This window comes from Rosa rugosa, chromosome 1, assembly GCF_958449725.1.
Source record: "Rosa rugosa chromosome 1, drRosRugo1.1, whole genome shotgun sequence".
Taxonomy (NCBI): domain Eukaryota; kingdom Viridiplantae; phylum Streptophyta; class Magnoliopsida; order Rosales; family Rosaceae; genus Rosa; species Rosa rugosa.
Window position 1 is genome coordinate 59,901,280 of NC_084820.1, and position 121,896 is coordinate 60,023,175.

Genomic DNA, 121,896 nt, shown 5'->3' on the forward strand with positions numbered 1-121,896 from the left:
TGGATTCTTCCTCCCAGTCAGCTCATAAGCAGCAATGTAATTATCCTCTTCTTCATCTTCTTCCGGCAACAGCTCTTCTTCATGATGATGGTAATAAGGGTCATAGGTAGCTGGCTGGTAATGCATGGCTGCAACTGTGCGATGCTTTCCTGGCACGTATGTCCCTTTGGACGCATTCTTTCTCGCATCAGTTTCTCTAAGAAGATGTTCAAAGCTGCCTACTTCTGTGATAAGCTCTCCCATTGACTGGATCATGCTGCCATGTTGCTTCTTTCGCTGGCGAGGTTCCAATCCCTTGATCGCCAACTTGATCAATTCTTTCTCAGGCAGGACCACGTTCAGTTTGGCCTTCTGAATCTGGAAGCGTTGGAGGTATGCGACGGCGGACTCAGTAGGTTGCTGGGCCATCTGAGTGAGAGAAGCCAAATCCACCTCAGGCTCAATGGCTCCAAAAGTTTCTCGAAAGAGCTTTTCCATTGCAGGCCAATCCGCCACTGTTCCTGGTCGGAGTTTGGAAAACCACCTAAAGGCAGCTCCAGAGAGAGAAGTGCCAAAGATCCTGCACTTGAGGATGTCATCATTCTGGTACTGGCCGCATTGCACCTTGAACCTGGCCAAGTGAGTTATTGCATTCTCGGTGTCTTCCCCTGAAAAAGTAGAAAATATGATATTTTTATAGCCCCTAGGGAAAGGCACGAGCATTATATGCGGCGGGAAAGGTCCCTCATAGACCCCATCCATCTGGGCCCTAGGGTTAGCCAGTCTGATCATCTCCTCTACCTCATCTCGTCTCACATATTCTGGACCCGGAGGAGGAGGAGGTGGTATTGCCACCGTATGGCGAACAGCCTGCACAGGTATTGCTTGGTTTACAGCCGCTGTCCCTTCTCCTATCTGCACAACGCGGGTTGTAGCTGGTTGTTGAAGAGTCACTGCTGGCATAGGCATCTCTTTTACCAAAGCTGTTATCTTGATCGGGTTACTAGCCTGGTCAATCCCATAATAGCTTCCTGGCAGCTCTTGGTATACATTCTCTGCCCCATCGCTGTCGTACTGAATGAACACAGCGGAGTCGGACGAAGTTTCAGCACCTTTTGATGCCTGCTGCTTCTGTCTGGCGGTCTGTCCACCTGACAGCGTGGTTTTTTCCTTGCTGCCGCCAATAACCAGGGCTTGTTCCTTACCTCTCAATTGCGTGGTAGCAACGGTTGCGGCAAGTGTAGCGGTACTGCTGCTAACCTTTTCCCGCTGATTTGGCGGCACATATTTACCTGAACCAGATGGTTGGCCAAGGGAACCAAGGATAGCGTTAGGATCTCCTAACGTCTTATTCAACACTTCTTTAGCTTGGTTCAACTCAGCTCTTTGCATGGCCACCTCGGTTGCGAGAGTTGCTCCATCTTTGCGAAGACCTGCCATATCTGACGCTGTCTGCTTGGTATGATTCGCAAGAGCATCAATGATTCTTTTCTGCTGCTGACTCTGGGCATCTGCGATGCTTGTAGCATGAGCTCTTAATGCACTCTCAGTTTGTGACATCAGTTGCTCAGTTTCCACAGCTTGTTGGGAAATACGCTGGTTTATTTCGCGTAAGATCCTATCTGTTTTCGCGTTTTCCCTTTCCAGATCAGCAGCCATCTTTTTGCGATGGTTTTCAATGTTTTCTGAGATGATCGCGCATGCAACCTCGACGGTCGCTCCCTCTGGAATAGGCTTCTCAACGAAAGCCTCTGATTCTTCACTCCCCACCGTATTGGAGACAGGGGTAGCGACAGGCTCACTGGCCTGATTAGCAATGACAGTTTGACCCTCAGTAGCGGTCGAGTGACTCTCTCCCTGTTCAGTTGACATATCGGAGAATTGGGGATGAAGAGAGAATCTTTCAATCACTTGTTCTTCAGACAGACCACGACAATCCGCGCGAGGATGCGGTTTGTAACTGGAGGTCTTGTGTTTTGAGCAGTTAGCGTAGCCCTTTTTGTAAGGGTTTTCGCTTGACTTCCCAATGGCTAACGTTCACGAAGAGACACTTAGTTGGTCCCACTGGGCGTGCCAAAATGTTTGGCGCAAAAACCAGTTGGCTTGCAAACTGTCTCTTTTGAACCTGACTTCTTCTTCAAGTGTTTGTGGACGAGGAGAGCACCAACCTCGCCACAAGGTTCTTCTCTAGCCTTACGGATAAGGACTTTCTGCCTTACGGATAAGGACTTTGGGTGTGATCTCTTCGCGTCACCGAATCGATACTTAGTATTGCAGACTAAGCAGAGCAATCACTGGGAAGTTTGGAGAAAGCACGGGTTGCGCTAAAGCGTGACTTTAGCTTCGCTGGATTGCGAGGGCGTTACCCTTGCTTCGCTGGTAGTAACGGTGGCGGTTGCGCTCGCAGTCGGCTCCTGGGGAGACTGGGACTGGAAGTACGGTCGCCGGGTTGGTCTGGTGATGCTGACAGTCGGCTCTCGGAGAGACTAGGACTGGCGCATGGCACTATGCCAAAAAATGAATTAGACGACAGTTTTTCACTGTCGTCTGATAGTGAAAATTGCTGTTATTAATACTCTTGCCATCTGATGCAGGTATCAGACGACAGTGCGAAACTGTTGTCTGAATCCAATTTGGACAAGCGCTAGTATTAATATGCATGTTGTCTGAATACCAGAAAGGACGACATACCGCTGTGTAGAGTCCGTTGTGCAAGTCATATTAAGTCAGCAGCAATCTCATGAAAAGTAACTTTTGAAGCAAAGTTTGACAAGATCAGTTGTGTAGAAACTGTTGTCCCTTTAAATGTTCTACATCATTTTTTTGAGATAACGCTGTTGTCTGAATTGAAGCAAAACAACAGAAGTTTGTAGAAAGCATTGTGTGTTTGGGTGTGATACTACAGAACATGGTACTTTATTGTTGTGTTTTTTCTAGTTGGGCAATTAAAATTGTTTGAAAAGTATTGTAGTTAGATTGTTCATACAACAGTTTTTGAATACCATTTTATAATGTTCCATTGTCAGACAATTGTTAGACAATAGTTTTCATTTGGAATGAAATGGTACGAGAGAGTCACAAGACATTATGCACATAGCATTTAACCAAAACCAATTGACCAACATTCAAAAACATATCCATTGATTAAACATTCAAAACCAATTCATTCCATTATCACCCCAACATTAACATAATAACCCTACCTAAACATAAAGCCCAAAAACATCAAGGCCAGAAACATATTGTACTAGTCCACTTCCTTCTGCCCTTGCTTAGCACTTTTCTTAACCTCAAACCAGTTTCTTCTCATGCCCTCAAAAGGCTTGTCCTCTCTGTTTCTCTAATAGAACTGTCCATCATCCTCTTGTTCTCCAGCTAGAGTTCTCACACCCAAAAATCCTACAAATAATAAATTCCAGCTTAAAATGATATATAATCTTAAACAACATACTGATAAATGAATGTGCTCATATAGTAATAGAAGTTGCAAACTGAGGTGCACTTGTGTACATTTTTACATTATCTATGCAGCCAGAGGCCAGGAGAGCATCCTTGTGCAGATGCTCACCGTAGAAAGAATATCAGTAAATAACACATAAGAAAATGACAAGCATACAGCAATATATGGCACCTTATTCTCTCAAGTCTTGGACTCTTCCTAGCAGTCCTAATAAAGCAGTGCTTTAGCAGTTCCTTGGCACTTGCACGCTGAGAGGAAAAGCAAACAAAAGAGAGTGATAATAAGAAAACTTGTAGAATTCATTAAACAAGACATTAGAAGGTCATAATAAAAAACAGAGAGATAGATCCGCATCTTGTCTCATTGTTTTTATTGGTTACGCATATCCTGTAAGAACCAAATACATGACAAGGATTATCTGGAGAGCATATTATATAAGTGATCACTGTTCTGAACTGAACTCCAATAACCTGTATCCATACATGACTTAAGCATTTCCAACAAGGAATACGTATTCATCGGTCATGACCCACTTCCAAGTTCATCGGTCACGACTTTAAAGAAGCAATTGGCATGAGCTAAGATATACAAATCTTAGTCTCTATCCTAAGAAACATTGAGAAAAACAATTACCTCACATATTTGCCGTACGTAGAAGTCCATGAGGGATGGGCATTGCCCTTTTTCATGTTGAATATCTATAGCAGGTCGAGAGAAGGAGGTTGCCAAGCACTTTGAACTCCCACTTTTTGAATATCTTCTGGAAATCCCTCTAGGAAAATTATCTTCATCATCTCGATGGTTTCTCTTCCTAGAACAAGCTCCCCCCATGGTGAAAATCTGGTAATCAATGACTCAAGATATACCTAGAAACTGCGGCAGAACAATACTCTATCCATTCAATTACCAAACTTGAAAATACACAAGTAGAGAGTACGGAAAATAAGTAAGTATCCAGTACAATCAATTCACCCAAAACTCTATTATAATCATATTCAACCAAGAAAATATTTATTTCTTTATACCAATGCACTAAGAATTCAAACTGATTACCAACAACATCATTTAATCATTCATGGTAATCAAGTCCCACCATATCTGATATACAGCTCAGTTAAACTCCCAGGCAAGTAGTACACAAGGTCTCAAACCTTCCATGACCACTCATGAATGCTAACTTTTGTGAACTTATTCAACTTGTCATGGCTCAGTACATGCAATTACTTCTATTTTATTGTCATTCTCAATGACTAGTACGTCAACTTCAATAGACCAAGTTCTAATTCTATCACAACACAGTTCTTTCAATGACTTCAACTTAACAATTAAAGGAACTAATTATGCCAGGCCATTCACAATAAACATCAAACCCACATATTCAAAACCTCCTGTACACACCCGTATTTCGCATTCTATATAATCAAATCCAAACATTCATTCTTGTTTCCCACATAAACACTCGACACAACCAACCATTACAATTAATATAATCTATCCAACTCTTTATGGACAACCAACGTACGATGCACAATTCCAAGGTTGGTGTTTCACAATTACCTTTTATATTCAGTTTTCTGTCTAAAACCCAATTTGGGTTTTGGAGTATGTAACAACCTGCAACAACCTTTCATGTGAAATCTTCATTAATAATCCACGAGCAGAGCCTAAAAATATAGGTTCCCACTTCTCTTCATCCTCAAGCTTCTGGGTCCCATTCCCTTCGTATTTCTGCGTTTTCCTCCAAACTCAACCATTCAATTTACAACATGGCAGTTAGGTTTAGATTGACAACCCAACTTCAAAATCACAAGAATATGCCAAGAATGGTTTACCTTGACTCGAAGTAGTCTCAATCGTTTCTCCATATATGACTCTTTCAATTAAACTGTAGAGGTTCAAGTTTCTTCTTTAACCGATAAGAACAGGAGACACCCGCTGCGAGTAGTGAACTCCGACGAAGCCCAATGACACCAAATATATCAATTCGTTCAGAACTCAACCAAAATAAAAAACTAAATATACCAGACGTAGAGCCCGAAGAGAAGACTAATTTCCTTACCTTGCATGTCGTCATTGGCTACCGAAGTCACTGGAAAATGCAGAGGAGCAGCTGGAGCCGTAGAAATTTCTCAGCTTCGAATTGGCTTCGTTGGAGCTCGTTGGTGGAAACCCAAGCTATAGGCATCGCGAGATGGTCCTAATGCCAGTGGTCCGTTGATCAGAGGTGGCCGAAATTGGAAGAGGAAGTTCGGTCTCCGTCCCAGGCTTGGGTTGAACAAAATGGGTCGAGGTCTCGAGAGTTCCAAACTAACCAGAAACAGGAGTTGAAGAACCCAGCAGTTGTAAGCCCTTGTTCCCTCTATCCCCAAGGAGTCGTACGCCTACCTTGAAGCTTTCGAAGGATTAGCGACATTGGGAACCCAGGTTACATCGACAGAGAGGATGACGACCGCTTGGATTGGGGTCAGTGATGGTGAGGAGAACATCCTCCTCCGCCATGACGCCTTCCGCTTCACCATTCTCCTCTTGAGATTGAAAATTGAAACCCTAGAAAATTGGGGATTGTGAATTCAACAGAGAGTGAATAGGGATCTAGAAGGGAATCGGAGGACGACACATCGTTATTGAAAAAAAGTAGATGGAATTGAGAGAGAGAGGATGGGAAGGGATCTAAGGCAGAGTTAGTTTTGCTTTTCGGTTGCCGGGGTCGAGGTTTGTTGAAGAGAATTGTGGAGAGAGAGTGAGATAGAAAGGGGGGTTGAATCTGAATCTTGTTTAACTTTCTCAAAATAAAACGAGGGGGAAGTTTAAGTTTTGGCTAAAAGATGGGCGGGCAAAATCGATGGAGGGAGTCAAAAATTGACTGAGTGCGGAACTCAGAGTCTCAGACAACATAAATTCATAATCACTGTCGACTGAAGGAGAGTTGCACAACAGATTAAAGCATCAATAAATAACTGTTGTCGGAAGCCATTGTCTGAAGGAGAGTTAAACAACAGAATAAAGTAGCAATAAATAATAGTTGTCTGAATAAAATCAGTCATACAACATCAAAACTCAACCATTGTCTAAATAGTAATTGCACAACAGTAAAGTATCAATACATAACTGTTGTCTGAAGCCAATGTCTGAAAGATAGCTATACAACATAATAAAGCAGCAAAAAACAACTGTTGTCTGAATTAAATCGATCAGACAACATCAAAATACCACAATTGTCTGAATAATAATTGCACAACAGCTAACATAATAACTGTTGTCTGAAATAACTCACTCAGACAACATCAAAATATAACCATTGTTTGAATAACAATTGCACAACAGCAATGTAATAACCGTTGACTGAATCAAAAATTTGGACAACAGAATAATTCTTGCTGTCGTCTGATTGTATCAGACAACAGTTAAAAATTGTGCTGTTGTTGGAATTGTGTTGTCTGATTCGTTTTTTGGCATAGTGCGGTCACCGGGTTTCAACGAGGTTGAAGGTTTGCTCCGGGGAGGCTTTGTAATCGCTAGGTCCTTCTTTGTCCTTGAAACCTGGTATATATACCTAGGGTTTCGACTGTTCCTTGTTATAGAAGAGATATTGATTGAAGTTTCCTATTCAGTCCTCGCTACCCGACTCCAATAAGGTTTCGTTTTCCTCATGGATCACGGAATGGGTGAAGCTGTAACCCAAACCCGAGTAGGCTTATTTTTTGAGCCGCAGGTATCGGCCCGCTATGCTAAATCCACTAAAGGATCTTGCCAAAATTACTTTTGGGCTCAAACAAGACCATATAATTATATGAATCCTTTGCCAAACCCCCAATGTTCTGCATTATTTTTTCCTTGATAATCTTAGGCCCTTTTTTATTTTTATTCTTATTTACGAACTGTTTAGAAGCAAAGCGCTTTGCTATAGCCTTCTTTGAATTCAAATAAACAAAAATATATTGTTCTTAATTATTCCAACCATAACTAATAGTGTGAGAGTCAAAAAATTGCACTATGGATAGTTGGTACAGAAAGCTATCAGCCACAGTAATGCAGCTCTGTTTTTGGCTTCTTTTTTTTTTTTACTTCCTTTTTGAGCTGAGAGATAATAACCATTGACATGGCATTTGGTTGCTGGAGATGTTTGTGTAGGTGGAGACGGATGGTGGATGATCTGGAGTTATGGCTATAGGAAGAAGGGGAGGCGTAGAGAGTAAAGGGAATTGGGTTAAATTGGAAGTTTAATGGTAAAAAGTAGTGTAGGAGGTATGAAAAGAACCACTCTCTTATGACAAAAATGCATACTGTTGGGTTGGGAGTTAAGACTGATTAATTAGATTGAAGGGCATTGAATTTAATAGCTAAACTGGAGGTCGATCCCAATATTGGTCAAACTTGAATTTGGATAATCTCAACTCTGTAACAAGAAATACCAAGACCAAATGATTTCCGTAGCATGCAACTTTGATTTCGCATCCCCTAATTAACTTGGAGTGCAATCTACGCTTTTCTTTCCTAATTAACTTGGAGGGCAAGCCACGCGTTTCTTTCCTTTGCTTTCTCCCTGGTTTCCTATTTTATTCATATTTTGACTTGTCATATAAGCTTTTGTTTATTTTTTGATAACAAACTTGTCATCAAAGCTTCCTGGCGTCATATTATAAAATCTCGTGGTCCTAATAAGTCCAAGGGAATCCTTTGACTCACGGTTGGTGTGTACGTTGGTCAGTCGCCAAATTTGACTTTGGTCCATATACACCGCGGTCCATGGAAGAGTCTCTATATCATATATATATAAATAGACATGCATGTAAATTAGCTAGACTTGCTATCAGACACACACAATCTGTAGCTAAGATCGATGGATTCCAAGGGATTTGTAGCTGGTAAGCCTCATGCTGTTTGTGTTCCAGTTCCAGCACAAGGCCACATAAAGGCAATGCTCAAACTAGCAAAGCTCCTCCACCATAGGGGTTTCCACATAACCTTTGTCAACACAGAGTTCAACCACAAAAGGTTTCTTAGATCTCTAGGACCCAACTCCCTCGACGGCTTGCCCGATTTTCGCTTTGAGGCCATCCCCGATGGCATTCCTGCAGGTTCGGATGAAGATGCCACCCAAGACGTCACTTTGGTTTCTGATGCCCTGTTGAAAGATCTATTACTGGATCCTTTTCGAGACCTCCTCTTGAAGCTCAACGACGAAGACGGCAGTACTCCGGTGACTTGCGTCGTTTCAGATGGTTTCATGCCGTTCGCCATCACAGCTGCTGAAGAACTCGGAGTGCCTAGAGTAGTCTTCTTCACTATTGCTGCTTGCAGCTTCATGGCATATAAACAATATCCCACTTTGGTGGAAAAAGGACTTGCACCCCTCAGAGGTACTGAAAAATTAATGGTTATAATAATTAATGAGCTAATTACGTTTCAGATTTTATTACGTACCTTTTATTTTAATCAGTGGGATGATAAAAGTGTAATTTTATGCCATAACTTTTAAATTGCAACGCCTTGCAACTAACTGTTTCAAAGTCATAGGTTTGTTATTTTGATCATGGGTAACCATTACTAGTGACATTGCCATAAAAAAAAAACAAAAAACAATTACTATTGACATGACATATCTTATGCAAAATCGAATTACTCTATATCACCTTATCAAATTTTGGACTTCTAGAAATTCTTGTATTTTATGTGTACGTACCAAAATATAATTTGTATTTTTTTTTTTTGTCTCATTCATTTCACTTCACAAGTTGCAGTCAAATTAGTTTCTTTTTTTGTTTAACCTTCATGAGAGCTAAATTGAGAAACTCTCACTTAAGGAGCACTTATACCACTAGACTAAATATAGTAGTGGTGCCCATGAAATTGAGCTAAAAATATTTTAAAATTATTACAATTTTGGACAATGAGTTTTCAAAGAAAAATTTTATATACACATCCCTAACTACTTAATACACATCCCAATTTTTTCCATTTTAAATAAAAATTTATGGGTAGAGAAAATGACCAAAAGACACATCTATATTAGATTGATAGAAGAAAAAATTTAAATGAATTATGTTGTTTCTTCTATATATCTCTTTCGAATTCTTTGTTCTTCCTAACCCTAACCTTGCACACATCAACATTACCATCATAATCGTCTAGCTATATTTGTATATGTCTAAAGAAAAAATGAACATGAAATAATTATTCCATTCATACACCTGCAATCATGAGTTAGAGAAGCTAAATAATTTATTCAAAATGTAAATTATTATTCACATGAATTGTTATCCAATTCTTAAAATAAGATGAACATGGAATCATTATTCACCTCTAGCATGAAAATAATCTGTGTCCTTTGTCCTTTTATCCAATCCTATTTCTACTCATTGAGGAAGAAGAAGAAGAAAAAAAAAAAGGTCTAATCCCAACAAGTTAAGGTCTTCGATTATGGTGTATGGCACTGTCTTGATCTTGGACACGAGGTCAATTGATTATGGTGCTGCCTTGATCTTGGATTTGTTTGAGTGATTGGTAATGGATGTTGGTTTATGAGAATTGAGGGTAGTTTGGATATTTTGGGTTGTGTATTTAGTAAAATGTTGGGATAAAAAATTAAATTGGTGGTGCATTGAGTAAGAGGTGTGCATTAAGTAATTATGGATGTGTATTTAAAACTAGTCATTTTCAAAAGATAAGAAATAATATTAAACCGACAGTATACTAAAGTAATTAGCACACTCGATTACTTTTTGTTTAATTCCATGCTTTTTTTCTTTTACTAATTACATGGCTATTGGGTGTTGTAGATGAGAGCTGTTTCACAAATGGGTTTTTGGACAAGGTATTAGATTGGATTCCAGGAATCAAAGATATCCGTTTACGAGATTTACCCGCCAACTTTCGAACTACGAACCCCGATGACATCCTGTTTAACTTCACCATGGAATCAATGCACAGAGCTGATAAGGCTACGGCAATAATTCTTCACACTTTTGATGCTTTGGAGCCTCATGTTCTAGAGGCTCTCTCTTCTATGCTTAAGCTCCCACCTGTTTATGCAATTGGGCCTCAACAATTACACCTCAATCAATTACCAGAAGACCCTTTAAAGGATGTGGGAGATAGTCTATGGAAAGAAGAAACTGGGTGTCTGGAATGGCTCGATTCTAAGGAACAGAACTCAGTTGTTTATGTTAGTTTTGGAAGCATAGCGGTAATGTCTCCACAACATCTTGTAGAATTTGGTTGGGGACTTGCAAATAGTAAAGTTCCCTTCTTCTGGGTCATTAGGCCCGATTTGGTTGTTGGTGAGTCCGCGATTTTACCACCGGAGTTTGTAGCTGAAACCAAGTAAAGAGGTCTAATCGCAAGTTGGTGTCCACAAGAGCAAGTGCTTAACCACCCATCAGTTGGGGGGTTTTTGACACACAGCGGTTGGGGTTCGACTGTTGAGAGTTTGTGTGCAGGTGTGCCTATGCTATGTTGGCCATTCTTTGCTGACCAGTTAACAAATTGTTGGTATGCTTGTAATGAATGGGGCATTGGCATGGAGATTAGTAATGATGTAAAGAGAGGTGAAGTTGAGAAGCTTGTTAGAGAGTTAATGGGGGGAGAGAAGGGTGAGAAAATGAAAAAAAAGGTCTTGGAATGGAAGAAACTTGCGGAACAAGCTACTGCTCCACATGGTTCATCATCCATAAACTTTGATAATTTGGTGAATCAAATGTTGTCAACGAAAAAGTAGATGTTGCACAATATTTCTATGAGAATTTTATTCATTTGCAATTAATAAAAAATTTATTAATTTGTTTTTCATTTGAAAATCAGTAAAAATAAGTAGTAAAAATAAAAAAATGAAATTAGTTGGTATCTGATTACTATAAGTAGTGGTTAAGTGCAAGTAGAAGAGTTAAGCAATTAGGTCCTTTTGTAAACAGTCAGAAAAATATCAAAGTAGCTCTCAGCTTTTTCTTTGCTTTCCTTTGTTTTTCTTGATGTCAACCTTTCCTTTTTCTTGACATCAAGATCCTCTGGATCATCTTGCTTTATATATAATGATGTTGTCTTTAAAAAAATAATGATGTTGTCTTTGTTACTATTGCTACAAACAGAGGCAATAGTACTATGTGGTCAAGACAGAGCAACAAGCTGTTGGGTAATTGCAATTATTGTACAATATTGAATTTCCGTTACGTATTGTTAGGTAGTTTCACCACCAGAAGGTCCTCTCTACTCCTCATGGTCAGTAGTCAGTACTTGAATGTCTTATTGCAGGTAGCTTCTGCTAGAGATAGAGGTTTATCCTTTGTATATACGAGTGTATTATTGCATGCCTGCTTATAATCAATAACCTGGCCAACAATTTTTATCCCTTGGAGGTAAAGAGTGGACATTCAGGTGCTGAAATAACCAATGAGCTACCACAAACACGTACACACCAATATTTTGTATATTATTGAGTGAGCAGTACAACAAACACATACACCAATTATTATTGAGTGACCACCATTACAAACGCATACACCAATGGCTTCAGACAAGCTTCATGCTAAGTGTATTCCAGCTCCATCTCAAGTACAACACAATATTGAGAGCACCATCCCACATAGGCATTCCAGCTATCAAATACTCGATGGTCGAAATCCAACCGCAGTGTGTAAGAAACCCTCCGACTAATGGATCGTTAAGCACTTGCTCTTGTGGATACCAACTTGCTAAGTTGCTATTCTTTGGTTTCAGACTTTCAGCATAAAGAAACTTGAGATAACAAGCGAAAATTTGCAGAAAAGCTATGTGTATTGAATATTTGCCTGATTACAACGTTTACATCGAGGTTTTGTATAGACATGTGTTTGCAAGTGGACATGTCCTTGTAGACTACTACTGATGCGAGATCAGTTTTATAGTTAGGACAAGATTCCAGAACTTGCTGCATTTTTGGTCTGGCATCGGGCTCTGTAAGTTCTTGTTTGCTGGTATATACTTGAGTAATTGAGTTCATTGTCACTTGGGGAAAATTGTAGTAGTGTATGTACATACAGCATATAGGTGCAGATTGTGGTTGTGATCCTCTGTACTGGAGTTCCTTGTCACTTGGATACTGCTGAGACCTCATAGATGAGGCCTAGTTACCATAAATGAGGTGGTAAATAGTCATTTCACCATAAATGAGGCCTAGTTACCAATGAAGAAACTCTACAAGCTGTTTTGGTGTCAAGATCGACTGCTGCCCTACCAAAATTCACATAATTAACAACTGAATTTGGAGCCTTATTCTCCAGCTGTACGAGCATCCCATAAATGAGGCACTCGATTTCTTCTTTCCACACGCTGCATCCCTAAGGTTCCGAATGGTCATTTGGAAACTGATTGTGAAGTAATTCGATTTCTTTTTAGTAAATTTTCTTATTATTATTATGTTGTAAATATTATATATATATATATATATGTGTGTGTGTGTGTGTGGCTATCCACTGTAAATACTCATTATCTATGTCCTTATGATGTAAACACTACTCCTATATAAAGGGGCCTAATGAGAATGAAACACACACTTCTACCTCCTCTTATATTCTGTCTCTCCATTCTATCTCTCTTATTCTCTAGTTTATAACACGTTATCAGCACGTTTTTGCTCTTCTTCTTTTTTTCTCCTTAAACTCCACGATGATCTGCAAGCCTTATGATGCAACATAGTTGCTTATGACCAAGGCTAATGATCTATGAGTTTTTCTCTCATTCTCAACGAATTGCTTCATATATAACATAGATATCTTGTATTATTGCATCATAGATATATGTGTTTCATGTTTATCATTTTTGTTCCTATTACATATGAACATCAATTTTTTTTATGCGATCATTTACATATATTTATATGTATCTTTTATATAATGTAATCAAGGTTCTAAAAATCGCTAGGCGCTAGTCGGGCGGTGGACAGGGGACTAGAGCCCAGATGCTTAGGCGGACGCTGCCTAGGCAGTTTTTATATTTTTAATTTTTAATTAATTTATATAGCATAAAAAATATAAATAAAAATATATAAAGACTTAAAAGATATATAAAGACTTATTTTATAATATATGAATAAGAATAAATTATAATACGTGTAATGTAATCAAAATGGGAGTATTGATGGACTGGGCAATTTCAGTTTGGGCTTGTAGGCAGACTTGTTATTGATCTACCAGCATTTGGATGCTTGGCAATGGAGGCTCTTGTAACCAAATAGAATCTTTAATAATAAGCCCATCAAATAAAGTTAAACCATTCAACCATTCCTATGATCCTATCCATATCAAGACTCGAAGTAATATCAAGACACCAACTGATAGTTTTTTTTATTTATTATATCCGTCTGGTGCCAAATATATACGAGGATAAGACCTCGCCAGCTCTCAATCTCATATGTTTGTGTAGGTACAAGTTTTGATCAACTTGGTGTGTTGGCATTCCCATACAAAACGGGAAAATATCTTTGAGGTTTAACTTTCTATTGTGTAATTGATTCCCTAGGGTTTTTAGGATTTGTCTACTCCTAATTGATTTCCTTTAAGATTTATTGTATTTCTTATATGGAAAGTCTCTTTCTCAATTAAAGAGGAATTAGGTCAGAATCTTGGGATAGAGGTTTTGCCGTTGGTGCTTGATATATATTCAGAAAATATGCACGGCAAAAAGGGGGATTCAGAAACGCAAGAATTGGTGATAGGGTCTTGCATATTTGTTTGAGTTTGTGTCTTCACAAAAGGTCAAAACACTTGGTCCATGTATAAGTGTTTGTGATCATAGTTTCATATATATGCATAATACTCTCTCGAGATCAGTAGAGAGACTGTGAAGAAAGAAGAACAAGAATTGAAGATCATTCAAGCGAAGGAGTTCTAGAAGGAAGACAAACTTAGAGTTAGCTTTTGTCTAAATCTTATAGCCGAGCAAGTGTTATACAAGTTTGTACAAGAACATATCCTTTTGAATAAGATCATTATTATTTTGGGTTCTCAAGAGTAAGAGTCCCGCAGTGTTTTTAATCTCATATTTGAGATTTTCACTGCGTAACCAAAAATCTGGAGTTTGGTTCGTTATTTCTGATTTCTGCCCAGTAGGGATTGATCCATATACTGCAATCCCCATTCTCTTGAAAATCACATTCTGTCCTTGTATTTTCAGTTTGTGGAAAAACCCACAAACCCAGAAGTACGTGAAGGTAATTGGTACGGTGCTGATCATATTAGACTGCTCAAAGGATTAGTGGTGTTGATAAAAAGTAGAAGCAACAGAACCATGACTTGAGGCGTCTCCTTCTCAATCACATGGTCTATCCAATCCCCTACACCGGCGGCGGCTTTGCTTTGAGTCTTTTCCAGCTCGTCTTCGCAGGCGTTTCTATCGCTGACATCACCTTCACCAATGATTCTAGGCTGGAAGTCGCCTTACACAGTGATGACGATGTCTCGACGATCAGGTACCAAGATCTGATGGGGAAGGAGAGAGCTACCGGTGCCAACGCCCAGCAAAACCCAGCAGAAAACCCGCCTAGCCCAACCGCCTAGTCGCCCGTTTAGGCCGCCCAACAACACCGATTTAGCATTACTCGAGTCGGAGAGTCACCGCCCAGGCCGCCTAGAGTTTTAGAACACTGAATGTAATTGTTGAGATTTATATTTCATATTCGACTTTGAGAACTATTGTTCCAATAGTCAAGACTTGAGTCCGCTGACCGAGTAGTCTTAGATCTATGGCTCTACAGACATCACACCAATGTTTTTCTCGTGTTTTCCCTATGAGATCCATTGTTCATATTTATGAAATGAACACTTCGAAACTTCTGTTTCGTATATGAATTTTCTATCATTTTTAATAAAACATATAGTTCCAATAGTTATGGATCCTGATATATCTCATCTTTTCTCTTTGTAGAAAGATGACGCATCTAATAAAATTGGACTTTGATCCTCTTGAATTTTCTAGCAAGAACTATTTGAGCTGCGTTCTTGATGCTAAAATTCACCTTATAGCTAACAACCTTGGAGATGCCATCAAAATTGACAATAAGTCATCCGTGCAAGATCGGGCCAAGGTAATGATTTTCTTGCTTCATCATCTTGACAAGAGCCTAAAAGATGAGTATCATATGGTGAAAAACCCGCTTGAGCTTTGCCAAGCATTGGATGATCGATTTGCTCACCAGAAAATCATTGTTCTACCTAGAGCACGATATGAATGGATGCATTTGCGCTTTCAAAACTTCAACTCCGTCACTGATTTTGAATTCCACTATGCATCGGATTACCTCCCAACTAAAATTATGTAGAGAACTTGTCAATAAAGATAGCAAGCTCAACATCTCTGATTTTTTTTTTTTTTTTTGTAGATAATGGATAACATGTTGACGACATGATCAGCAATGGTGTTCTTGGCACAGATTAATTTTAAGCCTATATTTAGGCATTTGTTCTATCTATTTTTGTTTTGTTTAGTCATTTTTATTTGATTTTTCTTTTAATTCCGTAATTATCTTTAATTACGTTTCATTTTGAATCATGCTGAACGTTTCATCATGAATTATGTTTATTAAGTTTAATTACGTTTAATTATGAATCATCCTTTATTAAGGTTAATTACATTAATTTGTTATAAAGTATTGACTTACTTTGTAGAGAGTAAAAAATGTATAAAGAGAGATGAGGGGAAAATGGAGAAGTGTATTATTCAGTCTTAGAGGCCTCCCTTATATAGAGGTAAGGTTTACATGATAAGTGTTCAGACTATTGAGATATTACATGTAGGTCCCTAACTAATAACGTGGACAGCCACATAAGAATTAATATTTACAACACTCCCCCTTGGATGTCCACCAATTAATGATGGTTTTGGACGCGCTTATTGTTGCCTCACTAAAAACCTTGCCAGGTAACAAAAACCCAGTGGGACAAAAATAACCCTGGTCGAAGGACAAAAAGAGCACAACGCGCATATGTCCTAGGTAGCATGTTTTTTGATGCTCCCCCTGATTGAAATCTCCCCCTGATCCTTGCATGCGTCGCTTGATAACTTCGAGAGTCGCCTCAATCCAATCTCTTCCACTAACTTCTGGAAAGTACACATAGGTAGAGATTTGGTGAATAATTCAGCCAAGTTTTCATCTGATCGAATTTGCTTAACTGGAACTTCTTGATTCTTTTGAAGCTCATGAGTGTGGAAGAACTTTGGTGCAATATGCTTAGTCTTGTCACCTTTGATGAATCCTTCTTTAATCTGAGCAATACAAGCAGCATTGTCTTCGATTCATACATGATTGTTGGATTGTCAGTTACTGAAAGTAAATCACAAGTGCTTCGAATATGGCGAATCATGGATCTTAACCAAAAACATTCTCGGCCAGCTTCATATAATTAATGCAATTATTTCTGAATGATTAGAGGAAGTTGCCACTAGTGTTTGCTTAGATGATCACCATGAAATTGCAGTGTCTCCACAAGTAAAAACATATCCTGTTTGAGAGCGACCTCTATGCGGATCAGAGAGATATCTGGCATCAGCATATCCAACAATCGTGGGATTATCAACAGGTTTATTTGTATAAAATAAACCCATATCTGTTGTACCATGAAGGTAGCGTAAAATGTCTTTTACGCCTTTCCAATGGCGTGATGTTGGAGCAGAGCTATATCTTGCCAACACACTAACTGCAAATGCAATGTCTGGTCTTGTACATTGTGCCAAATAGAGTAGGGCACCAATAGCACTAAGATATGGTACTTCTGGACCGAGGATAATTTCGTCATCTTGTCTTGGACGAAATGGATCTTTCATAGTGTCAAGACTCCGAACAACCATTGGGGTACTAAGTGGGTGAGCTTTGTCCATACCGAATCTCTTCAGAATTTTTTCAATATAAGCAGATTGATGGACAAGAATCCCACTATCCAAATGCTCAATCTGCAGCGCAAGGCAATACCTTGTTTTTCCAAGGTCTTTCATTTCAAATTCTTTCTTTAAATATTCAGTAGTTTTTCCAAGTTCTTCAGAACTTCCAATCAGATTCATCTCATCGACATAAACTGCGACTATTGCAGAACCAGAATTTGATTTCTTAATGAACACGCAAGGACATATAGGATCATTGACATATCTTTCCTTAAGTAGATACTCACTGAGGCGGTTGTACCACATTCGTCCAGATTGCTTCAATCCATATAAGAATCGTCTCAGTTTGATTGAGTACATATTGCGTGGTTTTGTAGTTGCTTCAGGCAACCTAAGTCCTTCTGGGACTTTCATGTAGATATCAGTATCTAACTCACCGTATAGGTATGCAGTAACAACATCCATAAGTCGCATATCAAGCTTTTCTGAAACTACTAAACTTATTAGATAGCGGAATGTGATAGCATCCATTACGGGAGAATATGTTTCCTCATAATCTATCCCAGGCCTTTGTGAAAAACTTTGCGCAACAAGTCGCGCTTTGTATCTTGCAATCTCATTTTTCTCATTACGCTTTCTTACAAATACCCATTTATATCCAACTGGTTTGACATTGGGTGGTGTTTGGACAACAGGTCTGAAAACACTGCGTTTTTCTAGAGAATTTAATTCAGTTTAGATTGCATCTTTCCATTTGAGCCAATCATGTCTCTGTCTACATTCATTAACAGAGCGAGGTTCAGTGTCATCGCCTTTTATTATTTCAGTAGCTACTGCGAATGAGAATATATTGTCTATGATCATATCTCTACGATCCCACAACTCATTAGTGTACACGTAGTTTACGGAAATTTCCTTATTTTCAGGTACCTGAGCCTCTTCATGGGCTAGTGTCTCACCGATGTCATTTTCCTCTTCTGTAGTCACAGAATCATGAATTGTGGATCAGACATTAATGTCTTGCCCAATATTCTCTTCATGGGTGATTTCATTTGGATTCAGATGTGCCTTTGATTTCCTCTTTCTGGGAACTGAATCTTTTGAACCTACAGGTCTGCCATGCTTCAGGCGTGCAACAGATGGCTCATTGGCCGCCACATTATTTTGTCCAATTTGGACATTAATTCTTGCCGGTGCATTTATTGCTGGGATATGTGATCTTGTCACTTTTGCTGTGTCAGTGAATGCATCAGGCATTGTGTTAGCAATATTTTGAAGGTGCAGAATCCTTCGTACTTCAATTTCACTTTCTTTAGTACGAGGATCAAGATGAGATATAGTGGGTACAGTCCACATTAATTCACGACGTTCATTTAGAACAGTCTTATCTCCCCCTAACGGCGGGAATATTGTCTCATCAAAATGGCAGTCTGCAAACCGTGCAGTGAAGGTATCACCCGTCATGGGTTCTAAATACCGAATAATAGATAGCGAATCAAAGCCAATGTAGATTCCCAATCGACGTTGAGGGCCCATTTTTGTACGTTGTGGCGGTGCGATAGGCACATAAACAGCACAACCAAATGTTCGAAGATGGGAGATATTGGGCTGGCTCCCAGAAACAAGTTGTAATGAGGAATATTGATGGTTGGCTATAGGCCTCAACCGAATTAAAGCTGCTGCATACAAAATTGCATGTCCCCATGCAGAAACTGGCATCTTTGTTTTCATTAGCAAAGTGCGCGCTATTATTTGAAGTCTCTTAATAAAAGCTTCTGCCAAACCATTTTGTGTATGAACATGAGGAACCGAATGTTCAATTTCAATTCCCATAGACATGCAATAATCATCAAAGGTTTGAGATGTAAATTCACCAGCATTGTCTAAACGAATGGACTTGATAGAGTAGTCCGGGAATTGAGCTTGTAATTTAATTATCTGAGCAAGTAGTTTGGCAAATGCCACATTACGGGTAGACAAGAGGCAAACATGTGACCATCTTGTAGAGGCATCAACTAGGACCATAAAATATCGAAATGGTCCACAAGATGGGTCAATAGGTCCACAAATGTCCCCTTGAATTCTTTGTAGAAAAGATGGGGATTCGATATCTATCTTTGCATAAGATGGTTTAACCACCAATTTCCCTTGTGAGCAGGCTTTGAAAGGGTTGCTTGGCAAAACAATATGTTTAGTCATCAATGGATGTCCATTGGAATTTGTAATGATCCTACGCATCATGGTGGATCCAGGGTGACCCAAACGGTCATGCAAAAGCATAAATGTATGTTGATTTTTGAACTGCTGGTTCACAACATGGTATGCCTCAATTGGTTGAATGGTTGTGTAATACAACCCAGATGATAGGGCAACCAATTTTTCCAATATCTGCTTTTGACAGTTTTTATTGGATGTAATGCAAAGATATTCCACATGATTATCATTTGTGGTCTCAATGCGGTATCCGTTTAAACGGATATCTCTAAAACTGATGAGATTTCTTCTGGATCTCGAAGAGTATAAAGCCTCTTGAATGGCAATTGAGTTCCATTTGGTAGCCTAATGTGGGCTCTTCCGGAGCCTTGAATCAAGTCTGCAGGACCTGATATAGTAGTCACATTAGCTTTAAAAGGTATTAAAGTGGAGAAATAAACCCGATCGCGAAGGATCGTATGTGTAGTGGCACTGTCAGCAAGACATATTTCTTCTCCATCCTTCATAAGTTGAGAGCATCCAAAATCCATTTTTATGCCTTCATAAAAAAAAAAAATTAATTAGAATGAGTATGGCTTGAAAGTTTAAAAAAAATCACAATCATATAGATGGTTCAGAATAGGTGTTGAGTTAGGTGTGAGAGAAAAAAAAATCTGAACCAAAAAAAAAAAACTCCTCCAAAGCGAGGACTATCCAAATTATAATTAGTTAAAGTGTATATCTCTCACAAAGATTGAAACAATAATAATGATAAGTTCCTAAATAACGTATATAGGCAGGGGAGGAGAGATAATGTTGATATGTTGTAAAATCTTATCCTATTACCAGTACTCTTAATCTAATTAAGAGTTAAGTCACATGCAAAGACTTCAACGCAACAATTCAAATAGGAATAGGTGTGATAGTGTTATTGAAAGGATTGAGTCAACAAAACTGAGTGTATCCTATCAATTAACATTTGAAAAAAAAAAACAGGCTTATCATTGCAACGTCATGCAAGTAAACATATTTGTGATAACTACTAATGATTCTTTCATGCACATAGATAAGTACATATATGCACAGGTTAGTTCCATCGATATTTATCTACATGCCGGGAAACTTGTAATCAAATCATAATCAAACACAAGTAGGAGTAACGATCATCATAACAGAAAACATGGTAATTCAAACTGTCCTAAAAAATAAATATCTAATAGAATAGAAACATTCTTCTTTTATTGAACTTCCAAACTAGAGAGAAAGACAAATTAATTTAAAAAACTTCCAAACTAGCTAGAGACTAAAAAACAAAGGGAAATACGGCTAATGCAGGAAATACATAATGGAAAAAGTGCCTAACCATAGGCTGACAACTAGTTGTCGTCAAGAATTCCACCACTGGTCATATCATCAAAATTGCTTCCATTGTTCGCAAAAAAATCTGAGACATCAAGCGGAGTAATGTCCATAGGCTCAGATGAATCCCAAGGGTCAGAGTGGTCAATGTAGTTTGTCTCCACATTTTTCTTTTTCAAGGAAGCTTTGTAGAGTGCCACCAAATGGTCCTCTGCACGACAGGTGCGAGCCCAATGGCCTTTACTACCACATCTAAGACAAACATTGTCTTCATTTTTACGAGTTTTGATCATCTGACCATTTCCTTTAGTAATCTTGGCATTGTTCCTTAGGCCCAGCTGCTGGTTGTAGCCCCCACGAGCTTGACCATTTTGTCGACCCTGACCACGTCTATGACCACGGTTACTGGCTTTGCCATGCCTTCCACCACGTCTATTGCCATGACCACTAGTAAAAGTAGCATTCGCTTCAGGGAATGGTTGTGATCCTGTAGGGCGAGACTGATGGTTCTTCATTAAGAGCTCATTGTTTTGCTCAGCCACCAGAAGACAAGATATGAGATCAGAGTATTTGGTGAATCCTCTTTCTCGGTATTGTTGCTGTAAGACCATATTTGAGGCATGAAAGGTGGAGAAGGTCTTTTCAAGCATCATGGCCTGAGTGACAGTCTCTCCACAAAGATTCATCTGGGAGGTGATCTTGAACATGGCGGAATTGTAATCTATCACAGAACTGTAATCTTGAAGGTGCAGATGCGTCCATTCATAACGTGCCCTAGGAAGCACAACAGTCTTTTGATGAGCGAACCTATCTGCCAAGCCTGTCCATAGCTCAAGTGGGTCTTTGACAGTTAAGTACTCGTCCTTCAATCCCTGATGGAGATGGTGGCGCAGAAAAATCATGGCCTTAGCCTTATTCTGCGGGGACGCTGAGTTTCCTTCCTTGATTGTAGGCCCAAGGTTTTGGGCTTCGAGATGAATCTCGGCATCAAGGGCCCAAGACAGGTAGTTCTTGCCAGAGATGTCAAGGGCGACAAAATCCAATTTTGCCAAATTCTTCATCTTCCTACCATAATGAAGGTGAGGTATGTTAGGATCCATATATAGTGTTAGAATTACTGGTTCTTAACAAATAAGCAATCAGTGTCGAAACTTCAGGTTCGAAAAATAAAATGAACGTTGGATTGCAATTATATGCACGAAGCTTTAGGTTTGTGTTCTTATGATTAGAACTTCAGGTTTTAAAATCTTTTATTATTTTTCTTTGAACTTCGGGTTCAAACAAAATGTCTACTCAAAACTTCAGGCTCGAGTGACCATCATGAAACTTCTGGTTCACTATATATATATATATATATATATATATATATATATATATATATATATATATATAACGTGAAGATATTAAAGATATGGATAATATTGGAGTAATAGAGATAATTATGCATCTATATAAAGATTTGCTCATCAACAAGTGTATCACTGACATAAGACGTGTATGATTATAAGACTACATCAAACATCATGAGATAGATTAATTAAAACAAGATTCCATGGAGTCAGTATATGGTGAACGTGAATGATATTTGTAGACCTCCATCAATAGTAATATAAATAAATAGGAGTGCTAAAGAAAATGAACTCGTAGATCACGTTTTATAGTTCAAAGCAACGACGTTGCACCATAAAACATCTGGATCATCATAGAGCAATAAGAATAGAAGAGCAAAACGTGCTGAGAACGTGTTATAAAGTATTGACTTACTTTGTAGAGAGTAAGAAATGTATAAAGAGAGATGAGGGGAAAATGGAGAAGTGTATTATTCAGTCTTAGAGGCCTCCCTTATATAGAGGTAGGGTTTACATGATAAGTGTTCAGACTATTGAGATATTACATGTAGGTCCCTAACTAATAACGTGCATAGCCACATAAGAATTAATATTTACAACATAATTATCTTTATTACGATTTATTTGTTGAGATTATGTTGGCCTGACAAACGTTTTTGTCATATCAGCTACATGAATATCTAATTTTTTTCTTAATTATGTCTACAATCAATGATTTATATCCACCCCATACTATTTCATTTTTTTTGTGAAAAAAATAAAAAAATTATTTTCCATCGCTGGGACTTGAACTCAGGTGTTTTTAAATGAGAACCAAATATCCTAACCAACTAGACTACAACAAATTTATGATTATTTTTTCTATAATGTTATATTAATCGATGTATCAATTATTAACTTTTAATGAATACCTCTCTATTTTGACATTTGGTACTCAACAATTGAAATCAACAATATCAATTATATTTCCAACATAATCGAGGTATGTATTTTTATGAGTTTGACAACTTCAATTTGATTTCCATATTATTATTTGATCTAATAATTTGATAGTAAATTGTCAATTTATAATGATCTCGAAACTATGTTTTGGACTTAAAAATTCCTCCACTGATTGTTATACAATCAAATAGATCAAAACCTCTTGTTTCTTAATCTCCAATTATGTCTGGATTTTTGTCCCTTCTCTTTATGAGTACATGTGAACCTCTGTTCACTCCACTTTTAGAAGTTAGAACAAGCTTCTAATTGTGAAGACTTGAGCCCAATGTTTTGAGTACAATATAAAATTTGATGAGACTATGATCCTTCATTGTATTATTATTGTAGTATATGCTTATACCCATATGGACACTGTCCCAGACTCGAAATTTGAGTATATAATTTTGACATTTGTTTTCAGTGTCAAACAATAATGTGAACCACGTGTTCATCAATAAATTGAATTTGAATTATGAATGTTCATGATAAACATAATGACAAACATATTTGTCTTGCATATAATGCAACTATGGAGATGATCCATTGCAATTGTTGATAACTTTTCACAATTGATGCTTCAGAAGGCTAAGGTAACAATCATCTCAAGAGCTGCAATTTTGATTGATGGCTCCAAGTGAGCTCGTATTATGTTGCCTATATGGAATACCATTGCATATACTGGTGATAAAATTTTCACCTAACTTATGTTGTAGGTATACTACTGTATACTGTGTCATGAACTAAAATTTTCATTGAGCCAAATAAAATTATTTTGGCGTGACTAATGTGTCATTACTATGTCATGTAGACTCATCTACATACTTTTCATTGTGGTATAATACAACAATAATTGCAAATCTTCCTAACAAGGAAATTATAATATCGCATATCTGCGATTTGTCACTTTAATAAGACATTTCTCCCATCATTAGAGGGAGAAATATCGTTTATGAAAAATGACATGAATTGGTGTGTGATACTAATCCACCATGTCTCATTTTTATTTTAAGAAAAAGTCTCAATAAATGATGAGAAATTGAGAAAGTGATACTCATTAACTGTAAGTTTTTGACCTAAAATTTGGTTTGGGCTTGCCACCCCCCGATGGATATCATAAATCTAATATTTTTGCACTCATATTTGCGAATGGTCAAACTAGATAGTCTTCCCGTCGTTAGGGGGAGGAAACAATATTGTAACGGCGTGAATTTATGTGGAATATATCCACTAAGTCCAATGTTTTAAGCTCCCTATAAGGGAAGATTATACAAGCCCTATAACTCTCGTCATGAGGTTATACAAGATCCACATTCTCTAATTAATTTGTCCTAGAGAAACAATACATTCCCTAAAAGAGGAATGAGTACTCAATATCAATAAAGCTCTTATTATAGCTAATGCATGCATATATGAATGTGGGAGATCGAAATTTGATGATATCTCATATATAATAGCGCTACTGAAAATCATCAAGGGCTGTATACTATACCACGTTTTGCTGTGTCGACAAATTATAATCTTGGCCAAATTGGAAAGAGGCAATTCCAATTAATTTGATTATTGGAAACGTGATTAAATATTTGGACTTTCTAACCTCTAAAATACAAGAGGGTGTTCATTCCAGTGAATTGGAATCACTATGACACAAATCTCTCTTTATAGAGGAATACAATTATCATTCTTCTCTAAGGGACAAGTTTTGTTCATTTACCCTAGATGGACCCTCCCTCCAATGCTTTTACCCCATTTACCCCATTTCTAGGGATTTTTAAAAAATAAAAATAAAAATAAAGGTTTTTGTTCATTTACCCCATTTCTAGGGATTTTTTTCCCACTTACTCCATTAAGTTTTTTTAATTCCCCCTTACCCAAAACACAGTACTCTAAGGAAGTAAGGAAGTCTTCCCTAATACCCTATTAAGTTTTTTTGTTTTTGTTTTTGTTTTTTGTTTTTTTTTAAAACTATTTTACCCTCACCTCTTTGTTACTTAGAGAGAGAGAGAGAGAAAATAGAAAAGAAAGAAACCATAAGAGACTTCGCAGGAGCCCGGTCACCGGTCGCCGGATTCAGACTGCTGTAATCCGATCACCAGTCGCCGGAATCCGGCAAACTTTAGCCAGAATCCGGTCGCATACCGCCGCCCACCAGACTTTTCTGAAAATCTCGCCGGAGGTCCCCAAAGAGGTTTTCGGAGATCTCATAGGTCGCTGGAAATGTTTATTGCCCCCAATAGACATCTATTGGGGGGCAATAGAGGTTTATGAAACCTCGTCGGAAGTCTCCAAAGAGGTTGTCGGATACCTCATATGAGGCCGGGTGGTTTATTGCCCCCTGAATAAACCTGTATTGCTCCCTAGTAGACGTCTATTGCCCTCCAATAGAACTTTCGATCGCCAGAATGAGAATTAATCTCCATAAAATTAGACAAATAAAAATTTAATTAAGAAAAAAAACGAGGAGATTACATCAATTTAAAACATGTATTGGCCCCCAATAGACGTCTATTGCCCCCTCAGTAGACCTTTATTATCCATTTCCAACCCGGTTGAGCCCACCGTGTCGGTCCTAGCAGCGAGGATGTTAACTCCCGGAGCGATCAGATCCGGCTTCAGAATCTCCGGGTTCTACCCGTTCGGTCCTCTACCCGAAAACAAAGCAAGCATCTGAGCAGGCTTAGCGTCGACGAAGTAGTGAGTCGGTCTCCTAGAGCAGCAACGACGACTTAGTGTCGTTGACGACGCCGGAACTGACGTCGAGAATCGCCTACTACAGTCTGGTACCCTCCGGCGTCGGCGGACCTCAATTCAGACCAAATCTTGGCCTCACGGTCTGATCGATTTGGCTGCTTTGATAAGAAGTTGGATACAGAGTGGGGAGAGAGAGAGAGAGAGAGAGAGTGTGTGTGTGTGTGGCAGTGGTTGTAATTCTTTCTTGGCCTCACAGTCTGATCGATTTGGCTGCTTTGATAAGAAGTTGGATATAGAGGGGGGAGAGAGAGAGAGAGAGAGTGGCAGTGGTTGTAATTCTCTGATTGAGTTAAGGGCAAAATGGTCATTTGATATTAAATTGTGTATGTGGGAACAAAAATCAGTTGCTGGGGTAAGTGGGATGATTTTTACTTATTTTGATGCTTTGGATCAAGATCCCAAAAATAAAATCATTAATGATTAATTATGGAATCTTTTTATCTAAAAAAGAAAAAAAATTAAGGAGTCTGTTTTTTACTAATTAACTACATCATTAATGCTTTCCTTAACCAATTGACGATTGAGTAATTTATCATCAAATTTTATGATGACATTATGTTACCTTGTAGATGCAGAAATTTAATAAGAAAATTACATATAAATTATTGACAAAAGATGACTTAACAGATACATCCTTTAAAAATTGAATTAAACATATAAAAACTTGGAAATTATTCTATGCACCGACGGTGCAAGTGACCCAACCCTTATAAAATAATCTCAACCCTTGATATTTACTATCAACTTTATTTTTAATAAACAAAAAGTGTATTTAATGCAATCTAACCATTCATTTATGTTGGTGCAAGTGCACGGCGGTGCTCTGAATAATCTCTCATAAAAACTAAATCCTACAAATAAGGATAATCTGCTCTCCACTTATGACAGGACATGCCCCGAATTTCACTCTGAAATCCGAGGTGGCCCTGTGGAGCCCACTTTAGGAATAACTCTACCGGAAATTCAGCAGAGTCAACCCTAAAAATGGACTATCCAAAACCTGTAGAAATACATTCACACTTCTAATAAACCATCCTTATTCTCCTGGAGTCACCCTGCTCCTCAAATCACAACAACTCCACAATAAGCAACTGAAATCCGATATACAATAAGTTCCAAATACACAAATGTAATTCCCAACCTTTAAAACAATTGTCCCACAGGTTATCAGAGCAATCTTAGAGAGGACAAGAATTCAATATACAAGTAGGGTCAATAAGTAACCTAGCTACAATATGAAATACAACAGTGGCAGATGCTATGCCCCGAATCCTACTATGCCAAATTGGGCATTTGAAAACGTTTGCGTGAGTGGACAAAAATAAGTAATTGTAAGGAAAAGGAATTTTTATACTTCCCCACGTTTATTCCTTTAAAAACCCGATGCATGCAACAATTAAGGAAAACAAACCGAATGATGTTTAGCTCAAGAAAACCGACTAGCCCCGCTAGTCACAGACAACCAAGTAAAAAGACTGAAACTCCGGTACTTAAGAAAATAAAACTAGTCCCGTTGGTTAAACAAAATCGGACTAGCCCTGCTAGTCAAGTAATAATAGAGTATGGGGAAAAAGTTATCACCATACGAGTAAGGGAGCCTCCCAGGCTCTTGAGCATTCCATGCTCTTTGCTCAACTCACCCACAAACACATAGTAAGCGAGGAGGAGTACTAATAGGCTAGCTAGCAATAAAATAAAATGACCCAGGTATGGTGGAGTAAAATCATACGAAAACTGAAAACCAATAAGACTTCCCCAAATCTTGCAAATAAAAGCTAGAGTACGATTCCCAACCGTACTCGAAGAATGGCATGATAAATCACATGAATCAACGACGTGTCCCACACGCCAAAAGGCTATTCTCAAATCCATCAACAAATGAATATAATTTCCTCGAAAATCCCATTTTCGAAAGCCTTTCAAAAATCTGAAAATCGACGAACAAAATATAATGTTTAATTCCAAAAATCACCTCGAAAAATAATTCATCGAAAATCAACATAAATCATAAATCCAAATCCGAGCATCGCAAACTCATATCCAAAAATCATGATGGAAAACCAATCAATAAACGAAATTAAAATCCGAAACCAATCAATACCCAATATGTTCTCCACTGTTCTCGGGATACATGGGGCAATTAATTTAAGTAGTTTTGTTTGTGTTTAGTTCTTTTTATAAAAGAATTAATATATATTAATTTGGGTCAACTAATGAGATAAGTTTTTTCTCAAACAATTAATAGGATATAACCATGGAGGTAGTAGGTAAATTTAGATATTCACTCAATTCAATCCTGGCTCTTTTTTTTTAATCTAGTTTTTTTTTTTTTTTTTGGGAGAATGAACCTTAACCTAGCTATGTTAGGATCTTTAACCATTATTGTAGCTCACCATATGTATGCGATGCCCCCTTATCCATATCTAGCTACTGACTATGGTACACAACTTTAATGGTTCACACATCATATGTGGATTGGTGGATTTCTCATAGTTGGTGCTGCTGCGCATGCAGCCATTTTTATGGTAAGAGACTATGATCCAACTACTCGATACAACGATCTATTAGATCGTGTCCTTAGGCATCGCGATGCAATCATATCACATCTCAACTGGGTATGTATATTTTTAGGCTTTCACAGTTTTGGTTTGTATATTCATAATGATACCATGAGCGCGTTAGGGCGTCCCCAAGATATGTTTTCAGATACCGCTATACAATTACAGCCCGTCTTTGCTCAATGGATACAAAACACCCACGCTTTAGCACCCGGCGCAACGGTAATTTATTTTAATTTAGTTTTGTAAAAAATTTGTAAAAATAGTTTTTTTCTTGGATTAATTTCAGTTTACCCCCCTGAGGTTTGGGGGTGTCATCATTTCACCTCCCAAACTCTCAATTTCACTTTTTTACCCCCTGAACTTTCCAATTTCAATCAGTCGTGTCCAATTTCTCCTATTCCGTCCAAATTGGACTTTAGACTTTTGAGGGGTAAAATGGTCATTTCAAGACAAAAAAATAAAAATAATAAAAATATACCGCTATACAATTACAGCCCGTCTTTGCTCAATGGATACAAAACACCCACGCTTTAGCACCCGGCGCAACGGTAATTTATTTTAATTTAGTTTTGTAAAAAATTTGTAAAAATAGTTTTTTTCTTGGATTAATTTCAGTTTACCCCCCTGAGGTTTGGGGGTGTCATCATTTCACCCCCCAAACTCTCAATTTCACTTTTTTACCCCCTGAACTTTCCAATTTCAATCAGTCGTGTCCAATTTCTCCTATTCCGTCCAAATTGGACTTTAACTCTGACTTTTGAGGGGTAAAATGGTCATTTCAAGACAAAAAAATAAAAATAAAAATAAAAAAATTCATTTTTTTTTTTTTTTTCTGTTTTTTTTTATTTTTATTTATTTTATTTTATTTTGTCTTCAACCTATACACCACAAGTTATAATAGGTTTATAAAAATAAAAAAATACTCTAGGTGGTTAAAAGCCGCTCGCTGGTCTACGATATTTGTTATATATCTCCGATAAAGTGAAGAATTTTAGGATATATCCCCAATAAAGTGAAGAAATATCTGTAAAAAATAATTTTACACTTTATCTGTAAATAAATATCTGTATATCCCCAATAAAGTGAAGAAATATCTGTAAAAAATGATTTTACACTTTATCTGTAAATATCTGTATATCCCCAATAAAGTGAAGAAATATCTGTTTAAAATCATTTTTTACAGATATTTATTTACAGATAAAGTGTAAAATTATTTTTTATAGATATTTCTTCACTTTATTGGGGATATATCCTAAAATTCTTCACTTTATCAGAGATATATCACAAATATCGTAGACCAGCGAGTGTGTAAAATCATTTATTACAGATATTTATTTACAGATAAAGTGTAAAATTATTTTTTACAGATATTTCTTCACTTTATTGGGGATATATCCTAAAATTCTTCACTTTATCGGAGATATATCACAAATATCGTAGACCAGAGAGAGGCTTTCAACCACCTAGAGTATTTTTTTGTTTTTATAAACCTATTATAACTTGTGGTGTATAGGTTGAAGACAAAATAAAATAAAATAAAATAAAACAGAAAAAAAAAAAAAAAAAAATTTTATTTTTTTATCTTGAAATGACCATTTTACCCCTCAAAAGTCAGAGTTAAAGTCCAATTTGGACGGAATAGGAGAAATTGGACACGACTGATTGAAATTGGAAAGTTCAGGGGGTAAAAAAGTGAAATTGAGAGTTTGGGGGGTGAAATGATGACACCCCCAAACCTCAGGGGGGTAAACTGTAATTAATCCCTTTTTCTTTTAACAATTTTATGCCTACTTTAACGAAATAATTGACGGAAGTACTAAAATGACTAATAGAGGGATAATACAGGTACCACTAAACTCCCTAAAAATTTATAGGTATCAAAAAGTACATTTCGTGATAATTCATGTACCACATAAAGATTTTACCCTTTCAAACCCTAAACACACCGCCGTAGCTTTCTTTCTTCTTCTAATCACACTTCTTCCAACCATTACTTATATATAAGATGATCACACAAAAGAGAAACAGATTTCCACCTATACATGCTAATTTGCTTTTATCAAAACCAAAATTATTAATTACCATAGTAGTAATACTACTCTAATCATCACTAAGTTCATCATCATTACCAGTGACATTCATCCTAGTCCACTCTTGCTTAGCCCACTTGACATTTTTCTCAACTTCTCTACTAATCTTCTCTTCTTCCTTCATCGCCTTCTTTAGCATCTTGCTCTGCTCTTTCTTCAAAAAACTTCCGAAATCCGATAAGAACTCATCGTCGTTGCTGAAATTGAGACCAAGGCCACCACCAATTCCCCCATTTTCCTTGCTCTTTCTTTGAGACAAAGCACTTTTAGTCTTTGGAGAATACCAGGAGCAACCGGCTTTCCTCGGTGGTGAAGAAGAATCATCCCTCAATGAATTGCAAGAACCCAACGGAGATGACAACCACCCAGATTTCAATTTCGATTTAGAAAGATGCTACTTGCCTGAAACTCTCTTGGCCGGTGAGAAAATTTCACTCTCCTGAGATGAATTCGAAGAATTCGAGTGAGACGAAACTCATCCATGTTTATGTTTAGGTTTCAAACCCCTCTTTAACGAAAAACAAAATTCCCTTTTCCAATGATTACTTCGACAATTCTAAAGGTGGTGACTCACACCCAATTTGTGATTTCGAATCAGGAACCTTTTTGTCATCTGGGTTTTCAGCTTGAACCAAATTATGGCAGAACGAAGCGGTGAGACCGACCCATCATCAAGAACGGTACTATGAGACCGAATTTCTCACATTACCTCTTCTACCGCCAAAGCCACTACCACCTCCAACACCAGTCCGTCCAGTCCACACCCCGACCCAATCGGATCTCTGATTCGGTTCTCTCCTCTTTGTTGAAGAACGGCTGAATCGAAATGAGCCCCAGCACCCTTACCTTCTTAAACTCGCTCTTTCCCGCCACGAAGCACTGGCTGACGTCAGCACAGCTGAAAAGCGCCGTCATTCTGATGGTTGTCCTCGATGAATTTCAAGCAGTCGAGGGCGTTGTGGAGCTGGGACGGAAATTTGATCTCAATCATCTCTGGTCGAATCGGAAGCGAGGGGAGGAGGAGTTGTGGATAAAGGTGAAGCCTATAAAAGGAAAGAGAGAGGGTTTTAAGGTCTCTCTGCAAAATATTGGCGGTGGTGGCGGAGCTCAAGTCGTTCCAGACTTAAGGAGGCTAGAATCCAAGGGTAGTTTGGACTTTTCGTCCAAATTAAGGGTCAAAATTTGAAACGTTGGGCCCTAAAGTCACGTAATGACGTCATGATTAGAGTCAAATTTGAAATTTAAACGCGGCTGATGGAAATTAGAAGTGCAGGGACGTGATTAAAAATAAAAAAATCGGAAACCAAATTGATTTTCGACCCGAAATTTAAGAGACTAAACTGAATTTAATCTTTTTAGAAATTTCAAGTAAATCTAAATCCTTGGTTTCACACAAATATCCCTGTCCTTGTTGCGAACAGTACCCCTCGAGTATTTCAGAATAATATCATGCCTGCTGGTGATTTAATGGTCTGCATAAATTGCTCCTGAGCTAGAAGATCATATTTTTGGCTTTGGAGCTTTGGGCCACTCGTACATTCGCGCTGGATGAAATCATCCATGAAAGCAAGATCATTTCAAGTCAGGATCATTGGGACCTATTGCCAATAATTCATTTGCAGCTGTCCATTATTATCAGTGACACTCTGGGCCAACTAAAAGTGACGGCACAACCATTGCCAAACTTCGAGCCAAAAACTTTAAAGCTTGAAAACGACTTTTTTTTTTTTTTTTTGAGACTACCAATTCAACCATATCCTTTCAATCTTTTAACCGTAAAACAAAAGTGCAGTACCATATTTCCTTCTATTCTCCTTGTATTGTTTATCTTGTGCTTGTGTCCAGTTCCCAAGTTCAGGTTGCTCTAAGTAGATGGTGTTGACGATATCCCACAGATCATGAGACATGAAAAAAATCTCCATTTGACTACTCCAATAATCATAGTTTTTTTCCTTCAAAGATGGAGACTTGGCCGGGGGATATACAAACAAGGTGGGGAGTGAATTTGGACTCATTGGAACAAGAGGTTGGATTTTTAGGTGAGAAAAAGTATCTGAGTTTAGCTCTGATACCAAATTTGTTGGGGTAAAACGAAAGCACAGTAGGCTAGAGACTAGTTTTTTAAAGGAAATTTGCAGGTATTTGATTTAACAAAACAGAGGGGATTACAGAGATGGATAAGCAGAGCTGCTGCTCCTCCTATCTGTTCTTATTTTTCTTAGTTGCATCATAAAGCTGCAGACACATATTTAAACTTGGAGAGGTGGATTCTAGAGATCAGTAGAGTTCCAAGATATTGAAAATTCTAAAGGACACTCGAGCTATGACATGCAACAGATTTAATGCTAATCTTGGAAACACAAGATTAACACAATTTACTAAGCCAAACAGACATTACTTCAATAACAATATTTTTATGCCTAAATAACATTTAACTTTTCTGCAGTAGAACTTGGTTCACTAGATTGTCCAAATTTTTGAACGAAGAACCCTCTGGAGCCGTGGCTTCTTCCGCAAGTTTCTTCCACTCCATGACCTTACTCTTCATTTTCTTACCCTTCTCTCCTTCCATCAACTCCCTAACAAGCTTCTCTACTTCGTCTCTCTTGACATCATTGGTAATTTCCATTCCGATTCCCCATTTGTTACAAGTATAGAAACAGTTTGTTTGCTGGTCACCAAAGAATGGCCAACAGAGCATTGGCACTCCAGCTGTCAGACTCTCAATGGTCGAATTCCAACCACAGTGTGTAAGAAACCCTCCGACTGAAGTTTGGTTAAGCACTTCCTCTTGTGGACACCAACTTGCTATCAGACCTCTTTCTTTGGTTTCAGCTACAAACTCAGGTGGCAGAATAGCCGATCCACCAATAACAAGATCAGGCCTCATTACCCACAAAAAATGAATCTTGCTATTTGCAAGTCCCCAACCAAACTCTACAAGCTGTTGTGGTGTCAAGACCGCTACACTACCAAAGTTCACATAAACTACTGAATTTTGCGCCTTATTCTTCAACCATTCGAGGCATTCAGATTCTTCTTTCCACAGACTGTATCCCATAGTCTCCAAAGGGTAGTTTGGAATCTGATTCAGAAGTAACTCGATAGGGCCAATTGTATAAACAAGTGGCCGATCAAACATAGAAGAGATAGCATCCAAAACATCATGTTCCAAAGCATCAAAAGTAAGTAATACAACTGCAGAAGCTTTATGAACGCTATCCGTGGCCTCCATGCTGAAGTTAAACATGGGGTCATTGGGATCTGTTGTTTGAAAAACGGTTGGGAGATCCCTCAAACGAATATCTTTCATTCCTGGAATCCAATCTATTTTTCCGTCCAGAAATCCATTTGTGAACCAGCTCTCATCTGCAACACCCAAGTAATAGATTAGTGATACGAAAATTTCCCAGGCATCAAAATAAAATGAAAAAACTGCATGTCAATATACATATGTAATACACACACACACACAATTTATGTATGTATATGTATGTGTAGCTAGTTATTTATTCACCTTTGAATGGTGCAAGCCCTTTTTGGACCAAAGTGCGAAATTGTTTGAATCCCATGAAGGTGGAAGCAGAAACAGTATAGAAGAGTGCTATGGGGACTCCAATTTCTTCAGCTGCTGTGATGGTAAACATCGACATGAAACCATCTGAAACAATGCAAGTCACTGGAGGATTAGTCTGAGTGTTGTTAAGTTTTATGAGGAGATCACGGAAAGGAGCCAAGAAATTTTTTCGGATAGAGTCACAAAGTAAAGCAATGTCTTGGGTGGCATCTTCATTTGAATCTGGAAGGCCATCTGGAATGGTTTCAAACTGAAAATCAGGGAAGCCATCTAAGGAGTTGGGTCCTAGAGACTTAAGGAAGCGCTTGTGATTGAACTCTGTGTTGACAAAGGTTACATAAAAACCTCTGTGGTGTAGGAGTTTTGCCAATTTAAGCACAGCCTTTATATGGCTTTGAGCAGGACCTGGAATACAAACAGCATGAGGCTTATTGGAAGACATCTTAGAATTTCCAGTGTGTGTGTCTGTCTCTGTGTGTGTGTGTGTGTGTGTGTGTAGTCTCACAGTTGCACATCATTTATAGGGCTATTGGGCTACTTTTTGATGTGGTCCTTATGCAGAATCTTGAATACGTACTCTAGATTGAATTTGCAACTCTAGCGGGTGCAATCACACCAATAATACACCCAATCCCGTTAAAACTCTGAAAACGAGTCAAGTTTGGGTGAGAGTAGAATGACAAGTAAACAAAAACTGCAAGATGTGAAATAAAATATAAATAGAATCATATCATATGTAGATGTGAAGTCTGAATCATCAGTGAGAAAATTATCTTTAACCGTTCAGCAAGATGTCAGAAAAGTGAGGATATCATAGCAAAATTATAACTGCCTAGGCTTAATTAGCAGGGGAACAAGCAAGCAAAGAAATCGAGATGTATCCCCTTTCCGTGAAAGTACTGATCATATATACCCCATCACTTGAAATATTACAAAGGACCACCAGATCAGCCTGCTTAATAATTTTAAGTTTTCTTGTAATCCGACCAAACAGTGTTGCTAATCAGCTATTATTGCTTTATATATGTAGTTTAGTCTTGCTTGGTTTGTTTGTTTATTATCTCTTTTTTGTTACTATTGTACACCAGCCTGGAAAAAATTTAAGAAAATAAAAAGTAGAAACATCAGTTATGAAAAAGAGGTAAAACTTCCACATAGGGAAACAGTAAAAAACATTAGGTGCTGTAGGACGAGGCCATGGCTGGATTGTAGGTGTAACTGCATTAGTGGTTACGAGTACTTATCCCTAAACCCAGACAAGAATCCACCTCTCTTGAGCTGCTCTCTTTTGCTATCCATGTGCATATATGATAGTCATCATTTACTAGGAGAACTGTAGCCAGAGTATAGTCCCAGCAATGCTTGGAAGAAGCTTAAATGACAAAACCGGCCTGAGAAAACTATTTTGCTTAGCACAGAAAGACAGTTACTCCATTTGCGGTAGAAAAACAAGAGAGTTTCTATTGGGATATCTAAATCTGCTCACTTGACCTTATTCTATTATGAATTATTAAATGACATATATAACCTATTATAAAATGACTATTAAGGACAATAATTATACCAAAAAATATTATATTTATTTTAAGGGAAATGATGGAAAAGGTCACATTAGAGTGTAAAATGATAAAAAAATCACCTAGTTTCCCACTTGATAAAAAAGTTCATCATGAATTATTAATAATATTAATTTAGTCCTTATTAATAATAAGGTGATGTTAAAAAACGTCAGTTTTTAATTTTTTTGATTCCGATTCTGCCCTTCAAGCCAATTCTCTCTCTACTTCTCTATATTCTTCTTCTCCTCCACAAAGACACAGACCTCCTCTCTCGAGTGTCAATGGCGAAGAACGACGCGTCCTTGGGATCAGTGGGCGAGTTCTTGAAGCGGTGCCAGCAATCCGGCGAGCCTTCGACGATCGACGTCTCCAGAGATCGGAGCCAAACGCGCACATGAGGCTCTACGATGATCTCCTTACCAACGGGTTTGATTCTCTTCTCAATTCTCCCTAGTTTTTTTCAGCCCTGGTATTTGTAATTGTAGTGAATTAAAGGTTTAGGAACTTGGAATTGGAATCAGGTACTACACGACGCGGCTGTGGATTGGGACACCGCCTCAGATGTGTGCTCTGATTGTGGATAACGGGAGTAGAGTCACTTATGTGCCTTGCTCTGACTTTGAAGCGTGCGGTAACCATCAGGCAAGTTCGGCTTCATTTTCGTTCTTGACTTGGTCATTAACTTAGTTACTTTCGTGATCTGTTTATTCCTGATTGGTTTTCCATCAAATTCGATCTTCTTTGATTTTGTTGCTATTGCTTTGTTCTCAACATCTAGATCGCTGTATAGGTTTTGCTTTTAGATGCCTTTGTATTGGTGTTTGGCTTTCTAGGCTTGATTTGTGGCTCTGTACTACTTGTCTGGGAATTTATGGCTATATATTTGGCATTTGTGTGTGCAGAAACTGAAGTCCTCTTTTAGTTTTGAATAATTTCTGCTTAATTGAAGTCCTCTAATACATGCATGGAACTTGACAACTTTGTTCTTCCAAGTGTTTACTGGTTCAAGTGATTATCTTACTAGACTTTACTCACTCCTGATCTGCATGCATTAGATGAGGCAACAAAAATCGGCTTGAGTGTTGATTTTTGCATGTTGTATGGCGACATGGAGCAATAAATGCTTAGCTGGTTTATTTAGAGGGAGAGAATTTAGGTGGTTATATTAGTAAGATTAAGGAAGAGATGTTTAAGTACACTGAGCACACAGACCATGGCTTGAGTCAAGAAATTTTGACTCGTAGGTCATGTATGAAAGGTGATACTTGGCGTATTACCAGGAAATAGTTACCCATTAATGCACTGATATTCTTTACTTTATTTGTCTATACTTGTTCGTCTACTTCTGTGTGTGTACATTGTTATTTGCTTTCCATCGTTTGCTTTGGCTCATGTTGTCGAAAAAGATTGGTGTAAAATTAAAGATTCATCTGTGCATTGAAGTTTTATCATTGCTGCGTATTTTTATTTAAGTGCATATTAATTTGGTCTCTCTCTTTTAAAATGAAACAAGTGGTTAGATTGTCATATGTGACCAAAGTACACTTTCTTTAGTTTCTATTCTGCCAATTCCCAGCTTGACACCCTTGTAATAAAATGTGAGGCACAACCTAGGTTGAATAGTTGTTCATAATTTTGTTGTGATTTTTCTATTGTCTTCCTCGACCATTTGGTTTAATTGAACCTTAGAAGCACATGGTAGCTACTGTCGAATTCATTTAATTGTTAGGTTTGAACTAGCTGCAACCATTTATGTTCAATGCATTCCTGATAGATGTATTGAATAGGATGTAGGGCAGGCAGAGGTGTCTGATGCCTCTACTGGTCCTTGGTATTTGTATCCTGCTCCAGATGAAAGAAGGACTTCTAAGGGAAATTTCTTGTAATTCTTTTCTTGCTCATTGAGAATATAAAAGTTGTAGGCACTATGCCGTTAATGCAGCTTGGCTCCACTATATTCTTTAGATGGGAGACACGTAATTACAGTGGAAGTGAAATGAAGGGCACAGTTCAGTAGACAATGATGTAGTCCACCACAAGAATTGCCATTGTTATCTCATCTCTCACATAATCATAAATCCATCATAATGTAGCTAAGATCTGAATCTGAAAAAGTAAAAATAGAAAGGAGAATAATTTGAATACAGATGTGGTGTTAGTTATTTGCTCATGTATATCCTTTGGGATTTCTATGCGGCAAGAAGATCAATTCCGGAAAAAGTAGTGTGCTTGTTGTTTACTCACTAGAAATGACTATCCTAACAATCTTCTCATGTTTTTTCAATGAACTTTAGGTTTGTTCTGCAATTGTGTTCTTCCGACTGGCCTGAACAAAACTAAGGTTTGGCAAGTAAGATCAGATGGGGGAACTTATGGAGATAAGAAGAAATCGAGAAGCCATTCAAGTAATTGTGCACCAGGTTATGGAAGCAGAAGTTCTAGACAAAAACATTGTCTTCCACCATCTTCTTTGTTGATCCATTCTACCTCAACCCTAGCTTTGACTGTAAAGCTCTGACACTAGTTCATTTGATTTGGAGGCATGTTATAGAGTTTTAGAATTTCATATGAACAACAGATGGGGTAATTGCAAAGTTAATTATGCTCAATCTGGTTATCTCAGCTGCTTGAAAACTGTGTCAGTGTATTAGTTTTTTGTAAAATGCTTTATGGGGAGAATCAAGGTTTGTGATTTTCAATATTTTTCGAGTTTCTTTGTTCACCCTTATCCTGGCTTGGATTTATGACTAGTTTCTCTTTGAGATCATTATACATTTTGTTGTGGATAGGTGAAAGACCAACAATGCGGAACTTGTTAGGTGATTTGGCGTGTATAACAATGACATGGTCAGTGACTTCATTGGCCAATGACATAGCCTATGACATGGCCAGTAATTTAGTCAGGAATTGACAGTGACATGGTCAGTGACGTGTATAACAATGACATGGTCAGTGACGTGTATAACTGTGACATGGGCAATAACTTAGCTAGTGACATAGCCAGTATCTTGAGGTTAACAGTGACTTGGCCAATGACTTTGCCGGTGACTTGAGATTAATAATGACTTGGTCAGAGATTGACAGTGACATGTTCATAACTGTGACATGGCCAGTAACTTGGCCAGTGACTTGATGTTAACAATGACTTTGCCAGTAACTTGACCAGCGACTTCACTTGGCCAGGTACATGTACAATTACTTGGCCAGCTACATGTACAGTGACTTGGCCAGTTACTTTAGAAGATACCTAAACACATGAATTTTTTTCAAAAGATCATTGCAAAAAAACTTCTATATACTAAAGCAATCTCTGTAACTTGGCCAGTGACTTCACTTGGTCAAGTACATGTACAGTTACTTGGCCAGCTACATGTACAGTGACTTGGACAGCTACATGGATAGTTACACAGAGATTCAATGACATTCAGTTCCTCTGTAACTTGGCCAGTTACTTTAGAATGTACCTAAGCACATGAATTTTTTTCAAAAGATCATTGCAAAAAAACTTTTATATACTAAATCAATCTCTGTAACTTGGCCAGCGACTTCAATTGGCCAGGTACATGTACAGTTACTTGGCCAGCTACTTCACTTGGCTAGCTACATGTACAGTTACTTGGCCAGCTACATGTACAGTGACTTGGCCAGCTACTTCACTTGGCCAGCTACATGTACAGTGACTTGGACAGCTACATGGACAATTACACAGAGATTCAGTGACATTTAGTTCCTCTGTAACTTGGCCAGTTACTTTAGAAGGTACCTGTAACTGTAACTTGGCCAACGACTTCACTTGGCCAGGTACATGTACAGTTACTTGGCCAGCTACTTCACTTGGTCAGCTACATGTACAGTGACTTGGACAGTTACACAGAGATTCAGTGACATTCAGTTCCTCTGTAACTTGGCCAGTTACTTTAGAAGGTACCTAAGCACATGAATTTTTTTCAAAAGATCATTGCAAAAAAAAATTTATATACTAAAGCAATCTCTGTAACTTGGCCAACGACTTCACTTGGCCAGGTACATGTACAGTTACTTGGCCAGCTACTTCATTTGGTCAGCTACATGTACAGTGACTTGGACAGCTACATGGACAGTTACACAGAGATTCAGTCACATTCAGTTCCTCTGTAACTTGGCCAGTTACTTTAGAAGGTACCTAAGCACATGAATTTTTTTCAAAAGATCATTGCAAAAAAACTTTTATATACTAAAGCAATCTCTGTAACTTGAGGTTAACAGTGACCTGACTTGCCAATAACTTCACTGACCAGTGACATGGCCAGTGACTTGATCAGCGACATATGTATAACAGTAACATGGTCAATGACATGCATTGTGACTTGACTAATAACTTGGCTAGTGACTTGTGTATCAGTGACATGTTCATGACAGTGACATGACATGGCCAGTGACTCGAGATTAACAGTGACCTAGCGAGTAACGTCACAAATTAAGGACCTGGCCGGACATTGCTTCACTGGCCAGTAACATGGCTAGTGACATGTAATGTGACTTGGCTAGTGACGTATATTACAGTGACTTGTGATAGTATTACAACATAACTAATCAAGAATTAATACAGCAGCAAAATACTTCACACTCACTACAAAGACGAACTAAGGCGCCAATCTGGTGTTTGGATTTTGAATTGGAAAGGAGATACTCTATAATTACATGTGTTTGAATATTAATATTTTTTATTATAAATTTCAACAAAAAAATCAATGATAAGAACTCATCAATTTCCATTAAAAAAAATCCCAATTTCCAATGAAAAATTATGCTGAATCACAAAAGGTACTAAAATAAGCTCAAAACCATATAGACCCCAATCAAAATCAAATCAACTTGTTTCTTTTCCACCTTCCTTGGAATGCAAACGCAGAGCCCAAGAGTGATTTGGCAGGCATGAATGGGAGAGCATGATCCTTGATTATATCATTGGGGTCTATGTATATCGTGCTGTTCTTGTTTGCTACCAACTCTTTTGCCTTCCTTGCTCGATCCATTGCGCTCACAATTAAACGCCTCTACTGCTTAAACTGCAATCAAATCATCCCACATTATTAGAAAGAAAGTCACCTAAAGCACAATAAGAAAAAGACTCATTTGCGCATCGAAGCCATTTTATCTTTTGTCCAATACTCAAAGAAAAATATATCAAATGTTCTACATACTTAAGCTAAGTACATATCACCCCACATTTCCTTTGTTTTTGTAATGTCAGATTTCTAGGGCTATAAAAATCTGTATAGCATCCTACATGCATGAAGCCATGACGGTAAGAAAATTGCCATAATCAGACAATAGCAATTCAAGTACTCAACCATCTCTAATCATTACGTCAACCAAGTAACTTTTACTTTATAGGACATATACTAATCTATTTGGCTTCATAATCTGTAGCAGTAAGTATATCAAAAGTCAAAACTAATTCTTATCGACAAAAGAATTGTCATAAACTAGTTGTATGGTGTTCTATTGAGAAGCAAATACCCCAAAATAAATTAAAGGAATAGTGTAGCTACATCCTAGACTTCTACAAGACTACAAGTACCTAACTATAGCTCTTTCTGAATTGGGTTTATTCTTTTCTTCTTTTCCTTAAATAATGTTTCAGCATCTTGGCACCCATGAATGCAATAAGCAGATAAACTTACCAAAAAACCGGGTGAAAATGCGAGTGAAGAAGTTCAAGTTGCGAGAGATATTGTAAGCCATGGAAGCTGGAAGAGGTTTCATGATAGTATCAATGCTAAAAACTCACTGAAGGAACTGCAAATCAAGATGTTATAAGTCAAATACAAAAAAAAATCATATGAATCATGGATACTAAATGCCACTAATAATAAACACAGAGGGGAATAAAGTTGTAAAAGTCAGTAATCTTAAGCATAACTGAGCAGCTGTTAGATAGTCAATTCAACTTGAAGTCACCATCTTTTAAATTACAATTAATAACACTTCCAAAACAGTAACAGAAGAGGTTTATCAATAAATAATACCTGGTAGTCATACCTGGTAGTCATACCTGGCAGATTTTATATATATGAACCTCACAGCGAATGCAACTATCTGATGAACACCTCGAAAGGCTTTCAGATGTCCATTGACATGAACATACATTCCATCTCTATAGCAAAGTAGATTAGAATTGACCCATAAGAACCTCATATATAATGTCTTTGGTGTTACATAACATCTATAAAAGTGCTCATAATTTCAATAGAAATTGAAACTTAACTGTATTTCCTCCATTTCTTGTGAGTCAAAATTCTCATTGACCCTATTAAACAAAGAACACACATGGAGTTCAACTGATTTTGCAGAAAAGCAGGAAGGATATATATTCTCAAAATTGAAAACATGCCTTTAGCTTCTATCAGTAAAGTGTGCATCACATTGTGCATGAAATATCTAAACAAACTCTTCAAAAGCTCTAGTATACTCGTAAACTGTATCACATTTTGAATTTCGATAAAATTATAGACAATCAAACACAAATCTAAGCCAAAACGAATCAATTGTAATTCGGTAAACATAAACACTATAATTCCAGCATTGAATAATCTACAATTATGCATTTTCGAGGCAGCAATACCAGTAACACTGAATATAAACAGTAAAAAACGATAAGATCTAGAAAAAAATTGAAGATCATGGAGGCATACAGAGAAGAGATGGATCAAAAAAGTGAGAATGCCAATCAGGATGAGGATGAAGAAGGAAAGGACATTACCGAAAGCATTCCTCAAGGTTGTACCGCTGGAGGTCTCGGAGGCCTCCATTGACGACCGGAACGAGCTTCTTGAAGGAGTGGACGGAGGCTGGGCTGTCGACGGTCCAGAGCTTCACGGTGTCGTCCCACGAGGTGGTGAGGAACGAGTCGTGGTGCGTGGGGTTGTCTGCACCGTTTGGAGGGAATCAAATCCCTCCCGTCCCATTCAATCAAACTACGAAATGCTAAGGAGAGGTCTTGGAGGCTCCGACGTCGGCCTTAGACTCGAAGTGGTGCTCCTGGTCGGACATGGCTGGCTCCGATCTCACAGAGAGAGATATTTTTGTAAGGGTCAAGAGTCCCAATAGATAAGGGTTCAGACGGGCTTGGGTAACGGGAGGGGGAGAGAGAGCTGTCGGTGGCAGTTTTTGTAATTAAGTTTAACTCTAGTGGTAGGTTGTAAAGAGGTGACCTTAATTATCATGGGGGCATTTGTGTTACCTGTACGTATTATAATAAGGTACTTCAAAATAACCTCTTTTATCATTGCCCCATTATTTTATGTAGACTTTCCAATTCAATAATATTAGATTGTATTCCTTATTATTTTCCTTATCTATTTTCATTTTCCAATTTCACTACATACTCATTAAAGCATTCATATATATTTAATAAGAATTAAAAATATGATTAAGATCATATGACATAAAAATGTATGATATATATGTTGAACGCATATTGGTGAGGGAAAACAAAATAAATCCTCTTATGATTTATGATCTTAATCTAAGTCAATCCATTATATTTGTAAAAAAAAAAAAAAATTTAAATAATTAATCATGTGGTACAAAAATACAGAAAAAAATAAACATTAAAAAACAAATGATTTTTTCATTTTTTTTTTGCACAGCTAAAATAGAAAATTTTTTTTAAAAAAAAACATAATAAAACATAATAGGTCATGGCATTTTCATATTGATTAGACATTAATTTTTGAAACTCAAGTTTGATTAAGAAATGTATATTTAGTTTAGATTTATAGAGTGATTAAATTATTGAAATGACTAAATTTTTTATTTTAAAGATAATAATTTGTTTGCGAATTATATGAGTTAGGTTATTTGAGGAAGTTTAGTGAGGTCGAAACTTTGACCTAGCTCTGCTAGGGTTTACTCGAAGACTGCCGTTTTCGACAAAATCTCATCACCATGGATGGTGGTGCATCTGCGACTAGGTGGGCGGGGCACTGGTCCCTCTTGTCTGGTTGGCGTGAGGGTAGCGGTGGCGGGGTTCGTCGACGTTGTTCCCCATCTTTAGGCCTTTGGCTGTTCATTGCTGTTGCCGGCGTGGTTGTTGGGAGGGTGAGGACTCCTGCATCATCTCCGGTTCTAATCTCTCTTGATGCCAGTTTGGTGTTGGATTGCTTCGTTCTTGGAAGCGATGGGGCTCCGATGGTATGCCTGGACGACAGGTCTGGGACTTTGATGTCCAATTCGTATTTGGGTCAAAGACCTAGTGTGGTGAAGATGTCTACTTCGGTGGTGGTGTGGCGGTCTGCTGTAGTCCAACCAGATTTCCTTATTGGCTTTTTGGGTGGTGGAATGGTGGACAAGGATGATGGCGATCCCGACCTCTATACGGACGAAGATTGTCTCTCTGTGGACGACGGTAATGCTCAGTGGCCGAGGGATCTCTCAGTTCACTTCCCAGATCACTGTTTGTCTGGTTTTGGAGGCTTGTGTAAGAGTTTCTGCGATGGCGGAGATTCTCCCGACGAAAGCTACGACGGCGGCAGTCAAGGTGGAGGCGGCAGCTGGGAGGTAACCTTGATGGAGTCTTCTAGGGTTTCTGCAACCTTGGATTGTTGGACTCCATTTTGGTTATTGGGCTGGCACTGGACTGGGTTGCATTGGGGCCAAAAGGCCCTTAGAGTTCTTTTCTTTATTTTCTCTTCTGTTTTAAGTTTAGTCATCCTTCCTTATTCTTTTAAGGAAGCTAGTTTAATTTAAGTTTTGTTATGGGTCGCAAAAACCAACTCCTTAGTTGTTTCCCTTTTATGTCTGCTTCGAGGATTCTTGGTTTTTGTTAGAATAAAGGTGCGTGGATTGTCTAAAAGGTGGGTGTACTCGGGACTTGTTGGGTTCATACTCTCTTAGAATAGGGATTTTAGAGGTTCTAAGGAACGATTGCTTTCTGTCGACCCCATAGGGGTGTTTCGTTTTTGTACTGCTTGCTGAACTTAATGAAAGGGCTTACCTATTTCGATCAAAAAAAAAAATGTTTAGTGAGTAAATTTAGTATTTGAAAATTTGATAAGAGGTGTAAAAAGCATAGAGGTCAAGTGAATAAATTTAGAGGTTCCAATAGAAAAACTCAAAAACAAAGTCTGGAAAGTTTGGAAATAAAAAAATAGACGTACTGGAAAATTAAAATGGTTACTACGGATTCTGTGGAAGTGAACTCTGCTTTTTCCTACTTTTTTCAAGGCCAAGTTTGGTAGCTAATCAACTGAGTTGGTGAAGATTTATATGTAAAGCCATGAAATGACATCTTTTACTTCTCCCTGAAAGCACCGCTTTCGGTTTGAAAGCTTCTGGACTCTCCATGAAGAGTGTGCAGAGGTGGTGAAGGATGGTTGGCGCCACGTTCATACTGGGGGCCCTATGTCTCAGGCAACGAAGAAGATTATGAGTACCAGGTTCTCTTTGAATAGATGGCAGCGAGATACTTTCGGTAACAAAGGCCGTGAAATAGCCGGTGTGCGGGCTAGACTATAGCAGCTTGGTAGCCTTCCTTTTACTTTAGAGAATCAGGAGGAATGTGTAGTGCTTTCTGCTCGCCTGGAGCATTTGTTGACTGAGGAGCATGCTTACTGGAAGCAACGCTCGAAGGTTACCTGGTTGGTTGATGGTGATCGTAATACTAAATACTTTCATCGTAAAGCTTCTAATAGAAGAGCAAAAAATCGGATTCAGGGTCTTTTTGATGATGATGGTGTTTGGCAGAATACCGAGAAAGGCATTACAGGTGTGGTGTTGGACTACTTTTGTTCCATGTATACTGCGGAAATCGTAGACTATAATCATATGCAATCAGTGGTGGATTTGATCCAACCAAAAGTGACAGCAGATATGAATGCAACTTTGTGTGCGCCATATACGGCATTGGAAATCAGGCAGGCCTTATTCCAAATGTATCCAACTAAGGCACCAGGGCCAGATGGGATGCCTCATCTTTTTTTCCAGCAGTACTGGGATTCTATTGGGGGTGATGTGGTTAAGGCAGCTCAATCTTTTCTTCACTCGGGTAGGTTGTTGGATGAGGTTAACTATACCCATGTTTGCCTTATCCCAAAGGTGAAGAATCCTGTTTCTATGTCTGATTTGCGACCGATAGCACTTTGTAATGTGCTCTATAAGATTTGTTCTAAAGCCATTGCTAACAGGTTGAAAAGGTTCCTTTCAGAAATTATCTCCCCGTTCCAAAGTGCCTTCATTCCGGGAAGGCTGATAACTGACAACACTTTGATAGCTAATGAAGTGTCTCATTTTATTCATAATTGTAACTCTTCTACAGATGGGGTTTTGTCTTTAAAGCTTGATATGAGTAAAGCATATGACAGTATGGAATGGTGCTTTCTTGAGGCAGTTCTTTTTCGGTTAGGGTTTGATGAAGCTTGGATTCAGGTTATCATGCAGTGTGTGTCCTCCGTGCGTTACTCTTTCCTAATTAATGGTCAACCTAAAGGGTATCTGAGTCCTTCTCGTGGCTTGCGGCAAGGAGATCCTCTCTCACCATATTTGTTTCTATTGTGCACTGAGGCCTTTTCAGCTCTACTTGAGTGCAAAGCCTCTGCAGGCTTGCTGCAAGGTATCCAAGTTTGTGCAAATGCTCCTAGTATTCATCACTTGTTGTTTGCTGATGACAGTCTTATTTTTGGGAAGGCAATAGAGGAAGAGTGTGGTCATATTCTTTCTGTTTTAAAAGATTATGAGATGGCCTCTGGCCAGAGAATCAATTTTTCTAAGAGTAGTATTGTATTCAGTAAAAAAGTGAATGTACAATTGCAGCAGCAGCTTGCGGATTTGTTAGGGGTTGTCATTGTCCCTAAACATGAAAAGTATCTTGGTCTTCCCACATATGTTGGTAGGAAGAAGTCTGGAACTTTTTCGTATATCAAAGAACGTTTGAGCAAAAAACTTGAAGGTTGGCAGGGGAAACTGCTAAGTGGTGCAGGTAAAGACTTACTTATTCGTGTTGTAGCTCAAGCTCTTCCTTCTTATGCTATAAGCTGCTTTCTTCTTCCCAAAGACTTTTGTCATTCTCTTCATCAGATGTGTGCTCGGTTTTGGTGGGTGTACCTACATGTACGTTGCAAAGCATAATTAGCTATAATCAGACACCCTCATCGTACCACCAGAGGTACCAACTATCGTCAAAGGAGTAACCCACAGATAGGCAGCCAGGCGGGCCACGGCCTGAGCACAAACGTTCCCCAGGATCACCGCTGACGCGCCGCCACGCACTCTGCCAAGACGGCATCAGAAGCTACTGAAACTGGGAACTGAAGCATATCAGTCCCACATCGAAACCAAAGAGAAGAATAACCAGAACACTCACCTCAGTCGTGAACTCTCTGGCGTGCTGTTACACGCTGTGCCCCGACGACGGAACTTTTTCGTCTCTCCGACCACGAGACCTCCACCACCGCACGGCACTCTCTCTGCAAATCTCGGCTGGGCAGAGCTTGAAGACGACAAACAGTTCGAATGGATTTTCTGATCTCCTTTCTCAATACGTTCCCCCCCTTTTATGTCAACGTCAGAGCCTTTTCGGCCGTCCGCTAGAAAACGACATCACACCCCAGCCGTACACGTGTCCCCTGTCCGCACTAACCCTCCGGGTTAACCGAGGCGTCGCCTCGGTTACGAAATCCATCATTACTCGCATTAATGACGAGAAGACGGCCGGACTGAGGAGACGCGTCTCCACACGCTAACCCTCTAGTTATTTGCCACGTGTCCAGGCGTATCACGAAAGCAATCCAGGGTACACCCCTCTCCAAGTGAGTCTCCGCTGAGCGAAACCCCGCCAGCGGAACTTCTCACTTTTCCTCTCCACGTGAGTCTCCGCTGAGCGAAACCCCGCCAGCGGAACCTCTCGTCTTCTCCAAGTGAGTCTCCGCTGAGCGAAACCCCGCCAGCGGAACCTCACTTGTCCTCTCCAAGTGAGTTTCCGCTGAGCGAAACCCCGCCAGCGGAACTTCTCACTTGTCCTCTCCTAGTGACGTTCTCCGCTGGGCGGAACCCCGCCAGCAGAACTTTTCATTAGCTGTTATTTACGAAGTCTCCTAAATGCGACACTTCTCCCTTGTCATCATACAAACGGGGCCCCTTCCGCTACGCACCTCTAGCGGAAACCTTTTTTATCTGACAAATCGCGTACTTTATTCAGCGCGGTACCGCTCAATAAATTAACGCCAAGCACGTCCACTGGACGCTGTTTACTGCCATAAACCAGCAGGGGGACTCCCGCCAGCGGCGGATCCCGAGGCCACGCCTCATTCTGACAAATGACCGCCACGCGGCATTACAGTCAGATTGTCCCTACGGGACACGGGGACTAGTCAACAGTCTACGACGACCCTGATCAGGTACGTTGACCCCCGTCACTCGGGTCCTAAAGATTGGGTTCGCTACCCAACACCCTCTGCTCCGTGCAGCTCCCCCTCACCAAACAAATTTCGCGACCATCCGGAGGTCCATCTTAGCCGGGGAGTGGGGGACTCCCTGGGGGGCCTAGCAGGGGCCCACCCGAAAGGGTATAAAGCGTTTGCTCAGTAATATCCATGGTTGACAACGCACTGACGCTAATTATGCTTCTGCAAAAGTCTAGCGGAAGAAAACGCTTCACACCGCCGATCAACTCCCCAACCAAGATTGCCCTCCTTGACTGGGGACTTGGGGGACTTGTACCTACATGTACGTTGCAAAGCATAATTAGCTATAATCAGACACCCTCATCGTACCGCCAGAGGTACCAACTATCGTCAAAGGAGTAACCCACAGATAGGCAGCCAGGCGGGCCACGGCCTGAGCACAAACGTTCCCCAGGATCACCGCTGACGCGCCGCCACGCACTCTGCCAAGACGGCATCAGAAGCTACTGAAATTGGGAACTGAAGCATATCAATCCCACATCGAAAACAAAGAGAAGATCAGACCTCTCCTCACCTATAAAAGGTCCTCTCTTCTCCCTTCATTAAATTACGCATTAACTCTCATTTATTACTATGCCACCTATATATTAACTGACTTAGGCATCGGAGAAGTGAAGACCGCCCAACGCGGTCTCCCTCTGACGCCCTGTCTTTCACTTGGCAGCTAGCAGGAATTACCAAGTATACAGAGTAGCGGTCCGCCCGCCGGACCCGCGTTAAACGGAGGTTTGGCTACCGCCAGACTTTGAGCATTAACAGTGGGGAAGTAAAGCGGAGAATAAGAAAATTCACTGGCTATCTTGGGAAGGGTTGTGCAAACCTAAAGAGGAGGGAGGTATGGGCTTCCGTGATTTATATGCTCATAATCTTGCTCTTTTAGCTAAGCAAGGATGGCGTTTAATACGCTATCCGAATTCTTTACTTAGTCGAATTTATAAGGCGAAGTATTACCCTGATGGTGATTTTTGGAGTGCCTCTTTAATGTCATCACCCTCATCTTGTTGGCGGGGAATTTTTGAAGCTAGATCTGTGCTTAAAAATGGAGTGAGATGGCAAGTGGGAGATGGTCAATCTATTCATATTTGGGATGATCCTTGGTTACCTAGACCTAGCTCATTCCGACCTTTTATTAGGAGGGATGGTGCTCCGACTTTGGTTAGGGAATTATTGCTCCCAGGGTTGTCTTGGAACTCTGATGTTATAGCTCAGTGGTTTGAGCCAGAAGATGTCATGCTAATTTTTTTTATTCCTCTTAGTCAACGGAGTGTTTCTGATAGATTGATTTGGCATTTTGATGCAAAAGGGTTATTCTCAACTAAAAGTGCCTACAAGCTTGCTATTAATTTAATTCATGTTGATATCCCTTCTGTCTCCAACCCAACACCTTTTGTGGAGACTTGGAAACGGATTTGGGCTGCTAGAATTCCTGGCAAGGTTAAGGTTCACATGTGGAAGGTATGTGCTTCTATTCTTCCTACAGTAGCTCAACTTCGAACCAAGAGAATTTGGGTTAATGATGGTTGTGTTTTCTGCAATGATGGAGATGAATCTATTCATCATATTAGTAGAGATTGTTCTTTAGTGCATGATATGTTACGGAAGGTTCCAGGCTTAAGTTCGGTGATATCTTCCAAGAGTGCTAATCAAGCTTCTATCTTGGATTGGTTATTTCATTGTATGCAAAGTCTCTCTCCTGAGTTATTTGATTTTCTTCTGTATCTGTTATGGGCAGTATGGAAAGAGAGGAATCAAAGAGTTTGGAATAGTAAGACCCTCGAGTTGGATCAGCTCTTTTTCCAAGCAGCTTCTGGTTTCTCCTTGTTTACTTCTCTCCGTCCGGGTAGGAGTTCCAACACTAAACGAGCTTCAACTCCTTGGTACCCTCCTCCTGCAGGGTGGCTTAAGGCAAATTTAGATGGAGCTTTTGACAGTAGTACTAACATGGGAGGGATAGGTGTTGTGGTACGTGACTCTGAAGGCCTGATTGTTGGTGGAACTTGTTGCCGAGTCTCATCAGTTAGTGCTCCTATCGTAGTAGAGGCTTTGGCTGGGAGGGCTGCATGTGCTTGGGCTGTGGAGTTCAAACAGGCACCTATTATCTTTGAAAGTGATTGTCTGCAGTTGGTTAATTATTTGAAGGCTGAAGAGGAAGATCACTCCATTATTGGGAGGGTAATTGATGACATTGTGGTCCACTTAGCCTCTATTCCTAGCTCTTTTTTTCAACATATTTACAGAGAGTCCAATTTGGATGCACACAAGCTTGCAAAGCTTGCTTTGTATTCTAATGTGTCTGCTAATTGGAAGGGTCCTGTACCTTCCACCATGGGAAGCTTTGTTGCTTCCTATTGTAACACTTCTTCTCATTGAGTAATAAAATGCCTTCGTCTCTCTCTCAAAAAAAAAAAAAAAAAAATGAAATGACATCAATCTGAAACCCAACCTCATTTAAATAATGGCTGGATGAATTAAAACTGAAAAAGGGTTTTGCCCATTCTATATAATAATGATTCTAGTAAACCTCGTGCCACAACAGAAAAGAAGTAGTCTATCAATGCAATCGATCATTCGATCCTATCAAATTTCAGAACCATATAAATAAAATCCATGGCACATGATCCATGTGCTTACTTTTTATATTTGAACTCCAGAAAATCAGGAGAACGTGGCCAGCATTGAACAAGATCATCAATGTGATTACATCTATACTCAAACGCCATAAAAGTTCATGGCATCAAATGTTGTTTATAGATCTAGATTTAACTTAAACACATGTGCAATTATATCTAGAGGAGAACTCCAACTACATATAGCTAGTATGAGTAGTATCACCTACTCAAATTCACAAATCAGAGCTACAGCAAGAAGAAATATATAGTCATGGGTTCCATGGAAGTACCTGATAAGCCTCATGCTGTATGTATCCCATTCCCATATCAAGGCCACATAAAGCCACTCCTCAAGTTTGCCAAGCTGTTGCACCACAGAGGTTTTCGTATCACCTTTGTGAATACAGAGTACAACCACAGACGCTTTCTCAAATCTTTAGGCCCCAACACACTAGATGGCTTGACAGACTTCCATTTTGAAACCATCCCAGATGGATTACCACCTTCCGATTCAGATTCCACCCAAGACATCACAGCTATCTGTGATTCCATTAACAAAAACTTCTTGGCTCCATTTCGTGACCTCCTCACCAGACTCAACAGTAGCACTTTTCCTGTGAGCTGCATTGTCTCAGATGGTTTCATGAGCTTCTCTATTGATGGTGCTCAAGAACTTGGATTACCTATTGTATTGTTCTTTCCTGTCGCTGCAAATGGCTTCATGGGCTTCAAACATTACCGTGCTCTGGTTGAAAAGGGATTTACACCAATAAAAGGTGATGGAACTGAAGTATTCTATTAACTATGATTTGATTAATGCTTGTTAATTTTTACCTAATTAGCACTGTTCTTTTTTATGTTCACAGATGAGAAATGTCTATCCAATGGCTACCTAGACACTGTCATTGACTGGATACCAGGAATGAAAGATATCCGCCTAAAGGATCTTCCCAGCTTTTTCCAAACTACAGATCCCAACAACAGTCCATTTATACTAACAGGTGAAGCAACGTACTGAAAGAGCACATAAAGCTTCGGCAGTTGTAATTCATACTTTTGATGCGTTGGAGAGAGATGTTTTGGATGCTTTATCATTTATGCTTCCACATGTTTATTCCATTGGTCCTCTTCAGTTACTTCTTAACCAGATACCAGAAGACCCTTTAAAGTCTATGGGATACAGCCTATGGAAGGAAGACACAGAGTGCCTCCCATGGCTAAATGCTAAGGCGCCAAACTCTGTTGTTTATGTGAATTTTGGCAGCGTAGTGGTCATGACACCAGAACATCTTGTGGAGTTTGGTTGGGGACTTGCAAATAGCAAGCACCCTTTTCTATGGGTAATTAGGCCTGATCTGGTTGTTGGCGAATCAGCGATTTTGCCACCTGAGTTTGTAGCTGAGACCAAGGAGAGAGGTATAATAGCAAGTTGGTGCCCACAGGAGGAAGTCCTTAACCACCCATCAGTTGGCGGGTTTTTAACACACAATGGGTGGAATTCGACCATTGAGAGTGTCACTGCAGGAGTTCCTATGCTGTGTTGGCCATTCTTTGCAAGAGCAGCAAACCAATTGTTGGTATGTTTGTAATGGATTGGGCATTGGCATGGAGATTGATAACAATGTCAAGAGGGATGAAGTCGAGAAGCTTGTGAGGGAGTTAATGGAGGGACAAAAGGGTGAGAGCATGAGGAACAAGGCTAATGTGTTGAAGAAATTAGCAAAAGAGGCCACTGATCCACAAGGCTCCTCGTACACAAACTTGGACAAAGTGGTAAATCAAGTACTTCTAAGAAAAAGCTAGACGGGGTTCTAAACTTCTAACAAATAAACATGCAGGACTTCCAGTGTACTGTCTAATGAACTAGTAGAATGTTCTGCAATATTTCCTTTATGCTTTCATTTAAATTTCAAGTTGAATCCTTAATGATAATAATCAAAGAGAGGATATTGCAACTATTATCTGTGTGATTGCTACTATTCTATGGAGTTACATTTATTAGAATATCAGATTGTATTTTACAGGTATGTTTCTCTAATCTCGATTTTGCTTGAGGATTCCTATTAGGATGTTCTAATTGAATTTTGTTAATCTGATCAATCTCACTGCCCCTTACCTGCAATATAGAGCAGAGGGTGTAGCAAGTAGCAACTAGCAAGTACTACTATTATTGTAATTTCAAATTTCTTGTCAACAAAAAGCCAACAAGCAATTTCCAATAGATGAGTGAAATTTTCTTAAAGATTTCTGAAATAAAAAGGAAAGCATGCTTGAAACAATGGCAAAGAATATCAAATTAACTATAACCCAAATTCAAATAAACAAAATTCTGGCAAACATGAGATTAGAACCAACCTTCCATGCTGTATATCAGTACAAATTGCTTACACATACGAGATAAGCAGTTACCTCAGTAGGTTCCATGGCAAAAACTAATTATAAGCCTCATGCTCTATGTACCATTCCCATGTCAAGGTCACATTAAGCCATTCCTCAAATTTGCAAAGCTCCTGCACCATAGAGGTTTTTGCATGACCTTTGTGAATACAGAGTACAACCATGGACGCATCCTCAAATCTTTAGACCGCAAATCACTTGATGGCTTGCCGGACATTCAGTTTGAAGACATCCCAGATGGCTTACCACCTAATTCAGATCAGATTCCATACAAGACATCACAGCTAATGTTGATTCCATTGATAAGAACTTCTTGTCTCCATTTTGTAACATCCTCGACAAAATCAATACTGATGCAGCAAATTCCCACAGTACTTCTCAAGTTCTCATGCAACATGTCGTGGATGGTTTCACGAGCTCCTCCATCACAGCAGCTGAAGAACTTGGAATTCCTATTGTTATGTTCTTCACAATAGCAGCCTGTGGATTCATGGGAATCAAACAATTCCGTTCTCTGTTGGAAAAAGGTTATACACCAGTAAAAGGTTGACTATAATCCATGAAAAAAATATCTTATCTACCATTTGATCAAAGCTTGATAGTTGTTTATCAAAAATGACAATAAATTAATGTTTTCTTATTGTTTGCAGATGAGAGATGTCTATCAGATGGTACCTAGACAATCTTTCATACAGCGGACACCAGCATATTTGCCTAAGATCTTCCCGGCTTCTTCAAAACTACAGATCAAAAAGACATTGTGTTTCAATGTGCCATGGAAGCAGCTGAAGACAATCTTTCATACAGCGGACACCAGCATATTTGCCTATGATCTTCCCGGCTTCTTCAAAACTACAGATCAAAAAGACATTGTGTTTCGATGTGCCATGGAAGCAGCTGAAAGAGCACATAGATCTTCAGCAGTTGTTCTTTATACTTTTGATGCCTTGGAGCGAGATGTTTTGGAGGCTCTATCATCTATGCGTCCACATGTTTATGCAGTTGGCCCTCTCCAATTCCTTCTCAATCAAATTCCAGAAGACCCTTTGAAACCTTTGGGATATAGTCTATGGAAAGAGGAAACTGAGTGCCTCCAATCGCTCAAGTCCAAGGCACCAACACACAGTTGTTTATGTGAATTTTTACAGTGTAGTGGTCATGACACCACAACAGTTTGTGGGTTTGGTTGGCGACTTGCAATTTCCAAGCTTCCCTTCTTGTGGATTATCAGGCGTGACCTGATTGTTGGAGAATTGGCGATTTTGCCACCAACATTCGTGGCCGAAACAATGGAAAGAAATGTAACAGCAAGTTGGTGCCCGCAAGAGGAGGTGCTCAACCAGACAACCACCCATCAGTTGGAGGATTTTTAACGCACAGCCTGTGGAATTCAACCATTGAGAGTGTGACTGCAGGAGTGCCTATGCTCGATTAAGTGATCAACTTGTGCTGTTAAGGAAACACTGGAGTTTTTTTATATAAAACAAGGAAAATCAAGACTTCTAATACTTGGTAATTAAACTAGCGCTGTATGCTGTTATTAGTTTATTACCAGCATGAAGTACTATTTTATTTTTCTAACTAAAATTGAACTCCGCAGCTCGGCGCAGCTAAAACTCAATGCAGATTTCTATTCTGCATACCCAGATTAACAAATCACCAACTTTCAACCGAGACCTGATCCTAGCATTTTTATCAAACACCTTGTGTGCAGCTACTGATCTAGACACAGTTTGGCAAACCCATGTCCAATCGTTTTCCGATTTCAATAATATCTGTGAACATTTCATGCTTGTAATCTGGCAGAATAGTACAAAAATACAGATTACGATTTACGAGAGAAATCGGGGGTTAGGGTTTGTGAGAGAAGATATACCAATTCCAGAGTAGCCTTCAACCGCTCAATAAGTTCCTGAGGGAATTCCATAATCGAGACTCTAAACACTATTGAGGAGTGGTTTTCGTCCGGATTTGTGAAGACTGGAGATAGAGAGAAGGAATTGAGATTGGGAGTTCAAGTTTAGGGTTTAGGGTTTAGGGTTCAAGTTTTGGGAGTTCAAGACATCTATCAATAAATAGAAAGTGAGTCTTCATACGTGAACATAAAACAATTTGAGAATATTATATTAGAATAAATTATTCTAATTTGTGGATCGAACAGACATATGTACCTCACCCGATATAGTTTTCGTTCAATAAGAGTATGAGTGTCATTTTCTTTTCATTTTTATGATGGAAGTCTAAGATGCATGCAACTACATATTCTGCAATGACCGTGGTGTAGCATTTGTTATGGGAGAGTTCTGTCGCTTCTCAATCACTTCTGATTTTGAATATAGAAAAATTGGGGTGTGTATTAAGTGTGTAAATATGATAATATGCTCTAAATAGATAGATATATAGATATGAAAGTCTTACTATGAGATCACCATGGCACATTGGCACAACTATTATCCAGTCCATGGATCTAACAGACCAGGAACCAAAAACAACGTGTTTATCATCAAAGGTTAAAGATGCATAGCCATTTGCACATGTTTGCTTACATTTTATATAATTAGATCAGATCGGACCTCCAACTTCGAGTACGTGCTGCTCTTATAGTTCGACTGTCAACGTCCTTAGCTACTGAGCTAAAGGAACTGCCTAGTTATTTCCATGGCAGAAGCTAACAGCTGTAAGCCTCATGCGGTATGTATCCCATTCCCATACCAAGGCCACATAAAGCCACTCCTCAAATTTGCTAAACTCCTCCACCATAGAGGCTTTCGCATCACCTTTGTGAACACGGAGTACAACCACAGGCGTTTTCTCAATTCTTTAGGCCCCGACTCACTAGATGGCTTGCCGGAGTTTCGTTTCGAAGCCATCCCTGATGGCTTACCGACTAGTTCAGATTCCGATTCGCTTCCACCCAAGACCTCACTGCTCTTACTATTTCCATCAATAAAGGCTTCTTCTTGGACTCATTTCGCAACCTCCTTGCCAAGCTCAACAAGAGTACTAGTCCTGTGACATTTGTCACGGCGCGGATAGTTTCATGAGCTTCTCCGTCAATGCTGCTGACGAACTTGGAAATCCTGGCCTGTTGTATCATTCTTTCCTATTGCTGCGTGTGGCTTTATGGGATTCAAGCATTATCGTGCTCTCGTTGAAAAAGGATTAGTGCCACTGAAGGGTATGGAAGAATTGAATGTTTCTATGCTTATATTTCGATCTCCAAGCTAGTAACTTGCATTTTCTTTTGAAAACGTTGCAGATGAGGCGTGTCTATCAACCTAGACAGTGATAGATTGGATAGCTGGACTGAAGAATATACGGCTAAGGGATCTTCCCACCTTTCTTTGAACTACAGATCCCAAAGACATTTTTTCCAACCGCGCCATGTTAGAAGCCGAAAGAGCAGACAAAGCTTCAAAAGTTGTGCTTCACACTTTCTGTTTGAACCCAAAATTAATATTTTTTTATTTTCAACAAGGGCGTCTCGTGAGAATCCGGGCCAATATCCATGGCCCAAGTTCTATATTTTCGATAAGTTCGGAATATATTATTTAGAGGCTAAATAAAGCCTATTTGGAGATTAAGCAGTCCAAAGACAAATTCGGATATTCATTGATTTACTAGTAATTATCAAGAATTTGATAATTAATGATGATTTGCTTGACTATCAAGAGATGACAAAAGGAAACATGCAAGCTGCATATATGGCTGAGATTACGCGAGCCATACAAGGTAATTATCAAGGCTCCCATATATTGCAATCAAGGACGCGAATGCGAACAAATTGGGTAAGGAAACAATCGCCTTGCTCGCCATCATCAAAGAAGGTATATAACTATATATAGTCTTATTATATATATATAATGGCCCATGCAATTAAGGCTTACGGTGGGTCAATTAAGGAAGGAATAGTAGATGTGGGCCATGCAAGGAATCAAGGTTAGCCATATATGGCAATTAATATGGCATGGACGTGGTACAGTTTGATGAGAATACAATCTTCCTTAATTGCTTGCAATTATTAAGGGATATATATGATATCTTATCATATATACTTACTCAAGCACGATGGATCAATTAAGGAAGCTACTGAAGATATATGTGTATATCCAAGAATCAGTCTTTGAACCAATTACGTTGCCTAGAGGAAGATTACGTCCAAGACTCTAAGAGACAATTAATTTACCTAGAAGATAGCTACGTCAAGAGGCAGATAATTATTAATTATTGCCTACAATAGTTATCAAGACTAATAAGTGTTTTGATTGTATTCAAGGTCAATAACTGTGGCCTAAAATATAATATTGTTTAAGGAAAACTGAAATTAGGAGAAAATTGAGTCGTGCTTTCATTAATAATAGGAGCCTCTTTATATAGAGGATTACAAGCATAGAGATAGTGTTGTACATGGAAACATAATCGTACATTGATTGGATATCTCCTAAGATTCTCCGAGAATATCTCTAATATAAACCATATATTTCAACTAGAGCAAGTAATCTCGAGTTTGGGTCAGACACATATTCTGAATTTACTTGAACACTCCTCCTTGTGTCGCCCAAACGTGGTGCTCCTCTCGTTGCCTCATTAAAACCGAGTAACAAAAATCTTGTGGGACAAAAATAACCTCGGTCGAAAAGGAAAAAGAGCATAACACACCCTTCACGTTTCGAGACCATACATGAAAACATCTCCCCCTGATGTCTGTATCTCCCCCTGATGTCTGTATCTCCCCCTGATGACAACGGTCACGGGAATTCGGATAACTTCCGTAAACGATGCTACCAACATGTTTCTCGAAAGTGGAATTTAGGCAATGACTTAGTGAGCAAGCCTACCGCACTGTCCTCAGATTGAACCTAGTTCACTTTGATCTTGAGGAGAGTTTGTTGTTGCTGATTATCCTTGGTGATATCGCTTTTGATGTAGCCTTGCTTCATTTGTTCAAAACAAGCAGCATTATCCTATATGCTCGTAGGCGCTCATCTGTGGTAGACTTCAAACCACAATTGTTCGAACATGTGTAATTATGGATCCAATCCATATACATTCACGAACCACTTCGTGAAGAGCAATGATCTCTGCATTGTTCGAAGATATAGCGACTAGGGTCTGTTCTATAGACCTCCAAGATATCACGGTCTTTACTCATGGTGAACACTTAACTAGTCTGAGAATACTTTTGTGTGGGTCAGAGAGATACCCAACATCAGCAACACCTTCCAAACCACATGATGTTTTGGGATGGGGATCGAGGACGCAGGCCAGTGTTGGCGGCGTTCCTGGTGTGTGATAAGTCTGAATCCATCGTCTCTCTGTAGGGATAGAACAATCTCATATCAATCGTACATCTCAAGTACCGAAAGATATCTTTTACACCAATCCAATGGCGTCGTGTTGGCGCAAGGGTATATCTAGCTAACAAGTTCAAAACATATGAGATGTCCGGTCTTGTGCATTGAGATAAGTACAATAATGCGCCTATTGTACTTAAGTAAGACACTTCTGCCTCTAGCACATCTTCGTCATCATCCTTTGGACGAAGAGGATCATTTTTAGGATCAAGACTACGGACGATCATAGGGGTGCTTGAAGGCTTGACCTTGTCAAAATGCCTAAGCATCTATCAACACGATGCTCAAGTTCCAAACCGAGACATAATCGTGTTCTCCCAAAATCCTTCATCTCAAACTCGGATTTCAAGTGTTCAGCGGTTTCCCTTAACTCTTTAAGGGCTTCTAATGAAGATCATGTCCAACATGAACCGCGATAGAATCCGAAACTTGTTATGGAAACGCGCGGGCATATCCCTTCCCAATCAAGTAGTTACTTTAGTGAGCGTTTCAATCTCTTTGTAAAACGCGCTCCGCAGTCTAGAGCCACTTGACTTGGGTAAATGAAGTCTACCATGAACCTTCATGTATATTCCGTATCTAGATCCCCATAGAGATACGTAGTGACCACATTCGTAAGCTGCATGATTAGTTATTTGGAAACTACCAAACTGACAGGGTAGTGGAGTGCACTGACATCTATTACGAGAGAATATGTCTCATCGTAGTCGATTCCAGGGCATTCTGTGAGAAGCCTTGCGCCATAAGGCGAGATTGCCATCTCTTTTTCTCATCACGCTTTCTAACGAAGACCCATTTGTCAATAGGTTTTATGTTAGGAGGTGTTGGCATTACTGGCTCGAAAACCTTCCTCTTCGTTAGAGAATCCAACTTAACCTAGATCACATTTTTCCATTTAGGCCAAATTTCTCTACATTGGCATTCATTCATCAACGGAGCGTGGTTCGATATCATCGGACTCAACAAACTCATGCGCAATGAAATACGCGACTACATCATCAATTATGATGGAGTTTCTATCCCACGTCTCATGTACACTAGTGTAATTTTCATAAAGCTCTATATTCTCAGGAATAGGTTCTGACGTTGAGGCGTCCCCCAATGATAACCATAACCCGGAAGATACTCATGAGACTGATTTTGAGTCTTGATGATCAAAGGATTGGAATATGCCAAAGTATCCTTCGAACCCAGGGGCCTCCCACGCATCCTAACTGGGGTTATGGCCTATAACGCCAGAGTGCCACTCTCTTTGGTGTTGGCGCCATGCCTACCTCCGTGTAGGGTGGCGCTACGTCCTCTCGTAGGGACGTCTATCCTTGCAGACATGTTTGCAGCATATTTGTGTGATCTCGTCACTTTAACGGGGATCGAGATGAGACATAGTGGGGATAGGCCACGACAATTCCTGTCGTTCCTACTGAACATCCGTGTTCTTATCTCCCCCTAACGACGGGAAGACTGTCTCATCAAAGTGACAATCCGCAAATCTAGCGGTAAGGAGATCGCCTTGCAAGGGTATGAAGTGGCGGACGATTGTTGGAGTCTCAAATCCAACGTAGTTGCCCATTCGTCTGGAAAGACCCATCACAGAGCGCTGTGGCGGCGCAATTGGCACATAAATGGCACACTCAAATATGCGTAAGTACGATTCTTGTAGCTGTAATGCAGAGGTAGATTGAGTGGCGGTGGGTCGTAGACGAATTAGCATAGATGCATGGGATATTGCATCACCCCAAGCGGATATAAGGAGGTTGGTGCGCATTACCAATATCCTGATGACCATCGTAGTCGTTTCCGCGAGACCATTTGGGTGTGTACATGGAAATATGATGTCCAACATCAGTCCCAATGCAATAACTATCGAAAGTCTTCGATGTAAACTCACTAGCATGGTCAAATCCAATTGACTGAATAGGATGATTCGGGGAGTGAGCCCGTTGTCATATGATATGTGCTAGGAGTGTAGTATAAGCAGCATTATAAGTGGACAATGGCACAACACGTGACCAGCGTGTTTGTGTGTCAAACCAACATCATGAGATATTTAAACGTCCGCAAGTTGGTTGAACTAGTCCACAGAATTCCCACGGATTCTATGTAGGAACATAATGAGTATTTTTATATCCTTTGCATAGCACGGTCTCAGTCCTAATTTCCCTAAGGAACGGGCTTTGTAAAACGAGCTAGAGGCTTTAGAAGCAACCAATGAGGATTTTGGTTGGGCCTGAGCGTCTGAAACACTATTTGAAGCAAGTTGGTGATTGTAGCATCACCTGGGGCGCCATCACCATGATGGACGCCATCCATGGCATCATGGATAGGGACTGTGCCAGCCCTAGGCTGGTGGTGGACGGAGGCGGTGCCCTAGGCAGCTGCGTCGGTCACATTTAGTCCAGGAATCAACTTTTGATTCATGCTTTGTTTCGCTCGAGAGAAAGGATGTTCATGTGAAGTCTTTAGTAGACGGATCATCATATCATGACCAGGATGACCTATCCTGTCGTAACAAAGCCAATATGTGTCTAAATCCAAGAGATCTTCTCTCATAACTTTTATTTGATTAATAGTTCGAATAGTGACATAGAGTCCACTAGAGAGACACATAAACTTCTCTAAGATGCGCCTTTGTTCTCAATCATTAGAGGCATTGCAAAGGAACTCATTTTTGTTCTCTACATGCGTTTTCGCATTGAATCCGTTGACTATTCATGTAGTACCCCTAAAATTCTTTATTATTTTCTGAGGATTTTCCGGAATCTAATTTGTGGTTATTGGACGGTTTCGTGGTTTGAGGGTGGAGCGGAAATTAGTTCGAGCAATTATTCGCTCAGAAAGCTTCGATTCAAGGGTTGACTTTTTATACGTTAGGATTATGTGAAAACTTCCTTCACGGATATTGTAGAGCGCGTCGATACGAGTTCGTGGACATGAGGAACGCGGAAATCGGAGTTCGTATGAAGAAGTTATGGCCATTGGAAAAAGTTTCCATTTTGGTATATATGGATTTTTTCCAAAAAATTATCAGAAAAATCAGAGTTTCCATTTTGGGAAACTTTTCTCTCTCTTCGGTCCCGACCCCCGTTTCGCCTTCTCCCCTTCGCCGGCTTCGTTCTCCCTCCTCCGGCCACCATAGGACACGATTCAAAGTGGGTTCTCTTCGCCTCAATCCCCTCTTGAGGTCTGTGGAAGAATTGGAGCATGAAACAAGCTGTGGAGGGCGGTGCAAGGCCGAGAAGTTTGGCGGCGGAGCTGCGTCGGACCCAGATGTGAACTTTCGATTCAGGCCACCACCGCCGGTGTTTCTTGAGGGCTTTTGGAGCTCAGAGGAAGTAGATGATTTCTCCCAAGGTGGCTTGCAACGATTCAAAGTGTGGAGGTTAAATTTTGAAGATTGTGATTCTAGGGTTCTTCCAATTTCTGAACTTGCGAGGTAAATTCCGGCCAAATGGCTTTTATTCAAGCTTTGTGTTAGTTATGAAAGTTTCAATTGGAGTTGAGATGAAGAACTTTGTTGTTGGAAGTTTTGTCAAATTTTGACTTTGGGTGGGCAGCGGCGCCGCCACTGTGGTGGTTTCCGGCGGCTTCCGGCCACCCCAGGGACAATTTCTGTTCCTGATTTCGATATATAGTTTGTAATTTTTGGAAATTGTATGAGCATGTTATGAATTTTCAAAGTTTTAGGGTTTTCGATTCGATCGGTTTTCGGTATGTGAGGATTCGGCCGTTCGATCGACTTGTAGTTTTGTTTTATCGGTCGTAGAAGTGTTCCGAGGTTGTTAGATGGTCTCGGATGACGATCCGACTGTTGGATCGTCGTATAATTGGGTTTTGTGAATTGTGTGCTTTGTATTGTATTGAGTGTGACCTTGATGTGATTAGGTGATTGACGGAATTGTGTGAGCGGAGTTTGGATGATTTGGTGCTTGTCTTGGTTTTGTGTGAAGACGCAGCCGGATATGGAGGTGAGTAAATCTCACATTGTTTTGGGTGATAATTAGTTGAGTGATAGTTAGTAGAATAAATTGTTAGCTGTAAAATCATATCTGTCGCAAAATAAATATTTGTTTTTTTGAAATATATGAACTCGATCGACAATGGTTCATGGGTAAGTAAAAACAATGATTTGTTACAAATGATTTTCGATTGAGTAGATAGGGAAATATATTTGAAATGGTTGGGTGAAGTGAAAAGCTTATGTTTTACGTTACTTGATCCCTATTGGATTTCATGGTGATTTTAAAGAAAAATAAATGATTTTGGGAAAAGAAGTGGTGGTGATGTTTGATTTCCGTTTTGAAAGGAATATGTTAGATTTGTGATATTGTTGAACTGTGAAAGTATTATTTTGAAAAGGTTTTCGTTATGGTTTTGAGAATGGTGAAAGTTGTGGTTGAGAGTGTGATTAAATATATAGTAGTACCAAAGTGGTGACCAAAGTGGCGATAATTTATACAGTAGTACCAAAGTGGTGACCAAAGTGGCAATAATTTATATTGTAGTACCAAAGTGGTGACCAAAGTGGCGATAATTGTGTGTTGATTGTAATGAAAAGGTTGTGGATTATTGTTGAGTGATTAATGTTTGAAATTGTTAATGTGGTGTTTGGTGTTATCAGTAGATGAACGTGTATTGATTCTTGTTTATTCTTATTAGTGAATTGCTTGTTTTCCTTTAGTAATCTCCTGAACTAAGTTATATGCAGGGATTACTGCCGTTTGAATTGTGTGATTTTAGGTGATCTCCTGAACTAAATTATATGCAGGGATTACCGCTTTTTGAATTGTTTGTTTTAATGTAAATTCCTGAACTAAATTCTATGCAGGGATTTATATCATTTATATTGTGTGTTTTTATGGTGATCCCCTGAACTAAGTTTCTATGCAGGGATTACTGATTTTACTTAATTCAATTGTAAGTGCGGTTGTGGTTTGAGATTTGTAGTGAGTTGTAAAATGAGTCGTGAGGTCATCATTTTGACAAATGCTTTATGTTGAGGAGAAGTGAGTGTGATTTTTCGTAGATTTTTCGTTGAGATGGAAAATGATTTGAAACGTCACTGAGGTGACAACTACTTTTGTTGAGACAAATGAAGGATGGTTTTGTATATTTGGTTGTGTTTTGTGGAGTTAAATGTTGTTGCTTTAATTTATCTCACGAGTTGAGAAATTATAAGCATTCGTGACGTGAGTCACTTTAATTGAGTTTACTCATACGGGCTTAAAAAGCTTACCGGGTTTGTTTTGTTCAACCCGGTGCATTATTCTATGGTGTAGGGTTTATTGTGCAGGTTAGAATATCGATTACTTGTCGTCGAAGCTGAGGTGTACGTTCGGTAGCGTGGACGTCGAAGGGTACTCTTAGTTTTAAGTCTTCCGCGATGTAGTGAGTTGTGGTGGGTGTGTTTACTTATTGAATTGTCATTCAGTTTAATTTGTAAACTATTTATAATGTAATATGTGACTCTAAAGAACGAGTCGGTATTGACATTGTGAGTTCATGACATCTTTACTTCTTGTTCTTTAAAGAAAATTTTTCCTAGTGTTTTGTATTGATGTCTGAACCATCACGCCCTGTGTATTTACTCTGATAATTAATTGTGCTTGAAAATCGGGGCGTGACAATTCATAGGTGTGATTTGCCCTAGGAGTGTAGAGAGTTTTTGTGACAGTAATCAAGGTGCCATTTGGCAAGGGGAACTTGGGCTATTCCATGTCCTTGAATTAATACTGATGACCCAGCCATCGTAGTCACAAAGTAATATTCTCATAATCAAAATTGAGTCATAATGAAAAGAACTCGAAATTTTATTCATAAGCCAACGGAGTACATCATTGTCTCTTAACCATTAGGAGAATCTAATCCAAATGCTAGCTAATGCAAAACAATGGTAGTCGTCTAACTTCTTTCGGTAATTCCAAAATAAATGTGACCAGGTGAGTCGAGAGATGTCGGTGGAGCAAGGCTCGCTTAAGTACCACTAATCTCAGAACCTTCCTAGACATCACACTTACTTTGGGTGAGCCTACTTTGAAGAAAGACTAAACCATTGACATTTACTACAAAAATATATGGCAATTGGCTATTACATCTCTTGGAAAAATAAAGACTTAAACAGAATTGGAGATCTATTGATCCCAGCCAGATTTGTAGTCTTCAACCCTTCACTCTAGATCATCTTCTTGACCTTCTTATTCCACATAGTGAGTTTTTCTTGCTTCACAATATGCTTTGTAGGTGGTGACAATTTCTTCACGAGCTCTGCAAATGTGTGCCCAATGACCGGATACTCCACATCGAGAACCTACATCTCTTTGCTCAGACTCCATTGATTGAGGCGCTTTGAAAGCGTCATTTAGATGGCTCTTAGTGTTGGTGGCGCCACCAACATGGCCAGAGGCGTTGCCTCCCTCTCTCTTTCCACGTTGACCTCTTCGGTTTCGTGTTCGCCTATTTTGGCGGTTACCTTCCTTAGTAGAGCGATTATATGGACCAGAACGTCCAGAAGTATCCCTAAGATTAGGGTTTCGCTCTTGGCACCCTCTCTTAGGGCGCAACTATAATTGGATTCTGGAATATGCTCTGTTTCCAGGGATCTCGAATTATAGTTCTTCACAAGGATGTTGTCATGCTTTTCAACGACATTCATAGCTCCAATGAGTTCATGAAACCTTGTGATCCGTCATGCAGTAACATCAATTCGATAGTTCTTAGCAACCATCAATGCAGAGACGGGGAAGGTAGAGAGAGTCTTCTCAATCAACATCGCATTTGTGATCTCTTTACCACAGAATTCCATTAAGGATTTAATGCGACTTGATTCCGAGTTGTAGTCAAGAACTGACTTGAAATCACAGAAGCGGAGGCTATGCCATCTCACTTCTAGGTCAGGAAGCAGGGAGTCACGTACGTTGCCAAATCTTTCTTCGAGTGAGACCCACAGCCTTCTGGGGTCTTCTTCATTCATACACTCGTACTGGAGCGAGTCATCCATATGACGAGTCATTAGGATGATGGCTTTTGCCTTATTTGCCTCTAAGGCTGCTCTATTTGCTTCCAAAGCTTGAGCTTGCTCAATAGTTAACACGTCCTGGCTAGGCTCGAGAATCGTATCCAAGATTCCATCGGCCTTGAGATGCTGGCGGACATCACGAACCCACCTGTGATATCTAAAGCCAATTGTTCCCAATGGAGCAAATTCCAATTTGTTCAGGTTACTCATCCTGAAAGAGAACAAGAAAAATGGTTAGTTTCGGAGCGAAAAAGGCTACCACGAAAACAAATAAAATTTTTGAGCGTAGTCGCTTCCAAGAAATTAAGAATTTCCGAGCGTAGTCGCTTCCAAGAAATTCGATTCCAAGAGGGGTTGGATTAGATCGGAACAATGATGTTTGCGGTCGATTGTTTTATCTCAACAAACTCTAAGTTTGGAGGACTCTACAAGCTCCAAGCTTGGAGTGAGCACGAACCCCTACAGTTCGGCTTAATTTGGTCTCCCTTATGAAGAAGAAAGGGGGGTAGAAGGAGGGAGTTTGCAAGTCCCCGAAAAAGAAGAGAAATTGAAAAAAAAACTCTAAAAACGGGAACTTTTAGTAAAAACAAAACCTTGAAATAGGTCGTCGGAAAATTTGATAGGAAAAATTCGCCAGAAAAGTCGCCGGAAAAGTCGTTGACCGGAGGGCTGACGTGGCGTGGGTCCCTGGTGCTGACGTGTTGAGGTTCCGGGTGCTGTTGTGGCTGTGGGCCTCTGCCATGGGCTTGGGCTTCTTGGGCTTCTTTTCCTTTCCCTTTTTTTTTCTTCTTCTGCCGGTTTTTCTGTTGGATGATCAGGCGGCCGGTTCAGTAAGTTTTAGGCCGGTTTTTGGACTTTTTCTTCAGGTTCCTGAATCTTCAAATCAAGGGACTTCTGCTAGCAAAATTTGGTGGAAATTGGAGGTCCGGAAGATGGTGAACCGGTGGAATATTTGTTGCGGGTTGTATGGAGCTTCCGGTGGCCGGTTCGGTAGGTTTCCGGCCAGTTCTAGTGGTTCCGCCGCCGGTTCTGGGTTCCTGGGGTAGAGCGCTTCAAGTTGTGTGGCGGAGGCAGAAAATGGTTCAAGGTTTTGTATTCGGATTTAAGGTTTTAGCTTCTTGAATCAGGGTTTGGCTATTTATTTCAGGGTTAGGGCTTCATGCTGATAACGTGTTTAAGGAAAACTGAAATTGGGAGAGAATTGAGTCGTGCTTTCATTGATAATAGGGGCCTCTTTATATAGAGGATTACAAGCATAGAGATAGAGTTGTACATGGAAACATAATCGTACATTGATTGGATGTCTCCTAAGATTCTCCGAGAATATCTCTAATATAAACCATATTTCAACTAGAGCAAGTAATCTCGAGTTTGGGCCAGACACATATTCTGGATTTACTTGAACAAGTATATCCCATAAAGATATTTCACTCCTATTAGGAAGGTGAATATGCAGTAATTAGCCTATATATAGAGGCTAAAGACGAAATACAACACATAACTCCTCAATCAACTAATCTCTCAGATTATCCAAAGTCTCTCTGGAGCAACTTACCTTCAACCTAGTTGAAACCAGCGAAGCAAGGGTAATGCCCTCGCAACCCAGCGAAGCTAAAGTCACGCTTTAGCAAACCCGTGCTTTCCCCTACTTCTCTGTGAGTGCTCTGCTCAACCTGCAACGTTGAGTATCGACTCGGTGACGCGAGAGATCACACCACAAGTTCTTATCCGTAAGGCAGAAGTCCTTATCCGTAAGGCAGAGAAAAGAGCCTTCTGACGAGGTTGATGCTCTCCTCGTCCACAGCGCTTGAGAAGAAGTCAGGTCTAGAGACGCCCTGACGAATACACCCTCGGTGTTGGCACACTCGCGCATACAAAATAGATTTTTTGCTAGCCAAACTAGTTTTGGAGCCAAACACTTGCATATGCTTTCCTCACGTTTACACAGTTGGCCCTCTCCAGTTACTCATCAATCAGATGCCAGAAGACCATTTGGAGCCAGTGGGATACAACCTATGGAAAGAAGAAACCGAGTGCCTCCAATGGCTCGATTCCAAGGCACCAAACTCGGTTGTTTATGTCAACTTTGGCAGTGTAGTGGTCATGACACCGCAACAGCTTGTGGAGTTAGGTTGGAGACTTGCAAATTCCAAGATCCCCTTCTTGTGGGTGATTAGGCCTGACATGGTAGTTGGTGAATTTGTGATTTTGCCACCAGGGTTTGCAGCCGAAACTAAAGAGAGAGGTGTGGTAGCAAGTAGGTGTCCACAAGAGGAAGTGCTTAACCACCCATCAACGGGAGGGTTTTTGACACACGGTGGTTGGAACTCAACCATTGAGAGTGTGAGTGCAGGAGTGCCTATGTTGTATTGGCCATTTTATGCAGAACAACAAACTAACACTTGGTATGCATGTAATGGCTTAGGGATCAGAATGAAGATTGATAATGATTTGAAGAGAGATCGATGAAGTGGAGACAAACTTGTGAGAGAGTTAATAGAGGGAAAGAAGGGTGATAAGATGAAGAAAAAAGCTAATGGGTGGAAGAAATTAGCAGAGGTGGCCACTGATTCACAAGGCTCCTCTTTCATGAACTTGGAGAATGTTGTCCAAGTTCTTTTATGGCACGTTTACTTACTTGGAAAGGAATCAGTATTGATTCCGGAGGAGTTGATTCCTAAACTCATCTCCCCCTTTCGTAATCAAATTCCTGAGTATTCAGGAATCGATTCCTTATAAGGAAATGAAACCTACACCCATTCTGATTCCTTCATGTGTCAGTAAACGCAGGAATACTTTTACCCGGAATCATTCCGATTACTTTATGTGTTAGTAAATACAATAATATTTTTAATCTGTAATCATTCCCTCCTATTCCAAGTAAGTAAACGTGGCATTAGGGGAAAACAAGTAGAGATGTACTTATTGTGGCCAACTACCAATTACTAGCTTGATGTTCATTTTTCCTTTTTTTTTTTTAAAGAGAATATAGGTGTCAATCTATTGATGAATATAGAAAATATTACATATAATAGCTCACCTAAGAGAGGGCTACGACAAGATTGAGCCATCCTTAGAGATCCCTTAGAAGGCTAAACCTGAATTGGAACAGTAGAACAAGCTACCTAAAATGCAAAATTTACCAACATCACCAGAAGTAACTAGCAACCTGACACTAGGGAAAGTTCCGGAACGAAACCAAGAACGAACCCTAATATTATTCACTGAACCCTAAGACCACCCTATGCAGATGAGGCTCCTAGAGAACAATGCTAATGGAAAAACCTAAATAAATCTATATTTAAAACCATAAATAGACTGGGTCCAAAAACATTCCCTATACAACCCAACAAGAAGAAAGCCCAAGCAAGGTTAGCACTCCACCCTCTGACCCCGACCCCTACCGAGAGCAAACAGGACATCAGCCGCCGCCTACCACCGCCTGAACGCCCTCCTCCGCCTTCACCCGCACACCCTGCGCGCGATCCAGATCAGACGACCAACAAGCAGCTGTCCTCCGTTAGCCAATCGAACCGGATCTAGCAAACCAGATCCACGAGGACCATGACGGCCTAGCCACCCCTGGCGACCACCTCCTTCACCCGCACTCCCTCTATTGTGCCCAACCTCTCCTGCGCCACCAACTCGCAAGCCTCAATCTAGGCTAGAATCGATCCAGCCGACATGCTGATGCACCAAGACGCTTATTTCTCTCCCAGTCCCCACCTCCCAGCCCTGCTGGGATAGCAGATCGGTGCTGAGACAAGGAAGACTCGTCCAACGACGTCGCCATGGAGACTCGCCGTCAGACGGAACAATAAAAAAAGTAGAGGCTGCTCCTCGAGAGAAAGAGAGACGAGAGAGCAACCCTAAAAAAAGATTATGGCGCCAACAGTTTATCATGAAAGAAAGGACTCACTGAGCCGAGATCACTAACTAATACTAATCTAATACTATTAGGTTAAAAAAATTAAAGATCTTTTAATTCTCTATATGTTCATTTTTCCTTGGTTGTTGATTAACTCTTCTCTTAGCATTGTGGTTGTTTTTCCTTTGATTCAAATATGGGAATTTAGGTTTTCATCTTGTGTTTTATTTGTTTTCTTTGTATTCTGGAGTAAAGTTTACGGGGAGCTATTTTAAAAAATATGAAGGAAAAAAACGATTTTTATTATGTGTATAAATACTTTTGGCTTCAAAATAAGGGAAATTTAATGAGTTCTTTTAAAAAGTAAGTACTGAAGTACTGAAGTATTTTTGAAAAAAAGTAAGTACACATTTTATTTGCATATAATACATAAAATTTTGTTGAGAAAATTTTTATCTACCGTTAGTCTGATTTTTTTTTTTATATTATTTGTAGGGGGTTTTGGTTTTCTAACTTCGATGTGATAAGTGAATTGATGGGTAAGAAACAACGATAAGAAATGAGTAACTTTTACAATTTAGGGTTTACGGTTTTGAGGGTTTGCTCTGAGTTTCCCGGAGAGGAGAAAAGAGTTTGTCGCCCTACTTGCATCCATGTTCCATTCGACGGCGCATCCTCAGGACGTCGTCATCAAACAAGTAGGTATAGTTTGTCAGTTCACCAATGATGATCTGGAGCAGAGTACAGTCTGGGACGGGGAGGACTGATGGAGTTATGACAGTCTGTAACCACTGAGGACGAGGAGAAGTCTGCAACTGCCAACTTGGGCCAACAAAGCTTGGATCCGCCTTTGACCGAGGTCGTGGAAGCCTGGTGGAGGGTGAGATACTCAATTGAGGATGTGCTCTAGATCCGGCTGGAATCTGAGAGCAATGGCTATCCGGTCACTATTGTCGGGTATGCTTCAGAGTTAGCGTGCTTCAACGGACCTGGTTCGACGTCTGTGTGTTTTGCCGGCAGCGGGGATTGATGGGGGCTTGGTCCAGCCACTGCTGTCTGCCGTGATTCGACGGCATGGTGGTTCGTCGGTTAAGGTGCCACTTTTTCAAGAGGAAGCGGTTAAGGCTAATGGGAAACATGGGTCGTGGACCTATTTTATGTTGTTGGACCTTTGCTTGTGGGTTTATATTATGTCTTATTTATTTTCAATCGTTTGTTTAAAGTTTAGGTGTATTTTATTTACAATAAATCTCTGCAAACTCTTGGTAAGGTCATGTGGACTCTTTGTCGGACTATATACTCAGTATGCCTTGTTTGCCCTAGCGAGGCGGCAGATCATGAATTGGGTGCAAACTCCTCGTGGCAGGATGAAATGTCTTGTTAGCAGATTTATTTCTAGTCATCAGCATATTAGGAAAGTTATTTTATTAGTTGTATGACATTGCTTTAACTATCCGATATGCCACCATTATTGTAAAGCAAATACAGTCGTCGATATGACACTCTTCGCTAGTTGGTGCATGTTTGAATACATTTTTTCTTTTTTTTTGAGGTAGGGCCAAAACAGCTGCCCTTAAGCCATAACCAATAATGAAACCATAGAATACAAGGGGGGGACATAGAGCCTAAACCCCATATGACAATAAGCTTGAAGAGAACGTCCCGAAATAATATCAGGAGTCTCAACTAATTCTGTATTCTAACACGCACCATTTAGCAAAGAGTGCACGATTGGCTACTATATTTGCTTTACAATTTTGGCGACAGACAGGAAAGATAATACTCACGTAGAGCCATAATACACTAATACCAACTTTCCGACTATGTTGCCACCGAAAAATAAATTCGGTGACACTTGGTTTCATCCTGCCACTAGGAGGCTGCGACCATTTGACGATGCAAGGAACTCGCCGCCGTCCTAGGCCAAACATGACACTCAAGGTGCACATACTGGGACAACGCCTACCTCGCCCTACTAACTTAGAATAGGACATTATTAAGGGCATGAAGCCACCGAAAGCTAAAGAACAAACAAAATGCAAAAAAGAAAAAGCAAAACAATTGGCCCAGTAAAGAACTCTCAGGCCCAAATGGGGATCTGCACGCAGTCAGTCACCTCAGGGAGCATCCTTGCCATCGCAACTCGACACCACCGCTTGAAGCGTCCTCCACCAAATCCCCCTCCACTCCGTCCTGGCTGCCAAAACCCGACAACACTCGACCCCCCAAATGCAATTTTGAGATGGTTAGAAACCGGCGACAACCCCCAACACCTGCCACCACCCATCCACTGATCTACAAAGCATTGGTCAGAGATCGGATCGAGTCGTGCGACTTCTGCATTCAAACCCGCCGACCCAACCAACTGGTATGCTTCCTCCTTCATCGTTTTTTGCCAGAGATGGGAGACACCGCGATCTGGTTGCAGATCCCGCAGCCCCACCCGTCTACCACGACCCCTCCTCCTCTACTTTCCTCGCACACCAACGCTTCCAAGCGGCAATGACAGGGCCCGATCTGGACACCCTGATGCCCTCAACATGCAGCCCTCACTCCGACCAGCAATGTTCCACGAGGAACCACCCACGGACAACCCGTCCTGTCTAGCTCGTCCGACAACGACGTCCCAAGGACGCGCCGCCGGACAAGGCATAAAGATTTGCTGGAGAAGACCAAGCCCTAGGCGCGTGCGACGTGTTCTAAACAAAGAGTAAACTAGGACGATTTCGAATACATTATAGTAGTAGAGACTCCTGTTATTATTTGGGAGGTCCTCTTGAGATGTATTGTAATATGGAGTTTATGCACTATGTTCCCCCTTTGTATTTCTCAGTTTCATTAATCAAAAATTAAGAAAGGCCGCATCAATCCTTATTAAAAAAAAAGTAAATTAATGGGTTAAATTTACAAAAGTACCGAAGTAAAAGGACTTTTTGTCAGCGAAAAACAAAAAAGCCGGGAAAGCGCGGGATTTTTGGTCAAAGAAGGGGGCAAAATCAAAAATTTAAACAAAGAGGCAACAGCAAATTCGAGTTCAATTCCTAATTGGCTCACTGTTTCGTTCATCTCTGCAATTTCAGAGCCACAGATGAAGACGGAAGCACCCGGATTTCTGATCCAAATCGGCGACGACGTAGACGACGACTTCCTTTCTCAGGTTGCCGCCGCGGAGGCCCATGCTCTCGCGAACAAGCGCCGCCGTATCGCCACCCCCACGCCCTCCCCAAACGCCGTCGCGTCGGCACCTCCACCACCACGGGCCGCGAATCCGAAGGAGAGATCCGACGCCGAAGCCGACGGCGGTCTCTACATCGCGGCGCTCAAAGGAAACCAGAGCGCGTTCTCCGAGCCTCCGCGCGGCGGTGGATTTGGCAGAGGGCGAGTCGGCGGGGCCGTAGCGGAGGCGGGAAACGACGGCGTTTTGGGCGGTGATGCATGCTTCAAGTGCGGGAAATCGGGACACTGGGCTCGCGATTGCGATGCCCCAGGCGGAGGAGGAGGTGGCGGCGGGGGGTATAGTGGTAATTACGGCGGCGGAGGGTATAATGGTAATTACGGCTGCGACGCTGCGTCCGCGATTTCGTTTCCTGAGAAAAGCTGCCCCTGTGGATCTGGAACCTGCGTGGTGCTCACCGCAAATACTGAGAAGAATCGAGGTCGAAAATTCTACAAATGCCCACTTAGACAGGTACACAACCAAATTTCCTTTTTTTTTTTGGATTTAATAGTGGAATGGATGCTAAGGGTTGTTGTGTTTGTTTAAATTTTGATAGGAAAATGGGGGTTGTGGTTTCTTTGAGTGGTGTGATAATGCTTCTGGGCCTAATGCCATGACTGGTGCTGGTAGTGGTAGCTTTAGTAGGACCCAAAACTATGCATCTGATTCTACAGTTCCAGCTCTTGAATGTCCCTGTGGTGGTGGGCAATGCCGAATCTTAACAGCTAAAACCGGCAAAAATATCGGCAGCCAATTCTTTCGCTGTCCTGGAAATGAGGTACCCTCTAGTTTGTTGTGCTGAATTTATTGCTTTTGGTACAAGTAGATGAAAGTTTTTGGCGGGTGTGAAATCTGTCATGTATATGTAGTGTGTGTAGTTGAACTTGGGTGGTAGTGGTTAATAGATTAGTTACTTGGTTTATTTAGGGAAGCTCTTGCGGTTTCTTCAAGTGGTGCAATGAGAATACTGTGGCAGCTGGTAGTGTTCAAGGTGCACGAATCCCCAAGGTGGTTTATGGTTCAAGCGAGACAGGCAGCCAAGGGAGCTATGGTGTTAGGACTGGTTCTTCCTGTTACAAGTGTGGAAAGGAAGGGCATTGGGCAAGAGATTGCTCCGTTCCTTCAAACAATGCTCCGGTTGAATTTGGAGGACGGTCTGCTTCAACAAGCAGCTGCTATAAGTGTGGAAAGACGGGGCACTGGGCCAGGGACTGTCCTTCTGGTTAATATGCAGTCTGCTGATAAGCAGATTATTTTCTTGACTTCAATGCTTCTCTGCTTGAAATTCTCTAGAGTAGTTGTTTCTTGTTCTTATATGCGAGACTAGTTGTTTCTGGCTTGTGAATATAGTACTGGAGAAGTTGTTGAACAAGTAAACATGAACTTGAGGCCCTCGCTTGTCTTGCGTTCATTTTTCAATAGAAACGGCTCATTTGAGCTTCTTTCTCTGGAGTGCCTTAACTATATGGTCATTGATGTTTGCATAATTATACAAGTACATATTTTATAACAAGTTCATTGCTTTAGTTTTTTTCTTTTTTGGGTTTCTGATTGTGTGAATGGGATATCGGTCCTTTTATTTTTATCTTCTGCTGTCGGTTTGATAAGGTTTGCTTTGACAGCTAGGTTGCTCTACTTGCGTCTTTTTGGTGTTTAGTGTTGTCCTTGAACTGTGTGCTTTTGAATTGTTGAGATTATCCTCAGATTGGTTTCTGATATATATGTTCTCTGGTTTACCGATTTATGAAACATTCCAATAAGCTGAAAATTCTTGGTAGTTTAGATGCTGATTATGGTAGAGAAGTCCCCTCAGTAAATTTTAAGTCTTTGATATATGCTAGTTTAAGGATGATTAAGATACATGAATGAGGTCAAATCCTTGGTGGATTAAGTGGTTGACATATTCATAGAAAAGGAGATGATAACCTATTTAATTATGAGAGATTCTTACGTAAGGCAAACGTACCACGTGACTGGTAGGGTTTGCTTAATCAGTGAACATATAATGAAGTATTTTAGGTATTTCATTTTAATAAGGATAAATTCGGAACACACTTAAATTTTTTTTAGTTTTGATTGGGCTGCCCTACCGTCACGTGGTACGTTTGTCCTACGTAAGAATCTCTAAATTATATATCCATACAGGGGGATTCACTTGCATACATGGGTTACAACTTGGTGAGAGAAGTTGGATCATACTTTTAACTTTTTCTTTCTTTCTTTTTTTGCTTATTTATTTATTTATTGAAAGGATTTATTTCTTTACTATTCTGGGTTTTTAGCTTTATGACTAGATGCCCCAAATTTTTGATAATAGTTTCGAACCTTATACATAAAAGAACTTGCTCATTAATCTGCAGGATACCGTTTTGATTTTCTACAAGATTCGATTTTATTTTGACAAGGTTAGATTTCTACCTGTGTGAAAATGCAGCAGATATCTTACCACACAAAGAAACTTAACAGATATAGCAACCCCCCTCCATCCTTACTATATTGCTTACCACTGTGATTATGCAGAGCCACACAAACGTTATTCCTCTAAAGTTTTAGTGCATTTCAGTGAATACATAATCTATGGAAGTCGGTAATAAGCCTCATGCTGTATGCATTCCATTGCCATTGCAAAGCCATATAAAGGCAATGGTTCAGTTAGCTAAACTCCTCCACCACAGAGGTTTTCATATTACCTTCGTCAACACAGAGTTCAATCACAAGCGCTTTCTTAAATCTCTTGGACCCAACTCTCTTGATGCCTTGCCTGATTTTCGCTTTGAAACTATTCCAGATGGCCTTCCAAATTCAGTTGAAAGTGAGACCCAAAACATCCCTTTGCTTTCTGATTCCGTCAGAAGAAATTGCTTGCATCCGTTTCGTAACATCCTTAACAAACTAAATGGAAATATGGTTCCCGTGACTTGCATCGTCTCTGATGGTTTCCTTACGTTCACCATCACAGCTGCTGAAGAACTTGGCATCCCTGTAGTGCAATTCTTTACTTTGGCTGCAATAGGATTCCTGGGAAGTAAACAACTTCCCACTTTGGTGGAAAAAGGACTTGCACCACTCAAAGGTACTGAAAGAATTATTGAATCAACTGTTTAATTTCACTTTTAACTTCTCTGTTTTTAAACAAATGATGAAATTTTTCTTCACTTGGTTGTTGCAGACGAGAACTGTTTAACAAATGGATCTTTGGACAAGGTAATAGATTGGATCCCCGGAATTAAAGATATTCGTCTCAGGGATCTCCCAAGCTCTTGGAGAACGACAAACCCCGACAACATCTTGTTTAACTTCACCTTGGAAGCAGTGAAGAGAGTTCATAAAGCTTCAGCGGTTGTTGTTCATACTTTTGATGCCCTGGAGCCAGATGTTGTAGATTCTCTCTCTAAGAGTACATCTCTGCTTCCACCGGTTTATGCCATCGGCCCTCTCCAATTACTTCTCAATCAGATACCAGAACACCCTTTGAAGTCCGTGGGGTACAGTCTATGGAAAGAAGAAACAGAGTGCTTGCTATGGCTCAACTCTAAGGCGAAAAATTCAGTTGTTTATGTCAACTTTGGCAGTTTAGTAGTCATTAGACCAGAACATCTTATTGAGTTTGGCTGGGGACTTGCAAATAGCAAGCTTCCCTTCTTGTGGGTTATTAGACCTGATTTGATTATTGGGGAATCGGCGATTCTGCCACCTGAGTTTGTGGCTGAAACAGAGGGAAGATGTCTAATAGCAAGTTGGTGCCCACAAGAACAAGTGCTTAACCATCCATCAGTCGGAGCGTTTTTAACACATTGCGGTTGGAATTCGACCATGGAGAGTATTTCTGCTGGAGTGCCTATGCTCTGTTGGCCATTAAGTGGTGACCAGCCTATAAACTGTCGCTATGTTTGCAATGAGTGGGGCATCGGCATGGAGATCAGTAGTGATGTGAAGAGAGACGAAGTAGAGAAGCTTGTTAAAGAGTTAATGGAGGGAGAGAAGGGTAGGAAAATGAAAAGTAAGGTCATGGAGTGGAAGAAGCTAGCAGAAAAGGCCAGTGGTCCACTTGGTTCTTCATCCATAACCTTAGACAATTTAGTCAATGAAGTGCTATTGAGCAAAGCTAATGTTGTTCCCATTTCATAACCAAATTTACTGCTAGAGGTTATTGTCTGAGCAGCAGACTACCCAGACGTTCTCTCTACTACCATTTTTAATTTCAATTTGTTGTATGTTTTATATTGATCTCAGTGTTCCATTATTGTTTAGCTTTGCAAACTTTTGTTGTTCAAAATAAGGTCTACTGCTTTGGCTTGCCGAGGAAACAATACTGCTAGATGTGTAAGTTTTTCTCAGTCTGTTAAGTTTTACGTGTTCAATTTGTTATAAAAGTGGTTGATGAATTTTGTAACTGGCTGGTTCAGGGAAGAACTATCAGTTTATTCATCAATCTGGAGGTTCTGGTGCATACTGTATCTTTTGTGGAGCAAGTAAACAGGATCTAAGACTTTTTGTTGTTTGTCCTCACTTTCTCAACAGAATTTGCTTGTTTGAACTTCCTTCCTCAAGAGTGCCTTAGCAGATAGTGAGTGATGTCTGTACAAGTACGTGTTTGCACTAAGTAATGCCAGCAGAATTTAATAAATATGATTTTGTGAATGGGTTATCTGCGGTTTGTGTTTTTATCTGCTGCTGTGTGTTAGCTGTATTTTTTTATTTTTTTTTATAAGAATTTTACTATACACCCAATTTTCTAATCATATATCAGATCAAACCCACCCCATAATACACCAAAGTCTATTACTTAGGTTCATCTCAATATAAAAAACCTATTAACTAGAATAAATAACAAAATTTGTTTTTGTTAAAAATTACGAAAGATGCCACAAGCCCCAAATGTATCGTAGATGAAACTGACACCCAGAAGGCCACAAATATCTCACATAACATAATCAGACCCTTGATTTAAACTGTATAGAAGGTATTATATTATTTATAATACTCAATTGTTAGGTAGATGCCCAAATTATATGTATCTAAATAGGTATGCAATCTGATTTAGTGTAGGTTAATTCATTCTAATAGGTATTTGTGATTTGTGATTTGTTTTTATAGGGTTTATGCTAATGAACATGAGTTTCAACACCGTTGGCATTTAAATTTTTTTTTTTCCTCAATGGACTTGTAGAATCTATGAATGGCTAAAGAGTACTCCCACCTAGAGCTTAGGTGCAACCTTAGTGAGAGAATATCAAACCACGTCGTTTGTCGGTAATAACTTTTCAATTAATGAGAATAATTATTTGGATGCAGTGATATTTTCATAAATAATAAAAAATAAAAATGTGGTGACTGTTTTGTAAATGTTCATATTTATTATATTTTGGTGACTTTATGAGGGATAAAAACAATTTACTAGTTTATGGACAATTTAACAAGTTTGATCGAGAAGATGTTAAAATAAAGAATTATGACAGAAAAATGGCAGTCCTGAACCCTAGTCGCCCCGGTTTCGGGGTTCTCAAATGGTGGCCGACTCCGGCCTTGCCCCTAAGTGGAGCTTTCCTCTCCACATTGTGTGGCTTCTCTTCAGCCCTGCAACGCCGTTTGTTTTCGGCAAACACCCAACCAAAGCAACCTCTTTATCAGAATGGATCTCTCGACCATGAACCCGGACCTTCTCATGGGGATTATCGAAGGAGATCTGGCCTCCGGTGTTAGGGCTTTGCAGCCTTCAGACGTCGGTTTATAGGGCAGGTTTCATCGGGTCGGCTCCGACCAAGTCGAGCGAGGCTAAAGGATGAAGGGCTGGATTTGCAGGGAATGTCCAGATCTGGTGGGCTGTTTCAGCCATGGCAGAAGCAATTTCTCTATGCTCGAAGCAAGGCAACGAGGGGGGGTCGACTCCGAGTTGCTGAGATGGTGGTTTGGAGAGGTTGTCCAATCTGGATCAGTGCCGGTATTGTGGGTCGGGTGAAGTTTGATGCGGCGGCGATGGCTGCAGAAACACTGGCGGTGGTCACCGTGCAAGCTGACGGGTTACAAGCGGCGATTGCAGTGGTGGTGGCGGCCGTGATTGACAGAGAAGTGGTGCCCAAGTACGGGGTGCACAGATCAGTTGTGAAGCCCAACTTCAATTGGGTGGCCAGATCATTTCTGTGGCCCAAAACAAATCGGATGCTTCAGATGTTTTGGGGCTTGCCTGTAGTGGGATGACCAAAACAGGTTGGTGGCCCAACCCAATTTGGGGGCCAAAATCAGTGTGGATGCTGCAGTCCAATGAGCTCTGGGTGTCTGTAGTCTTCTGGACTTGGGCTTGTCCACAGACCACACTAATGGGCTATAAGTCTATGGGATTTCGTATTTGGGATCCTGGAGGATTGTCTCAACTAATTGCCATTGTTTTCGTTATGTTTTGGGATGAGTCTATGTACTATGTTTATTTTCATAGTTTTATAGGTTCATTCTTAATAAGTGTGCACTACTGGTTGTCTAATGAGTGGTGCTAGCATACCACGTCCTAAACTTGCCCTTGAGTTTGACAAGAGAATGTATGTATCCATGCCATTCTGGCTTGAGATGAATGAATTACTTGGTTCAAAAAAAAAATGAGGGATACAAACATATGGTGACTTAGTTAATAATATAAGTTTTAAAAAACACTTGTGAGTAAATATACTGGCAAAATTTTTTGGTATGAGCAACTCTCTTATGACTAAAGCATTCAACCTTGTTCTTGTATGTTTTTATCTGTACTCGACACTTTGCATGTTGTAAATTCGGGTATCATCCTAGAAATCAGCTAAGTCTTGAGACACTGTTGGTGAAAAAAATCCATAATTTTTATGAGGAAGACGTTTATGCTATAAACTTTTTGCTTCCTTCTTGGCGAAGTTTAGCAAAAAACTTTCTAAAATAAACTTTTTTTTCTTATCTTGGTTCAACTTTAAAAAAGCAAAAAAACACTTTTTTTTTTAAAGGAAAAGCACATTTTGACTGTGGCCATAGCATTGTGGGCCAAGCAATTACAAAATTGATAAATACCGCTAGTTTAGACCTGGTAACTCATTTTAAATCAAGCGACTAACAAGAGAAAATCATAACCACGTGGTGTGGTGTGTTGGTCGAACGGCCTAGTCTGGAACCCCCAGGTCTAGCGTTCGAATCTCAGCTCCATCCCGTGGCCAGCAGATTTGAGGGATCATTTGGATTCGAGCATCTGCGATGCAGTGGATTAGTCTGGCTTTCGCTGCAATGTCGGTGCAGGTGTCCTGGCGCTGGAATACCACTGCATGGGTGTGTGAGTTACTAACAGCTAACTACCTGATCAAAAAAAAAAAAAAAAAACAAGAGAAAATCATAACTTATTAAATGATACACGACTCAAAGAAATTAAATGAGTAAGCTTGCTATGTGCAAAAAAGATCCCACTGCATGAGTGTGTGAGTTATTAACAGCTAACTACCTGATAAAAAAATAAAATAAAAGAGAAAATCATAACTTATTAAATGATACACGACTGAAAGAAATTAAATGAGTAAGCTTGCTATGTGCAAAAAAGTTGGTGGGAGACTTTTTACAATGAGCTAGAGAATCGTATTTATACAATTACAAACATAAGGTTTAGGAAAGAAATTACAATTGAATTTAAAAGAAATTCGGTCTTATTGACCAAAAAGGTGCCCATAATTTCTTGCTTTTTAGGACTCCATTCTCCTTGTTTTTCTATTTAAGATAGCTTTAAATAAAAATAAAATATCATCTTTCAATGCTTCCACTTAGCCCATAAATGTTGATTTGTTGCCATGTAAAGTCGTTGCTCCCACATTTGATATGTACTGTCATTTATTGGTGTTAAATACCAAATAATGAATCTCGAAAAATCTCAATAAGAATTAATGATAATAATCTAACGTAATCATGAATATTATCATCAAATGCCATACTCTCCTTCTCATCTAGCAGCTAGAGCTTCGTGGGCCGACATGCTAAAATTATGTACAAACAACGACATCGTATGTCACATAAACGGAAAGGAGGTTGGTCGTGTAATGGGCATACACGACGGTGGAGAGGCAATTCATTGGGGGAGGGCAAAACTTATCCATATTCCCTTCGTTTCTAGATTTGTCACCCTTTGGGCTACGTAGGAATATAACACATTCTGATGATAAGCACACATATTTACTAAATTAGTTTAACACAGCTTGGGATTGCTTTGTGATATCGTACTCAATAGAGGAGGACGACTCTGTAGCCATGGGGGCTAGGGTTTTCCTTCGTTAAAATGTCTCTCGCTTCCTCACCGATTTTGCTGGGGGAGCCATGGGTGAATCACGTGTGGTCTGGAATTGGTCCTTCTTGAATGTTGCAACACCAGTTAGGACTCCTGAGGTGAAAAAAACTTTTGCTTCTCTTTTGACTTCGTCATTAATCCCAATATCATATCTACCCCAACCTGTGATTAGGGATGGCAGAACTACTGTAAATTTTTTTGAAGATGGTTATCAGTTGGGTTTGGAAAATTGCAAGTGTATGTTGATCGGTCGTCTGCAACTGGCATCGACAGAAAGTTCTTATGGTCTGCAAGATTTGCGCCAGAAACTTAGTCTCTTTTAGGGTGACATCGGTCAATGGAAGATCATTCCAATGGGTCGTGGTTATTATTCTTTTCAACTTGCATCTAAGGATTATATTTCAAGAATTTGGGCTATGGGTGCCATTGCTTTGAAGCCTGGAACATTGAGATTCATGCACTGGATTCCTAATTTTCCCCTGCATGTCAGTGCAATACAAAAGCCCAAGTTTAGGTGAGGTTTTGGGATCTTGGACTGGAGTACTGGGAAGCCCAAACGCTCTTTGAAATTGCCAATGGAATTGGTGTCCCCATCAGGATTGATGTGAACACACTTGATCGAAAGTTTGGTCTATACGCAAGGGTTTTGGTGGATATTGACCTTTCCACATAACCCTCATTGGAAATTGTGGTGGAACGTGAAGGTGGTGAAACCCTAGTTTTGCAAGTTGAAGATGAACGTCTGCCCTTATCATGCTCTCACTGTGGTAATGTGGGTCATGCTATTAGTTCTTGTAATTGGCTTCGTCCTTCTCAGGCAAAGGAAGCGAAGGAGAATGACATTAATTCAGGGAGGGAGCGTAAACGTAGTTGATCCTGTTGACATCGTGCAAAGAAGAGTAATGTTTCTCAAGTCTACATTGCTAAGAAAGTGGTGGAGGTGGTTCAACAGATTGGGGACCCCTCCTTTGCTGATCCTAATGCATTATCTAGGATTTCACGGACAGTACGTAAGGACATGGTAGAGGCTTCACAGGTTCCGGAGACACAACTTTCTTCTTTGGTTGCACCTTCGCCAAGAGTGCATTCACCAATTCTAGAACCTCCATCTGCGAAAAGTTTGGCAGGTATTGCAGCTGTACCTACTGTTAATGCTTTTCAGGCACTCACAGATGAGTCTAAGGCTAATAGTGAGGGAGAGAACACAGAGATACAATCTAGTGATGATGTGCAAAGTGGGGCAGATGTTCTTATTGAAGAGGATACTATTTCCAAAACTCCTTCCCCTAAGGAGTTACCCAAAGATAAGGCTCAGTCTTCTAAAGAATCTGATGTCCATAAAGGTAAGTTCGATTAGGGTGATTCGGAAAATGAAAAACATCTTGGTCATCATACATATGCTCAGGTTGAGATGAGTCCTTTGTGTTCCTGGTTTGATGAGGGAAAAGCAACTCTGGAAGATGAGGATCTTCTTAAGTCTCTCCCAAAATCTCAAAATAAAAAATTGAAGTCCAAAAGAGACTCACGAGACCCTTACTCTACTCGTAATCGAACGCCCGTTGTGCTTCTTGATATTTGATGCAATCGACTCTGCTTAATCTTGATTATGTTTTGGTTGTTTTTTGTTTTGTTTTTTCTTTTAAGGGGTCTTGGCTTTGTGTCCCTCCGTAGAGCATCTTTAGCAGACTCTCTATTTTGGCTCCTTAGCTATTTTGGAGAGCATGTTTAGCTTTTTATATATTTTAGCAGCTGCACCAGACTCCTAAGTGGCTCTCCATTATAACTTTTAGCTATCTCGCTCCTAAATATAGAGAGCGAGATGAGGCTCTCTATAATTTAAAACATTCATTTTGAGTCATTTTATGTAATTTATAAATACATTTAAACTATTTAATCTTCATTTAAAAAATAATATAAATTCAAAACTAGCTATAATAGAGAGCATTGATGCAGACATATTAATTTCTAAAGTGGCTAGCCAAAATGACTTTTTAGCTATTTTGGCTAAAATTTGACTTAAAAATGGCTAGCATTGCTAAAGATGCTCTTAGGTACTATCTTTTTATTTAATAAATTACTTTAATTGCCACAAAAAAAAAATACTAACAAAAAAAGAAGGAGCAAATATTTAGCTCATCAGAAAGGAAGAAATAAAAGGGCAATTAGTCTCTTTTTTTTTTAGAGTAATAGTTAACCACTTTATTAAAAATAATAATAAGAAAAATTACAACTTATAGAAGTAGAAACTACTTCGAAATGAAAAATAACAGAAACAATACTAGATGCAACAAGGCATCGGAAATAAAACCTAGAAAGGATATTAAGGGATGCTAAAAAGCATTTGATGGGCAGACCCCAGGCTATGTAAAACGGTACCAATAGTATGGTCGACCATACTTCCAAGCAAAAATATGCGTCGAATAGAGAGTAACCTTCTATCAAGGCAACCGGCGGTAGTGTGACCGACCTTGCCTACTCCACGCAAATTAATCCATCGAGTAGAGAGCAATCTTCTACCTAAGTAGCAAAAATTCCACTTCCAAAGTGCAGTTGAAGAAATAGCCCATAAAAAGTCTCCTGGATCCCAAATACGTATCCAGACTGAACATAAGGCCCAAACCAAGGCCCAACTTGAATGGCCCAAATAGTGACAAGCCCAGATCCGCAGTTGGGCACCCAAAAACACTCTGGGCACCCATTCCTTCCCTGACCTCGACCCCAGCCATCGCTCTGCCATCCCTCGCCGGGGAGACCCCGTCCCAGTCCCGGCCACTCGAATCAAGGCGCCACCACCTACACCATCAGTCTTGGGACGGATCCCACTTGGACCCGGAAGTTTCTCCGCCAACCCCAACCCCCTCTGGTCCCAGTGAGGCAACGACCGCCAAACCCAAGCCCCAATTCCGGCCACCGATCTGGCATCTTCCCACCACCCGTAAAAACATCGGCCCTTCTGAAGCTTCTCACCTGGACGCACTACCAGAGGGCCAAATCTGTCTAACAAAACCTTTAAACGCGCCCGGCTCGGTCGGAGACGGTTAACACACGGTGTCGTCCCAACTGTTGTGTTTTAAATGATTACTCGCAAGCGCACGAATCGATTGTAGTATAGTTAGTACAAGCACGAGGTCGTTCCAACAAGGACTGAAACTCAAATTGATTCTAACTCAAATAACCAATTGAACACAAAAATAAACAAACATTTGGGAAGATTGTGATGATTGAAATTATAACTAAACAACTAACAATAGAAACAAAAGAATTGAGAGAAGGGTTTTTTTAGAAGGTTGAAAAATATGAGAGTTGAATGCTAAGACTTTGAATCCACCACCTAGTACTTCTACTCTATTGCTAGCTGACAACCATTGAATTCCCTAGATTTCATGCTAATGATTCCCGTACATAAGCCTTATTGATTCCGGACATATGCCAAGTTCTTCTAACTTATGAATTCTAACTTATTGATCCCGTATAGAACTCAAGTAGCCAAACTATAATTTACTTCACTTAATGATCAGGTTCAAGCAAACATGTTCAACTCCATTAAGCACAAAAGAACTAGGAAATCATGCAAACAAGAATATCGACTATGATCAAGCACTTGTATTCTTAATTCACAACTCTTAAATCACAAGATTGAATTATCTTTTGGCACCCTAGAAAACATCTACTCTTTGATCAAGCCTCATGTTCTCCAACCAAATAACTCATAAACAAAACCTACGTCTTATTGATCCCGAGCAAAGATTTTGAATAAAAGTTCTATTGAAACGGTGATTAAGAGTTTAAGATATAAATCCAGAAATTCAATAGCAAACCAACTAAATAATTAGAATAGTCATACTAAGGGCTTCATCTCAGCCCTAGCTTAGGAATTTAACAAAAACAAACAATAAAAATAACTAAGAAAAACATAGTAAAGGAGGAATAAAGATGGAGGTGACTCCTCTTGCTCTTGTTGAGTCCCAATCTGCTTTCCAAGCCGCCTCCTCTCTCTAGACGTCCTCTTTTTCTGCCTTGTATGTCTCTTTTTAATTCATACTTGACTTGGGCTTCTTAAGTCTTCTAGTCCAACTTGGAATAGATTTCTTCTCTCCAAAGAAACACAAGGTTATTATAGTCAACGGCAAGAAATTACTCCAAATATGTCAGATACGTTCAATCTTGTTCCATTCGAGTGCTAAGATCAACGGACTTGGGCCTCACAAGTCAGATTCCGAAAATATATGCAAAATCCGTCGGAATCTGCCTTCCAGAATTAAGTTCACTTAAATCATCATAACTTCCTCCAGAAGAATGCGAATCCACTTCCGTAAAATTCCTCAGAAAGCTAACATCTGTATCTTTCCAATGGTATATGGCTCGCCTGCTAATTCCTTGTGAGAAGGTACAGTTTAATCCTCAAAGTTGACGCATAGCAGAGACAATTCTGGACGCCCAGGATAGCAAGCACCCTTTCGATCCAGCGTTTGACTGTAAGCTCCAAATCCTTCTTTTCTCCAATTTAACCTACAAAACACAAAGACAAAGTAAATGACTCAAAGATGACAAGTTCTAAGCCTAGAATCCTACATTTAAGGGTATAAAAATGTATGAAATTATGAACCTATCACCAACCCAGCAAGACGATGCAGCCACAGCGTTTCCCCATCGAACAGAAGCTCCATGATCAGGGAGAACAAACGTCGCCGGGAAGCATGCTTGCCACGACCTGTGAGGGGGCATGGTATGAACCATGCGCAAAGGCACCGACACCGATAACGGTACCAGCAAGGTACTCCATCGATGATGGAGAAAGGTACAGAGAGGCCAAGAGCGGCGCTCTCCCAACCCTAGCAGAGCGCTAGGTATTTTCATATTTTAGCATTTTTATATGTTAATGGCAATTAGTCATTTTAAATAAGGAAAAATTTAAGGATTAAATTGAATAAATTTCAAATTTGTAGTAATAATTCAAATTCAAAAATAGTAAACATCTGGCTACAATTAAGGAAGATTTTATTTAGATTATCCTATTTAATCAGAAGGGCAAAATAGTCAAGTTAAAAAACAAGATTTTCTTGTAATATAGACATATACCCTATAAGGAAGGTTCAATTATATATATATATATATATATATATTTTTTTTTTTTGAAAAGTGAATCCATTGAAACTTTAACGATTATAATCGTTTAGAATGGCATCCCGAAAAATCTTGGGAGCAGACACAAGCCACAAATGACTTGAAGCTAGAGCTAAGCTAGAACAAACCAGAAGGTGTACTACACCAACAGGTTGTGCATGTACAATAAAATACTGCTCTGAATCACTTATAGAGAAACTAGCAAACAACTGAAGGTAAAGCCCCAGCCTCCTCAAGATAATTACCAACAATGAGACTATTGCCACGACCTTGAGATTTGGAGATGAAACCATCAATATCTGCAATCTGGGTATGCAAGAGATCGATAGATCTATCAAAACTATATTCATCCCAGCACAAGTAGCATTGTTGGCCAGGCACGCAATTGTGGTACTCACAGCAATATTATACTTAGATTTCTTATAGAATGTAGAGATGAGTAATCTACCTGTACATAAACACGGTACACCCGAAATAATACTGATAACACAATTGATCAAACAGATACCCAAAACACCTCCTGGGTCCCAAATCCTTGGAGAACGCAAGCCCAAATGGACTCCACCATAGGCCCAAAGGCAGCCCAGCCATACATCCCAGTTTTTTGATCTGGACACCTAGACATGAGTTACCGTCCTCATCACCTCCGACGTCGACCAAACAGTCGTTATCAGAAACGCTGCCGCCATCAAAGACGTCACCGCCATCGGAAACAGACAGCCGCTCACGCACGACAACCCACCCCTGGATTCACTACCCTTCAGGCCAGATCCGATTCACGCCAGCCTCCTCACATAACACCGATCAGCCTTGGCTTCCTCGCCGCACGCGCTCTTGCTCGACGTTGGTCTCGGTGTCCAGGCACCGCTGCGTGCCTTCGACGACGCTACTAAAACGCCGCTAGGGAGAAAACCCTAGCAGAGCGTTTTCTTCATGGAATGTTCAATTATATGAATTAGGTGTAGATTAGTAAAAAAAAATATATATATATATATATATATATATATATATATATATATGGGTGGATTTTTCCTAATACAATTATAATCCGCAGTCGTTAGACCAAATAAATTTGTTAGCTGCGAAAATTCTATAATGCCCAAGAGTAATAAAACTTCAAAACCGAAGTCACTAATTGTTGTTTGCGCTGTGCTATAGAACACCTCCCAATGGTTGGCAACTTGGCATGTTCAAAGACAACCTCATAATCTTATATAATTAAGCCAATTCTTGAGAGAATGGTTAAATTTTTGAACTGCCATATATATATATATATTTTTTTTGACAAAGAAGTTGATTTCATTAGATCAACAGCCAATAGGCTAGAGTCTACCATAACTTACATAAGCAAAACTCGGCAAGAAAATCCGAACTAAACTATCTAAGCTAGAGCAGATCATTAAAATCTCTGGGACGCTCACATTTAAGCGAGCCTATACAAGAATAGAACAAACCTCGCCTCCTACGGAAAGGAAATCATTCAACTAGCCCTAACTTGCCAATCATGCAATTGTGGTACAAACTAGAAACTAGAAACGTCATAGAAGACTCATAGAAGCTTGTCCTCGCTCACATAGGCTCATACCCAACAGAAATAAATTAGTAAATAACAAGCTCCTCCCCTTTCGAGTTGGAGCTCATACCAGCAAATACCCTCTTCACTTTCTCCTTCTTGGAAGCTTGTTTCATATAGACCAAGGCCTTCTGCCCCATCAGCCCGAAGTTGAGCCCAGGCCCAGAGACCCAGGCCCAAACCCAAGCCCATGAGGAAGACCTAGCAGGAGCCCAGCTCCTCTGCTGCCACTTCGCCGCCATCAATTCCGGCGGCCTTCCTGCCCATCTCATCAAACCGTCCACCGACGTCTGGATGAAAACAGCCTGCTGAAGATCGCCGTGAGTCGCCGCCTGAAAACCACCGCCCTCCAAGAACAGCCTCGATCGACGTCTCAGAACGGCGACGCCCAGATCGAAGCATCCATCTACATATCCCAGCCACCGGCCTTGACTACTGCCGCGCTCAGAGCCGACAACCACCTCCGTCGACGCTGTACGGCGCTCGAAGACCGGATCCAATCCAGCAAAAAACACGGTCAGCGAGGCCTCCAACCCAGAAACCTCGCGCCGCACCGCACGATCAACGCTGAGACCCCGCCCCACGCCGTCGCATCTTTGCCCTCCACGATCGCCGCCTTGCCTGAGGACAGATTGCCTTGCCTGAGGGAAGATCGCCGCCGCCAAATCGAAACCTAGGTTTCGAAAACCCAAGTCGCTCCGAGAAGCTCGGAGACGTCTCATTTTATTAGTGTGTTTCTTGAACTGCCATATATGCTCTCACATAATATAGATATTAATAAACAAATTATTTCTATATGAGGATAAGAATAGACTATATCATATTTGAAAAAATTGCAATACCTTCCATAAAAAAAGAAGAAACTTTCCTAAAATGAGGAGAAAAATTGCTGTAACTTTTTTAATTTAAAAATAAAAAAATAAAAGCTAATTGCGCACATGTTAAAGGACTAGTATTTAATGATATCTCTTTATGGAGATATTCACCAGCCAAACATATAACTTTTTTTTTTTCTTTTGTTGGCGTTTTTCTTTACTATTTGGGTTTTGGTGACTAATTTTTTTTCTTAATATAGATATTCGTGAATCTGCAGCTGTGCAGGATGCTGTCTCAGTCAATAAGATACTATTTCTTCTTTTGGGAAGCGATTAGGGACAATATGCGGTTCCTACGTACTTGGACGCTTTATAGGACTCAATGTCACAAGGCAGAGCTATGCCAAAACGTTGCCGAGTCTTATAAAAGTTGCACTGCATTTGTGTGAATACAGTATACACAATCTGAGATGAGTACCATAGCAGTAAGCAATAAGCCTCATGTTGTATGCATTCCTTTGCCATTTCAGGGCCATATAAAGGCAATGCTTCAGTTGGCGCAACTCCTCCACCATAAAGGTTTTTATATAACCTTTGTCAACACACAGTTCAACCACAAGCGCTTTCTTAAGTCTCTTGGACCCAACTCTCTTGATTGCTTGCCTGATTTTCGGTTTGAGACTATTCCGGATGGTCTTCCAAGTTCAGATGAAGATGACACCCAAGACCTCACTTTGCTTTCTGAGGCCGTCAGAACAAATTGCTTGGCTCCGTTTCGTAATCTCCTCAACAAACTGAATGTCAACATGAATCGTCCTGTGACTAGCATTGTCTCAGATGGCTTCCTGACGTTCACAATCACAGTTGCTGAAGAACTTGGAATTCCTATAGCTCAGTTCTTTACTTTGGCGGCAGTCGGATTTATGAACTATAAAATACTTCCCACTTTGGTGGCAAAAGGATTTGCACCACTCAAAGGTACGTAATGAAACAAATATTTGAATAACTTTTAAATTTTATGGTTAATTTCTTGTGTGTGTATAAAGAGACGATGGGATGTTTATTTTAACATGGTTGTTGCAGATGAGAGCTGTTTAACAAATGAATTTTTGGACACGGTAATAGACTGGGTTCGGGGAGTGAAAGATATCCGTTTAAGGGATCTCTCAGGCTCCTGGAGAACCACAAACCCCGATGACATCTTGTTTAACTTGGCCTTAGAAGCAGTGGAGGGAGCTCATAAAGCTTCTGCAGTTGTTGTTCATACTTTTGAGGCTTTGGAGCCAGATGTTTTGGAAGCTCTCTCCAGCACTGCATCTATGCTTCCACCTGTTTACGCCATTGGCCCTCTCCAATTACTTCTCAATCAGATACCGGAACACCCTTTGAAGTCTGTGGGATACAGTTTACGGAAAGAAGAAACAGAGTGCCTCCAATGGCTAAATGATAAGACACCAAACTCAGTTCTGTATGTGAACTTCGGTAGTTTAGTGGTCATGACACCACAACATCTTATGGAGTTTGCTTGGGGACTTGCAAATAGCAAGCTTCCCTTCCTGTGGGTTATTAGACCAGATTTGGTTGTTGGTCAGTCTACAATTTTGCCGCCTGAGTTTTCCGCTGAAACAAAGGAAAGAGGTCTAATAGCAAGTTGGTGCCCGCAAGAGCAAGTGCTTAACCATCCATCAGTTGGAGCATTTTTAACACACAGCGGTTGGAATTCAACCATGGAGAGTATGTCTGCTGGAGTGCCTATGCTCTGTTGGCCATTACTTGCTGACCAGCGGATCAACTGTCGCTATACTTGCTATGAGTGGGGTATTGGCATGGAGATCAGTAATGATGTGAAAAGAGATGAAGTAAAGAAATTTTTTGAAGAGTTAATGGTAGGAGAGAAGGGTAAGGAAATGAAAAATAAGGTCATGGAGTGGAAGAAACTAGCAGAAGAGGCCGCTGGTCCGCTTGGTTCGTCAACCATAACATTAGACAATTTGGTTAATCAAGTGCTATTAAGCAAAGCTAGATATTTTCAAAACACTAGTTAACCTTTTGTTGTTGATGATGTTGCTGGCCTTATTAAGTAATAAAAGTTGCTGTTGATGATGTTATTGTTCTCCCTGTTACCATTTGAATGCCATTTTGCTGTACGTTTTATATTAATCTCAATGTTCCAATTCTTTACCTCCAGTAGCTTTTGTTATTCAAAAGGTCTACGGCTTCAGCATTGGAACCAACACAGGTATATGAAAGTTTATTGCAATCTGTCATGCATATGTATTATGTGTTAAATTGTAATAAAACGGGTAAATGACTTTTGAAGTTAATTGGCTGGTTCAGGACTTCAGGTAACACTACTAGAAATGGCTATAGGACACCATCAATTATTGGTGTGAGTTGACTACAATTGACACCATTCACCACACTAGCCACTATGCAGCCACCCTTCAAATGTCAGTCCCCTTCGATACAATTTCTAATTAGACAAAGAGCACCAATAGCCTAATGGTGCCATGACAGCCATCATCACCTAAAAAATTAATGTCAGATGTCAAATCAAATTTGGCACCATTCTTACGGTGTCAAAATGTAATTATTCTCATTTCAAAAAAAAAAAAAAATTGTGATTATTCTAAATTTAAAAAAATATATTTATAAATAATGCCAAATTTGACACCCTACATGCCATGCAATTAATGCTTACAATCAATAGAAAGCTAGTGGAACCAATTCTCAAATAACTCGAATAGTATACATTCATTGCAAAACTGGTTTACATCTAGTTTCATTGTTACCGAATAATTGGAAAGACATCAATAAATTCCTATAGGAAAGGAAACAAACAAAAAAAACTAAACAAATGTGCGTTATCCATCAACCTTTGCACAATTGCTTGATCACACAACTCTTGCTGTTCTGATTTCCAATATATGCCAAGAAAACAAAGGGTGCAATTAATACAGAGGTCATCTCCACCATGTGTACTTAACAGTTCTAAAGATGAAGTTACTAACAATATGGTCATTAAAATTAACACAATTTGTTAACAAATCAAAAATACAAAATCAATTACTCCATCTAAACCCACAAATCATTCTACATCTAAGAAACACTATATCTCCCAAATAGAATGATTGATTATAATAGTTAAGAAATACCCAAATATTAGATCAATTCCAATCCCTTCTCACTACAAAAATTAGAAATATCACAATCTCTTATGCTTTTCATTTGGCAATGCAATCTGATCTGATTAAATATAGCATATCATAACATGATGCTTTGTTATCTTTGATATTCTTATATATTGCAATTTCCAAAACATATGATGAAGTGAAAAGCGAAGGAAAATATTTTACTTATACAAAATATGAGAATAAAGTTAACTACCTGTATTTAGAGGCATGTCAGCGACAACCCATATATCTATATATACATCAGGATATTATATGCATACCCTTCTGCATGCTTAACATAACAGTGCTTCATACTTGCTGTTATTATTTCTACCTGACAAGAAAAAATATGTACACAATATAAGCATGATAAAAGCTTGTTGATAAGTTCTCCTAGTTTAGTTATCATTAACCAACCTACAAAATGAGTCTATGGTCAGTAAAATTACCGCACTTGTTTGCAGGCCCAAAGGTAACTCATGGCACCATCTAAGAATGCAACTCATTCTACATGTAAGCAAACCTACAAAAGCAAAACAGAAAAATATAGTTGAAACTTGTCCAAACAATAGTTCAAAACTAGCACCCTAATACTTTATTTACTAAAACATACAAAAGATTCAAACCCTTTCCTTTAAGCAATAAGTATAAAGTAAGTTAAGAGTAACAATTGGTATATACTTTGTGGCAAATGCTTATCTGATCAACCGAATACATATATAGCAAAACAATTATAACATATGGACTCTTTATCTCGAAAATTATTCATTAGGTAGCCATATATATTAACGTTCTCAATCCATACAATAAATTAAATGAGGAGTTCATACCTTAGTTTGGGAAACCTGAGACATGATACAATATCAGAATATTTGTGATGAAAAATCTTGTACAAACATGATGCCCAAGACCTGTTAAGTCAAAAAAGTAAACTCAAAGTTAAGAGTGGCTTGAACTAATTAAACAAGCTAAACTGCAGAGATGAATTGAGTGGAGCTATATTCTAGTTCAAACTTTGATTGACAGATACACATAGGACCTGAACCTGAACCTGATATAGGTTGAGGAACAAATTAGTCTGATAGCATAGCAGAGGAGTAGAACAATATGATGTGTATATCTCATTAATAATTGCACTAACCCTTAAAGATAGGAACTTTTAGAAAAGAAAGTCACATCTCCTCAGAATGAGAAATAAGTATTTTGATGAATGTGATTGATTCACGGAGCTCGTTCAAAGCATGCTGCACCTGCAAAGAAATCCATCAGAAGTTGGAGAAAATTCGCCAGGGCAAATTTAAATGTCAAGAAGCACTGAAACCCACTGTGAATCTGTGATATAGCTTTCTGAGATAGAGCAAGCTATTAAATAAGAATGGAGCCACTACAAATTATAGAAATAACAAAAAAATTAAATGGGGACAATATTTCAAAAATATATTTTTCTTAAAGAGAGTTCACGAGTGATCTCAAAAATCAAATTTGGCAATAACTGCTATATTGAGTAGCAACCGGGGCAGCTTTTATTTCAAGTGCCACTAATTTGAAAATTCAATTCCTTTAACAAACTTCTTTGCAAGGTGCACTGGATTGCCAAAGAAGTTTATGTGACCAAAAAGTACCCAAAAGATGGAATTTCATATCAAACCCATTTTCTTAGCAATAAAAGCATGCTGATTTATTGAAACTCCACAGAGGAACTAACCCATCTTGCAAGTGAAGTGGCAACCATGACTGAAGTTGCAATAGAAAGGAAACACGAACAGCTTTACTCACATAGTCACACACTACAATTCCAGGGCTTGCCCAGAAAAAAGTATACAAATCTCAACATCGTCAGCTAAAGAATTCTACCATGAATTAACAAAAACAAGAAAGTTAAAAAATAAAAATTTAAGCTAGTACCTAAAGAAGCAAGCTCGATCGTGCTTCCCTGACCGATCACCAGTGTCAATCAGACTCAGGCCGCACAACCATAGCCCAGTAGCACCTGCCTGCGTGTGAGTTTGTCATTTTTCTAACTTAGAGTTTGAAGGGTATAATAGATCGTAGCCTCCGAAGCTCAATGGGGTTTGTAGGCAGTAGGGATGGCAATGGGGAGGGTAGGGTAAGGGGATTAAATTACCATCCCTATACCCGACTTCATTCCTCATCCCCTTACCCGCCCCAATCCCCGTAATAAGAAACTGGGGATTCCCCGTCCCCGTCCCCATTGGGGATTAGGTCCCCGTACCCGCCCCAATCCCTGTTAACTATATTATTAATTTCTTATATAAAAATTCATACAAATAATTATAGATTGTAAAGTATGAAGTTAAAATCAAACATCAAAATAAAATAAATTATTTATTTCAATCAAACAAAAACAAATACAATTTCAATCAAACAAAAACAAATAAAATTCTTGCTTAAAAAGGAACAATAATAAAAGTCTGCATTCGACAAAAAAATTCCACAAGCAACTGTGCATTCGACAAAAAAATTCCACAAGCAACTGCTTAGTGTAACCTAACAACTTGTTCATTCACTCCAATAATTATAGATTGTAAAGTATGAAGTTAAAATCAAACATCAAAATAAAATAAATTATTTATTTCAATCAAACAAAAACAAATACAAGTCTTGCTTAAAAAAGAACAATAAAAGTCTGCATTCGACAAAAAAATTCCACAAGCAACTGCTTAGTGTAACCTAACAACTTGTTCATTCACTCCAACAAGGTGAAGTGAATAATATCAAAAATATATTGACAGAATTTAAATATTGACAAAAAGATGAAGTTTACATAAATATTTATTTATAAATAAGATTAAAAATATATAATAAATATATTTCAGATAATTCTTATTGGGTGGGTATGGGGTTGGGGATCAAAATACCATCCCCGCCCCGTACCCGATTTCAGAATTCGAATACTGGGGATCCCCGTCCCCATTACCCGATTTCTCCCGAATTTCTCCCCGTTAGGGTCGAATACCTGATGGGTACCCTAACCGATGGGGATTATTGCCATCCCTAGTAGGCAGCGAAAGTAAATCATCCTATACGCACAGGCTATGTTAGAAAGTCTCCAATCACACCGTAAAATGGCGATGGTGGGTTGTGGCCCAATTCTATATTACAATAAAATTATGGAGACCGTTGTTCGGTGACTGGGCCATGAAAACTCACCAATCCAAGGCAAGGGTGGCATACTAATGAGAATGGAGACCAAAATTAAATAGTGGCCCAGATCGGTGCTCTATGGCCCATATTGTAGTAGTGTAAGAACATGCAGTTTCTTTATCAACTGGAGCGTTACGTACGTACATTTGCTATTATGTAAGAGCATCTCCAACAGAATACTTATTTCGAAAAAAATTTAAAATTTAACTAATTTTAGGCCAAGTTTGATCTCCAGCAAACTAGCTAAACAAAAGCTAAATTTAGCTTTAGCTAAAAGACCTAGCTATATTTAGCTAGAGAAAAGAGAAATTTAACTAAAAGTTAAATTTAACTTGAGATTTAGATATTCTGCTGGAGCATAACTCAATATTCAACTAGCTATATTTTAATTTTAGCTACTTTTAGCTATGAAGATAGCTATCACTGTTGGAGATGCTCTAAGGTAAATAAAGACTACGTGATTATTAAAGTCTAGAATTGCTTTTCCTGCTTTAAGGCTTGCTGACCCCTTTAATATTCGAGGACATCTGATTTGTACATGCATGAAAAAACAAACCATGCCGTCCGTTGTTATTCTTTGTGGCCAGACTCTTTGTTAGACTCATTGCCATGTAGATGACCCACACAGAACTTTTGGTTTCTTTTTTATCCACATGAAATGCTGTTCTTGATATCCCTATAAATCTGTTTTTCAAAATTATGATACAAGTAGATAAAGGTATTTGGATGTGTAGTCTGTCATGAACTGGGATGCAAGTGGTAAGAGATAAATTACTTGGTTAATTTAGGCATCTATGGCTCAAGGAGCACAATGGCAGCTGCTGGTGTTTAATATGGCGCTGCCAAGGTGCTTTATGGTTCAACGCAGCTATGGTGCAAGAACTGGTTCTTCCTGATTTTAGTGTGGAAAGGCAGGGCACTGGACATGGAGATTGCTGATCGAGTTCCGTCGAACAATGATCCAGTTGAATTTGGAGGACGGTCTGCTTCAACACTTGCTATAAGTGTGGCAAGCTTACACTGGGTTAGTAGTGTCCTGCTGGTTAATATGCAATCTGCTGATGACACACATTCATTTCTTGACTAATGGGGAAATACATCTCTTTTTGAAATTTCCAAGACTGGTTTTTTGTTGTATATATATATGTTATGAGATAGGACTATATATAGGAGTAGTCTTGCCTGTAAATATTGTACAAGTTGTGGAACAAGTAGACAGAACTGGCTGCCTTTGTACATTGTTTTTGATCCTCGATCACTTCATTTCATAGTAGATCCGTGTGTGTTGTTATTTTGCTAGTAGTGAGAAATTGCTCATTTGAAGTTCTTTCTTTGGAGTACCTTAGCCATGTAGTGACCGATAAGTCTCATGTCTGCATACATTACACGTACAAGTACATGTTTAAATAAAGGACCAAAAGAAGTTGATGTCCCAAATTGCCTTAACTTTTTATTTTGTTCTTTGATTTTGCGAATGAAAACTTTGTCTTTATGTGTTATTTTGTTCTTGGCACACTTGTTTTGGTGCTTAGTCGCTCGAACTGTGTGCTCTTCTAGTCTTTAGACCATCCTCAGTTTTAGTTCATAAAAAAACTGAAACATTTGCAATGAGCTGCAGTTGAAATGCTGTTTAGCTTATAGATGAAGTGCCCTTTTTTTTTGGTCAAGATTCAATAAGCAACCAATCTGAACAATAAGATTAGTTTCTAGACAATATAAATCTGAAGCAGGAACGCCAGAATCTCTTCCACCGTTGACTGGGCGACCACCACACATCTTCCCAAGTCCTCAACCCCTCACTGAGCTCCTTCACAACATATACTGCCTTCTTCACACTAACACAGATTTGATCTTTGCTGTCTCTTTCTCTAATTGTCACCAAGGATGTAGAATCAACCGTGATTGCAAAGGGTACACCGAGCTCATCAGTACGTGCGTAACGTTTTCCAATTGAGGTACCTGTAGTATCCATTTTATGCTATATGCCAGCAGCAGTCAATGACTTGGAAATGTCCTTAGCAACATCCTCAAACTGTTGGTTCTGAACCAAAGGAAAAACTGTGCACTTAAAAGGTGCCACAAGTGGGTTAAAGCGAAACACATTCAATGATTCAATTGCTATCCCCAGTTTTATCCGGTCTGGTGTAGAAGGAATGCTCAAAGAGACAATATATAATCCACCCAATACCAAATGAAGGCTCGATTACTGAGGGTGTGAATTTTCTTTGATGTTCTCTTGTTTTAACCTTTGAAATTGTCATCATACTGCTCTTAATAGATACATGTTCCCCAAGAGTGCAGACAAAGAAGTCCACCTCCCCTCTCGAGTCTAACTCAACCTTCATTTTTGAAATTTCTTCTTCATTCATAGCCTCCAAAGCTTCAAACACATTCTTTTGCTTCTTCTCGAAAGCAGGGCCAATCTCTTTCTTTACCGGAGATATAACCAATTTCTCCACTTCTCTTGGTTCTGAAAGTTGTTCATGTGCCTCCACTACTAGCAAAATGAGCAACCCACACTGATTTTGTACACACTGACTTTCACACTGATAAAACATCCGTGGGATTTAATTTATAGATACAGATATCAGTGTGAATTGATCAACTGGACCCTACATAAGCACATGTTCACACTATTGCCTACTGAAATCGGTGTGACATAAAATTTCTCACAGATGTTCGTGTGTCCTACACAATCAGCAGATACTGACATTTGTGAGAACGGTTTTACACACGGATAATTGTCGGTGATAAATAAAATATAATTTATTAAATAATTTTATACTCACAGATATCAGTGATAAATGTTTTACACACAGATATTAGTGAGTAATAACAAAAATATAATTAATTTACTAATTTTAAACTCACAGATATCTGTGACTAAGGTTCTACACACATATATTTGTGAGTAATAAGTTATGTTTTATATACTTATTTCTACTAGCTAGAGATATCTGTGTGAAGTATCAAGTGGGTGCTGATATCCGTAACAATAAATTTAAATGGACTCCATAGAAAATATATTCATGATCATACATACAAATATTTGTGTGATTCAGAATACTCATAGATATCAGTATGTAAAATTTTATCAATATATGCATACGGATATCTGTATAAATGTGAATTTATTTATAGTACAACAAGTATAATACAATATTAAATAAAATGTAGATCCACATATATCTGTGATAATAACTATCTCACACATATATCTGTGTATGTAGTGTTTGTATGTCACACAGTTATCTGTGTGAGTGAAAATTAAAAATAAATGTTTATCTCGAAAAAGATGATGCATAATTTCATTACTGTTGTTTACTCTAATTTCACTATTCTTTGTTAGAAAAGAAAACAAAAACAATAAAATGACTTAACCTACTGACCTTAGCCACATCGCCACAATTTTTCTTAGGTTTTTCTTATCTTCTGATCATCGGATAGCTTTTTCCAAGACTCTTAGAGCAAGTGCACCGGTCTCGGTTTGACCGGGCATTGCTGATGTGTTTGACAGGTTAATTGATTTTTATGCTTCCACCGTCCCATGCATGACCAGCCAAATCTTGGCTTTGCATGACTAGAGGCAAACAATCGGGCAAGCTGTTGACATTTTTCATGACCAAGTCATGGAGCTGCCAACACTGCAAAAGGGAGAACGTGGGTGATATCAGGAAGAAAAGCAAAGAGACAGACGCGGATTAATCCAAGGGTGGAAGACATGGACCAATCCAGAAGCGCCACGTGGCCGATCTGTGCAGGATTTTGTCGCGTAGCGAGAGTTAGTGGGCGGTAGGACACTTGGCATCGAACCGTTGGCTTCTTAAGTGATTTTGATTCCAACGGTCCTTTAATCTGGGCCGTTGGTTTCAATTGAAACAGTAATCCAACGGTAATGAAGGCATAGTGAACTGTGAATTTACATGAACAGTAAAGGTGAAAAGTGAACAGTGTTGACCGGGCAAGAAAAACAACGGGTGTAAACCCATGTCCAGTGGTAGTGAATAGTAACTTGACTGATCGAATTCTTGACTTCTCGACTTTGCCTTTTCTTGACTACGGGTGAACTTGCTCTTAAAAGAGTCTCTCATGGACTGCGCTTGCAGTAATTTCACAAGCTCCTCTGCTTCATCAATGGCGATCTCCCTCTACGCTTCCTCGCTGTCTCTTATCGTCGAAGCTCACCTTTTCATTTCTTCCACTACTTTCTTTGGCTCAATTTTTGGTGCTGATTGATTGGTTTTGTTTTACAGAGAGTAAAGCGTTTTGGCCTGGCTAAGCATGGCCGGCTGGCCACCAGGGCTTCTGGGTCTGACGAAAATGGCTCTCTTAATGGGTTTAACATCACACCCAACAATCTTTTCATGCAAGAGGTACTCATTTCTCAAACCCCTTTTACTCTTTTGTTTAAATAATGGATGGGTCTTTGTTTATGCTGTGAATGAAAAGCTTGAAAAGTTTCGGTTTTTAAATCTGGGTTTTGGTTTAACTTATCTTCTGGTAGCCATTTTTGTAAAAATCAATGTTTTCGGTCAAGTTTTTTGGTGTTTTGGTCTCGGTTGTTTATCTTCTCATTGATTAATCATTGGGTTGCATAACCTTGGCCTTCAGGTGAAGCCAAATTTTTCAAGAAGGAGATGGTTGTACCTTGAATCAACTGGGTGCCAAAATGGTAGCTCGTTCTTCATTGATCCAGATCTCCAGGTAAAGGCATAAATTCATCACCTCATTTTTAATTGGTATTATATTTATTAACTTCTTACTATTGTTTGTTTACTTGCAGGAATGAAAGAACACTAGATTCAGATCGATCTCTATGGATCTGGGATCTGATGACAATGAAGCGGATGATGCTTGCTGAAGAACAGATCTGAACAAATCTGGAAATTATGACTAAAAAAGAATAGAGAAAAGTTCAGCTACCGTCCCCAAACTATTCTGCCAAGGCCAATTTAATACCCGAACTCTCAAAAGTATCAATGTGATACCCAAAGACCTAAATTGGCATCAACGTGATACTTCCGTCCAAAATTTCTGACGGCGTCATTTGTTTGCTGACGTGGCAAGCACGCTTGCCACGTGGGTAAAAAAAAAAAAGGGCAAAATCGACTTTTTACTCTTTTTTTGTTAATTTTCATTTTTTTTTTTTTGAGAAAATTTCAGCTACTGTTCCCAAACTATGGTGCCAAGGCCAATTTGATATCTGAACTCTCAAAAGTATCAATGTGATACCCAAAGACGTATTTTGACATCAACGTGATACTTCCGTCAAAAATCTCTAACGGCGCAATCTATTTACAGACGTGGCAAACACGTGGGCCCTTAAAAAAATTGAAATGACCAATTTACCCTTCTTTTTTTTGTTAATTCTTTTTTTTTCTTTTCATTTATTTTTCTTCTTCTTGTTCTTGTTCTTCTGGGATATTGTTCTAGCCAAACCGCCGCAAGCTCCGCTCCTTCTCCTCCACCCAAGAATCAAAGAAAAATGGCTTATGCTTCTTCTTCAACCTCAGTCCTCTTCTTCTTCTCTCGCCTCCTCCTCTCTCTCATCTCCTTCCCCTCCGCCCAAACCATCACCAACACTGCCATCATCCTCTCCAATTCCTGCTACAAATTAATGTTCTTCGCACTCAACTCCCAGCGGACGGACCCAAAACCAAAGTTGGGTGACACGATTAACAAAAAAAAAAAATCAAATCTTTCTGCACCCAGAAAACTGCTCTGGGCACCCAGAGACGCCCATGTCTTCTTCTCCGCCAAAACCGATTTCCTTCTTCTCCGCCCAGCAACTTTCCTCTTTCGGGACAACCAACTGGGAAATTGGTTCGCTGCACACCAAATTCTGGTGAACTTTAGCTCCACCAACCATCTTCTTTCTTCGCAAAGACCGTCACCCATTCGCTAATAGAACCTCCGTTCATCAAACGCCCTCCTCCATGCTAATTTAGGTCTTTGGGTATCACATTGATACTTTTGAGAGTTCGGGTATCAAATTGACCTTGGCAGAATAGTTTGGGGACGGTAGCTGAATTTTTCTCAAAAGAATATTATCTCATGGGATTTGACTCAAGAAATTATTATCACTAATTGTGATTATATTAATTAATTTTTAAAGTAAATTAAGAAAAACAAAATTGCTAAAATGATATCCTTAATTGTATATGTGTAGAGATGGTCCCGTAGAAAATACATCAGTTCACACTGACGTCAAGTATCAATTAATATTAATATTTTTAATATTTGGTTTATCATTCACACAGATTTTGATATTAATATTATAATTATAATTTTAATTATGTCATGTGAAGTAGTAATGGGTCCCACTAAAAAACTCACACTGATTTTTCTATCAGTGGGGAAGACCAAAGACCACCCCACCAAATGGAACAGACGTAGCATCTGTGAGTATAGGGTAGCTATTGGGCTTCCCACACAGATTTCAGTAGCTATTAGGTTTTATACACACTGATTTGAATCAGTGTGTATAGCTATTTTTGCTAGTAGTGGCTCAAGACGACTTTTCCCCGAATGAGCCTTCAAGTCATATGCAGATCTATCTGCAATACCGACACACTCAATCTAGCCATAGGAAGTCTCTATCTCAGCATCCCAGCAGTCAGCAGCATAGTGAGCCATTTCTTTAGCAAGGTGTTGCCTGAACCTTAAACGGTTCTTGTCTATACCCAGACAAGTGAGGAAGAGATATACTCTCCCAATGAAGTAGCCAAGAGTTTCATTCTCCATAATCTTAGACTGCACTGCTTCACCCAGTGAGATTAATCTTGCAGATTGGTCGGGCTTTTGTTCATCCCTTGGGAACATCGGAAGTTCCAACTTCTCAACGCTGGGGAATTTTAGGTGAGATTTGTCCTCAGGATCAACAAAGTGCTCAATCTCCGCGAGTGTGAACTCACAGACTCTCAACAAGCCTTGGCGAGGATATATCTTGTTTCGAAAAGCCTGGCCAACTTGAGCAATAGCAAAAGGCAGCTTGCACCCATTGTCATAGTAAATGTCCATAAAATTCACAAATATGCCTTGTGCAATTTATGGGGGAAAGAAACCAGTGCTCGAACCAGACGGATCAATTGATGTTTGAAACATCAAATTGAAAGGATAAGGATCCGAAAGAGGATGGTTATCTATTTCGGGGGCTTTAATCTTATATTTCTTAATGCATGCACCCAGCTCTTCAGCTGATAGACCGTCCAATTTCGAAAGAACTTCTGTCAGCTCCATTGCCATCTCTGAACTAATGCGATGGTCCTCTTCAAGCTTCTTATTGCAGAAATCCTTGAGCAAGTGATCAGCCCGGTAGTAAGTCCCTTTCTTCTCATCCTTGACCATGAGATCAGTGAACTTATCTACATGGCCAGATGCCTTCAAAACAGCCTCTGGTGTGAGGCAATGGCAGTTAATCTCCCACATGTTCTCTTCATGAACAAAGTGCTGATGCCAAAGCGAAAGGACATTCTTCTTGAGTTTACAGCTTAGCGAGCCATAGTCGTAGAGGCCAGCAACGCCGCCGTAAATCTTGAAAGAAGGGATGTAAAAGAAGCGTCGTTCAAGAGTGTCAACGGCGGGAGCTTAATTTCTGTATTATCACTCATGATTCAGGTGGAATTGAAGTCCAGACACGCACTCTAATGTTATTAAAGAAATTGACCTAGTCTCACAAGAACAGTTCCACCAATTTGAAGAAAACAATTGATGAATTGGTTATGGGTAGAGGTGTTCAGGTGTATATATAGGGCTGATGTTAACCAACAAAAGAATAAATAGGGTGATCAAGTATTGTAACTTGTGGATCAAGCATCCTAAAACCCTAATAAGCTAATAACAGGGTGATGAGTTGAAAATTGTTTAAGAATAAAGGTTTCAAGAAAGATTGTAGAGAGGAATAGTTGTGTCTTTCGTTGATAATAGGAGCCCCCTATATACAGGGAGTATAACTATATAATCTTGGAGTACAAGGAATCATATTCTAACTAGAAGTAGGAATCTAGAATATTCTCTTCTGTTACGTACAACAATAGAAAGTAATAACTAGAAGTAAGAATCTAGTACATTATCTAATATTGCAACAATAAAAAGTAATTCTAGTTTGACAAGACACACTAAAGTCAAATATCCTTTAACAAATATATGATTTTATGGGAATTATTTGTAAAAATCTGGGATTTAATTATAGATTGTACCGGAAAAAAAAATTCTGGGATTTCTATTCTAGTCTCAAGACTCATTTTCACCACCGCCATCGTTATGTAGGTGCAAAGGCGTAGTTACACACGGGCTCCGGTGGGCTACAGCCCACCCCAAATTTTGAAAAAACATTACTTTGTAGCTTATTTTTAGTTTAAAAAATTAAATATTAAAAATTAGCCCACCCCAAATTTCTATACTTAGCCCATATGTTATTAAACTTAGTCCATATGTTATCTTTTTTCTTTTTTTGATCAGATATATATTATTTATTTTCTTGAGGTATTTAATTTGATTTTATTTTCTATTCTGCTTTAAGAGGTATAGTCGCATAAAAAGCTTGCTTTTTTTTAGTAAACTAGGTCAACTTTTTTCTCTTTTTTCTCTCGCTGTTTCTCCAAAATCAATCAGACCCAGACGAAAAGCTTTGGTTCTTCTGTCGACTGCCATTTTCCCTCTTCACTCTTCAGGTTTAAGTTTATCCTCTATTTCTGTTGGGTATATGATTTTTGCACCTCTTAAATTTTTAATTCATATTTTTTTTGTTTTTAGTTCACAATTGATTAATCAAATCCATTTGAGTCCTATTGTGCTATTGCTACTTGATTAATATACTAATTTAGCTTGCTGACTTTGTTTAAGAGGTATACATGCTACTGGTATATATGTTTTTTATTGACCAACGTTTGACCCCATATGTATTGTTGGATTCTTTATCAGTTCTTAGATTGTATTTTTCTTTTTCATTAAGGTTTGGGATTATGGGTTTGCTTTTTTTTCTGATCAGTTGGCTCTTCGTTTTATCGTTTAATGAATTGCTAGAGTAGTGTTTTTGTTTTACTTTTGATTTTATAATAGTTGATTACTTGATTTTATTGTTGCATTTGTCAATTGATGATGGTTACATATTTAAATATAATGTCTGATCATAATCGACCAACCAAGAAAGCAAAAACTATTGATTCATGGCTCAAGAAAATATGAGAAGATCAGGATAGCAGTACACCACTTGCGTCTAATGAGCATCATCATGTCACTTATTTGCCGGTTTCTACAGCACCTACAGAAAGAGCATTTTCAGCTATGAAACATATCAAAACAATATTGCACAACAAGATGGAGAATGACTTTTTGGCTGATAACATGATTGTCCGCATTGAAAAAGAGTTGGCCAAGAATTATGATACAGATTCAATAATTAAAGATTTTGTTTCTATTCAAGGGTGTAAGGTGTAATTTGAGTAAGTACATTCTTTTGTCTTAGACTTCCGTTATCAAGTTTCTATCAAACGTTATAATGTTCATTTTTTTAATCAGTTAGCTATTTGATTGTTTGATATGTCTTTAATATAAGATGTGGTTTGTAAAACTTAAAAAAAAAAAAAATATAGTAAACTTTTATGAAAATATTTTTTTAGCCCACCCCATTTTAAAATCCTAGCTCCGCCATTGTGTAGGTGCCTGGATCAGAGGCTCTACATCATAATTATCGTTGTCCATAGATGAAGTGCCCTTGATTCTGACAGGTCTTCGAATATTGCTCTTGTTACGTACCGTTTTAGGATGATCAAGATACATGAATATATGAGGTCCAATATGAGATGGGATTACATGAATGAGGCCTTGGTTGATATATTAAAAAAAGGTGATGATAAATACCCAATTTAATTCACTACCTAAGATAAATGAAGGATTAATTTCAGTTTACCCCCTAAGGTTTAGGGGTGTCATCATGTCACCCCCTCTATTCTCAATTTTGAATTTTTACCCCCTAAACTTTCCAATTTCAATCAGCCGTGTCCAATTTCTACTATTCCGTCCAAATTTGACGTTAACTCTGACGATCGGACCCACTTTGAGGGCTAAAATGGTCATTTCAAGACAAAAAAACTATTAAATTTTTTTTTTTTTTGTCTTCAACCTATACACCACAAGTTATAATAGGTTTATAAAAACAAAAAGATACTCTAGGTGGTTGAAAGTTGATCGTTGGTCTACGATATTTGTGATATATCTCCGATAAAGTGAAGAATTTTAGGATATATCCCCAATAAAGTGAAGAAATATCTGTAAAAAAAATGATTTTACACTTTATCTGTAAAAAATGATTTTACACAGATATTTCTTCACGATTTTACACTTTATCTGTAAATATCTGTAAAAAATGATTTTACACAGATATTTTCACTTTATTGGGGATATATCCCAAAATTTTTCATTTTTTACAGATATTTCTTCACTTTATTAGGGATATATCCTTAAATTATTCGCTTTATCAGAGATATATTACAAATATCGTAGACCAGCGAGCGGCTTTCAACCACCTAGAGTATCTTTTTGTTTTTATAAACCTATTATAACTTGTGGTGTATAGGTTGAAGACAAAAATAAAATAAAATAATAAATAAATTAAAAAAACAAAGAAAAAAAAACAATTTTTTTGTCTTGAAATGACCATTTTAACCCTCAAAGTGGGTCCGATCGTCAGAGTTAACGTCCAATTTGGATGGAATAGTAGAAATTGGACACGGCTGATTGAAATTGAAAAGTTTTGGGGGTAAAAATTCAAAATTGAGAATAGAGGGGGTGACATGATGACACCCCCAAACCTCAGGGAGGTAAACTGAAATTAATCCATAAATGAATTACACGACACTTATCAGACAACATGTTAGATATTTCTGTTGTCTGAGTTAATCAGACGATAGATTTTTTAAACCAATCGTTTGTTTTCTTCTTAGCCAACACAGTCATAAAGATGGATACTAGGAAATTTCATAAAAGGGAAAAATGTCTATTTTCCAAATTTGAGTTACACTAACCCCACTTACCCAAACATCTTATAAGATTGCCCACTTCCCCAATAAATTATATATTTTTTACCCTAATACCTAATTAAGTATTTTTTTTTTGTTTATTTTTGAGACAATTTTGCCCTCCCTCTCTTTGTCACCTAAAGAGAGAAGTCATAGGAGACTTCACCATACTCCGAACTCCGGTCACCGGCCGGATTCTAATCAATGGCAGCCGGACTTCGGTCACCGGATGTCCCTAAAGTGGTCGTCAGAGATCTCATATGTCACCAGAGAATATTATTGCCCCATGTTTATTGCTCCCCAATAAAATTTCTTAGTGAAGTAAGTGAGAGTATATTGACTCAAATTTAGGCATTGGGTCAAGGCCCCTTCATAAAATTTCAGACACAACATTTGTTGTCTGAAAAGCCCAAAAATAAAAGAAAATAATAATTTACATTTATTTTAGTTTGTCCAAAAGCCCAAAACATAACCTCGAATACATTAGCTAAAAAACTTAGGTCTTTTTTTTTTTTTTCTAAAAAAAAAACTCGTAGCTACTAAACATTTATATATGTAAATGATAATCGAATTCTATGACCTTTATGATGTTAGAATTATAACTTATCAACGGATTACTGCTCGACAGTTAAAAAATTAGGTCAATCTCGTAAATTCCCGCACAAACCTCTCATTCGATGACTTTAGGCTCAGCTCTCAGTCACCCTGCTTGGACTGGAGCTCACAATCGTTTGCTAGAGGACGATTGAAGTGCACCGGAGCTTCTTCTTCATCATTTGCATTCGCCGACGTTCACAAAACTCACGATCCGACACCAAGTCATAATCGTCGTTGTCCGGCGACCGCGAATCCGAAGACGATTCTTCTTCCTCGAGGAAGCTGTGGACTGACAAGGCGAGACGTCGTCACCGGATTGCTCATTCCCGCTGCTGACGTAGCTCTCCCGTCCGACGAGCCGAGGCTTGACCCTTGTCGTTGGGCGGGTAAGGCTCTCTCTGGAATTGTGAAGAAGCTTTCGTGATGGCTCTGTAATTATAGCCATTTGTTGAAGTAAGTGAAGGACTGGTTTCAAATTTGGGGTTCGGTGGATAAGAGAAGATTTTGGTAAAGCTTTCAAAAATCTAAGATGAGTTCCTTAGCAGGAGGCTATAAGCCTCATGTTGTCTGCATTCCTTTGCCATTTCAGAGCCATATAAAGGCAATGCTTCAGTTAGCTCAACTCCTCCACCACAGAGGTTTTCATATAACCTTTGTCAACACAGACTTCAACCACAAGCGCTTTCTTAAATCCCTTGGACCCAACTCTCTTGATCGCTTTCCTGATTTTCGGTTTGAAACTATTCCTGATGGCCTTCCAAGTTCGGATGAAAAGGAGTCCCAAGACATCCCTTTGCTTTGTGATTCCCTCAGAAGAAATTGCTTGGCTCCGTTCCGTAACCTCGTCAACAAACTGAATGGCAATATGAATCTTCCGGTGACTAGCATTGTCTCGGATGGCTTCCTGACATTCACCATCACAGTTGCCAAAGAACTTGGAATTCCTACAGCGCAGTTCTTTACTTTGGCCGCAGTTGGATTCATGAGCTTCAAAATATTTCCCACTTTGGTGGAAAAAGGATTTGCACCCCTTAAAGGTAATGGAAGCAATATTTGAACAACTTACCAGTTTTATGCTTGAATATTGCTTGTGTATACGGTATAAACAGAGGATAAAGTACTTCTTTTAACATGGGTGTTGCAGATGAGAGCTGTATAACAAATGAATTTTTGGACACGGTAATAGACTGGGTTCCGGGAGTGAAAGATATCCATTTAAGGGATCTCTCAGGCTCCTGGAGAACCACAAACCCCGATGACATCTCGTTTAACTTCGCCTTAGAAGCAGTGGAGGGAGCTCATAAAGCTTCGGCAGTTATTGTTCATACTTTTGAGGCGTTGGAGCCAGATGTTTTGGAAGCTCTGTCCAGCACTACATCTATGCTTCCACCTGTTTACGCCATTGGCCCTCTCCAATTACTTCTCAATCAGATACCGGAACACCCTTTGAAGTCTGTTGGATACAGTTTACGCAAAGAAGAAACTGAGTGCCTCCAATGGCTAAATGGTAAGATACCAAACTCAGTTGTGTATGTGAACTTTGGGAGTGTAGTGGTCATGACACCTCAACATCTCATTGAGTTTGCTTGGGGACTTGCAAATAGCAAGCTTCCCTTCTTGTGGGTTATTAGATCTGATTTGGTTGCTGGTAAATCTGCAATTTTGCCACCTGAGTTTGTAGCTGAAACAAAGGAAAGAGGTCTAACAGCAAGTTGGTGTCCACAAGACCAAGTGCTCAACCATCCATCAATTGGAGGATTTTTAACACACAGCGGTTGGAATTCAACCATGGAGAGTATTTCTGCTGGAGTTCCGATGCTCTGTTGGCCATTAATTGGTGACCAGCGGATCAACTGTCACTATACTTGCTGTGAGTGGGGTATTGGCATGGAGATCAGTAATGATGTGAAGAGAGACGAAGTACAGAAACTCATTGAAGAGTTAATGGTAGGAGAGAAGGCTAAGAAACTGAAAAATAAGGTCATGGAGTGGAAGATACTAGCAAAAGAGGCCACTGCTCCACTTGGTTCGTCAACCATGACATTAGACAATTTAGTTAAGCAAGTGCTATTAAGCAAAGATTAGATGTTATTCATATGGCAATCTTAATTAAGTTTTTGTGGATGTTATTGGTTGCCTTGGTAAGTAACTTCATGTAGTATAGGCATATACTGCTTAGTGGCCATTGTCTCAACTCTCCTTAACCATCTTTAATTTCATTTGCTGTAAGATTTATGTTGATCTCAATTTTCAGTTTCTTTGGCTTTGTTTTTTGATTTTGTTCAAAGGATGGTATACGGCTTTGGCAGGACAATGAACAAACTGGTATATCTGAAGATATATTATTAATTGCAATCTTTCATCTCCATGTACCATGCATTTGGATTGTAATAAAACTGGTTAATGGCTTTCTAATTGGCTGATTAAGGGAAGATCTTGTGGTTTCTTCATCAATTGGAGCGCTGGTTTATGACAAAGGGTATGGTCTGAGAACTGGTTTTCCTGCTCTAATATACACTATTAACGTTCAGGCCATTTTACTATTCTACAAGATTTGATTTGTACATGCATGAAAAAACAAAACCATTCCGTACATTGTTATTCTTTGTGTCCAGACTCTTTATTAGACTCATTGTCATATAGAAGATCCACACAGAACTTTTGGTTTCTTTTTTTATCCACATGAAATGCTGTTCTTGATGTCCCTATAAATCTGTTTTTCAAAATTATGGTACAAGTAGATAAAGGTATTTGGTAAATGTGTAGTCTGTCATGTATATGTAGTGTGTGCTTCTGAATTGGGATGCAGGTGGGAAGAGATAAATTATTTGGTTAATTTAGGCATCTATGGTGCAAGGAGCACACTGGCAGCTGCTGGTGTTCAACATGACGCTGCCAAGGTGACTTATGGTTCAACGCAGCTATGGTGCGAGTACTGGTTCTTCCTGATTGTAGTGCGGAAAAGCAGGGCACTGGACATGGAGATTGCTGAGTTCCTCGAACAATGCTCCACTTGAATTTGGAGGACGGTCTGCTTCAACAAGCACTTGCTATAAGTGTGGCAAGCTATCACCGGGTTAGTAGTGTCCTGCTGGTTAATATGCAATCTGCGATGACACATTATTTTCTTGACTAATGGTAATGCATCTCTGTTTGAAATTGCCAAGACCAGTTTTTTGTTGCATGTTATGAGATGGGAGTGGTCTCGCCTATGAATATTTTACAAGTTGTGGAACCAGTAGACAGAACTGGATGCCTTTGTTGTTTGATCCTCACTTCATTCTCAGTAGAAATTGCTCGTTTGATGTTCTTCTTTGGAGGACCTTAGCCATGTAGTGATCGATATGTCTCATGTTTGCATACATTACACGTACAAGTACATGTTTAAATAAAGGACCAAAAGGAGTTGATATTCCAAATTGCCTCAACTTGTTCTTTTGGTCCTTCGATTTTTGAATGAAAACTTTGTGTTATTTTGTTCTTGGCACACTAGTTTTGGTGCTTAGTCTCTCGAACTGTGTGCTCTTCTAGTCTTCAGACTATACTCAGTTTTAGTTCATAAAAAAATGAAACATTTCCAATGAGCTGCAGTTGAAATGCTGTTTAGGTTATAGAGAGAAGTGCCCTTGATTCTGACAGGTCTTTGAATATTTGCTGTTGTTACGTACTTATGTACCCTTTTAGGATGATCAAGATACATGAGTGAAGTCCAATACTAGATTGGATTGCTTGATTGATATATTAAAAAAAAAAAGTGATGATAAATACCCAATTTAAATATATCTCTTTTAGGGAGATTCACTTGCATCATGGGGTTAGAGAAGTTGCCGGCATTGTTAACTTTTCTTTGTGGCTTCGTTTGTTCGCATTGTTCTTCACTATTTGGATTTTAGCGCCTTTTTTTTCTTCTTCTTATAATTGTCTCTTACCATATACATTATAAAACATACTTAAGAACATGCAGGATGCAGGATGCCGTTTCAGTATTCAATAAGATTCGATTTCTTCTTTGTAAGCCACATTTTGATTTATACCTAGAGTGACTCTTTATAGGCCACATTTTCACACGGTAGAGCCACTCCAAAATTTGTGAGTCCTACAAAGTTGTTCTGCATTTGTGTGAAACTGTGAATACCTAATACAGAAACCAAGATGAGTTCCATGGCAGTAATCAATAAGCCTCATGCTGTATGCATTCCTTTGCCATTTCAGAGCCATATAAAGGCAATGCTTCAGTTAGCTCAACTCATCCACCACAGAGGTTTTCATATAACCTTTGTCAACACACAGTTCAACCACAAGCGCTTTCTTAAGTCTCTTGGACCCAACTCTCTTGATTGCTTGCCTGATTTTCGGTTTGAGACTATTCCGGATGGTCTTCCAAGTTCAGATGAAGATGACACCCAAGACCTCACTTTGCTTTGTGAGGCCGTCAGAACACATTGCTTGGCTCCGTTTCGTAACCTCCTCATCAAACTGAATGGCGACAAGAGTCTTCCTGTAGTGACTTGCATTGCCTCGGATGGTTTCCTCCCATTCACTATCACAGTTGCTGAAGAGCTTGGAATTCCTATAGCGCAGTTCTTTACTTTGGCGGCAGTTGGATTCATGAACTTTAAAGTATTTCCCACTTTGGTTGAAAAAGGATTTGCACCCCTCAAAGGTAATGAAAGCAATATTTGAATAACTTACCAGTTTTATGGTTAATTGCTTGTGTATAAAGTATAAACAGAGGATGAAGTAATTCTTTTTAACATGGGTGTTGCAGATGAGAGTTGTATGACAAATGAATTTTTGGACACGGTAATAGATTGGGTTCCAGGACTGAAGGATATCCGTTTAAAGGATCTCTCAGGCTCCTGGAGAACTACAAACCCCGATGACTTCAAGCTTAACTTCGCCTTAGAAGCAGTGGAGGGAGCTCATAAAGCTTCAGCAGTTATTGTTCAGAGTTTTGAGGCGTTGGAGCAGGATGTTTTGGAAGCTCTATCCAGCACTGCATCTATGCTTCCACCTGTTTACGCCATTGGCCCTCTCCAATTACTTCTCAATCAGATACCGGAACATCCTTTGAAGTCTGTGGGATACAGTTTACGGAAAGAAGAAACTGAGTGCCTCCAATGGCTTAATGGTAAGATACCAAACTCAGTTGTGTACGTGAACTTTGGGAGTGTAGTGGTCATGACACCTCAACATCTCATTGAGTTTGCTTGGGGACTTGCAAATAGCAAGCTTTCATTTTTGTGGGTTATTAGACCTGATTTGGTTGCTGGTGAATCTGCGATTTTACCACCCGAGTTTGTGACAGAAACAAAGGAAAGAGGTCTTATAGCAAGTTGGTGCCCACAAGAGAAAGTTCTTAACCATCCATCAGTTGGAGCATTTTTAACACATAGCGGTTGGAATTCAACTATGGAGAGTATTTCCGCAGGAGTGCCTATGCTCTGTTGGCCATTACTTGGTGACCAGCGGATCAACTGTCGCTATACTTGCTATGAGTGGGGTATTGGCATGGAGATCAGTAATGATGTGAAAAGAGATGAAGTAAAGAAACTTGTTGAAGAGTTAATGGTTGGAGAGAAGGGTAAGGAAATGAAAACTAAGGTCATGGAGTGGAAGAAACTAGCAGAAGAGGCCGCTGGTCCACTTGGTTCTTCGCTTATAACCTTGGACAATTTAGTATATCAAGTGCTACTAAGTAATTAACTATATGTAGTCATAGGCATACATTGCTTAGAGGCCATTGTCCCAGTTCTCTTTAACCATCTTTAATTTCTTTTTGCTATAAGATTTATGTTGATCTCAATTTTCAGTTTCTTTAGCTTTGTTTTTTGATTTTGTTCAAAGGATGGTATATGGCAGGACAATGAACAGAAACTGGTATATTGCAATCTTTCATCTCCATGTACTATGCATTTGGATTTTAATAAAACTGGTTAATGGCTTTCTAATTGGCTGATTAAGGGAAGACCTTGTGGTTTCGTCATCAACTGAAGCGCTGGTATTTGATAAAGGGTATGGTCTGAGAACTGGTTTTCCTGCTCTAATATACTCTATTAACATGCAGGCTATTTTATTATTCTGCAAGATTTGATTTGCAGCTGCATGAAATAACAAAACCATGCCGTCCATTGTTATGTTTTGCTGCCAGACTCTTTGTAGGACTCACTATCATATAACAGATCCAAACAGAACTTTTTTTTAATTTTTTTTTTTAATATCCACAAAAAATGATTTTCTTGATAGTCCTAGAAAGCTCTTTTTGTGTTATATATGTTGCGAGAAGTAGACAAATGTGAAAATCTCTCATGTATATGTACTGTGCGTTTCTGAATTGAGATAGAAGTGGTTAGTACATAAGTTAGTGGTTGATGTAGGGAATCTCTTGCAAGTTTTTCAAGTGGTAAAATGAGCATACTGTGCAAGACAATGCTCAAGTTGAATTTGGAAGCAGTGAGCTTCTTCAACAAGCACTTGCTGTCAGTGCGGCAAGCTCAGGAGCGATGTGTGAGGGTGTGAGGGACTGCCTGCCCTTCTGGTTAATATGATTGATTTCTTGACTTTAATGCATGTGTGCTGGAAATGTGTGCAAGACTAGTTTTTTGGATATGAGACTAGTTCTTTCTTCCCTGTGAGTGTTGTACTAGAAATTTGTGGAATTAATTAGTAAGGATTGATTACAAAATACCCCTCCAAATTATAGGATTATTTTCAATTTCAAATCCAACCTTCAAATTTTTGCATTTTCATACCATACTATTCTTCCGTTAGACAATTTCATATCCTTTTTTTTTTTTTTTTAGAAAAGACAATTTCATACCTTGGTTAGACCATCTCCAACAGATGTGTCTTTTGCCAGATGGATACCCAACGTCAACTTTTGACCAACCAAACTAATCTCCAACCCATTTGCCTAATCCACGTGGATTTGACATAAGAGTCTTCTCTGTCAAATTTGACAGCTTCCTCCGTTTCTGTCTTTTATTTTTTTGTTCTTTGTTTCTCTCTCTCTCTCTCACTCTCTTTCCCTTTCATGTCTTTCTTCCTCTCCTCTCACCCAGAAATTCAAGCTTTCCTCTCTTCAAGTTTCTTTTCTCTTCTTGAATATTAGGAACATTGATCAAAATTTATCAGATTCATCTTCAGATGCTGCAAATGAGGAATTTTGGGATCTTGCCAATTCATCATCAGACAAAGAATTGATGAATCTGGAGATTGCTGCTCTACAAGAGAAGGGAAGAAGAAGACGTCGGGGCTCAATTCCTGGTCGCATATATAAAGATAGACAACGATTGCAAGGTCAGGAAACACTATACAATGATTATTTTGCTGAAAATCCTGTTCATGAAGAAGTTGTATTTTGGAGAAGGTTTCGGATGCATCAACATGTTTTTCTTCGAAGTCTAGCTGCAGTTGAAGCTCATGACTCCTATTTTGTTCAAAAAAGGGATTCAGCAGGCCGTCTTGGGCTATCATCTCTACAAAAAGTTACCGCTGCAATGAGGATGCTTGCCTAATATCAGTGAGTATATATTGTTTCTGGTAGTTTTGGGGCACTTTGTGTATGGTGGTTACTGTTTATCTTGTTGTGGAGCTTGTTTTCTGGAAATAATGACATAGTTGTCTATTTGTATATGAAGTCTTGACTTGAGGTTTCACATTTACTTTTATGTTGGCATAGATAATTGAGGGTGTACAACAATGAGAGGCGAAGTCAAACAATTTAGGGTTAAATATTGTTTACTCCCTATACTTATAGGGTTTCATCGTTTCAGTCCCTGACCTTCGAATTTCACCTAAAAAGTCCCTGAACTCCCAATTTCCTTCCAATTGGTCCCTATCGTCAAGCATCCGTCAAAAACTCCGTTATCTTCCCCTAAAAAGTCTATTATACCCTCAATTACTTAAAAAAAAAAAAAATCTCTTCCTCTTTTTTATTTTTTTTTTATTTTTTATTTTTACCTCTTCTTCTTTTGGCTCTCTCGGCTCCTTCTGTTCATCTCCTCATCAAGATGGTTCTAATCCACAGACCTTCAAGAGGTGAAATGAAAAAAAGAAATAAAAGAGAGAGAAAAAAAAAATTAAGTGAGGGCATAATAGACATTTCAGCAACTTTAACAGAAAATTTTGACGGCAGGGACCAATTGGGAGGAAATTGAGAGTTCAGGGACTTTTTAGGTGAAATTCGAAGGTTAGGGACTGAAACGATGAAACCCTATAAGTATAGGGAGTAAACAATATTTAATCCAACAATTTATGATCAAGTTTGGTGTGGATTCAATTGTTGTGAGCAGCTGTTTGGTTGTTAACAGTCCAATTAGGTGAGAAACTGAATTGCTTTTATTTCCAATAGCTTGTTTTGAGAAATTGAGTTGTTTAGAATATGAAATGAGTTTTGTAGGGCTTCTCTTCCCAGATATTATGGCAGGAATTATGTAGATGAGTTAAATGCATGTTTATCTGTTAGCAAAATGGATTGTTAGTTGATGAGTTAAAGTTTATTAACTGAATGGTAATAAAAGAATGTTTATTTTGTTTTTGTTAAGACTGAATGGTAATAAGTTATTTCCCTTAGAGGGTTGGTTCTTGTATACATGTGTGTCTGTGTGTAGCTTGTTCTAAAGCAATTAGTCCTTTATCCAGGACAGGGAGAACCTTATATAAGCTAGTTGGGTTGGGAGGTTGTTTCAGTGTCTTTACATATCTAGTTTATTTACTCCAGATACCTGTGTGATATACACATCTGAGGTGGTACTTGGCAGTGTATTTTAAGTATCTCCATCAGCTCATGCCATGCCACATACTTTTGTTAATTCCCAACCTTTTCTGTTTTGCTTACTTGAAATTCTAATATGTTTAAGTTCATTATGCAGGCTGAGATAGAAAAGGTTAAGAAGAGAAGGGAGGTAAGAGCACTTGAAAAAGCTCAACATGAGGAAGAAATGGTAAGTTTATTGCCTGGTATGCCAAGAACTTTTCTCTTGAAAATGTTGGCATAATGAATTGGTGTGCATTTTGCCATCGGGAATAATATTTTTGTTGTTGTCATTTCTTCTTACCTTATTGGTTGATATCATTGTAGTTTTGTTATGCACATTTCATTTCTTTCTGCAGGCGCTGCTTGCCAGAGAACGCGCTCGGGCTGAGTTCCAAGACTGGGAGAAAAAAGAAGAAGAGGTATTCTATTTATATACCCTTCTTTTTGCTGTGAACTTTGAATGCTCTTGTATAAGTGAACATGCATGTAATAGAATTTTGTTGTGCCTGGTGATAGTTCCACTTTGATCAAAGCAAAATGAGGTCAGAGATCAGATTGCTTGAAGGGCGTATCAAGCCAATTGATGTACTTTCAATTATATGTATTCCCATATCTCAAATGTCTCATAATCTCAATTGCATCTCAATTGCATCTCTCAATTGCATCTCAATTGATTTACAAGATAAAAAAAACAAAAAAACAACAAAAATAGAATTTTATATATTAAAGTAATATTCAAATTTGACATAGCCATTGGAGCTTAAAGGATGTCAAAATGTTGTTATATCAAATTTGCCATGTCATATGTCAAATTCAAATTTGACCCAAACCAAAAGAAAAAGCCATTGGAGATGCTCTAAGCAAATTCGTTAATAAAAAAAAATGTCAAATGCTGACATGGCAGTTAACGGCCGACATGGCTGTTATACGATGATGTCACCATTTGGATCCCACAAAAATGCCACATGGGTACATAAAACAAAAAACGTTTCCCTAATTATTAAAAGAAATAGCAGAGAAACCCTAGGCAAAACAGAAAGTGAGCAGCGCCTGTCCGATTGTGAGAGGTCCAGTCGGAGAAGAGATTGCGGGGGATGACGGAGCAAACCAGATCGTTTGGCGACATCGACGTCGGCGGCAGGCAAGTGGGATCGGTATTGCTCTATCCGAGTGGGGAGCGCGGACGGCGGGGGGTGGTTCTGAGTTAGATTGGCGGGCTCGGAGGTCTCTTGGCGGTGATGACCGGGTGGCGGCTTCGCTGGTTTCTTCGGGCTTTCGATCCAGTCAGTTTGCTTCGATCGGATTCGGAAGGTTTGGGTTGGGTCTGGGGTGGGGTGGGGTGGGGTGGCGCGCCTTGCCTGAGTAGTGGGGATGATGGAAGGTTGGCGTCAAGGCGGTGGCGGCGGTGGCGGCGGTGCTGCCGGTGGCGGGACGATGGGATCTTTCCTCCGCTCCTTCAGGGGTGATGGCTGGTTCGATCTGGTTTGCGGCGGAAGGGAAGATGGTATGATGCTGGCGGCGGTCAGTTTCCAGTGGTGGCGAGTGGCGAGTGTTTCGGCGGTGGCGGACTGGGCCTTAATTGAGTGTGGGCCCGGCCTGGGCCTGGTGGTATTTGGGTCTGGGTTTTTTGTTTTAATGCTTTTAGTTTTGTTTTGTTTGGTAGTTGGTGTGTAGTCGGTAATAAGGCACTACTAAGGATGTGGCAACGACAATCTCCTCTTTTGCAGTCTCGGGGTAGTTCCTGTTCTGGAGTTGGGTCAGCAGCGGTGGCGAAAATGTCTGGCTATAGACAATCATCCTTGGCCTTCTAGTGGGTCCTTCCTGTCTGGGATCGAGTTGGAGCGATGGCGATTTGGAGCAGTAGTGGATGGATGGTGTACGTTGACAATAGGGTGGTGATGGTGTTTTCCTTAGTCCCAAGTCTGAATGTCTGGCAATTCTTTTGGTCGAGTTTAGGTCATAATGAGTGTTGGCTTGGTCGATTCAAGGCTGGTCAAGAGGACTCTGGTTGGTGAGTTTAGTGTCGACACAAGTGAGTTGTCCAGTTTAGAGTTCTTATTGGCTGGACGAGAGATGAGCTGTCAAGCATTCACTGCTCCTGCGCTTTTGTCTTTGTCATACAGTTGTAGTGCCAGTTTAGAGTCAGTCACTATAGAGTTCCAGTGTGAAGTCTAGAGGCCATTTCTGGTTAGGAGATGTCGCCTAAAACTCGTTGTAAGCTGTTCATTATTAATGAAGTTCTTCTTTGATAAAAAAAAAAAAAAAAAATTATTAAAAGAAGACGAGAATGTCAGTCAAATTCTCGACCCCAAGCAGGCAATCCCATATGCAGCACTGAGCTCTGATGGCCCCCAGTCCTGTGACTTGACCAAGGCGATGATAATGGAGCGGCAGAGGATCAACGATGATTTTGCTGACCTGGCGGATGACGACGACGACGACGGCAACAACAATGAGTTTCTGCCGCCGGATGAGTGGTGGCCGTGGCGAGAGGGTCTGGGCTTAATTGGGGAGGACAGTCAAAGGTAGGGATTTGCAGTTGGGATGCTCCAGTCTTTGAAGATTATATTTTCTGTTGTTACAACTTTAGGATGATATATGCATGAATGAGCTCCATACTTGGTTGCCAGAAATGTTAAAACTTTTTCTTTGTGGTTTCTTTCGTTGGCATTTCTCTGTTATTTGGATTTTAGCGCCTTTTTTTTTTTTCCTATTTTGAGCGACTCTAACCATATACATACATCATTGATATAACGTCTGTGGTCATCAGCCTGCATGATGCCTTTTCAATATTCAATAACGTCTGTTTCTTCTTTTCTTAAGACAGCACTGAATTTCTACCTACATTATTTGACCATTTATCATCATAAGGCACAGCCGTGCCAAACCATTCGTAGTCCTATAAAGCTGTACTGCATTTCTGTGAAGAATGAATACACAATCTAAGATGAGTTCCTTCTGACAAAAAAGAAAAGAAAAGTTTATCTAAGATGAGTTCCTTAGCAGTAGGCAATAAGCCTCATGTTGTCTGCATTCCTTTGCCATTTCAGAGCCACATAAAGGCAATGCTTCAGTTAGCTCAACTCCTCCACCACAGAGGTTTTCATATAACCTTTGTCAACACAGAGTTCAACCACAGGCGCTTTCTTAAATCTCTTGGACCCAACTCTCTTGATCACTTTCCTGATTTTCGGTTTGAAACTATTCCAGATGGCCTTCCTAGTTCAGATGAAAAGGACTCCCAAGACACCACTTTGGTCTTTAAATCTGTCAGAAAACATTTCTTGGCTCCGTTCCGTAACCTCCTCAACAAACTGAATGGAAATATAAATCTTCCGGTGACTAGCATTGTCTCAGATGGCTTCCTGACGTTCAGCATCACAGTTGCCGAAGAACTAGGAATTCCTATAGTGCAGTTCTTTACTTTGGCGGCAGTTGGATTCATGAACTTCAAATTATTTCCCACTTTGGTGGAAAAAGGATTTGCACCCCTTAAAGGTAATGAAATTAATATTTGAACCAGTTACCAGTTTTATGGTTAATTGCTTGTGTATAAAGTATAAACAGAGGATGAAGTATTTCCTTTAACATATGTGTTGCAGATGAGAGCTGTATGACAAATGATTTTTTGGACACGGTAATAGATTGGGTTCCGGGACTTAGGGATATCCGTTTAAGGGATCTCTCAGGCTCCTGGAGAACTACAAACCCCGATGACTTCAAGTTTAACTTTGCCTTAGAAGCAGTGGAGGGAGCTCATAAAGCTTCGGCAGTTATTGTTCATACTTTTGAGGCGTTGGAGCCAGATGTTTTGGAAGCCCTATCCAGTACTACATCTATGCTTCCACCTGTTTACGCCATTGGCCCTCTCCAATTACTTCTCAATCAGATACCGGAACACCCTTTGAAGTCTTTGGGATACAGTTTACGGAAAGAAGAAACTAAGTGTCTCCAATGGCTAAATGGTAAGGCACCAAACTCAGTTGTTTATGTGAACTTTGGGAGTATAGTGGTCATGACATCTCATCATCTCATTGAGTTTTCTTGGGGACTTGCAAATAGCAAGCTTTCATTCTTGTGGGTTATTAGACCTGATTTGGTTGCTGGTGAATCTGCGATTTTACCAACCGAGTTTGTGGCTGAAACAAAGGAAAGAGGTCTTATAGCAAATTGGTGCCCACAAGAGAAAGTCCTTAACCATCCATCAGTCGGTGCATTTTTAACACATAGCGGTTGGAATTCAACTATGGAGAGTATTTCCGCAGGAGTGCCTATGCTCTGTTGGCCATTAGTTGCCGACCAGCGGATCAACTGTCTCTATACTTGCTATGAGTGGGGTATTGGCATGGAGATCAGTAATCATGTGAAGAGAGACGAAGTACAGAAACTCATTAAAGAGTTAATGGTAGGAGAGAAGGGTAAGGAAATGAAAAATAAGGTCATGGAGTGGAAGAGACTTGCAAAAGAGGCCGCTGGTCCACTTGGTTCTTCGTCCATAACCTTAAACAAATTAGTGTATCAAGTGCTACTAAGCAAAGGTTAGAATGTTAGATGTTATTCATATGACGGCCCCTTAATTAAGTTTTTGTGGATGTTATTGGTTGCCTTGGTAAGTAACTACATGTAGTATAGGCATATACTGCCTAGTGGCGCCCATTGTCTCAACTCTCTTTAACCATCTTTAATTTCATTTGTGTTGAAGGAAAATCGACTTAGTGTGCCTTATCAAACTAGGAATAGCAATAGGAGAGAAGGTTCTAGATTTCCCAATCCTACACGGATTGGTATTCCTTGTAACATTAGAACTAGTACTTTGTAATCCCTATATATAGGGCTCCTATTCTCAATAATAATACACACATCTCTCTCTACAATTCTCTCTCGAATCTATTTTACTTAAACACGTTATCAGCACGAGCCCTAAACCACAAAAGCCAAAAAGCCAAAACCCGAAAAGAATTTCATATCGCCAAAAACTGCCGCAGCCCCTAGCCAGTGCTAGCATCGCTGCAGCCTGCCCCGCGTGCGCCCCTGCGCCTACTGTTGCCCCGCCTGCTCCTGCAGCCCTTTCGGCCAGCATACCTGCCAGCCCGCGCGCATACCTGCTAGCGCGCCCCTGCGACCAGCTCTGCTGCTGCCACTGCAGTTTGCCTTCGCTGCTCCTACACCACTACTACCACCGCAGCCCCTGCTGCCCCGCATTCGCTGCACGCATCTACTTGGATTGCTTCGCTCCATCACGCCTGCATCGACACGCGCGTGATCCAAATACAAGTAAGTATTCAAGAGTAAGTTTTGAAGTTCATAAATTTAAATACTTATTCTTCTTTTCTCGGGGACTTAAAAACCTCCCTTCTTCTTCATCCCACCTTTCTTATAACGTGGGTTCGATTTTGAGAAAGCGGAATCGTGGGGATTCGCGCTATTTACGAACTAAGAGCGTTCGTAAGACTTCGGACTAAGAGCGTTCGCAAGCATCGATTAACGACCTTATAAACATCATTGTTTCGGTCTAATCCAATTTTCTTGGAAATCGATTTCTTGGTAGCATAGCTCGGAAATCTCAATAATTAGTTGTCGTGGAAGCATTGACTCCGAAACTAACGTGTTCTTGTTTCATCTTTCAGGATGACATACACGAACAAACTCGATTTTGTTCTATTGGATTATGCAGGCAAAAGATATTTATACTGGGCCATTGACATTGTGACCCATCTTACTGCCCAAGATTTATTGCATACAATCCAAGAGCTTTGTCCTATAGAAACAGCTCCAGACCCTCAAACTGAGAAAGATAATTCTAAAGCAATTGCCTTCGTGAAACGTCACATGGATAGTGACCTCCAGTTTGAGTTCATAAATGAGGATAGCGCTATAAAGCTTTGGCAAGCGCTTCGCGAACGATATGGCGATGTTCGTGACTCCATCCTTCCGAATACAGAAGCAGAATGGAAAGATCTTCGCTTCTCTGAATTTGACACGGTCATGCTATTTTATTCGGAAGCCCTCCGCATCAGAGTAATGATGCGTCTCTGTGGAAAGATGATCACAGAAGACCAGTTGATTGAGAAAACCCTCAATACCTTCCCCACCTGTGCTATGAGGTCCTCTGACTTATTCTGGACTCATGTAAATGCAAGACGGATCACAAGTTTCCAACAGCTTATTGAAGCTATGGCCACTGCTGAAAGACATGGCAATGAACTTGTGAAAAGAGAATTTGATAGGCTTCAAGATAGCTATCAAGAGCATCGTCCTATGGCTAGAGAAAGTCGCCATCGACGTCATGATCCATATGATCGAAATGCTCAAGAAGGTAATCGCTCAAGGCGACAATCACACGACCGTAGGAGGCGTGATTTTGAGGGAAATAGGGTTGGAAACCATGGAGCCAACGTAGGCCATGGGCACCACTTTCCAACGCCACCAGTCCTAGGGACTATGCATATTGCGCCAATGCGCCTCAATTAAGGGAGAATCCTCTTTATGGTGTCTATTTCTGATATGGAACGTCTGATCAATGGACCTGAATTTGCAATGTACCTACGGAGGTAGTCGCATCATGGTGATCAAGACTTCGAGTTCACAAAGACTTTAAATCTGGCGATGAAGACAAAATGCGCAGATTTTTATTTATAGTCTTTCATTTTTCCAAGAATTATGTAATGGCAATTATGCCTTAAATCAATAAAATGACTTATTGTATTAACTCTTTCCCTCTAGGCGTACTCAAGAGTACTTGTGATGTCTAGGCAAGGTTTGATCTGAGAGAACGGTTTTAAAAGTGAGCAACG

At 39.6% G+C, this 121,896-nt stretch overlaps 10 protein-coding genes, 1 long non-coding RNA gene and 5 pseudogenes across 14 annotated transcripts; 12 read left to right on the plus strand and 4 right to left on the minus strand.

Moving 5' to 3' along the window:
• Window positions 1–3,139: 3,139 nt before the first annotated feature.
• LOC133743286 (uncharacterized) lies at window positions 3,140–5,405 on the minus strand. 2 transcript variants are annotated; one of them, XR_009863048.1, is made up of 5 exons: window positions 5,272–5,405; window positions 4,997–5,167; window positions 4,073–4,312; window positions 3,611–3,687; window positions 3,142–3,378 (listed from the first exon to the last, which is right to left on the minus strand). XR_009863048.1 is itself a non-coding variant. In XM_062171157.1 (4 exons), exons 2-4 carry the CDS (start codon window positions 4,268–4,270, stop codon window positions 3,336–3,338), a joined length of 318 nt encoding a protein of 105 aa, XP_062027141.1. In that variant the 5' UTR covers window positions 4,271–4,312; window positions 4,997–5,388; the 3' UTR covers window positions 3,140–3,335. The 2 variants fall into 2 exon arrangements, 1 of the variants encoding a protein (XP_062027141.1); XM_062171157.1 differs by having other exon boundaries at window positions 3,140–3,378; window positions 4,997–5,388.
• A 2,815-nt stretch (window positions 5,406–8,220) lies between these two features.
• On the plus strand, window positions 8,221–11,227 carry LOC133725805 (7-deoxyloganetin glucosyltransferase-like; annotated as a pseudogene).
• Window positions 11,228–20,853: 9,626 nt separating this feature from the next.
• On the minus strand, window positions 20,854–21,936 carry LOC133731827 (uncharacterized). The gene has a single exon (XM_062159253.1). It carries the CDS (start codon window positions 21,934–21,936, stop codon window positions 20,854–20,856), a length of 1,083 nt encoding a protein of 360 aa, XP_062015237.1.
• Window positions 21,937–32,889: 10,953 nt separating this feature from the next.
• Window positions 32,890–34,647, minus strand: LOC133725806 (7-deoxyloganetin glucosyltransferase-like). Its single transcript, XM_062153182.1, has 2 exons — window positions 34,083–34,647; window positions 32,890–33,934 (listed from the first exon to the last, which is right to left on the minus strand). The coding sequence occupies exons 1-2, from the start codon at window positions 34,582–34,584 to the stop codon at window positions 32,997–32,999; spliced, it is 1,440 nt and encodes a 479-aa protein (XP_062009166.1). The 5' UTR covers window positions 34,585–34,647; the 3' UTR covers window positions 32,890–32,996.
• Window positions 34,648–43,633: 8,986 nt separating this feature from the next.
• Window positions 43,634–50,514, plus strand: LOC133731834 (uncharacterized). The gene is made up of 4 exons (XM_062159261.1): window positions 43,634–44,245; window positions 44,996–45,182; window positions 45,231–46,661; window positions 49,025–50,514. Exons 1-4 carry the CDS (start codon window positions 43,634–43,636, stop codon window positions 50,512–50,514), a joined length of 3,720 nt encoding a protein of 1,239 aa, XP_062015245.1.
• A 496-nt stretch (window positions 50,515–51,010) lies between these two features.
• LOC133725807 (7-deoxyloganetin glucosyltransferase-like) lies at window positions 51,011–52,854 on the plus strand (annotated as a pseudogene).
• A 167-nt stretch (window positions 52,855–53,021) lies between these two features.
• LOC133731840 (7-deoxyloganetin glucosyltransferase-like) lies at window positions 53,022–55,193 on the plus strand (annotated as a pseudogene).
• A 615-nt stretch (window positions 55,194–55,808) lies between these two features.
• On the plus strand, window positions 55,809–68,805 carry LOC133731850 (7-deoxyloganetin glucosyltransferase-like; annotated as a pseudogene).
• A 3,450-nt stretch (window positions 68,806–72,255) lies between these two features.
• On the plus strand, window positions 72,256–74,160 carry LOC133725809 (uncharacterized). Its single transcript, XM_062153185.1, has 3 exons — window positions 72,256–73,072; window positions 73,158–73,379; window positions 73,529–74,160. The coding sequence occupies exons 1-3, from the start codon at window positions 72,473–72,475 to the stop codon at window positions 73,826–73,828; spliced, it is 1,122 nt and encodes a 373-aa protein (XP_062009169.1). The 5' UTR covers window positions 72,256–72,472; the 3' UTR covers window positions 73,829–74,160.
• A 626-nt stretch (window positions 74,161–74,786) lies between these two features.
• Window positions 74,787–77,249, plus strand: LOC133725808 (7-deoxyloganetin glucosyltransferase-like). 2 transcript variants are annotated; one of them, XR_009854561.1, is made up of 3 exons: window positions 74,787–75,674; window positions 75,771–76,924; window positions 77,008–77,249. XR_009854561.1 is itself a non-coding variant. In XM_062153184.1 (2 exons), the coding sequence occupies exons 1-2, from the start codon at window positions 75,179–75,181 to the stop codon at window positions 76,727–76,729; spliced, it is 1,455 nt and encodes a 484-aa protein (XP_062009168.1). In that variant the 5' UTR covers window positions 74,787–75,178; the 3' UTR covers window positions 76,730–77,249. The 2 variants fall into 2 exon arrangements, 1 of the variants encoding a protein (XP_062009168.1); XM_062153184.1 differs by having other exon boundaries at window positions 75,771–77,249.
• Window positions 77,250–88,775: 11,526 nt separating this feature from the next.
• LOC133743294 (7-deoxyloganetin glucosyltransferase-like) lies at window positions 88,776–90,523 on the plus strand. The gene is made up of 2 exons (XM_062171173.1): window positions 88,776–89,369; window positions 89,475–90,523. The coding sequence occupies exons 1-2, from the start codon at window positions 88,862–88,864 to the stop codon at window positions 90,434–90,436; spliced, it is 1,470 nt and encodes a 489-aa protein (XP_062027157.1). The 5' UTR covers window positions 88,776–88,861; the 3' UTR covers window positions 90,437–90,523.
• Window positions 90,524–96,428: 5,905 nt separating this feature from the next.
• On the minus strand, window positions 96,429–104,076 carry LOC133731861 (glycine--tRNA ligase, mitochondrial 1-like; annotated as a pseudogene).
• Window positions 104,077–106,432: 2,356 nt separating this feature from the next.
• Window positions 106,433–108,618, plus strand: LOC133725811 (7-deoxyloganetin glucosyltransferase-like). Its single transcript, XM_062153187.1, has 2 exons — window positions 106,433–107,381; window positions 107,489–108,618. Exons 1-2 carry the CDS (start codon window positions 106,874–106,876, stop codon window positions 108,427–108,429), a joined length of 1,449 nt encoding a protein of 482 aa, XP_062009171.1. The 5' UTR covers window positions 106,433–106,873; the 3' UTR covers window positions 108,430–108,618.
• Window positions 108,619–108,697: 79 nt separating this feature from the next.
• LOC133725810 (7-deoxyloganetin glucosyltransferase-like) lies at window positions 108,698–112,317 on the plus strand. The gene is made up of 4 exons (XM_062153186.1): window positions 108,698–108,823; window positions 109,154–109,420; window positions 110,557–111,007; window positions 111,113–112,317. Exons 2-4 carry the CDS (start codon window positions 109,349–109,351, stop codon window positions 112,048–112,050), a joined length of 1,461 nt encoding a protein of 486 aa, XP_062009170.1. The 5' UTR covers window positions 108,698–108,823; window positions 109,154–109,348; the 3' UTR covers window positions 112,051–112,317.
• Window positions 112,318–113,239: 922 nt separating this feature from the next.
• LOC133743299 (uncharacterized) lies at window positions 113,240–115,957 on the plus strand. 2 transcript variants are annotated; one of them, XR_009863060.1, is made up of 4 exons: window positions 113,240–113,866; window positions 115,218–115,289; window positions 115,459–115,521; window positions 115,619–115,957. It is a non-coding gene; the product is annotated as an uncharacterized LOC133743299 (long non-coding RNA). The 2 variants fall into 2 exon arrangements; XR_009863059.1 differs by lacking the exon at window positions 113,240–113,866 and adding an exon at window positions 114,209–114,665.
• Window positions 115,958–118,024: 2,067 nt separating this feature from the next.
• LOC133743309 (7-deoxyloganetin glucosyltransferase-like) lies at window positions 118,025–119,845 on the plus strand. Its single transcript, XM_062171191.1, has 2 exons — window positions 118,025–118,600; window positions 118,705–119,845. The coding sequence occupies exons 1-2, from the start codon at window positions 118,093–118,095 to the stop codon at window positions 119,643–119,645; spliced, it is 1,449 nt and encodes a 482-aa protein (XP_062027175.1). The 5' UTR covers window positions 118,025–118,092; the 3' UTR covers window positions 119,646–119,845.
• The last annotated feature ends 2,051 nt before the right edge of the window (window positions 119,846–121,896 follow it).

Coding starts and splice junctions, on each gene's coding strand:
- LOC133725811 (XM_062153187.1), top strand. CDS start 106,874: ATGAGTTCCTTAGCAGGAGGCTATAAGCCTCATGTTGTCTGCATTCCT. Junction 107,382..107,488: donor AGGATTTGCACCCCTTAAAG/GTAATGGAAGCA, acceptor TGGGTGTTGCAG/ATGAGAGCTGTATAACAAAT.
- LOC133725809 (XM_062153185.1), top strand. CDS start 72,473: ATGAAGACGGAAGCACCCGGATTTCTGATCCAAATCGGCGACGACGTA. Junction 73,073..73,157: donor ACAAATGCCCACTTAGACAG/GTACACAACCAA, acceptor AAATTTTGATAG/GAAAATGGGGGTTGTGGTTT. Junction 73,380..73,528: donor TTCGCTGTCCTGGAAATGAG/GTACCCTCTAGT, acceptor TGGTTTATTTAG/GGAAGCTCTTGCGGTTTCTT.
- LOC133743309 (XM_062171191.1), top strand. CDS start 118,093: ATGAGTTCCTTAGCAGTAGGCAATAAGCCTCATGTTGTCTGCATTCCT. Junction 118,601..118,704: donor AGGATTTGCACCCCTTAAAG/GTAATGAAATTA, acceptor TATGTGTTGCAG/ATGAGAGCTGTATGACAAAT.
- LOC133743294 (XM_062171173.1), top strand. CDS start 88,862: ATGAGTACCATAGCAGTAAGCAATAAGCCTCATGTTGTATGCATTCCT. Junction 89,370..89,474: donor AGGATTTGCACCACTCAAAG/GTACGTAATGAA, acceptor TGGTTGTTGCAG/ATGAGAGCTGTTTAACAAAT.
- LOC133731827 (XM_062159253.1), bottom strand. CDS start 21,936: ATGGATCCTAACATACCTCACCTTCATTATGGTAGGAAGATGAAGAAT.
- LOC133725806 (XM_062153182.1), bottom strand. CDS start 34,584: ATGTCTTCCAATAAGCCTCATGCTGTTTGTATTCCAGGTCCTGCTCAA. Junction 33,935..34,082: donor AGGGCTTGCACCATTCAAAG/GTGAATAAATAA, acceptor TGGGTGTTGCAG/ATGAGAGCTGGTTCACAAAT.
- LOC133731834 (XM_062159261.1), top strand. CDS start 43,634: ATGGATGGTGGTGCATCTGCGACTAGGTGGGCGGGGCACTGGTCCCTC. Junction 45,183..45,230: donor CAAAGGCCGTGAAATAGCCG/GTGTGCGGGCTA, acceptor CTTTTACTTTAG/AGAATCAGGAGGAATGTGTA. Junction 46,662..49,024: donor GAAACTGCTAAGTGGTGCAG/GTAAAGACTTAC, acceptor TTGCTCTTTTAG/CTAAGCAAGGATGGCGTTTA.
- LOC133743286 (XM_062171157.1), bottom strand. CDS start 4,270: ATGGGGGGAGCTTGTTCTAGGAAGAGAAACCATCGAGATGATGAAGAT. Junction 3,688..4,072: donor ACGTACGGCAAATATGTGAG/GTAATTGTTTTT, acceptor TTTTCCTCTCAG/CGTGCAAGTGCCAAGGAACT. Junction 3,379..3,610: donor CCAAGACTTGAGAGAATAAG/GTGCCATATATT, acceptor TATTATTTGTAG/GATTTTTGGGTGTGAGAACT.
- LOC133725808 (XM_062153184.1), top strand. CDS start 75,179: ATGGAAGTCGGTAATAAGCCTCATGCTGTATGCATTCCATTGCCATTG. Junction 75,675..75,770: donor AGGACTTGCACCACTCAAAG/GTACTGAAAGAA, acceptor TGGTTGTTGCAG/ACGAGAACTGTTTAACAAAT.
- LOC133725810 (XM_062153186.1), top strand. CDS start 109,349: ATGCTCCACTTGAATTTGGAGGACGGTCTGCTTCAACAAGCACTTGCT. Junction 109,421..110,556: donor GTGTGGCAAGCTATCACCGG/GTTAGTAGTGTC, acceptor TTGCCATTTCAG/AGCCATATAAAGGCAATGCT. Junction 111,008..111,112: donor AGGATTTGCACCCCTCAAAG/GTAATGAAAGCA, acceptor TGGGTGTTGCAG/ATGAGAGTTGTATGACAAAT.